The sequence below is a fragment of the Astatotilapia calliptera genome, chromosome 3 (assembly GCF_964374335.1).
Source record: "Astatotilapia calliptera chromosome 3, fAstCal68.1, whole genome shotgun sequence".
Taxonomy (NCBI): Eukaryota; Metazoa; Chordata; class Actinopteri; order Cichliformes; family Cichlidae; genus Astatotilapia; species Astatotilapia calliptera.
Genome location: NC_137424.1, coordinates 1,334,548 through 1,457,413, shown reverse-complemented (window position 1 = coordinate 1,457,413; position 122,866 = coordinate 1,334,548). Strand labels below are relative to the sequence as shown.

At 45.6% G+C, this 122,866-nt stretch overlaps 2 protein-coding genes and 2 long non-coding RNA genes across 22 annotated transcripts; 2 read left to right on the top strand and 2 right to left on the bottom strand.

Moving 5' to 3' along the window:
* Positions 1-1,630: 1,630 nt before the first annotated feature.
* Positions 1,631-76,762, bottom strand: camk2d1 (calcium/calmodulin-dependent protein kinase (CaM kinase) II delta 1). 16 transcript variants are annotated; one of them, XM_026159701.2, is made up of 21 exons: positions 76,442-76,762; positions 74,497-74,591; positions 41,714-41,773; positions 40,192-40,246; positions 36,046-36,111; positions 29,134-29,206; positions 25,171-25,273; positions 24,446-24,529; positions 23,895-23,989; positions 23,669-23,791; positions 23,507-23,590; positions 23,369-23,411; positions 21,832-21,872; positions 20,623-20,655; positions 14,120-14,164; positions 12,213-12,261; positions 7,622-7,642; positions 7,333-7,408; positions 7,151-7,245; positions 3,754-3,982; positions 1,631-2,833 (listed from the first exon to the last, which is right to left on the bottom strand). In XM_026159701.2, the coding sequence occupies exons 1-21, from the start codon at positions 76,501-76,503 to the stop codon at positions 2,830-2,832; spliced, it is 1,536 nt and encodes a 511-aa protein (XP_026015486.1). In that variant the 5' UTR covers positions 76,504-76,762; the 3' UTR covers positions 1,631-2,829. The 16 variants fall into 16 exon arrangements, with proteins under 16 accessions (XP_026015486.1, XP_026015447.1, XP_026015495.1 ...); XM_026159662.2 differs by lacking the exon at positions 20,623-20,655 and adding an exon at positions 16,376-16,435; XM_026159710.2 differs by having other exon boundaries at positions 21,832-21,869.
* Positions 76,763-82,918: 6,156 nt separating this feature from the next.
* LOC145426173 (uncharacterized) lies at positions 82,919-84,396 on the top strand. Its single transcript, XR_013906903.1, has 3 exons — positions 82,919-83,007; positions 83,102-83,170; positions 83,981-84,396. It is a non-coding gene; the product is annotated as an uncharacterized LOC145426173 (long non-coding RNA).
* A 7,059-nt stretch (positions 84,397-91,455) lies between these two features.
* Positions 91,456-92,933, top strand: LOC145426172 (uncharacterized). Its single transcript, XR_013906902.1, has 3 exons — positions 91,456-91,544; positions 91,639-91,707; positions 92,518-92,933. It is a non-coding gene; the product is annotated as an uncharacterized LOC145426172 (long non-coding RNA).
* Positions 92,934-113,447: 20,514 nt separating this feature from the next.
* LOC113016748 (high choriolytic enzyme 1-like) lies at positions 113,448-117,739 on the bottom strand. 4 transcript variants are annotated; one of them, XM_026159848.2, is made up of 10 exons: positions 117,625-117,683; positions 117,309-117,408; positions 117,045-117,072; positions 116,902-116,952; positions 116,462-116,593; positions 115,789-115,906; positions 114,940-115,118; positions 114,542-114,623; positions 114,202-114,326; positions 113,448-114,109 (listed from the first exon to the last, which is right to left on the bottom strand). In XM_026159848.2, coding segments are annotated over exons 2-10 (771 nt in total). In that variant the 5' UTR covers positions 117,363-117,408; positions 117,625-117,683; the 3' UTR covers positions 113,448-114,107. The 4 variants fall into 4 exon arrangements, with proteins under 4 accessions (XP_026015633.1, XP_080152483.1, XP_080152475.1 ...); XM_080296357.1 differs by having other exon boundaries at positions 117,309-117,398; positions 117,625-117,646; XM_080296349.1 differs by lacking the exon at positions 113,448-114,109 and having other exon boundaries at positions 114,194-114,326; positions 117,625-117,739.
* Positions 117,740-122,866: the final 5,127 nt, after the last annotated feature.

Sequence of the window (122,866 nt, the reverse complement as noted above, 5' to 3'; positions counted from 1 at the left end):
TATTTTCTCTTATTAAGTTCTGCTTTTATTTACACGTCTCCACTCTCTTGAATTGGGATTGTGTGGTAGTATGTGTTAGTGCGTGATGTTAGTAGGTGTTTCCTTTGACACAGCCTGAGAACTCTTTGTAAACTCTTCTTCACAAGCTTTGGTTGTGTAATCTGGCTAACTCGCACACAAATACACAGGATAGATTTTAGTCTTGGGTTGTAGTCACTATGTTTATGTTTATATATAGATGTTTTTATTTACTTATATGTGGAAACCATGAAGAGGCCGCTAGGAAAGCTGCAACCACCAAGTACCTGCAGAGGGTCAGGCAAGTCCTGAGGAGTCAGCTGAACGGTAAGAACAAGATCCGGGCCATCAACACGTACGCCCTGCCCGTGATCAGGTACCCTGCTGGGGTAATAACCTGGCCAAAGGAGGAGATAGAAGCCACTGACCATGCATGGTCTTGATGCATGCATTCACCCCAAGTCCAGCACCCTGAGGCTGTACGCTAAGCAGAAGGAAGGACTGGTGAGTGTCAGCACCACAGTCCAGGATGAGACAACGAACATCCAAGAATACATTGGGAAGATGGCCCCAACTGACCGAGTGCTCAGTGAATACCTCAGGCAGCAGAAACCCAAGAAAGAGGAGGGAGACGAGGACCCATCATGGAAGGACAGGCCCCTGCACGGTATGTACCACCGGCAGATAGAGGAGGTGGCTGATATCCAGAAATCCTACCAGTGGCTGAACAAAGCTGGACTGAAAGACAGCACAGAGGCACTAATCATGGCAGCACAAGAACAAGCTCTGAGTACAAGATCCATAGAGGCTGGGGTCTATCACACCAGGCAAGACCCCAGGTGCAGGCTGTGTAAAGATGCCCCAGAGACAATCCAGCACATAACAGCAGGGTGCAAGATGCTAGCAGGCAAGGCATACATGGAACGCCATAACCAAGTGGCCGGCATAGTGTACAGGAACATCTGTGCCGAGTATAACCTAGAAGTCCCGAGGTCAAAATGGGAGATGCCCCCAAGGGTGGTGGAGAATGACCGAGCTAAGATCCTGTGGGACTTCCAGATACAGACGGACAAAATGGTGGTGGCTAACCAACCGGACATAGTGGTGGTAGACAAACAGAAGAAGACGGCCGTAGTGATCGATGTAGCGGTTCCGAATGACAGCAATATCAGGAAGAAGGAACACGAGAAGCTGTAGGGGTACCAAGAGTTGAGTGAAAAACTCTAAAAGATGTGAAGGTAACTTGGTCATTTTTACATCAAATTATTTCAACATTTTGTTTTAGTTCAGTTTTATTTCTACAGCTCCAAATCACAACAAAATTACTGCTTTATACTGTAAAGACCCCACAATAACAGAGAAAACCCCAACGAGCAAGAGCTTGGTGACAGGAGGAGGAAGGAAAAACCCCTTTTTAACAGGAATAAGTCAGGGAGGGGCGGCATCTGCTGAAACCGAGTGAGGATGAAGGGGCGGGGGCGGGCAGGTTCAGCAGGATTTTTCACAATCAGCATCAAAGCACAAAAAGAAATATCAAAGCTAAACATCAGCAGCAAAACTTCAGAAATATCACTGATGCAGAGTTCACATAAGGAATGAAAAAACAAATCGCTCATTGGCATAAATCACATTTTATTTGAGATTTCTTAAACATCAGGCTTGGCCCATCATGGCAACATTAAATACCAGCAGCCCATCATACAGTTCAATCACAAAGATAAACCCAAAGTGTCCTTTGAAATGGACAAATGTGATCAAAGAAATCAATACGAAGCAGTTCTCTAAATATTTCAGTGATTATTTAATACACAAAAACACACCTGTGACTGTCTTTAACGGCTTCCTCTGCACTCAATTCAATCTGGAATTAAAGTTTGTTCCCTGTGATCTCCACAACAACCGTTTCCCTTTCAGTCAGATGGTGGCACTAAAATAACTATAGCGTAACATAATGAGTGTTGAGCATGAGTAACCCGGTCAGTGATGAAACTTAGCAAACTGATTTACACGGTTAAACAGGGTTCGACTTTAAGCAGAGGATGAAATACGGAGGATGTTCTTAAAGGTAAGTGAGGAGAAGGACAGGCATCAATATCACACTGTAAAATGTAAACAAACAGATTCACATAATTAACTTATTATTGTATGAAAATGTGACTGGCAGGAGTCAGAATGGCTTTAAGAATCTATGTCTACACTTCCTCCCACGATGCTCCGTGATGACCGAACTCACTAAAACAAACGGTTTCCCTTTTAAACATGTAGTTACAGTTCCTAGTAAACATACATCAGTAAGATAAGTCAACTCATATGGATCAAGCAAAGAGCAAATTACATGATTACCAAAATCTATGGATCAGCCAAACAAAGCAGGCTTGTGTCTGGAAACAGAAACGTGATTAAAAAGTTTGATATCGGTCATTGTGCCAAAAGGTAAAAATATCACAATAGCACAACATGTGTAATCCTGACTGGGAGCTTCACAGACTAGCCCATTAAAATCAAGTGGAACCAGTGGCACCATTAGAGTCCACTTCTATTTAAAAAAGAATATATCAAGAAACCAGTAATAAAAATGCTGCAAACAGAGATATGTTGAACACCCTGCACTCTCTCTACAAAGTGATGTTGTCAAAGTGTGAACTCCTTTACATTTAGAATAAACTTCAGTTCAGCAGCGACAATGTAAACAACACACTGAGAGGGCAGAGCGCTAGCAAACGAGGGGGAGGCGTGGCTTGGGCATCCGATGGAAAGACGGCAGAAGTCAGTCAGCTGACTGCTGTAGGCTGGAAGGTGGTGGAGGTCATCTCAGCTGAAAGTGGAGCACAGTCAGACACAAACCCACACAGTCAGCTTCACCCACTGCTCTGATCTAGTTACTGGGCATTACGGCTCGTTAGATGTGGAATACGTGTCAAGCTGTTAAAGGGAAACTTTGTCTCGTTTGAATGTTTAACGCTGTTCTCGAATACTTTGTCCAGACTGTGGTCAGATGTCCATGTGACGGAGGAGCAGCCTGCTGTTTTATTCTGGAAATCGAGCAGGGTGGTGATTTAAACAAACATGTTCGTCCGATCAACCAACACCAGCACATGCAGAATGATCTCTACACAAAAGCACCAACATTACTGGTTACGACACCAAAACTTGGAACGCTTTGTGTCTCGAGAGTGTTAGAAGAGCATGTTTACTCGTCGGCCGGTTGCTTAAAACACCTGAGAGGGTTTCTGTGTCTCCCAGCATATGTTGATGTTCTGGACTATTTGTGCAACCTCTGTAATTCCCTGGGTCAACACACCTGGATCAGATGATTAGTTCATCACCAGGCCTCTGGAGAACTTAAATCAGCTGTGTTGGATCAAGGACACATCTCAAACCTGCAGGCCCTCGAGGCCCGGAGGTGCCGACCCTGGTCTAGATATTGTTTCATGCTAACAGCAGCGACACTGACCCGAGCCAAATGCAAAACTGGGGAATAAACAGTGAGAAAAGATGACGAGGGAAACACGTCAATGGCCGTCACCATTAAAACCTTTCCTGTTGGGGGGTTGTCTCACTGCTGGCTCTCTGGCCTACCTATGGTTAAGGAGCTGTACCTGATCCATCAGCCCACTCTCTCCCACTACACTGATCAGATCAATATCCCTGGGGTTTAACTGACTTGATGCTACACACTCATTAAAACTGTTCCTACGTGTCTAAACATTATAAGCAATCTGGTGGCGATCTTACTTGGTGGGAACGGTGGGAGAGCCGGAGCGGTGGAAGTGGATATTCTGCCACTTGCTGTCACGGCGGTGCCAGATGCGAGTCTCCTCTGACTGCATGGTGCGAGGCATGCCGCTGCTATCGATGTACTGGGTGAGGCGAATGTAGGCAATGCAGGCGGCGTCATCGCCTATGAGGTGGACGTGAGGGTTGAGCAGGATGGTGTGGATGGGCTGCTTCCCCTTAGACAGAGCTGCAGAGGACAACAACACTGTGACACAACCAAACACTCGACAGGGACCACATATTAGCTTTAAAGCATCCGATGCATTATTAATAATTACAAATATGTGAAATTGCTCGGCATATAACAACTGAAAGAGGCTTCAGTGGCTCTATTTTTTTTAAGAAACTAACTATTAACTCTGTTAACAGTTAGTTTCTTAAATTACATTTACATTTCATAGAAGGTATTAGCTATGCACCAAGCCAATATCCAGCATCAGTCACATCTAAATGACTGAAGTGAGCGACAAATCTGGCTTAAAGTCTTAACAAAACGTATAAAACGCTGATGCATCAGCTGACTGAGCTCTGGTGTCGACCTGCTGGTGTGGCAGCAGCATGCAGCTGCTTCTCAGACTTAAACGAAGACAAAACCCAAGACTGTACAGAGTAATTTATGCAAGACAAGTTTGGTTTTTTAGACAGGGTGTTAGCGTGTTGGAAAGTAACACCACAAACACGGCTGAACTTTTGCGGAAACATGGAAATACACTGAATATATCCAGGCCTCAGATACTAAGAAAATGACCTGCATCAACCAACAGTGCTGGAAAACACTGGGACGCACGAGGAAACCCGCTCCAGAGAGCAACCAGGTGAACTGGTTGAATTTGTTGCTCTTGATTAACAACTGCTTTCTGTTGTGGTAAATGTTGGTTTTGCTGCCCAACCAGCATTTCATGTCCAAACATGCTGCACAAGCCAGTGTGCCCTTTACCATTTTCATGGCTTGGACTCAGGAGATTCATCGCTACAGCAGAGAAGTCCACAACGCTCCACGTTGTTTCACGAGACAATGTAATACCAACGTAATACCAACGTAACACCAACGTGATACCAACGTGACACCAACGTAACACCAACGTGACACCAACGTGACACCAACGTGACACCAACGTGATACCAACGTAACACCAACGTGATACCAACGTGACACCAACGTAACACCAACGTAACACCAACGTGACACCAACGTGACACCAACGTGACACCAACGTAACACCAACGTGATACCAACGTAACACCAACGTGACACCAACGTAACACCAACGTGATACCAACGTGACACCAACGTAACACCAACGTGACACCAACGTAACACCAACGTAACACCAACGTGATACCAACGTGACACCAACGTAACACCAACGTGACACCAACGTGACACCAACGTGATACCAACGTAACACCAACGTGATACCAACGTAACACCAACGTAACACCAACGTGACACCAACGTAACACCAACGTGATACCAACGTAACACCAACGTGACACCAACGTGATACCAACGTAACACCAACGTGACACCAACGTAACACCAACGTGATACCAACGTGACACCAACGTGACACCAACGTGACACCAACGTGATACCAACGTAACACCAACGTGATACCAACGTAACACCAACGTGACACCAACGTAACACCAACGTAACACCAACGTGACACCAACGTGATACCAACGTAACACCAACGTGATACCAACGTAACACCAACGTGACACCAACGTAACACCAACGTAACACCAACGTAACACCAACGTGATACCAACGTAACACCAACGTGATACCAACGTAACACCAACGTGACACCAACGTAACACCAACGTAACACCAACGTAACACCAACGTGATACCAACGTGACACCAACGTGACACCAACGTGACACCAACGTGACACCAACGTGATACCAACGTAACACCAACGTGACACCAACGTAACACCAACGTAACACCAACGTAACACCAACGTGACACCAACGTGACACCAACGTAACACCAACGTGACACCAACGTAACACCAACGTAACACCAACGTGATACCAACGTGACACCAACGTAACACCAACGTGACACCAACGTGACACCAACGTGATACCAACGTAACACCAACGTGATACCAACGTGACACCAACGTGACACCAACGTGATACCAACGTAACACCAACGTGATACCAACGTGACACCAACGTGACACCAACGTGATACCAACGTAACACCAACGTGATACCAACGTGACACCAACGTGACACCAACGTGATACCAACGTAACACCAACGTGATACCAACGTGACACCAACGTGACACCAACGTGATACCAACGTAACACCAACGTGATACCAACGTGACACCAACGTAACACCAACGTGACACCAACGTAACACCAACGTGATACCAACGTAACACCAACGTGACACCAACGTAACACCAACGTAACACCAACGTAACACCAACGTGACACCAACGTGACACCAACGTGACACCAACGTGATACCAACGTAACACCAACGTGACACCAACGTAACACCAACGTAACACCAACGTAACACCAACGTAACACCAACGTGATACCAACGTAACACCAACGTAACACCAACGTGACACCAACGTGATACCAACGTAACACCAACGTGACACCAACGTAACACCAACGTAACACCAACGTGACACCAACGTAACACCAACGTGATACCAACGTAACACCAACGTGACACCAACGTGACACCAACGTAACACCAACGTAACACCAACGTGACACCAACGTAACACCAACGTGACACCAACGTAACACCAACGTGACACCAACGTGATACCAACGTAACACCAACGTAACACCAACGTGACACCAACGTGACACCAACGTGACACCAACGTGACACCAACGTAACACCAACGTGATACCAACGTAATACCAACGTGATACCAACGTGATACCAACGTAACACCAACGTGATACCAACGTAACACCAAAGTGATACCAACGTAACACCAAAGTGATACCAAAGTGATACCAACGTAACACCAACGTGATACCAACGTGACACCAACGTGACACCAACGTAACACCAACGTGATACCAACGTAACACCAAAGTGATACCAACGTAACACCAACGTGATACCAACATAACACCAACGTGATACCAACGTAACACCAATGTAACACCAACGTAATAAAGACAATAGATGAGTCAGAGCTGCAACAGGTGGTGAATGAGGCAGTGCAACACAAAGGGATGCAGTCACTCTCCACAGTGGCTTCTGCACGCGATGCACTTCTTACAGGAAATGTGAGCCTAAACTGGGACAGCTACGATGCTTCATCAGACCATGTCCCGCAGGAACACTGTACCGTTCTCAAAGTAGAAGCGGTGGAAGTCTGTGCCCTCCACCAGGTTACCCAAGGCTTCAGGTTCAAAGGATGTGAGACCAGGATCACATATCTTCCTGAAAGAACACAGGCAACACATTCATTAGCTTTATGGAAACATATGAACGTGTGAGAGTTTACTGACAAGTACTTTAATGACTAACGTGTAGGCTTCAAAGTCTCCATTGTTAATGGCCTCAATCAGCTGCTCAGTGGCCTTGATGATCTCCTGCTTTCGAGCTGAGGGACAGAGACACATCGCTTTAGTTTGGGATATCTGGACAGCTTTGACATAATGAAAACACAGTTAAAGGTTAAAAACAGGAACACAAAGACAGCATGAGTTCATCGTCACAGCATGAGCGTGGGCTCCACCTTAAATAGCACAATGTTACATGGAGATGGAGGAAAAGCTGGGAGGTCAGTGTGGTCAGCTTGGTTCGATAACATTACCTTTCGTGCTAAGAAGGTTAGCTAGGAAACAATGAATGGACACAATAAGTACTGATGTGGCTTTGCATGCAAGCACTAGTGAAAGAGAGTCACACAACATGATCAAGTCAAACAGTGCAGACGTAACAAGAATCTTACTGCACAACATAACCCAAAGACAGCATCTTCAACAACTGCACCGGGTCATTGGCTGCTTCTGTGAAAGGCTGGCAGTTGAACTCCAGGGTGACCAGTTCACAGACGGTTTTCTTCTTACTAATGAGAGTTTTATAACAAGGTTCATTCTGGTCAGACTAAGATCTGCCAACGACGTTGCTCCTAAACGACAACCAGAACTTTACTTGGAGCTCAGCGTGTAGGTCACTGAGTGGCTGAATAGCCATCAAACACCAGACCACGACTAATAACACGCTACTGTTGTGTGAACTATTTGCACCTCCAGTCCAGAAGCACCAAGTTCTACATGCTGATGGGAGTCCAGATACTTCATCTCTGAGGCGATCGTGTCAGCGCAGGTTTATGTGTCGGGACGTTTTCATGTTTGCTCCATTCATCCATCAAAGCAGGGATTGATCAAAGGAGCTGCAATGTGTCTCTGCACATCTATAGAAAGCACATGAGCATGAGGAAGTCAGGGGTGGCACATGGGTTTAAGGTGCCATGAGGCTGAAGCTGCAAAGGGTGGGGTGGAGCAGGTGGAGGAGCAGGTAGAGTGCAGGCAGGGCGAGGCAGTGATATCAGGGGCTACTTATGACAGAAGGAGAGCAGGAAAAGGCGAGATTTACAAGATGCAAGTGAGACCTGCTATCATGTACGCTTTGGAGATCACATCACCAAAGAAAGGAGACGAAGCTGGAGCAGAACTGGAGATGCTGTGACTGTGGCATGGACACGATTAGAAATGTGAACATCAGATGGTGAATATGGAGGCAGGAGGAACAGAGGCACACCACGGAGGAGATTCAGGATGTGGTCACGGAGAACACGCCGAGTGTTGGCGAGACTCGGGTAGGACGGGTGAGATGACTCAGTCAGAATAGTATGAAGGAAATGGTTTCATTGAATAACAGGAAAATTAAAGGCAACATTTGGCAAGTACTTGGACACGGCTAGAGGTGAAGCAGGAGTCAGAATGCTGAGTCACTCCCGTTTACTTTAAAGGCTTGTGACTGATAAAGTCTAATTTAATACTTATTATTAACAACAACACAAAAAGAAACAACAGCTCAGGGGCTGCTGTGGTTTCTCACCATCATTATTAACTTTATGAACAAATGAAGCAAATGTTTAATGCGGCCCTACACAGGAACGACACAGAACTACACACCCTCAGCGTCTTTAACATCATTTATGAACACGATCACCTAAACGCTCCTTTTCTGCTTTTTCTTTCTGGAATCTTGCAAAATAATAAATCCAAAGTTGGTTTACAGGTAATCAGTCACATTTTCCCTATGACAGATTTAGTCAGGACAAAAACAGTCTGTAATAAAGCACAAAGACAATCAGCAGTCATTATGTTCACAGGGACAATAAGGATCTAAACTCTAATCAGAGGCTTTCTAAAGAAAACGAAACAACTCATTTTATGAGCAGGATGAGTCAAAACCTCCAACCCAAAAGCTGCCAAAGCAAAAAGGACAAAGTGTAGTGGTGACAGTGACCAGTGAGTGGCGCTGTCCCACAGCAGCAGGGAAACTGGTTTGGTTGAATGCATAAACAGTCTGGTCAGCAAACATCCATCGCTCGCTCTTCACCTGTTGGAGCTGATTCTAAGTTGGCGTCTAAAGAAGCAGAGCTAACGGCACACACTGCTGTGAGGAAGCTTTCTAACAGCGTGAGACAAAGGTCCTGATCTGGATCACATCAGTCATTATGTTCTTCATCCCTGCTCAGAGACATTTTCAGATAATATCAACAATTAGGTGACGCGCACAGCTTCAGGCATTAAGGAGGGCGACTTACACTGGGAGTCGATGGAGTCACTGAGGGGCACGCCACTCTGGGGGCCGGGGTCTTGTGAGCATGTTTGGGGGCCGCAGTGACACATGGTGTGATGGTCAGTGAAAAGGATCATAAAGGACGACGTGAAGAAGAGGAGCACGAAGGCGGCCGCCAGTGCCCGCAGGATATACTGGCAGCACTCCTCACCACTGGGCCAAACACTGGGAGAGAACCAGCAGGAGGAGACGGAAGAAGAGGAGGACGAAGCAGAAGACGATGAAGACAAAGAGCACGAAAGGCAAGGGGTGGGTAAGAGGCAGCTGGATGAAGGCAGGTGAGAAGTGAAGGGGTCCAAGTGCTTAAGGTGGTAGATCTGCAGACTGGGGCAGGGGGACGGTGCTGAGATGGAGAAATCAGAGGATGGGTGGAGATGAAGTAGGAACGAAGAGGAGAATGAGATTGAGATGAAGTAGGAACGAAGAGGAGAATGAGATGGAGGAGGAACGAAGAGGAGAATGAGATGGAGGAGGAACGAAGAGGAGAATGAGATGGAGATGGAGGAGGAACGAAGAGGAGAATGAGATGAAGATGGAATGAAGAGGAGAATGAGATTGAGATGAAGTAGGAACGAAGAGGAGAATGAGATGGAGGAGGAACGAAGAGGAGAATGAGATGGAGGAGGAACGAAGAGGAGAATGAGATGGAGGAGGAACGAAGAGGAGAATGAGATGGAGATGGAATGAAGAGGAGAGTGAGATGGAGATGAAGGAGGAATGAAGAGGAGAGTGAGATGGAGATGAAGGAGGAATGAAGAGGAGAGTGAGATGGAGATGGAGGAGGAATGAAGAGGAGAATGAGATGGAGATGGAACGAAGAGGAGAATGAGATGGAGATGAAGGAGGAATGAAGAGGAGAGTGAGATGGAGATGGAGATGGAACGAAGAGGAGAATGAGATGGAGATGGAGGAGGAATGAAGAGGAGAATGAGATGGAGATGAAGGAGGAATGAAGAGGAGAGTGAGATGGAGATGAAGGAGGAATGAAGAGGAGAGTGAGATGGAGATGAAGGAGGAATGAAGAGGAGAATGAGATGGAGGAGGAACAAAGAGGAGAATGAGATTGAGATGGAGGAGGAATGAAGAGGAGAGTGAGATGGAGAAAACAGAAGATGAAGAACACTGAACATGAAAGGCGTGCAGGAAATGACAGCATGCACAGCGATGTTCATGGAGGAACGATGCAGTGATGTAAGGTGACCCCGGTGCCCACGCTGTACCACATCCCTGAATCTCATCTGTGCTCCTCCTCTTCTCCTTTTGCCTGCCAACTGCATATTCACCCTCTTTTGTCCCCCTCAGCTCTCTATCTGCATACCCTCACTCTCAGCCATCGCTCTGATTGGCTCATTTCTGACCTTCTTCGTCCTGGTCACCCCCAGTGATCTCTGCCACCTCCAGCTCCTGCACCACCTTCCCTTTCACTCTTGAGATCACCAGTCATCCCTGACACTCAGCTTTGCCCACTCCAGCCCGCCTGTTCTTCTTGTTCACCGTGTGTTGGCATTTAAGTGCATCTTCATCTGATTTCATTTACACGCGTGTTTTTAATGACTTCCTCTCATCTGCAGAGCATAACTTCACTTCTCCAGGCTCCCTTTTCTCTTCTCTACAAATCATAACGTCATCTGTGAAGATCACGGTCCGTGGAGGCTACAGGACGTCAATCGTTACAACTTCTTCTGGGCGCAAAAGGTTAGCATCACGCACTAATGTCAGTTATGCAACAGAGAAACAGGGACGAGCAACAATGGAGGCCATTGTAAAGCAAAGGTCTCGTGTATAGGCTGGCATGCACATTAATACATCTGAATTATGTGAATGATTGAGAATCTGCTCTATCAAAAGGTCACAATTGTAGCGAACACACAACAGACACACATCAGCTCCTTTAAACACGAGATGCAAGAGACTGGGAGAGAAATTAACGGCACTGGATTTGACATTAAATTCACTGAACCACAGCTACTGAAAAAGCCATCTGTGAGCCAGCTGTCATCAATCCTTCATATCAAGCATCCTTGAAAGAGTAGTTGTCAAACAGCTAACAGATCATCTGCAGAGGTTTATTTGAAGAGTTTCAGTCAGGTTTCAGAGCTCAGCACAGCACAGAAACAGCTTTAGTGAAGGTTACAAATGATCTTCTTATGGCCTCTGACAGTGGACTCATCTCTGTGCTTGTCCTGCTAGACCTCAGTGCAGCGTTTGATACTGTCGACCATAATATCCTATTAGAGCGATTAGAACATGCTGTAGGTATTACAGGTACTGCACTGCAGTGGTTTGTATCATATCTATCTAATAGACTCCAGTTTGTGCATGTAAATGGAGAGTCCTCTTCACACACTGAGGTTAGTTATGGAGTTCCACAGGGTTCAGTGCTAGGACCAATTCTGTTTACATTATACATGCTTCCTGATAAATAAAGATTTTGCTTTTCATCTGTTCCTGTGTTTCTTCAGATGATGGCACATTGTGTGTTTGTCAGTACTCAGACATATATTGAACTCACTGACTAACTAGTGTAAAAACAGACAACAAAGCAGTGTCATCCTGTGAACAAGGTGTAGTTTACATCTGGACCGCCCTACCTCTCACGTCCTCATCCTCGATGGTCGTGTTGGCGCTCTCGCTGGACTCCTGCAGAAGGACAAACCAGAGGAAGCCTGAGTATAACAGTTTCACTGACATCAGTTTGCTCCATGTTCAGGCATTTCACCATCACCTACTTGAACACCTGTTACAACTTGGAGTTAAATCAGCAGATTGAGCAGATGGCCAAAGCCAATGCTGAAGACATTTGTTTGGCTTTCTCAGAAATCATGTCTCAGTGTTGTGTAGCTCAAAACGATAGTTTAAAATCAGATGAGACAAAAATGACCTTGTCAGGACTTGTTACTCATTACCAACGTTGGTTTTCCCCCTTTTTGCCTTTTTGAAGTCTTACGAAAGGTGAAATCTCTTACTTTCAAAGCTTCATATATTCAATAATTTCTTCTTTCAGGGACCAAAATGTTGTTTTGTGTTATCATTTGAAGCTTAACAGTGGACTTGGCATCAAGATGTGATTAAAGTGGACATGTTTGAAATACTTTGTCTCATTAAGGCAGTTTTATCTTTAGCAGCATCCTCAACCCTTTAATATGTTGTATCCTTGTTCACATGAAACAACTGCTTGTAGGGCTGCACGATTAATCGTTAGAAAATCGCGATCTCGATTCATACTTATGTGCGATCTCATTTCCAAATGACAACGATTAAAAAATTTTTTTTTTAAAAAGACGACGATTGTACCGCATTTTGACCCGGGACGTACTCTGCATGAAAACAAGCGCTCACTCTTCCTGCTCAACAAATGACAAGGGCGGAGCCTTATACCACGTGATACAGAAGCTGTGCCGTGTGATGCTAAAATTAGCAGGGAAACAACAACGGAGAGCACGTCAGGGATGACGAGAAAGTGACAGGAGAAAATCCGTCCCGGTCAACCACCCAAACATCAATAACGGGAACCTTATACAGCGCTTCCCTATACACGTCGAACTCCCGCAGGCACAAAGACATTACGGAGGCTATCACTTATCACCTGACCAAAGATATGGCTCCATCAACACTGTGCAAAACGAGGGATTTAGGAAAACGATCAACACCCTAGACAAACACTACACAGTGCCGTCCCGCAACTATTTTTCTATTGTTGCACTACCTGCTCTGTACACGCAGCGTCGAGCAACGGTGGAGACGGAATTTCAAGCAGTACAACATTTTGCTGCAACAACAAAACGTGAGACATTTGTTGTTTTATGTTTATTTATTGTTTTTATGTTCAGTCTCAACTGTTACGAAGTTGATGTGCAGTTAATAAGTGCAATAAATATTTATACTGGAAAAGAGAAGCGTGAGAGAATCGTGATCTCAATTCTAAGCCAAAAAAATCGTGATTCTCATTTTATGCAAAATCGTGCAGCCCTACCAGCTTGCATATGCATCTACACAGCAGACTACGCACATATAACATATGAGCTATCACAATATCCTCACTCCACAAAGCAATAACACAAGCATGCATTTCTGTCTATGTCTTATGGATTTACGCGCTGATGTAGATCCATACGTTTGCACAACACTGTGAGAAGCACTGAGGATGGCTCTGGTATCCATGTGCTGTCTCTTTGCTGTGTCCAACAACATGCACAGCTGCTTGGTCACAGCACATGATGATGCTTCTCCAAAGAAACAACCTCAGCACGATGCACAATTTAAACATTAAACATGATATTCGTCACAGTAAGCAGATGACCAAGATTACGTCCAAATGATTACATGCAACAGTTTATAACGTGCAGTATTTCACAGATCTCTCGGCTGTTTTCTTGCATGACGTTGAATTAGAGCAACGGCACACAAACACCATCATCAGAAGCAGCATTAAACTTCTAGTCTAAATGGTGACGAACAGCAGCAGCAGCTTCAGATCAGCAGGCGATCAGCCGTGTACCTTATTTCCATCAGCTGGGTTGTGGATAACAGTGGTTTGAGGCTCCTGATTTGAGAGGAGGAGGAGACGTTGAGTGAAAGTCGATTAGTAAGACTGGCACGCAGGCGTTCAGCAAAATGGACTCAAGTGAAAGCAGTGAAGGGAAGTTTAACAGCTGCTATTTAGGGAAAACAGGTCATCACTACAAACAAAACTGCAACTACAGCAATGACTACGACTGCAGACACGAGATGATTTGGCACTGAAAGCTGCGACGACACCCACAGATGGTTCTGCTTAGTGCCAGGATGACAACGACAGGAACACACATGGTGGTGTAATGTTTGTAAAGAGCTGAACGCTCACTGAAGCATCAAAGTACTTCTATAAAGAGACACGTGATCAGGACGGTTTCCCTGCATGTCAACTCCAAACTCAGCAGCTGCGAACCTGAGGCAGACCAACTCCTGTCAACAGGGTGAAGCTGTGAGTGAGCTCTGCCACTGTGCTACACGAGCCCCACTCTTATATTGGTGCAGGAACCTGGAAGTATTAATCTGAACTGCATGTTTGCATTATCAGACTTAGTGAGGGACATTTAGAGAAGGATGCAGATTTGTTGAGTGGACTGACGTCTGTCTCATTTATGAACCAGGGGTTGAAAACACAAGAAGCTCTGATATCCATTTAAAGACAAGCTTTAATCACCAATCACGTCTGTGATTCCAGCACATGTGACGGGTTTGTCAACTCATGAACTGATCATTGCAATCAGATACGGACAGAAGGCTGGGGGTTTGAATCCACTGAACAGCTACCCTGAGGTACTGTCCCTACACATTGCTCCCCGGGCGCTGCCCACTCACTGTGTGCTGCCCACTCAGTGTGTGGGTGCTGCCCACTCTGTGTGGGTGCTGCCCACTCACTGTGTGGGTGGGTTAAATGCAGAGGAGACTACGGGGACTAACACATATTTAAACTAGACTGTTCTTAAAGCCTGGACATGAACGGGTGCCAGAACAAAATACCTCACAACTGTTCTCTAGACTTGAAGATGAGATCAATTTCAGGTCCACGTGAGGTTATTGTTTATAAAAAATCTACTTATGTTCTCCTCTGCCAGACACTTTATTAGGTACGCCTTTTGTGGCATATATTCAACAAGGTTTGGAGCTTCCTGTCCACACTGACACAACAGCATTGTGCAGCTGCAGGTCCAAATAATGCTGCACCACATCCCAGTGGTGCTCTGGTCTGGACTGATCCCAGTACGAGACATTAACCAGTTGGAACCAGCTGTCATAAGATGGGTGGACACTCAGGGCGGCTGTGCTGTTGAAATAGTGCTCAAAGAAAACAGCCCCCATTTCATGTTCTTCTGCATACTTTGGGCATAATCAGTGGTTATTTGACTCACTGTTGCTTTCTTATCAACTCGAAGCAGTTTGGCCATCCTGCTCTGACATTGTTGGCCCAAAGAACTACCGCCCACCGGATATTTTCTCTTTTTGGTACTATTGTCTGTGAAGCCAGGAGATTGTTGGGTGGGAAACCGTAGTGGATCAGCAGTTTCCAAAATACACACTGCAGCCCATCCAGCTTTTCTACCCACGCTTTTTAAAACTGTCTTTCTTCGATGTTCTGATGCTCTGAACTTCAGCAGCCCGTCTTGACCCCACCCACTGAGTTTCTCCTGTGTAGCTTGCTGATTGGATACTTGTGTTGATGAGCAGTTGTACAGAGGTGCACCTAGCAGACACTCTGGTGAGGATATATTAGGGTCATGAAGGAGGTGAACTTTAGTGTGAATACTGGCATCCAGCTGGGGGTGTAAGAAAACTACAGCTTGTGATTTGACTTTGGCGTGTTTCATAAATCTGGTTTTATGAGTCGGATCTGTTTCCCTTCTGCTTTGCTAACAGCGACCTTTGTACCTGCCGGCCTCTAACATCGAGGAACTCCTCCATCTTCATACCTTAATTGTCTCAATGCAATAACAACCAACAGTGTATTAGCCACAGCTGGCTTGCAATGGTCCCAGTACCATTACAGCTGGCATCAACAACAAAGGAGAATGTAGCCCATGTGTAGCAATGGAGCAATGTACAAAGCAACCCTCATGTTACAACAAAGACGTTTCAAATGGAAAGAACAAGAAAACAACAGTGACCATCGACAACAGAAAGTAAAATATTACACAGAGCAGAAGTAATGAAAGATCTACAGTTAGAGACAGAGTCATGCAAACACAGGCAGCAAGGCAGGCAGACAGTGTACCAGAGAAGGAGTGGGGACAGGCTCTTTAGGACTGGTGACCACATTGGCCTTGTTGTTGATCTGGAGAGACAGAGTGGACAGACAGGCAGGTAGATGGAACAGGGCAGAAGTGACAAGGCTTAGTGTCCAAACAGTCACTCCTCAAGCAGCTGCTGTGGAAGCAAAAGTGGGACATTGTGCTCAGGAGTCGCTGTCACGTGTGCCACCCCACCGGGAACGTTTCAGCATCAGTTCAGCCGTCGAAGAGGCTCATCAAATTAACTTCCTCTGATCAAACCTCCGATCAAGAAATGTTATTAGGACATGAGTTAATAGACCGTGGAATATTCAAACAGTATTAGATCCCCAGAGTTCAAAGTTAGACAGCGAACAGAGAGTGGAGAGGAAAAAATGACCCAGTTGCTGTCATGAATTTAATAAGGTAAATGACACTTGTTCTACTAGTTGTCTGTGTGCTGATTCCAGCATGCACCAGGGTACAACAACAGGTTGATACTTCTTCTCTTTGTCTACTGCAAGATACTGATTATTAAAATGTGTGTGTTTGCTTCACTGGCTGGGCTGACAGCACAGACAACAGCACAGAAAACAGCACAGACAACAGCACAGACGACAGCAGAGACGACAGCACAGACAACAGCACAGAAAACAGCACAGACAACAGCACAGACAAGAGCAGAGACGACAGCACAGACAACAGCACAGACAAGAGCAGAGATGACAGCAGAGACGACAGCAGAGACGACAGCACAGACAACAGCACAGAAAACAGCACAGACAACAGCACAGACAAGAGCAGAGACGACAGCACAGACAACAGCACAGACAAGAGCAGAGATGACAGCAGAGACGACAGCACAGAAAACAGCACAGAAAACAGCACAGACAACAGCACAGACAACAGCACAGACAAGAGCACAGACGACAGCAGAGACGACAGCACAGACAACAGCACAGAAAACAGCACAGACAACAGCACAGACAAGAGCACAGACGACAGCACAGACAACAGCACAGACAACAGCACAGACGACAGCACAGACGACAGCAGAGACGACAGCAGAGACGACAGCACAGACAACAGCACAGAAAACAGCACAGACAACAGCACAGACAAGAGCAGAGACGACAGCACAGACAACAGCACAGACAAGAGCAGAGATGACAGCAGAGACGACAGCACAGAAAACAGCACAGACAACAGCACAGACAACAGCACAGACAAGAGCAGAGACGACAGCACAGAAAACAGCACAGAAAACAGCACAGACAACAGCACAGACAACAGCACAGACAACAGCACAGACAAGAGCACAGACAAGAGCAGAGACGACAGCACAGACAAGAGCAGAGACGACAGCAGAGACGACAGCACAGAAAACAGCACAGAAAACAGCACAGACAAGAGCAGAGACGACAGCACAGACAAGAGCACAGACATGAGCACAGACGAAAGCAGAGACGACAGCAGAGACGAAAGCAGAGACGAAAGCAGAGACGACAGCACAGACAGCAGCACAGACAACAGCAGAGACAACAGCACAGACAACAGCACAGACAACAGTAGACAACAGCACAGACAACAGTAGACAACAGCACAGACGACAGCAGAGACAACAGCACAGACAACAGCACAGACAACAGTAGACAACAGCAAAGACAACAGCAGAGACGACAGCACAGACAGCAGCCCAGACAACAGCAGAGACAACAGCCCAGACAACAGCAGAGACAACAGCACAGACAACAGCACAGACAACAGTAGAGACAACAGCCCAGACAACAGCAGAGACAACAGCACAGACAACAGCACAGACAACAGTAGACAACAGCAAAGACGACAGCAGAGACAGCAGCACAGACAAGAGCAGAGACAACAGCACAGACAACAGCAGAGACGACAGCAGAGACAACAGCACAGACAACAGCACAGACAAGAGCAGAGACGACAGCAGAGACGACAGCACAGACAAGAGCAGAGACAACAGCACAGACAACAGTACAGACGACAGCAGAGACAGCAGCACAGACAGCAGCACAGACAGCAGCACAGATGAAAGCAGAGACAGCAGCAGAGACAACAGCACAGACGAAAGCAGAGACAGCAGCAGAGACAGTCAGACACAAAGCTGATAAAATGCATCGTTCATCCTAAAGAAAGATTCTCAGGCGCTGTGACTACTTTGATTAAGCTACAGCAGGTTAGGGGACTTTACCAGACATCACTGTGTGAATTATTTTACATGCACACACACAGCTAAAAAGAATCAAAGGAACTTTTTAAATCAGACTTCCTGATCTGATCAGGTGGGTAACAGTGTGGGCTGCTAGTTTCACCTGCTGGAGTTTGGCTGAAGTTAGTGCAGCAGTGTGGTCTGATACCGGGGCCATACAAAGGTTGCACAGGTGTTTCACAAACGCACAACTCCCAGTGCCAGACAGTTTGCTGTATCTTGTATCACAGTCTCAGACTTGTAGGAGAGTCTAGGAGACGGCAGTTACTCTAGCAGAGCTGGACCAATATCTGCTCCTTTGTGCAAGCAGGAACAGAATGAGCACTGCCAGCGCCCTACAGCACAACCGCAACAGGCCGCTGGTGTGAAGGCTCTCACAAAACAATTAGACGAAGAAAAAATACAACAATAACTGAGGCTGTAGAAACTGCCAGAGGCTCACAGGTTTGGTCATGAAGCCTGAAGATATATCCAGATTGTACTCTTGGCTACAAGGCAATCATATCAGAGGCAGACAGACCAGAGCTCGAACACTCGAAGAACATCTGGGAGAAAAAGAAAAGAGAAAAATACAAACGCAGAGTGGCTGGTGGACATAAGACCAGAGAACAAGAGCCAGTCAGCATCACAAAGGCAGACATCCAACAACAAGTGTCTGGAACGAAGAGCCGGACGGCCCCAGGACCCGACGTGAGCCCCGTCTGCAGCCTGAAGAAGCTAACAGCACTGCTTGATCACCTGACAGGACAAACAGGGGGCTGATTGTGAAGGATCTACACAAGGGTACACATGTGCTGCTCCAAGAACACCAAGACAGATGGGATAAGGAAGAGGAACTATCATGGATGACCGAGCCCCTGGACCACACTGGCCTTGCTCCTCACATGCATCACTGACCCTGTTCACCACTGGTTTTTAGTAGATACTGACCACTGTATACTGGGAACACTCCAGAGCTGCAGTTCTGAGATACTCTGTTCAACGTTACACTTTTTGCAGTTCAGTCACGGCCTACTACGCCCCGCCTACTAACAGGAGTGATGAAGAGATAACAGAGTTATTGATTTAGTGTAGCATGATTCAGATATTTAGCATTATTGCCTTCACCCGTCAGTGGAGTCAAATGAGCGAAATATGGTAATTTAATTTTAAACGGCATTAGTTGTGCCTGACAGCACACGGTCACTGTGGAAAGTTGTTTTCCTTGTGCGTGCTTTTGTTTCAGAAATGTGGAACATGCGTCACATTTACACACCACGGAGACGCCGACTTTAAGAAACCCCGACAACGAAACAATCAGATCACATCAACTCCACGTCGACGTGAAAATTCAACGAATCTAAACCACAACTATGCACACATTCAGAATCTATGGTTTAAGCTGTGTCATCTACTGTGCCAGTGTCTGCGGTTTAGTCTCGGCTGGGGACACACTACATGACTTTATTTAATGCTGACAGTGGAACTCCTGGTTTTAACGTCCACGTGGGTCAGGAATGGGAATCTGTTCCCATCTGTGCAACAAAGCAAACAAAAGAGTTCAGCGTGAAACTAGCATCACTATAAGCATTAATCTATTCAACACTGCTGTATGCAGGAGAAGAAGAAAGCTACAGATTGTGTACATAAGTGGCTATTTGGTCAGCAAGCAGTGGTTATGAGCTCAGGTCAGCCCTGCACACCAGAACAGGTGGACCTCACACAGAAAACTTTAAAACGTTATTTTTGTTTTACATAAAAACACTAATTTTTAGTATTTCAGAGGTTTCAAACCTAAATCCTACATTTTCTGAATAAAATGTTGAACACGGATTCAAAGGCATCTCTGACTTTAATAATAACAATGATAAAGCTGCTTTGACACATTCAGCCCAAACTATAGTGTTTCTGTGTCGTGAGTCATGCAGTGCCTCCCCAGCCTCAAGCAGCACTGTGATTGTGGTGGAAACACAACGAGGTCTCTATTGCCAACTACTTGAAAAGCTGGTCTGGCTACCAAAGCAGCAGACGTACCCCCACGTGCTCTGCACTGTCCGTCTTCCTTTTCTGCGTGAACACAGGAAACGTCGTCTTTGTCTCATTGTGAAACGTAACTCACATCAATCCACTGCATATTCATTTGTGTCCAAAGTAGTAAATGAAACCACACGATGGTGACTAAAATGCATACTTAGCAAAAAGCACTTCCTTTCACATAATGCAACAAGTCAAATTCATGAAACCAGCAACACGTTTTTAACAGGTCATGAAGACAAGCGGACTACCACAGGCAGGAACACGAGTCCCTCTGACAGGCTGGACTGTGCTTAAAGGGAAACCAGAGCTATTTAATGAGCCTCAGAGATGATGCAGCACATTTCACAGAACTGTCAAATCAAACAACAGCAATGCTGCGGAGCTCTGCAGAGCTCTGCTTCCTCTTTCTTTCTCACTATTGAGCACACCGACAACATCGTTGTGTCTGGGATTTGTAAACATGCTGTTTTGCCCTACTATAAACCGTATCCACAGTCCCCAACACCTACAGAACCTGCAAATGTAATAGAAACTCTAATTGAGATACTGGGTAAAGCAGCATAGCCTAGCATACCAGCAGCAACCAAGGAGGATGACTCTCAAACGGTCAACTGTCCATATACGTACGATGACATAAGTACTACTGACCTCCATCAATGCTGGAGTCTCAGGAGCTGGAGCCAATCCCAGCTGTCTTAGGGCAAGAGGTGCAAGGCACACCTGGACAGCTAACTGCTAACACATACTCACACATTCACACGCACGCCAAGTTAGAGTTTCCAGTTAACCCCGCTGCCTGTGGACTGTTGGAGGAAGCCGGAGTACCCGGAAAGCACCCACACAAACACGGAGAACATGCAAACTCCACCAGCCTGATGGTGGAGTTGAACTCAGAACCTTCTAGCTGTGAGGCAACAGCGCTAACCGCTGTGCCACCGTGCTGTTTCAGATGCACATGTTCCTAAAAGAGTCATAAACGTGAATTGAAGAGTTTATCTTCATGTTGAGTCAACGGAGTGAAAAATGACGAACTACCTGTGACACCTGGTAGGACGGATGCATGTCTGAAGACAAGCTTCATTAATGTCCATTTTGTTGACAGTATTCAAACATGAGAGCAAACCCACGGGGGTCCAGTGGGGTGTGCAGTACGACCTGCTGTCAACAATAAGGTACATCTGTAACCTGGAGTGTGACGGTACTTACTTTGACACCATCCGGTTTTTTATTCAGCAGGCTCTTGGCTGCTGTGGAAACAAAGACAACAATGGGAGGAAATCAGACGCCAGCTGAACAACTACACAGGCACATGCAGCAGGTCCATTCAATGACTAGCAGCCTCAGAGTGGCCCTACCATCGGAAGCAGAAGAGGAAAAAGCAAAGTCAGGAGACAAAAAAAGCCCAAAGAAAGCAGTAACGGAGACGGGAGCATGCGGTTAGATTCAGCTGGTAAAACCTCAGGAGACACGGAGCACATTTAGAGGAAACTCTGCTCTTTCAGCAAGAACACCGAGCAGCAACTCTGAGCTTCCCTCACGTATTTGTGGCCGGTTAATGAACTTTACAGTCGACATGCAAGGACGCTGTGAGACATGAAGCAGGTGATTGTAGCGGCAGAGGTAAGCAGTTTGGTGCATCGTCTGTCAGGGTGAGACTAAATCACAGCACGTAGAGTGACTGATCGAAGCTTTGCAGTGACCAAAGCTGTCTTTTGGCGGCCATTGAAGAGAAACGTCTGTCTGGGCCAGTATTTAAAGGAGATGATATAATTACGAGTCTATTTAGGAGCAGCTGAGCTTTAAAAGCAGGAACTTTAATACGTTTTTAATGACTTTGCATCGATACGTGTCGAACTTTATATCAACAGCAGATCCTTTCTTTGCTGCTGTGAGATACACATGGAACAGCTCCATCACATAATCAATGCTTTCTGTCTGCACACAGCAAACTTTTCCCTTCTGATCAATTAAAACACATCAAACTTAACTGTTTTTATATCCCTGTGATGTTTTTCTATTGAAATTACATCATATTTACACACATTGAAAGGATTAACTCCAACATGTGATAGTTCCGCTCTGTCAGTGGGTCTAATATATTTTATATGTATATTTAACGATACAACATCTGACTGGAAGCGAGAGACGTCTGCTCCCCTCTGCAGTCAATACTGAGGCCGTTTCTCACACTTAGTCTGCAGGATGGCAAAGGCCTCGTAAACCAGCTTTGATTCCTCTACAATGACCGCTAATGCACAAACTGACCCACAGTGGAGTTTTGGTAGACACACATGCCCGGACTCAAACCTGGCAGTGTAGCTCAGCGCTGCAGAGACGTGCTAGCTACAGCGAGGACTCTTACCTTACACACGAGTTACCACACGAGGAGGAAGAAAGAAAAACAAAGGTAAACAGAGGGATCGCACTCACAGCTGAGACAGAAGTGGAATGAGCAGCTTTCCTGTCATTAGTCATAAACACAAATCAATACTGGTTCAGTTGAAATGGTTCGCCCTTTAAAGGCACCCGTGGACGGCATCGATCTGCACGCTCACTCCAGTTTTTGTTAACGGCAGCTTAAAGGGGAGCACCGAGCTTAATGGGCTCTAAAGGCCAGAACATCAGGACACAGCAGGACTCCGAGGCAGCACCTCAACATGTGAACCACACATGTGAACGGCATTATAGGGAGTCGCTACAACACGGGCCATGACTGGCTGTCAGCCTTTACTCCAGGTCGTACCTGAGAAGTTTCGAGTGGCGAGCATCGTTGTCAGGATGGCACCCTGAGGAGAGAGATGGACAGGGGAGCGTCACAGCAGGATGAGCATGCTCTGGTTTTCAGGGTTTTAGATGTGCACCGCTCACTGCCGCCGCCTACCTTGAGTTTCCTCCTGGCGTTGAATTTCTTGAGGCACTCCACAGTCTCCTGTCTGTGCATCATGGATGCTACAGTGGAGCGTTGCTGTGGAAACACACAGGCAGTGTCACAAGCTTAAACGCTACTACACAACCTGCCCGGGTTAGGGAGCGCGACACCTACGCAGATCCAGGGGTGTTTGAGTGCGTCGGTGGCCGTCACTCTCTTGGCTGGGTTAATGGTCAGCATCTTATTGATCAGGTCTTTGGCCTCGGGGGTCACCGTGTCCCACTCTGGGGAGGGAAACTGTTCAACGACATCGTGAAAACCATTTGGAGTTTAGCTAACCGTTATTGTTAAAAGGAACACATTTCTCTGCACGTGTGCGTGGCTGCACGGTGTAACTCACATCATACGCCCCAGCTTTGATCTGCTGGTACAGCCTGTGCTGGTCCTCGTCCCAGAAGGGAGGATAGCCCACGAGTAAGATGTAGAGGATCACTCCTACGAGCAGCGGAAACCAAAGTTAACCGAGAGCTCACGTCTTTACTAAAGCAAACCGAGCCTCAGGAAAAAGGCCGGCTTGTGTTCACTAACGTCACACCAGGACAACCTGTTTGCATTCAGCTGTTTCTAAATGAGCAGCAGACAAAGTCAAACAGCTGCTGTTTGTGTAAATGCAGACACACTGAGCGCTTCTGTTTGCTGGTGTTACCAGGGACGGGCTTTTTAATTGGCCGTCTGCCTGCAAAAGATGAAAAGGACCCGTATCTGCCGCTACGACCACAAACAACACCGCCCTTTGTTGCTGTGGTCTGAGTCAGGACAGGTGTGCTGCACGCATGTGTTTCCCACAGCTGCAGCCAGATGTGCTGCTTTCACTAGTGAGAGCAGTGATTAATCCAAGAGGCTGCCACAGAGCAGCACACAGGACAGAATGACACGCTGCTCGTCTCTTACCGCAGGCCCACATGTCCACTGGCTTGCCATAGGGATCTTTCCTCAGCACCTCTGGAGACAGGTATCCTGGTGTCCCAGCGAAACCTGAAACACAGACACACAAGTGAAGCTTGTACAGACGACCCACAGCTCGTTACCTAAGCAGGTAGGACCAGAGGCCTCGTAAAGCAAGGTTTAAGAGCTGCAATCAAAGCACTCTGCACCAGGCGTGTGCTTTGGCTCACACACGCTCATGGGGGACGTCCAACTGGTACTTAAGTTAGGGCATAAAATGAACTGGTTCCAGATGGAAGCTGGTGCTGGGGGAACAGACTAATTATCTCAGAGCTCCACAGAGACTAGATGGAGACAAGTAGGCCAGACCTCCACCCTGATGCAAGCCGGCAGCAGTGGAGCACCTCGTCTCTGTGGGGTATTAGGGTGTGCTGACACAGTGACATCGTTGGAGAGCAAACGCCTGACAGATGTACCGGCTCGTGTGTAGTTACACAACATATTGATAGACTGCACGTGTGCAAAACAGCTAACCTGTGTGTTATGTCATTAGTTTTATCACCAGTATTTAGACACATCCCACAATCACAGATTCACTTTGATGGGATGAGTGCACACTGACATCTTTCTTGACATTCATGTTGGGCTTTAAAACAGTCAGCTGATACATGAAGGTCGCAGCGCTGACACAGGTAAGTCACGCTAACACGGACCAAACTGCGGTCACTCACCGAACCACGCCTGCTGATCTCCTTGAACCTCGATGGCCAGGCCGAAGTCTGCCAGCTTGACTGCAGCGCCCTTCAGCTTGCTGGCTAGAAGCAGATTCTCTGGCTTGGAGTGAAGAACAGGAAACATCAGCATCCTGCAGCGGCTCAAGACAGGACTTTACAATGAGGCTCAACATGAATCAAGACTTTGGTTGCTAGCAGCTAGTAGGAGGGGCTATCACAGCATCATCAAGGACTGATGTCAGAGAGCGTCCGGGACAGACTAATGGCTGGGCTGGAGGCCTCTGCACACAAACTCAGCACTGACTCATGCTGAGCCCGATCATAATCAGCCTCAGTCTGAGGTCGCTTCAGCCCGGCTGCACGACTCTTTCAATACGAGCGAGCCAGGCGGGGCGTGAGAGCGGCCGCGGAGGACACGTGAAGCGCTCGTCAACATATTCAAAGCAGTTTCCTCGATGTCAACACGACAGACGCACACAACAACAACACAAGCTGCTGTTGATCACAACACAAGCTTGTTGTCCAACCACACCTCAGCGTCAGTGAGAGCCAATCACTCATCAGACGGAGTTTGTGGACGACGCCCACACTGAGCTGAAACATGACAGCAACACCTGCACTCTGATCACAATCACTGTGTCATGAACATGCTCATCTCCACCCGGCTGACGACATCAGTCTGCCACAGGTTCATCCTTCAACAGCTGCATTCACACATCCTAGGTTCATTTTCCCGTTCATCCTCCTCTCAGGTATCTGAGCCCCGCCCCCTGATGTCCCCGCCCCCTTTAATGTTGGCTGATGTGTCTTTGACCTCCAAACACCGGGTCAGCCTGGCCCTGGTCTTTCCACCTCTGGATGCTGACTGCAACCGTCAGTCGTTTGGAAATTCTTCTGTAACCAACCAGTAAGAAACTGGTGAAGGTGTTGACAGCTCACTGGTTTTGGTTATATACGTGACACCTTGGCAATGAGACACCTTTTAACAGGCCGGAGTTGGGACCAGCTGATTGGAAGTAAATGGTGGGATTGCATCTACAGTTTCCTTTGCACGTGTCGACTAGATGGTTTTAGCAACATCAGGTCAACATATTTGCCATCAGTGCATCACTGATATTCTAACCTGCAGTATTTCAAGCCCACACTCGCTCCAGGTCCCATCCAGAGGTCACGGATCAGCTGTCAGTTGTTACAACGCTGCCATCTCCCACCGGAACAACAGGCCGTTACGCCAGGCTGCTGTTCGCTGACTTAGCTCTGCTTTCAAAACGCCACTAACAGGCAGACTAATAGAAACTGCTGGACTTCCTGCTGCCACCTGAGACTTCCTGTCGGACCGTGTACAGAGTCAGCGGGCCTCCTCTTTCACCGGGTGTTTAAGCTGCTGCCGTCGGGCAGGAGATTGGGGCTGCTGAGGCCCTAATCAGTGCTAACAGCTGACCTGAGTGGATGCCTCCCTGGACCTTTCTGGGGGTAACAACAACAATATTTATAACAAGGTGCAATAAACATGCACTTTTTTAGTACTTAAGTTGTCCTGTCCTGCTGTACGTAGTGCCGACGTGGGACAGGTCTCCAGGTTCACTGCACGACTGTGCAATGACAATAAATCTCTCTGAGGGACAAATCCTGGAACCACGAGATAAGAGTCACTGTGATGCCAGAGCCATGAGCTCTCTCCATCCTCGTGCCCACTGGTATATACTAACTGTAGCACACTGCTTTTCTGTACTCACAGTCATCCTCGCCCGCGGAGGCTAACGCTCAGCCACTGAGAGCTCCTTCTCTTGGTTAGCTGAAACGTAAACCTCCGCCCTGTGGAGAAGGATGAGGGCTGCTTTCCACCTTCATCTCACTACCAGAGGAAACACACCTAGAGCACACCAGTGCCTCCTTTGATATCTGACTGCACTGGATCCTTATTGATTCTGTATGCTCAGAGCTGAGGATCTCCCACAGGAAAAAGAAGCTTCTCCTCGGTCCACAGACAACTCTGACACTCACTTCTAGTGGATATTGTGTCGCACACCCTGACTGTGCTTGATAATCTATTTATGATCTCTCAGATGGGGCCATATGGATGGAAGGCCCCCAGTGTGCTTTAAGGGCTGCTAATAATGAATCCAGTCACTGAACCCTTGAAGCGCCGCCACAGTCTCTAACTGACCTACTGCAGCTCTCAGGCCTGGATGAGACGCATGCAAAGATAGTCAAACGCAGGGCGAAGAACACAAACAGTGATGGAGCCGTGCAGGATGCAGGTTTGTGCCTTTAGCATGCACCAATGCACCAGCACGTCCTGCATTTGTGCACAGTTCACATCAGGGTTTGTGCTCCCTTCTTGTGATAGATTGGATTGTGTCTGACACAGTGAGTCAAAGAGCAGATCCAATGAGCTGATGGATCAGAGCCTGCTCAGTCTGGACTCTGTGCAGCACTTTATGTTGCAGTGCTTTAGAAATAAAGCTGCGATCTTTTACAGCTTTATCACAAATGCAACAAATTACTGAGATTTTCTGGGAGACGCAGAACAAAACTTTCAGAAAGGTGACAAATAAACGAGATTAGATCCAGAAAGCCATCAAAATCCTCTCCGCCTGTGACTGAACACCGCGCTTCCTCATTGGCTGCGCTGACATTGGCTGATCACCAACACTCTGTCGGAGCTGTTCGAGTGGCTTCTATTCTTGTGTCTCTGGAGAATATGTGGGAGGATAATGTGGATATTACAAAGGCTGATAATCGGAAACAACAGAGATCAAGTCTTAGAGCGGGGTGTCAACATAAGGCCAGCGCCCCAGAGCCAACCCACCAAAGAACGTCCAGCTGGTCCTCGTGGAGACGGGCAGAAATGCTTCAGCTTCTACTGACAATGACTCCCTGTGACCAACCACACAGCACCAAAGGAAAGCAGTAATAGTTCCTGCTTTATAAATGTGCACATTTGGTTTTAACTGTGGGTTTACAGTGAAACACAAACAGGACAGACTCTGTCTGCACAAAGAACTTTTCCTGTTATTTCTCACAGTTTAAGCCTCTCACTGACCACAGCAGCGCTGCTTCATCATCACACTCCTTTTTCTTACATTCAAGCATCTCAGGATGTTAAATCTTTACACTGACAGAAAGCCTCCACAGTGTAAGATGACTGCGCTGGATTTATGTGAACAGAAAACATCGTCACTGTGCAGGCATGTGTAACCCAGGACTCTTTCCTACACATCGACCTCCACAGCATGTGTGTGTTTGCACAGACCATCATGTGCAGGAATCGAATCACACGAGTGCACACACACAAAAACGTGGCTGTTTCTACAGCTCCCGCTCGCTCGTTTGTTTCGGCTGCATTTGCTTTTCTTTGTGTTTCTGCAGTCAACTGTGGCAGCTGCCTGGCAACAGCCAATCAGAGTGCGGGGCGAGGGCAGCCGACAGATGCAAAACGTCAGCTTACTGCTGCAGGTAAGCAAACCTCAGACACGCCCGCTTCATTTGATTGACAAATTAGAGCTTCGGGAGCGAACCACAGGAGGAGAGCAGCATTAGAGAGACCGCTGCGGAGGCATTAGTGCAATTACCCACGATGAGACACCACAATGTGCTCAGCGGCTCCACGTAAAGCATTTGACCTGGTTACAGATGCAGAGCTGATGGCTCCGTGAGGGCGTCGTTCCTGGAAGGACCATTCAAATTATAGCCTCACACTGAATTTCCTCAACAGTTGAACTTAGCACAACAATCATTACCCAACAACACTTTTGACACTAAGCAGACGCTGCTCTTTAAAGAAACAGGCGCGCAGCCATTGTTGGTTCCTTGTATTTTAGAGAAATGTTCCAACTTTTGCTGGTGAAGACCAAGTGTTTTGATGAGAACTTCAGAATACTGACAGGGAAAAGGAAAGAGCATAACTGGAAAGCATCAGGACAAAAGGACAGAGAGAGACCGTTTGTATCGACTCACCTTGAGGTCGCGGTGGACCACACCCATCTGGTGGCAGTGCAGCACAGCCTCTAGGATCTGCTGAATGCAGTGACTGCATGCAAACACCAGGGGGCATGGGTTAGTGACGAGCTAACACTCATATTTGTAGCTGTGAGCTTGCTTTGAGCCTCGGGGAGCTGGCGTGTTAGTGGGCGGAGCTCAGTAATGTGGCAACTCGCCGCCCAGAAGCTAAAATTAGCAGCAACTTGAGGTAATTTGGCTGAAAACGGGCCGTTCACTCAACGGGGCTTTTTCTGTGCTGCCACAGTTAAAACACATCCTGGAACTTCATCATCATCCTCACACACAGCTCTCTGCCCGAGCCTCAGAGCAGAGGTTAGATCTGGAGGCGGGGCAGAGAGGCGGAGCTACAGAATAGTGTGGTTTATTACAGGAGCTGACACAGTGTGTCCCTTTACAGGATAATGTTACAAACTTTACTGAAGACAACATGTGAATGAAGCAGTTAAAGTTTGAAGCAACCTGTGACTGACAAACCAAATATAGTGCTGCAGGTTCACTACATGTTTGTGTAGGTTACATGGTTCCTCCTAAACATGGAACATGGATGCAGCATTACAGACATGTAGCGTCTAATGACACGCTCGGGCTGAAGCTACACGGTCCAGACGCACCAACGCTGAAGAAGAGCTGGTTGACCCGTGTGCGTTTGACATCAGGTGACCAGCTCAGGGCCCTGTTTCAGGAAGCCGGTTTAGTGCAAACTCTGAGTAAGTATACCCTGAGTTAACGAAAACTCTGGGTTTTCAGTTTCACAAAGCGGGTTTAGATTAATTCTGAGTGAGTTACTATGACGACACACTCCGTGAAGCTAACCTGCCCCCTAGCAGGTTTACTTCAACTAACCCTGACCTTCTCCGCCTCTTTGTCAGAAACCTGACTGTAGGAAGTGTCAGACATGGCGTGCCCCTTCCTTGAAGAGCCAGTAGATGTTGAAGCCCAAATTCTCCGCCGGGAGAGAGTGATCAGAGCGCGTTTGGACATTTTATCATTTCCTGATGATTTCCTGTGTGAACGTTACCGTTTTTCAGCACAATCTATAATTTATTTGAATAACATCCTCAGGCCTAATATTGCTCATGTGACACATCGCGGACATGCTCTCAGTTCTGTACATATTATTTGTATTGCACTTCGGTTTCTTGCAAACGGGAGCTTTCTGTATAATATTGGTGATGCTGAGCACGTTTCCAAGGCTACCGTCTGTCTGGCAGTCAGGAATGTTACAGTTGCACTGAAACGTCTCCTGTACTCGTTTGTGTTCCCCGGTCACAGACCCACAAGATTCATCAAAGAGGGATGCCACAAAATTGCAGGTATCAGGATGAACGAAACTTAATTCATGATGTGGTGATACTTGGACTACTACTTAAATTTTACATTTATTTTCAGGGTTCCCAGGCGTGATTGGCTGTATAGATGGCACTCACATTCCAATCATTGCTCCTTCAGTAAATGAAGGAGACTATGTGAACAGGAAGTCTTTCCACAGCATTAATGTGCAGGTACATAGTTCCCTGTAGCATTTCAAACTAACAAATTATTTCATTATAGTAATGGATGCTAATTTGTGTTCTCTGCACTGTGAAGATCATATGTGATGCTGCCAACATTATCACAAATGTGGAAGCCAACTGCTCAGCCTCTGTGAGTGGTGGTGGTGGAGGACCCCCACCTGTTTTTCAGGCCTCCGCTTTTTTTCTGTTGGCTATAACGGGTCACATTTGAGCATACAGAGTAAGCAAATATGTACTTGTAATGTGCTCAGATAATTTCAATAAGTGCTTACAGACAGAAAATTAATGTAGCCTCTAACTGCAATTGATTTACAAACAGACCAAGCACTATGGCTCATAATACAATTACACCTTACCTGTTTGGACTATATTTTTATATTTCATTTTTACTTGCTGCCAGGAACGTTTGGGGCCTGTTGGGTTGCACCTGCGCTCACATCACGTCACAACATAAAATGTATAAAATAACAAATAAAATAACATATGATAAAATAACGTGTTAAATGGGTGGAAATCCCTCGATCAATGTTTAAATTAACACTCACGCATTGACTCTGTCGGCTATGTTTTTCCATGCATGCTCTCTTTCTTTTGCAACTGAGGCTGTGTTACTTTTTTTCCGCAGAATTTGCATGTTATCGGCATATGCTGCCATCAGGATTTCGGCCTCAAGCGCTGTAAAATACATTGACCGCGCCTTCTTTCCCTCCGTCTCCATGGTGACTCGCTTAATCTGTGCTCCACTAATCAGGGCTTTATGTATCCTCGTGCGCGCGCTTAACTTGGGGTTAAAGCAACTCCGCGTTGACTGAACTAATTGTTATCAGCCTTTCTGAAACCGAATATTCCGAGGTGGACAGTTCGGGGTTACTCAACCCTGAGTATCGTTTTTCACTCTGAGTTTTCTAAACCGGCTTCCTGAAATAGGGCCCGGGTCCGTGTGTGCCTGCACAGTGGATCGATCCTTCAGAAACACACTGCAGCCCTTAGTTGCTCCCAACACAATGAAGGAGTGTGCAAACGCTAGGAGGTGCTTAGAGACAGACAGTTGTGGAAATGTAACACAAGCGTGCCACATCTGGATGCAGGCTTGCATAACTAAGAGTATTCTGACTGTGTCGTGCTGAAAGTGTTACTCGTGCAGCACATCCTGTTTGTGAGGATGCTTCAGGTCTGCTCCTGCTTTCATCTCTTAAACACATTTTTATAGATTCAAAAGTGTTAAAAAGCAAATTCGTTGCTTCAAACTTTCTCTGCTGTATTTATGTGTAAACACACTGAATGAATTTGAATTGAACCTAATGATGCTCCACCTTTAGAATCATAACAATGATCATAATGAAACCACACCATCTTTCTCCTCTCTCTGACGAAGCCTGACAGCGGCTGTGTCAGCGCACCACTTAGCAAAGATGCTACATGCACTTGGTGGCGTACAGTAGAGGCAGGCTGTGATGGCGTCTGCCTGCTCCCGCCTGCACGACACATCCCGCCGCCTCGTCTCCAGCCAGCCTGCCCACAACGCCCAGCTGTGGCGATGTGCGAGGGTGACTGGTGGAGGGGGCGTGGCACTGATCAGGCAGTGGATGCAGCACGGCCGAGTCTCTTAACCGTTGGCCCTTACTAACCTTCAGGTCTCTGTGCACTAAGCCATTTGTGTGACAATGATTTACACTTTCTACACTCTGCTGTATGCAGTGACTGTGGAGGCAGACCAGGCCAGAAGCAGAGAGGAGAGGGAGGACGGGTCAGTGTCAGACACCTGGAGCAGCACTGCAGTGACAGGTGAACATCGAAAAGGAACAGTTCAGTGTTCGATGGCGTGAAGACTTTCTGCAGTGCGAGCTGCTGCAGAGGCAGGTCTGTCTTTGCTATAGACGGAAGCAGGAAACAGCTAAAGTGTCAGGAATACAGCTGCTTGGTAACAAACTTTGCTCACTGTCAGGACCTAAAAAGGTAAACTTTAAATATTCTGGATCCTACGGCCACACTATAAACACAGGAACAGATAACAGAGGAGGAGAAGCACACAGGTGAGACGCACGAGAGACACGAGGACGCTAAACTAACCTACAGGAAGTTTAACGGAGAGACGAGGGATGCATTCAAAGACACGACTAGAAACACGAGCAAAGACTACACAGGCGCAGCGGTGACCATGAGCGATGAATACACTGCAGTATGGACATGATGGCTGCACAAGCTCGGTGACGGTAAACAGCTCAGCTGTTTCCATCCACTCGTCCTGGGCATCTTTACGGGGCTTTGCATTTCTAATGTGAGTGCACGTTTTCTTCTCCTGCAGGACTTTGAAAGCAACGGTGCACGAGCTTGGATTTATTTGGCATTTCTCTACAGTCACACAGCTTAAAATGATGCTTTTAGCCATCAACAGGATTCGGGGATGATTCTCTCGGTATATTTGACCACCGTCACCGATCTGAACATGTTGGCTCGTGGTCCGGGCCCTGAAGCGGAGGCGGAGCTCGGAGCAGCATGTTGTCCTGTCCTGCTGGAGAACCCAGCTGTGTTTCTTACCTGCACCGCTGTCAGCAGAACAGCTCCTACAGTCCGCACGGTGCTCTCAGGTTTAGGAACCTCAGCTTTACTCCTCAACATAAGCCTCTTGTCATCGGGGCCAAACAGCTCTTTGTCCTGTCCCACCGTCAAACTTCATTTTGAAGATTTATCCATACGGACACTGTGTGGTCGGCAACCTCTCCAACCACGGTGGTGGAAAACTCGCTTCACCACAGTCTTGAGCCTTAATGGTTCCCAGGTTGATCCTGGACTTCCTAACTTCCTCTCCTCTGAGGGTGACGGCGAGGCTCCACTGAAGTTTGTCAAACAAATCCAAAGACAAGCTACCAGCTGTAGTCAATCATGATGACTACAACACATTAGCATGTCACTGTAGAGCCTCCTGCAGCACTTCCTGTGGGCGTATATACATAACTAAGCCTTCATGTAGACTCTTGGCTTTGTGAGGATTGGAGAAAATCCTAAATAAATTCAAACGTGTGCGTCCAGCTGTATGAAGTCAGTGAGAGAGCCACTCAGAGCTGTCAGCAGCTACGGTGCAGGAACCAGGGACAGTGTTTGACGAAGGTTTCTGCTGCTGTCCAAGCTCATGGAGCCATCTCTATCTCGGCCCCGTTAGACAACCAGCCTGCGTTTGTGCAGGTCTGACAAACTGTGGACAGCACTGTGCAAACATCTTAGGCAGGTGAGGAAAATGCTGTAAAGAAAGAGAGCTTTCAGAAATATGAATGACTGTTTAAGGAGCCCAAACACAGCCGAACTCATCAGGAACTCGTTACTGTAAAGAGGAACAAGCAGCACTGAAGTGACGCCCCCCTGATCTCAACATCATCGAGTGTGTCTGCGATCAGAGACCTGAGGACGCCCACATCCACAGAACATCTGTGCGTAGTTCTCCCAGATGTTTGCCAGCTGACTTCCTTCAAAAACTGTGTGGAAGTGGACGTAGAAGAAGGCGAAGGCGCCACCAAACTGATGTGATTTTGTTCACTGCGTCTTGTTGCCTGCTGAGAATAAACGATTAACACTCTCTGCGTGCAGCATTGTTCCTCACCTTTTGCTGCACGTTTGGCATCCTCAGTAATTATTTCTGCACAGGTACCTGCACCAGCGTTTGAGGCTTAACCAAAGCGTTCGTAGAGCTCGGCTGAAGAACATCAAGCACAGACCGTAAAGTCCTGCCAAAGCATCAAGCTTCCACAGACAAGTGCCGAAGCTGAAAATCACATACAGCCATCGTGCACTCAGCCTGAGGTGGCAGCTGTACTCTTTGACTCTGGGGTTTCCCTCTGCTCCCAATCTGTGTGCTAAATACATCACCCACTCAATAAAGTCACGCGTATGAACTGCTGAACTGTTCCTTCAAGTTGTTAAGAGAAAATACAAAGTTTGCTTCATATAAAACACAAACTCCACCACAAACAGCATCAATTAGGTGAAACTGTCCATAACTCCTGCAGGAAGGACTAAAACCTGCAATGGAAACCTTTAACATGTTACACAAAAGTCACTCTGGATCAGGGATGGGTGCCGGTGTCCGGTGCCATGATGGCAAAAGATGCAAACTCAGCAGCCTGCAACAAGTGCTTTAAGCTGATACTGTCGGACCCAGAGTTAGCAACATCCCCCAAAAACCCGAAGAGGAGAGTCCTGGCCCCTAGCCCTGCCAGTGTAGCAGAAATGATGAGGATGATGATGCAGCAGCAGCCGTTCTTCTCTGCCTGAGTAGCTTAATGTTGTTCGTGTGTAATTTACGTTGAGTAGGCTAACCACGTTATTACATTAATGCATGTAAGGTGAACTAGCAAACATCATCATAGCTACATGCGGCTGTCTTCTTGTTTGATGGCAGATACTCCCTTCACCCTGGCCAAAAAGGCTAAAATGACCAAAGAAAAAGTGGGAAACAGCTAAACATGAGAGGTTTAGGACAAAGTTTGTGTTTTTTCCATTGTTTAAGCACTGCTTCCAGCCAAGAGTGATACCATATATGCCCCATAGCTGCAGAAAAGGCTAACATTGTTATCTTTTTACAAAAAAACAGCTGAACATGAGAGGTTTTTGGACAAAGTTTGTGTTTTTTCATTGTTTAAGCACTGCTTCCAGCCAAGAGTGATACCATATATGCCCCATAGCTGCAGAAAAGGCTAACATTGTTATCTTTTTACAAAAAACAGTTAAACATGAGAGGTTTTGGACAAAGTTTGTGTTTTTTCATTGTTTAAGCACTGCTTCCAGCCAAGAGTGATACCATATATGCCCCATAGCTGCAGAAAAGGCTAACATTGTTATCTTTTTACAAAAAAACAGCTGAACATGAGAGGTTTTGGACAAAGTTTGTGTTTTTTCCATTGTTTAAGCACTGCTTCCAGCCAAGAGTGATACCATATATGCCCCATAGCTGCAGAAAAGGCTAACATTGTTATCTTTTTACAAAAAACAGTTAAACATGAGAGGTTTTGGACAAAGTTTGTGTTTTTTCCATTGTTTAAGCACTGCTAACCTAACCTAAACGATACCCATCCCTACTCTGGATTATTTGCTTTATGGGTGATTTTTAATAAGCAGAACAGAAGCTGAGGAAGGAGCCTCCTCATAAAGGGACAGAGAAAAGGTACAGAGGGTTTGGGGCACAAAAGGCATAGATGCATACGTGAGGCATGATGAGCTTTGCAAACATCCACTGTGATCAGCTGTCATTGTGTGTCTGCTCTAGTTCACTGTGGCTGCATGAATACGCCTTTGCTGCCGAGGGAGAGCGAGTCACATGACACGTCTACAGTAACGCAGAAAGGAAAGAGCTCACACTGACCTGGCATCAGCTTCACTGTAGTACTCCCTGGCAACGATGTCCTCGAACAGCTCGCCACCAGTGACTCTGGGAACGAACACAGCGAAACAAAAAGCAGAAACAAGCTGGTTTCACTTCATTTGCAGGGGGAATGTGTGGCTCCAGCACACGTACAGCACTGGTCCCATTCAGACTGGTTTGTTGAAGTTACTGCTGGTCACAGAGACGTCAGCTCTTTAAAGTGGCTACAGCTACATGTGTCTCACACGTTAGAGCAGAAACTCCATCCCTCTGTAGGGACTGGGCCCAGCTGGGAACACGAGGAGGAAAACCCTGATCCCAGCAGATGCAGCCAGGCAACAATATTACCGTTTCAGCTGGAGGGGAATTCCTTCCAGCTGAAAACATTTCCATGACTCAAGTCAGATAGATTTTCCAAGTAACACAGATCAAATCAAGTGGCACTAACAACTGAATCAGGTTGCAGCTGAGTCTGGAGATGTTCAAAGACGATGTTAAGCCAAGTAAATCAGCTAAATGCCCTTTAACAACTTGATGGTGCTGCAGCCATGCCCTCTCTCATCCAGGGTTTGTGGTTTAACCCACTGCGAGAGTCTCCCGGCATCCATACTGGCAATGATTCAATGAAGGGAAAAGAGGAGATGCTCGTGGCCAGGAAGGAGACACAACTCTGATCTTATTATTGCTCGTCGAGTTTAGAAAGCCATTTCCTTTCTGGCTGCCAGATATGACTGCAAACAACAGCTGATGACACACAGCAGGGAGGAGGCAGTCACTGAGCAGCGTTGGAGGAAGGATCCTGACTCCTACGAAGGTTTTTTCTCTCCGTTTGGCGTCCGTCCACACTGAGACGCCGTTTCCGGTCAAGGAAAACTCAGCGTTTTCTCCAAAGCGGAAACATTAGAAAACGTCATCTTTGCGTCACAGTGTGGACATCGAACCCGGAGCCTTTTCGAAAAAGATGACGCAGGTCAGTCATGTGGTGCAGTCATGTGACCAATTAACCAAAGATAGCAGAGGGCGTTACACAGCATTGTTCTGTTAAAGCTGCAGAGAGCTGTGCTTCACATCTTTAACTCTCACTCGCTTTTGTACTTTTGTGTTACTCGCAGCAGCAACTCCTCCTCATTGTGAGTCCATTTGAAAAACTCGCTGCTTTTCCTCGTCATTCTGCCGCCACGCTTCAAAGAGCCGGAGAGTAAACAAGCAGCAGACAGAAATGAGGCAGGCCGTCAGCGTTTACGGCCGTTTCAATGTGGACGCACAACTTTGGCGACAGTGGGAAGGAGAAACTCCCTTCTAACAGGAAGAGACCTCAGGGAGGGGCGGGGCCATCTGCTGTGATTGGTTGGGAGAATTCAAGATTGTTGCAGAATTAAAACGGACTTTCTGCACATCGATTGCTTCATTTGAGCTCTTGGTGCCTTACTGAGTCCAAACTGTGAAACGGAGAACAGCCTGCTGCCAGACGGCTTATTTCCTGGGAAGCTTACTTCACCAAGACAACAGCCCAACAGCATTACTGAGCAGCTGAAATCATATATACAGCCAGAAAGCATCTGGCTTTAAAAGCTACACCCACAGATCTCTGCGATGTCTGTTAAAACTGGAGGTGCGGTCGTTAGCGTGACTCTGGTGCAAAATGCTGGCAGCACCTATGGATGAAGGTGGCAGCTCTGCAGGGCTCTCACGCTCTTTCAGAAACCTTGACCCTCAACAAGTTTGTCTGTGGCATCAATCTGAAGACCCACGTTGCCTCCTTCTGGAGTGACAGCCAACTACGTGAACACGATGACTCCAGAACCTCACAGGATTTTCACACCAGAGCTGCTCTACAATAAGTATTTTGTAGACTCATACTGGATTGGTACAACCTCTCCTCCCAGTGAAGGAGCAACGTAGCATCTTTATAAATGATACGTTTTTAAAGAGATATATGAAGCAATAGCACCCGTATCGCTCATATATCACACACTGAATATGAGCTGTCAGCATAAGAAAGAAAAGCAGCTTTAACCCATGCGACTCAGGCCGGATACTCAGGGAAACTGGGATTCTTACATGGTAAAAAAGACATTCAGCAGATGGCTCTGTGTTAATGGAAAATTGTATTTAGTAGTCAGTATAATCTTTTAGTGATATAAGTTTGCATATGGTAGAATACTCCATGTAGTTATTTGTATTAGGAAATATTCAAGCATGTATACTTAGAGGCATATAATTAATTGTGTGTGATCTTTAACAGGCTGCAAAGGCTTGGTGTGTATTCCACACTAGAATGCACCCCCACATCCTGGGAGCACGAGAGAGGTCGTACCTTCTCTTATTGTTTTATGGTAGGATTAACGTAGTTACGTCTGTTTTAGTCTAAGTGCTTTAACTGCTTGACTTCCTCACCAATGTTATCTAGGGTGAGGGAGGTCTACCCTCTTCCTGACCAAGGATGTGGCTTTTATGACCCTTTGATCACACACACACACGCACACACACACACGCACACGCACACACGCACACGCACACACACACACACGCACACACACACACGCACACACACACACACGCACACGCACACGCACACACACGCACACGCACACACACACACACGCACACGCACACGCGCACACACGCACACGCGCACACGCACGCACACACACACACGCACACGCACACGCACACACACGCACACGCACACACACACACGTTCAATGGAGTATAAATAAAGACCAGGGCAGTTCCTCACCGGAGTCTCTCAGTAGGGAGCTGCCCTTGCTAGCAAGAACTCTGTGTGTTTCTCTTCTCTGAGTCTTTACTGAAGAAGTGTTTTAGAATAGTTTCCCTAACACTCTGGAACAGATACCTGCCATCTGTGTGAGCCAGCAGTAATCTCAGCGTGTTTATATGTTTATATGGATGCAGGAGTATAGGATGTGCCTGAGCAGATGGAGTAAAGTAGGGCTGGGCGATATATCGAGTTTTTTAAAAATATCGAGATATTTTCATATGAGATATAAGATGTGACCATATCCTTTATATCGATAAAGTCTATGTTACGTTATAATTATAGTTGTGGAGCCACAGGTTTGCCTCTCTTTCGTCCAATTTTGTCTCTACGCAATGTTACTCCGCCTCTCCTTCACTGAACACAACTCCCCCTCCTCCCCCATCGCTTCACCTGCAGGCAGCGACCAGATGGACACGGCAAATCTCCGTTAGCGAGTTACTGTGTGGATCGCCCCGTGCGTGGGGCTGGACGGCGTCAACGTGTTAACGAGCTAAACACGCTAACGAGCTAACCACGCTAACGAGCTAACCACGCTAACGCCATGCAGCCCAGAGGTGGTGCACGGCCTAAAATCCTTTCATTTTCTCAAACGTTGACAGCGCGCCTTATGTATGAATTCTGGTTGTGCTTGATGGCCGCGAACCGATCTTAGGTGGAACACGGCGTTCAGCAATCTGTCAAAAATGTTTTACGACTTTGGTAAGCTACGGAGCTGCACCGCTTGATGGGTTGTCGGAGCATTACGGCTGAGCCTCGCAGAGTGATACGTACTGTGCTTCGACGTAATATTACCGTACTGTGTATAAGGACCATAAATGGCAGCTGTTCAGAGACGTGGTTATGAAGCGGGAACAGAGCAGCTGTGAAATCTTTGTTATTGTGCTCAGCGTCTGTTAGTTTACATTTTGACTGCACAGTTGTGAGCTCTTTGTTATGCACAAAAACAACATTGTTTTCTTTTATTTATGGAGCATTATTTTTAATAAATGCTGATAATTTATTTTTGAGTAATTTCTTCATGTACATCTGTGCTGTATGTTAATAAAAGTGCCCGTGTGACATCTGGGACACAGTGTGACTAAGAACTCTCTGTTCGTTCTTACTTTATGGCTTTAAAAAATATCGAGATATATATCGTATATCGCCATCCAGCTAAAAGATATCGAGATATGAATTGTGGGTCATATCGCCCAGCCCTAGAGTAAAGCAACACGCTGCATTTATGCTCCCCAGATGCCTCGGCGGCGGTGCATGGGACAGCGGCGAGGTTACCCGTCTTGTGTGAGATGTGGGTGTGGTCTGCGCAGTCACACGTGTTTCGTGGTGCATTAGTGGAACATGTAACAATCAAAGGCAGCACTTACAAGTCAAAGACCAGATAGTGGAATCCTTCCTCTGATATGCTGTCGTGCAGCCGCACTGTGGGAGAAGGAGGGGAAAATTACGTTTTCATTGTTGCCCCGGCACCACGTGACCAGCAGCTGATGAGGACGGCGTTTTTCTACTTCAGATCTGCACGTGTGCAGAGATCTGCAGCAGCAATTTAAACACAGTTCATTTTACCTGTGGACCTGTGGAAACAGACTTTACAAGTAACTGCAGACGATTTATTCATTACTCTGAAAACACATCGAGAACTCTTCACGTCTAATTCTGCCTGATTGATGTTGGGCTTGAACTCGGCAAACAACAGGTCACATGCTGGTTTCATGCTCCACATGTAAGACACGTTTGCTGTGACCAATAATGGACTTTATCAAAGACTCCTCTAACAGCAGCGCTCACGAAAGCTCAGACAGTCCAACATACGAGTGGATGAAGAGACCAAAGGGAACGCTCTCGCTGTGGGGATCTTTGGCATTTCCATCAGCTCCTCTCATGGCCGACATCAGAGATCCGTCACTGCAATGAGCTTGCAGTGGAGCTGGATGCTGCTGGGACGATACTGGTAAGAGGCGTGCCAAGTGTACGGTTACCTGTTCAAACTTGATCTTAATCAGCTGCCTTTTGTTTGCTAAAGATCAAACAAATATGGACACATTGTAAATCTAACAGCACGATCTCTAAAATAACTGCTCATAGATAAATTAGTCTTTTTATTCCCGTTCATCTGTGTTTACATATATTTAGTGTCCAGACACGATTTAGACATCGTATAAATGACTAAGAGCTGAGCTCATGTTATTGACACAACAGAGCACATTACATAGATACAGCAGCATTTTTCTGTAACCTGTAAGTTCAGCCAGCACGTCTGTGCGACACTAAACCACGTTAAAGCAGAATGAAGTCAGCCTTGGTTTCGTGCTGTGAGCAGGGACACAAACCCCATCACTTTCACACTAAACCCTCCAATTTCACGTGTTGCTTAGTCCGATTCAGACAAGCTCACAATAGACCAGCAAACCAAATAACCCCCATCATCCCCTCATTTGTCACTTCCCCCGTCCCTTTCTTTTTTCACTAGAAGGACTGAAAAACAAATGACAGTTTCCACAAAGTCATTGCTGAGGTGATAATTGCAGGTCTTTGTGGCTCAGAGGGAAAGTATCCTTGTGCTTGTGCTGCAATAAGGGACGGGTGAGTCTGCAGTGGGTAGTTTGGGGAATGAGGCAGTGGGGGTGTGCTCTTGCACTCGTTCTGAGGACTCAACAGAGCAAAGAAGCCAGGAGAGCTGTGGCAGCCCTAACCCTAAGATTAAGACTCAGCTCTTCTGATTTGACTGAAGTAATGAAGTTATTGAGGAGAGCTGCTGCACGGGCGAATATCCTGGCAGAGCCGCTATGTGACGTCACGGGCAGCCTTTAAAGGCTGACCTTTCATGTTCACTGTCGACAGAAATAAATAAAACTGTAATGTCCTCAGTGAAGCAGGAGCTCTAGTTACCGATGTTGGAGTGCTTCAGCAGGCGGCAGATCCTGGCCTCGCGCTCCAACTTCTGGTGATCTGAAAAACAAAGAGAGACCATATTTGTGTGAGCCTTTTTCAGACCGGCGTTTACACAAACAGCACCTCCCTCCTGGGAAACGAGGAAATGTGAGCTCTGGCACGTCAAACACAAGCGTGACGCAGCCGTTGGTGCAGAGCGTGTGCGGCGAGTCTATTCTTCGCTTTTCACAGCGCTAAACGAGGCGGACGTGCATCATCTGACAGAAACAGCTGGAAAAGAAGGTTATTACAGATGTTCTCAGGACCAGACAACTAACCACCACGCTCACACTTTTACCCTGTTCTTCATTCCAGTCGTCTTCTTGAAGGCTGTCAATCACAGCCATAATATTAGGCACAGAAGCTTCTCGTTGCCGTGGTCCATCCCAAAAGATCACCAGCCTGTCACAGGCTGCCACACGACTCAATGTTTTCACTGGGTCAGTCTGACAGCGCAACAGGAAGGAGCATCAACAAAGCTGCTTCCTGTTAGACACCAGAAGCCTTTTGTATAAGACAAGCTTCGTGTAAGCACGTTACCTGATTGCATTCGTGTCTTACCTTCAGACAACAGTTCTGACTGTGGCAGAAAATCCAGAAAGAAACATTAACGTGTCCGTGCTTTCTGTAAGAACGTGCAGTTTTAGAGTTCGGGTCATAATTTAGAAGCACTTATGGTTCACAGGCTGATCAGTGTGATAACACACAGAAACATGCACCACATGCAGGATGTTACGCATCCCTATTGCATTTCTAATGGTCCAGATGTTGTTGGTACTAGAGCAGGGCGATGTGGCCAAAAATATTTATCACGATATATATTTTAAAATTTGCGATAACGATATAACTGACGATATAATTGTGGCGAGACAAAATACAACTCCACAACATTACTAGCGCAAAAAGACAACCTTCCATTTATTTTCACTTAAACAAGAAGCTGGTTTTTATGTACATTAAAGCTTTATAAAAATGTAACAGTGCAAATGCAAATTCCTTGCTGAAAGTTTAACCAAAAGGCATTTCCAGTAGAAATGGGCTGACATATCCTGAGCATAACCATGTATAATATCCACTGAAGTTAAAAAGAGGTGCTTTGCAACATTAAACTGCAGTGTGCAGTACGCATTTTTCGGACCATAAGGTGCACGGGATTATAAGACATATTAAGCGAAACAAAGCAGTCAGATAAATCAAACTTTATTAAACTCATTCTTCTTGCTTCCTCCACTTCTGTACCATTGATTCATTAATGTTGAATTCTCTGCAGCTGCTCTATTCCCATGTTGTTGCAGTATATTAATGACTAACCTCGTATTGTGGATGGATTATCTCAGTTGTTCTCCTGACTGAAGTTTGGTCCGTTTACAGCATCCTGCCATGCGATTGCATTTGTCTCTAACCATGAGGAACCTTCACGTTAACTTTTATAAGTGGAAAAGTGTTAGTGTTCGTCCTCCAGCTTCACTGTTTATGTTATGCTAACATAGCTGTGTCGCTAGCGATCACGTAGCACATCATTATATACCACCTAGCCCAACTTCAGTAACCCTACAAACGTCACTGCTGTTTAGTTTCCTGTCTTCATTTATGTTGGAAGTGATAGCAGAGCTGTACGTTTGATTTTTTTCAGAAATCTCTCAGTCAGAACATGCTATATCATGCTTAGGAAACTAGCGAGCTAACTTCCGCTAGCTTCCGCTAGCTTCCTGCTAACTTCTAACTCCGTTAAATGTAATAACTTTTGTTTTCATGGATGCCTGGAAGTTAAACTTTATAGTTACACCTGGTAAAGCAGCAATGCTGTTCGTTTTATTAACGATGAAAGAATTTAGACAGTTTTTAACTCTCAGTGATGCTGCAGTGTTGTTTGACCTGAAGCATACGGAGTTTAGGACCCAGATTACTCCCAGATTTAAGAGCATCTTAGTCCGACAATAACGACGGCCGCTTGCATGTTCTGCAAAAAAATGTGCTTTGTTGTGTATCTGACGGACAAACACCAAACCAGTTCCACATCACGGAAGTTGCACCATTTGTACAAACTAATTCTGGTTCATCTGTTTCACTCAACAATCGGCCATGTGCGTATGTAAACAAAGGCACTGCGAATGCGCGTTTTACTCCCATTCTATCGCGATATTTCATTTTCCTATCGTTGCCTAACATTATACCGGTATTACCGTGAACGGTATAATATGGCCCAGCCCTAGTTGGTACAGTAGCAGTTTAAGTCCTAAGTGTGATGAAGGCCTGAGCAAAGCGCCATCATCAGCCAACGCCCTCCATGCAGAAGGCAGGTTGATGTTTGTGTAAAGTTGGTCAGAGGCTTCCTTTGTAAGTGCACATGCAGCATCAGCGTGCTGCCTGCTGTAATTTCCTTTGGGATTAATAAAGTATTCTGATTGAGATTAAACTCTGTACTCAGCATGAAACCATGTGACATGACACATCCTGTTGAATATGCATCTCCTTCTCTGCTCCTCACCTGGTTTGCTTCTCATCATCCTCACGTGCAAATATGGAAAAAGAAGTTGGACTGGCAGTGGGAATCAGGCTCAGCTGCAACATGTCTGCAGGGCGCTGGCAGGTCTGACACCATCTTTACTTTGTGCTGATGAGCCATTGTTACTCTGATGAAACCAGTAAACTGTGGAAAGGCCCCATTAGGCCATAAGCTTTGACTCGCATACAGCATGTTTAGTCTCTCACTGTGACCTTTGGAGGTCACTGTGAGTAAACACTGCACACACATCGTCCTGTATTTGTGATGGAAAAATGAAGAAAGAGCAGCTGGAGGAGGTAACTGCTACATCCCAGCAGCAAACTGCACATGCAACCACATGCTGTCGTCTATACTCCACACTGATCCTAATCTAGAGAGACCACAGACTAGTGCAGATGTTGTGTAGCAGCTGCTGTATGTTCCAATCACACCTCGTCTCCTCAGCTCCTAATCGGACCAATGGGCCGTGCTTTTGCAGGGACCGGTGCTCACTGGGGGATGTTCTTGTCCCGACATCACCCACTCTCTCCGTGTGGCTGCACGCCGCTAATCTGTGACGTAACAGGATTAGCAGCATGAGTGCTGCGCTGAGCATCAGCACCTCCGAACACTGGAGGCTCAGTCCTGTTCTTTTTATGTGGACCAATATGAAACAGCTCTTTAATATTAGCACCGATCCATCAATGCCACCGAGTCCAGCTGCCACACGGCCGTGGTCAGGCCGTCACATGGCCAAGAGACGGACAACCTCACTGAGTCACGCCAAAGCCAACGTGGAGAGGTTGGAGTAAGAAAAACATCCAAGTCGACTGAAAGTGTTTAACGTGCAATGGTTCAACATTAATTTAGCACAATGTGAGGTCTTACGGTGCTGTGACAGCATCTTCAGCTTCCTCATTTCTCAGGGTTTTAGAGATTTGACAGGTTTCCTGTAAAATCACAGAGATATCAGACTTGTGCCCATCATCCTCAGAAACACTGACTGAATTAAGACGTGACCGTCTCCAGCCGGGTGTCAGTTTAGGGGCGAGGATGTTGTTGACACAGGGTTGGACAGCTCCTCCTCTGGATACATGAAATCAGCATTTGAACATTTTGGATCCAATCAGGTTCGTCTGAGATCAAAATGTGACGACGAGCTGAACCACGTGTAAGAAATGTGAAGCTAAAAACACACAAACACAACGCACAGTGTGAAGCAGACACTGATGTCACAGCAGCCTCAGCAGCAACAAACTCAGAACAGGGACGGTTGTTGTCTTGTCCTCATCCACCGTCCACGTTTGCTTGGACGAGCAGACTGACTCTGCTCAGTTCAGCTCCGTAACACACACGAGTGTAAAAGGATGCCTTGGCATGTCCAGTGCTAACAGTGCACCGCGTGTTGAGTAAATAACAGTTGTATTTGCGGGTCTGTAATCAAACACGGCGACACAAACAGGTTTGTGCGTCTTCATGTTTACATTTTTCTCCTGGTTGCACCATCAACCTCAGCGATATGCTGGAGCTGCTCATGGAGGCAACGCCGACCCCAAAGCCTCATCGGTGCACGCTTCCTCTAAGAGCTGCCGGCTGCTTCCACCATCAAAGACAAACTCATCCATTCAAAATCACATGTGACAAAGCATGAAGATGGACGTCCTGTACGTCAGTCCTCAGCTCTGTCTGTCTCTGTACCTGTGTTATAAGAGACCACACGAGCTGTAAGAATAAAGCCCTGGAGTCCTGTAACAGTGACACTTTTCATGAAACGAACAAAGTTGTGAGGCCGCGCTGTGACACTGGCCCATTTACAAACCCCCCATGAGCCTCTGAACAGCGTCATCAGGCGCCAGAATGAGGCCGACAGCTATTTTCAACGTGTCCACTGGATGGAAGGAGCCGCCTCCACAGCTCTGTGAAGCACATCTGGTCCCCAAACAGACGATCCGGCCACAGCAGCATCGCTGCAGTGAGAGAGCGGGTTGCAGTCCATGACCTCTGACCTTTCCTCCACAGAGAAACACCTGTGGTTCATTAAATCTCGTCAAAAGACGTGATTATTTATCTTTGCCCCATGCATTTAGCAAAGAACAAAACAGCAACAGGCCCCATGCTGGTATCACAGAGAGTAACCCCCGAGGAGCCCAGCAGCCTGGGGGAGGGAGCTGCAAATGAAAGAAGGCTTGGGGACAAAGACAAGGCTTCCTCTTCACAAAGCATTTCCAGCACATTTCCTGCGTGCACGGCGAGGAGCCCGCACAGGCTCGCCATGAGAACGTGAGCGATACAAACAGTCGCCGTCAGTGAGCCGATCGTGCGGCTGTCTCAGTCTGCTCCAGTGGCAGATCCTTTAGCAGCGCTCATGATGACCGTGGCTTCATGTCGTGGTGGAGCTGCAGACGCTGCCAGGCTCTCGTGTGCAGGTGTGATTGGAAGCAGTTTAATACATGACCTGTCACAATGCAGCTAGCTAAGTGAGACCGTGTGCTGCACAGAGCCTGCTCGAGCTGAGGGGATGAAGCGTTTGGATTTCCCTTAAAGAGCCAGATTTAGGCTGATGTTTCCCACAGTCAGCTCTTAGAAGTCTTATATGTATATTTATGGGTTGCAAAAATGACTTTTCTCAACGTACAATGCAACCTTTCAGACGTTCCTAACACAGCATTGCCAGTACCGGTCACCATACTGGTCCCCAGTGACCCAGCACATTACTGCATGGAGGGTCGAGGCCATCCAGCCCCTCCTGGCACAGAGGGCTTCTCCAGTTATCTGACAGGAGATCCTGTAACTTACAGCACTTCAGGGAAACTTTACTGTTTTCTTTTATTGTGAAAATATTTTGAGGAAAAGCAGATTTTTGCTAGTTGATGTAATCAGCTGTAGTTCTTAGAAAGGTAATCCGAGACCATGTACAGTGACCTCTGACCTGCAGGTTTCCATCCAACCACAGCTGCAGTCTGTCCCCAGTGTGTCAGTATCACCCCACACGTGCTGCTGTGAACTCCACACATCTACACTTAAATCAGGGGGACCTTTGATTTGCAGCCATCAGGATCATTTTTATGTGTCTGTATTATATTAAACACACACATTAAAAGTGAATCTGTCCATAAACTGCACTCAGTTTACTCCTTCCTCACTGTGAGCATCATTCATTATTAATAAACCAGTAATGAAGGTCAGGATATGCATTTTTATTCCAGTCCATTCTTCTTTAGCAGCGTTTAAATAACCTTGATCAGATTTGATGGTTTTGTTACAGACTTTAAAAAAGTGTTTTTCTTTCACACATGTGGGATTAAATTGTTCAAATGTAGAAAACAGTGATGTCATGTTCTGTGACCCAGGCACAGAGAGACTTGATGAATTTAGGAATCTCATGATTTAATAAAGAAATTTGCAGACTTGCACAGAGATGGTAAAATAATGATGCCTGATAGCGGAGACGAGGACAGCAGACGACGAGGACAGAGAGGAACAGGTTTAAATGCACCGAGGACACAGTCAGAGGGAACTCGGGACACCTGGAGACATGTAGGGATGCAGGGACTGACAGAGACGGGGAAGACGGGGAAGACGTCTCATCGTGACGAGTAAAGGTTACCTTGCCTGGCTGGGCAGCTCTCTGGGTGCTCGGCACCCCAAAGCTCTGATCCTAGAAGCGCCCCTGGCACCAGGTAAGGAAAGCGCTGGCGTCTGTTTTCAGGAACAACTGAGCCTCGGACACCTCGGGCGTGTTAACTTAATGGAAGCTTGTAACAGAGTCGCTGTGCAGCTGACTCATAAAAACTGTTTACTGTGCCAACAGTGACGCACATTTGAGTGAGTCACTGTCGGGTGAGTGTGAGAGGGTGGAAGAAGGTCGCAGGTCCACTGGAGAGCACATATTTCTGAGGTAAACATTTACGCGTCGTCCTGCGAGTCTAATTTTCTTTAAAAAGTGTAGACTACGAACAGCATCCTGTCTACGGTCGCACAGCAACAACAAAAAGCCCAAAGCAGGTGGTGAGTGCTGCCAGAGGGTCAAAGGAAGCTCGGCCTCAGGGAAGAGAAGAGGAAACCACCACCAGAGGCCTCAGACAACGCGTGGGACGGATAACGGTGACCCCATCTTCTGATGAAACATCACTGCTGCTGGTCATCCACCACAGAAGAAGAATGAACAATCACTGCGTCTGTCTGACTGCAAACAGGTGAACCTGGTCATCAGTCAGCTCTGACCATGTGACCATGAATGACTGATAAACAACATCAGTCAGGAATCAGAGACGAATAAGAACCGTGCGACCAAAGGCTCAGAGTTTCAAGTACGACAGAAACATCCAACAATATACACCCCACATCACTGTTCTGATCCAGGGTCAGTTTCCATCAGCAGAATGCACTCGTCTGCACTCGGCCATTCACAGTGACTGTTCAGTCTCACTAACGAGGGGGAAGAGTCAGAAGCTTCGACACAGTTTCAGCTGAGAATTCAATTTCTTTCCAATCACCTTTCAATAAAAATGATATTTTTACATTTTCCACCTGTCGGGGAGCTACAGCAGCAAAGACCAGGACAGAGGGAAGTGTGCCTGAGCATGGTCTACCAACTAACAGATCTATCCAGGGAAACTGATCCTGTGTGTGACGCCACACCAAAACAATGAAAAGAGGATAAACTGACAGTAATAATAGAGTCTGCCTTAGATCCGCTGACTCGATGCAGGACTGATAGACAGCCTTCAGTGTGCTGTACAGGCTGGGCAAGGACGAACTAAATGCTCTGTATGGATATTTCAAACCTGTTTCCACAGCTAACACGTCCCCAGCAGAGAAAGCAGCACTTGTGTCTGTAAAAGTGAAGAGATAATTGTCACAAGGTCCCAAATTACCTTCAGTCCTAAACTACAGTCGACAAAAGCTCTAAAGTCCCACCTGGTGCCGCTTCCACTGCAGTCCTGAGGCCTGTTAGTCTTGTTATTCAGCAGTTTGGCTGCTTCATCACAGCAGCTGCACAATCGCTCTCAAAGCCAGCAGATGATGCAGGTAATATGTCTTTAGACACCATTCAGGGGCTTCTCACTGCGGAGGTCACAAAGCAGCTCTGTTGCATAATTACAGCTGAGGATCCAGCGCAGGTTTGACGCTCGGCAGGAATCCTTCTGTTTCAGGCTCCTGCTTATCAAAGGTACTCTGGTCGCAGGGTCACATACTGAGGGTTTGGATCGTCCCCCTCTGGGGAATGCTGCCCTGCTTACTGCCATGAAGGCTTCAAGTACAGTAGTGAAGTGTGTGCTCATGTTGGTGTACAGCAGTGGTTCCCACACTTCCTTTGCTGGCCCCCCCGCGACGGCTCTGCGACCACCCTCAATGCCCCCGCTGGTATAGACTTTGTCGTTTTGACAGATCTGTTCCAGCTTGCCTGACATTATGCTGTGTGCCGAGTTATGCATGTGTTGGATGGCTGCAGAGACCGGCGTACAGCAGAGAAGGCAGGAGATTCCTTGGAGCGTTGATTTGTTTTTGTCTACACTAGGATTAAGTACGAAATAGAATCGTGTGCATTTACAATGTTACACATGCAGACGTGAAAATGATGGGTCGAACCTTCAAAGGCCAGGGTTCGGTTAGTTCGAGCCTTCTGCTGGTCTTCTACCCTGGCTGATGTAAGCACTCATCGCAGGGTGACAAGCTTTCATCTCTCTGCAGGTTCATATTTGCAGAGACAGTGTGGTGTGCATACAGCTTTTCTTTCCTTCTGTTTTGCAAGAGTTTCTAAGGGTTTGGCATCACACCCAGTTGTTTGCATTTTCTGGAGCAATTAGAGCTACTGCACATGTGCCCAAGCAGGTACGGGCTTGCACGGCTCCCAGAGCGTGCAGGAATGTGCTGCTCAGCGACTAGCTGGCAGCTGTTCCACCCAGCTTTTCGTGGAGGTTGCTGTCACATTACAAACGTTCCTGTCACGACCTGTTGTGTACAACGACAGCAAGTCTGTGCACCATGTCTACTGCACAAGCAGAGAGCAAATGCAGTCTGTCCGTGTCAAACGACAACTTAGTCACAAAAACTGAGCTTTTCTAACACATGCTATACACACACTGCTACGCACAAAATGCAAGAAAACGTTTCAGCACTTGGGCCAAAAACACAGCGTAACCAGGCTACGGAGGCAAGCAGGACAAACCACCACGCCAGATAAGGGTCACGGATTCAGACTGGATGTAGCTGCGCTCCAGTCACGGTCCAGTTCGGTCTGTTTCAGATCCATTTATAGGGGTTTGCTTTGTCCCGACTTGATCAGAGTTACTTTTAAACACGCTCATCCTCCCAAAGTGACACCAAAATGTTCAACATCTCTGCAATCTCTCATAGCACGTTTGCCTGATACAAACCTTATCTTCATCACAGACTTTGAAGGTGACGTTTTTTATTGGCCAGTCTTCCTGTTAACAGTAACTGAGTGAAAGAGCAACCACCCAATCAGTGAAGACCGATGTCAGATCCCAGGAGAAACGCTTACACTGCCGAGCATCAGAGATCTCATGCTAAAAAACGACGCTTCTTTCAGTATCACAGTCAGCAGTGACAGACGCAGATATTCCTCCAGACTGAATTAAAACTTTAACATTAAAAAGGAGGCCCTGCACTTATCTGCCTGTTGCCATGGCGAGTCCTGGTGGTGCTAACACGAACACACTGACAGCTGATTGCTCTGAGCTGAACACAGAGTCTGATGGTGGCTTGTGGCCAACCAGTACCTTACAACATGGTACTTAGTCACCGTTCAATAACTTCTCTTCTTTCCAAGCAACAGGACACTGAGAAGAAATGTTGTGATTGAGTTTTTGAGAATCAATGAAAGCGTTTCTACGAAAACACAGCAATAATGCAACAACCGCACTACTGGTACAGCTGCTGTTAGAGGCTGGGAGCAGACAGTAGAGGATGTGTCCACGTTGATTTCTTATGCATCAAACCTGTGAGTCGTGCAGTGAAAACTACTGAAGTCTGTCACTGTTCAAGCATTATGTGACAGGAGGCCAGAAGCACACTAAATACACTTGATGGTCATTTTTAAAGTCGAATGTTCCCGTTCAATTTCATTTTTTCCATCTTTCTGTGCTCAGTTCACACGTTTGCCTTCGATTCATCTGAAACTGTGTCCAGTAATATGCTGCTGCCACAGTCCTGCATGTGACTGTGATATTGGGATCCAACCACACAAACATGTCTCTGACACGTCCACATCCCTCCTTTGAAATCTCATTCATCTTTTAAAAACATGTTTTGATTAATACAAACATTTATTTCTGCAGTGGAACAGAAGTACGCGTCTCCCTGACCACCACCTAATGCTGCTGCTGCTGCAATAGACAGGCTCCTATTTGAATGAGCCGGGCATAATCTGGACACATTTGCATGAGCAGCAGAGGAGGAGACGGCTAAAAATAGATGCTACTATAAAGCAAAGCTCTGTATTCTTTCACACGTTCGTTACACGAGTTGTTTAAAAGCCAGTACAGGAAAAACAAGCTGTTTAACTTTGTGTGCCCAGAATGAACTGCTGCAAATAAAGTTTGATGTATAATGAAGACTAGCTGTGCATTTGTGCCTTTGATGAGCTGTGACAATCACATGAGGCCAAATGTAACCGTGTAGACTGTGTACATGTAAACATGTAGCTCGTCCAGTCCTCTGTTACGGTACCACGATGTTTCCATGGCTACAGGCATAACTGGGTTGGACATTTTGACCTAAACGAGCAGCTGTTATTACTCTGGTTTCTCTGTTGAGCTCTACATTTAGAGACTAATATCTTTCTGCTGAAGCCATTCATGTTAAGTCTCAAAGTGCATTTAGACTTTTACCAGGCGCCAGTCAGCTCTGAGCTAATCCTGCAGTTATCTCTTTATTTATACGATACGTTTAAAAAATGCCCGACATCCTCTCTTCCTGTCATCGGTTGGCTACAACAACCATTAACGACATGAATAGTTTGGTTCCTTCACACAAAGTCTATAAAATCAAATCCCACGTATTAGATTTGGATGCCCGTCGTGATGCAACCCACGGATTTGCATCTCCTCCATATTTGAACCGAGGCTCTTTGTCGTGTGAATAACTATGTTGGAGCGATCCAACTGAAGCAGGTCAGGTTTGTTGTTGTGACTTCACAGGCTGGTTGGACATGATGGTTTAATGACTCGCATTTATTTTTCACATCACTATCATCTCTAATAATAATGATGACACCATGGATACCAATGGAAAGAATGAAAATACATGAAAATACATCGTACGGTTCAGGAAAAAGTTTGAATCTCAGCAGGAACAATTTAGCGGCAGAAACATTTCACTAGTAAGAGCCAGGACTCGGCGATATGACCCAAGATTCATATCTCGATATTTTTTTAAAGCCATAAGTTAAGAACAAAAAGAGAGTTCTTAGTCACACTGTGTCCCAGATGTCACACGGGCACTTTTATTAACATACAGCATAGAGTTACATGAAGAAATTACTCAAAAATAAATTATCAGCATTTATTAAAAATAATGCTCCATAAATAAAAGAAAACAATGTTGTTTTTGTGCATAACAAAGAGCTCACAACTGTGCAGTCAGAATGTAAACTAACAGACGCTGAGCACAATAACAAAGATTTCACAGCTGCTCTGTTCCCGCTTCATAACCACGTCTCTGAACAGCTGCCATTTATGGTCCTTATACACAGTACGGTAATATTACGTCGAAGCACAGTACGTATCACTCCGCGAGGCTCAGCCGTAATGCTCCGACAACCCATCAAGCGGTGCAGCTCCGTAGCTTAGCAAAGTTGTAAAACATTTTTGACAGATTGCTGAGCGCCGTGTTCCACCTAAGATCGGTTCGCGGCCATCAAGCACAACCAGAACATACATAAGGTGCGCTGTCAACATTTGAGAAAATGAAAGGATTTTAGGCCGTGCAGCCCCTGTGGGCTGCATGGCGTTAGCGTGGTTAGCTCGTTAGCGCGTTGACGCCGTCAAGCCCCACAACTCGCTAACGGAGATTTGCCGTGTCCATCTGGTCGCTGCCTGCAGGTGAAGCGATGGGGGAGGAGGGGGAGTTGTGTTCAGTGAAGGAGAGGCGGAGTAACGTTGCGTAGAGACAAAAGTGGACGAAAGAGAGGCAAACCTGTGGCTCCACAACTATAATTATAACGTAACATAGACTATATCGATATAAAGGATATGGTCACATCTTATATCTCATATGAAAATATCTCGATATTTTTAAAAAACTCGATATATCTCCCAGCCCTAGTAAGAGCCAGGGTCCTTTGCAGACTCTACACTGAGACACGCTGGACAACCAATCAGACGTGGCTGCAGTGGGTAGACTTGCACATATAGATGTTCTCTTCATTGCAACAAGGGCTGCCACAAATGATTATTCTGATAGTCGACTAGTCACCGATTATTTCTGCGATTAGTCGACTAATCAGATCCATTAGACGTACAGCTTATTGCACCAGCAGCATCTGCTCTTATATAACTATCATTAGCTTACAGCTTTAAGTGTTTAAGGTGCTAACTAACAATAAAGACAAGATGATAGTTTATTAAATTTTAATGAAATTTGCAGATTGTTTCGGTGAAGTTTAATAAACTCCTTGCTATCTAAAATATAACAGGACACCGGAGTATATTCTCCAGCATCTCACACTGACGTTTATTCAGCTGTGTAAAAACTATAACTTTAATCTCAGCCAAACCGATTTACTCAGGAACAAATAAAATACTAAAGAAAGCCAAACAATAACATTTGTAAGTTATCTAAGTGACTCATATATCATGTTTACCTGAGTAATGAAAGACGGCGGTGGGTTTGAAAACGATTTGCGGGGAGTCCGGTGTTCTCACGGCTCTAGTTAGCCTAGCCCCCGGCTAGCTATCGAGCTAGTGGGTAACAGACGTCTCCGAAAACGTTGGAGCGCTTTTGAAAATATGTGGTGTCCTGATAAACTGAGCAGATATTTGAGGTTTACACAGCTACATTCTCCCTGAAAATATGTTAAACGTTTATTTTGTGACCCAGAAAGAATAATAAGAGTAATATTAAAACTAACTAGCTGTCGCCATTGTTGGAAACTGAGCTGGGCCGCGCTATGAATTCTGGGACAGAGCTGCTTCTTCTTCTTCGGGGTTTAACGGCAGCTGGCATCCTTGTACATGCAGTGCTGCCATCTTCTGTTTCAGTCCGTTATTACACTCTTAAATCCTGCTACTTATTCCTGCGTCTTTTGTGATCTTACAAAGCTTCAAACGACGCGTCGACTATTAAATCAGTCGTCGACGGTTTTGATAGTCGACGTAATCGTGACTAGTCGACTAATCGTGGCAGCCCTAATTGCAACAAGGGGAAAAAAAGAAAAAGTGCTGCATTGCTTTGCTTGCTCTCAGCTTGATCTATCCACCAGCTCCCTCTGAAATACAAATCTAAATCTTTTCTGCTGCCCTCTCACATCTTTGATCATCTACTACTGAGGGAAACTGCATTTGTGCAGGAGGAGACGAGCACTTTCCTCCTGCTTGTGTTCAGGAGGTTCAAAGGCTGCTGGATTGCACTGCTGAGCGGACCTTCGTAGTCTGCTGCCACGTGCTCAGTGAAAATGCAACTTTAAAAGGTTGGCATGCAGCCAGAGGACGGTCTGAATGAAATCAAGTGCTGAAAATGTCGTCTTTCCTTTCATGCAGTCGACTGTTGTTACGTTTAGCTGCCAGGCAGCATCCAGCTCAACTTGCCCTGCAGCTTTCAGCCTGCTCACCTTTTTCCACACAAAGTGAAAGTAATGAGTGTGGACGAGCTGAAAGACTGTCACAAGTACAAGCTTGTAGTGGAAGAACTGCAGCCTCTGAACAGAGGAAGCAACATCTCAGGAGGCTGTTTGGTTTGGAAACTGCAGCTTCTCGCTGTGAGGAGCTTCTATGTCCTCCTGTGTCTCTGTGGGTTTCTTTGACCCAAGGACACGCCTGCTAGGCTGATTACCAATTCATGTCCCACAGTCATCCAGAGTAGTGGACAAATGGTTATCTGTCAGTGCTTCAAAGCGTGTTGTGGTAATCTGCGGATCAACCCAAGCTGGATAAGCATTTATGGTGGATGGAGGCTAAATCAGTTGGATCACACTTAAAATGGCATCAATAAAATAATAGAAACAGCATTTAGTTAGATAAATAAAGGACCTCTTAAGCCTCCAGTCCTCTCACGTTTGTATATTGTCCAGAAAATCGATGTCATTAAGTGATGCAGCCTGGGCCTCGTGGGGTGAATTTCAATCACACCGCTGCCCTGGTGCAGCTGATTGAGGCCCTCTGAGTGGAAACGTTGCTGTTCCTGTGAGTGATGGCTGCATCGGTGCTGCTCACGGTGACATGCAGCTCCTCACAGAGACACGCTGGAGTTGAACCTTCAGCTCACTCAGAGTCTTTCCAGAGTCGCAGCTGAGTGTGGGGCTAACAAGCTCTATCAAAGCTCAGCTACACATCGACTCCTCTCACCTGGTGGTAGCTGTGTGACGCAGACGAAACGCAGACTTATTCTGATCATTCAACCAAAGAACGCAGTTCCTCACTCACTGAGGAGACGGCTGCATAGACCGGATACTATTCTTTGTCCCAATGACAGACGGGGAAAACACTTTAAACTTATGTTAGAAAAAACAAAGTAAACAACAAGTCACAGCTGATGTCAACAACAAAGCAACTCTGTGAAGCTGCAGAGAACTGATGGGTAAACTGTTCACTGACTTTGAACATAGGCTCTGCATCCACCTGTAGTTGAATGAAAGTATGTGGCTACAATCATCCGTATGCTGCTAACAACAACTGAAGTGTTGCTGGTTACATAAAGACCCCAACGGTCCAATGGGTGTCCTGCTAAATGTTGCCGGGAGTCAATTTTGAGATGCACCGTTCAGAGAGTGTACTCCTCACCCTGTCTGTGTAAGGCTCGAACCGTGGGTACAGAGAGGACTGAGGATGTGAGGTAAAAGCTGCTGAAACAGTGACACCTGGTTTCAATCAGCCCACTGAGGTTAGAGGCAGTCAGGGGTGCAGGAGGCTGCAGGGCCATGCATCTATTACAGGGAAGAACACACACTGACAGAGTTTTAGAGCAACTTCTTTGTGCCTAATGTCACAATAAAGCTTATCTTATCTTATTGGCATCCTGCCACAACTGCCGACCAATCATTCGGGGATACACATATTTGCCTAGCAACCAGAGGTTACCGGGAGGTCACGGGCCGGTCACTGGCCTCAAAGCGACCCTCCTGCAGTCCTGCTGCAAAGTGTGGAACCGTGGTCGCGTGTAGATGTGGTTAGCCTTCTGTCCCATGTTTGAACACCAACAACAGTAAATGCAAGTAAACATGAGCAAAGAGGACGCACTGACACGCTGTGGAAGCATGAAACCCAGCTTGAGTGCTGTGGGTAGCTGAGGATGGAGACAAACACTTTGCTAGAATCTAAACTCCGTCATGTTTTAAACACATAAACCTACTGAACCGCGTGGGCTAAAAATAGTGAAATAAATAAAAAGAGCAGCTCTGTGTAGTTCGCTGCCCCTGGGGGGAGGGGGTGGGGGGCAGCAGTGAAACCCAGCTGGTCGGTGCAGCCCCCCTCTCTAACAGCTGGGTCTGTCCTCTTCCTGTTTACAGCACCTCCCTCACATAAAGAGGCGGAGCCACGAGCGTGTAAATGTTTGCAGCTTACAGACGCTGAATGAACCACATGAACAGTGACTCTGCAGGGATCATCTTTCTCCACTTTTATTTTTATTCCCTGCCAAATTCTGCGTTTTCATTTGAAGCACATCCTCCTCCGCTCAGCCACTGAAGCGTGTCGGCACTCTACGCCCTGAGCTGGGGTTAGGGTGGATGCTGTTGATAACAGCGGACCGTGTGCCCACAGCAGCGTCCACTGATGATGCCACCTGCCTGGCCTCATGCTGATGCCACGCAGTGGAGGCTGCACAGACAAAAAGCTTCACTAGCATGCACAGTGACATCAATCTGGTTTTTAACAGACGTCCAACAGCAGATGTGCTGCTAGCCGTCTCTGTGTCCTCTCTCTGCTTGATGGTGAACTTCACTGAAGGCTGTGGACTCCATCCATCCATCTTCTTCCACTTATCCAGGGTTGTGGGAGCAGCCCAAGCACCACCCTCTTCATAGCCACCTCCTCCAGCTTCTCTGGGGGAACACTGAGGCATTCCCAGGTCTGCTGAGAAATATAATCTCTCCAGCATCTTAAACAGATGCCGAAGCACCTCGACTGGCTGTATCTGACACAGAGGCTCTCCACTGAGCTCCGCTCCAATAAAGGAGAGGCCAGCCACTATTGCTCACTTCTGCTGCGTCCACAACCTTGTTCTTGACCCACAGCTCCTGACCATCGTGAGGCTGTAAATCGACTGCTTCGCTTTTGTGCTCAACTCTCCCTTTACCACGATGGACCGTCACAGTGTTCGCATCAATGATTCCACACCGATACCTTTATCAATCTCTTGCCTTTCCGCTCACTCGTGAACAAGATCCCCAGATGTTTCAACTCGTGCCTCGCCCAGTCAGCACTCCGTCAACTTTTTCCAGCTGAGCAGCACGGTCTCAAATTTGGAGGAGCTAATTCTCATCACTTTTTTGTGCAGTCATGTTCCAACATGACTGCACAAAAGTTGGGCTTACTACGAGCAGTAAGCCCAACTCCTGAGAACGAACCTCCCCCCGTCATCCCCCGTCATCCCCCGTCCACCAAACGTGCAAAGGACTGTATTCCTGGCAACCGCAGCCAAAGCCAGACTCATCCATCGGGTTGCCACACGGAGAAGTGTGACTGGTCACTCCTGCACGGCTCGACAGTCCAGTGGTGGCGTGTTTCCACAACTACGTGCATGCAACGCTTTGCATTGTGCAGGGGGACGTGAGGCTTGGATGCAGTTGCTCAGCCATGGAAACCCATGAAGCTCTCTACACACTGTTCTTGTGCGAATCTGACACGGCAATGGCAACAAAAATGGCGCCCAGTTTTGCCTGACTATTTGTTGGTCACCTGGAAGAAGCAATTCGATATAACCACCAAACTGACCCTTTTCTACCACTTGTGTCTTTGGAGCAGCACTTTTACTCTGGAAGGGAGCGAAGGACGAAGGAAGTTTAACCCTTGACACCAAAGTACCAACAAAAAGACAAATCTCCGCCCCCTCGCTGCACTCCAGACCTACTGATCTGAATACATTACTACATGCTGGAAGTTTCCACCCAAGCCACCTCACAGTGATCCACATGTATCAGGGACCTTTAACCCTTTACAGCCGGTCGGAGCAGGCACGCTCTGTTTTGCGTAACTATTTTTAAATCCCGGTTGCTCTGCAACCACGTAAGCTAGCGCAATAATTTTTTTTGCATATGAAACCGGAGGAGTTGTACTTACATCTTATGCCATCAGCTTGTCCTAGGTCACAGTTTCCTTCCACATAAAGCTTTGCAAAAACTGCATAAAAAGCACTTGCAGGAACAAAAACATAATATTCCAGAAACACGCTTTGCCGATCCGATCAGCTGTTCGTAACACTTCCTACGTTGGAATAGACGTCAGCGCGAACTTTTGCATGTCCGCCATTACCTGCCCGAAACCGGAAGTGACGTCATTTTCGCAGAAATGTAGTCTTTTTTACCATCAGGGCCTATACTGGTCTTTTTAAAAGTTATCTTTGACTTTGTGACTTTCTGTGTGGTTTCTGGGATGCTGAGGACTCATATTGCACTGCTGGAAATAGTTTATTTTGATGCATGTGCTGCTTTTTTGCAAATTTGCATCATAATATTTATTTTCGTTTTTCCTGCAGTGTATAAAAATTGGTGTATTTCAAAAATAAAACTATGAAGACACTCAAAATAAATTTCCTGTGGTGGGAAACTAGTTTGTGCAACTTTTTTGTATTTACAGTTTTGAGGGATAAGCCTCTTAAATTTCTCTAACTAGAAATATATGTTAAAAAAACAAAAACGATTTTCAATTTTTTTGTAGTTTATTGCACTTTTTTGCAATTTATGTAATTACTATGCACTTAATACAGACATATTATTAAAATCTGGGCTATAATGGTTGTATTGATGTATAGCAACTTGAAATGCTCCCAAAAATGGCTCCACAGCATGTAAACATATAATATAAGCTCTGGCGGACTTGGTTTTATGGTAGGTCTTAAAGGGTTAAAGAACCACCAACGATACCTGATAAGAGGGGTAAAAAAATTAGAGCTAAGGTCTTGGAAAGCTCTGGTCAGCTGGTTTATTTGTGAAGGTGCGATTGGTCCATTTCAATTTATTGAGTATTTTTTTTAAATAAAAAAAAAGTGATGACATTTTTTAACGACCCTGATGAAGCCACGAGCCGAAACACATTGGTCACTTAATAAAGTTGTTTCCTGTTACTTTGAGCGGAGTCTCCACGCCAGCTCATCTGGAGGCCACGTGCAGTTTGAAAGTCTGCACCTCTGCGGTGACCTCTGCGGTGACCTCTGCGCACTGAGGCGTCTGGCCCGACATAAACCCAACTGAACCACACGCCTCAGGGTCCACTGACCCCACGCCCCTTTCATAACTGAGGAGCTGCTGTCATTTCCGTTTTGTTACAGCGCCACTAACCACTGACTGAAAGACTCCTCTTTACTTTGCCACGCCGTTAATCACAATCAAGGTAAAGTGACAAAGACTTCCTGCAGAGCAAATGGGCCTCCTCACAGTTTGCCTGAAGCCGCTGAAACCTTAAAGAGCTGCGTTTGAGTCGGTGTTCATGATCCTCCTTCATGGTTGTTGGCTGTGACAGGCTCTCCTGGTGTTTCCCATGAGTGCATCTTTACTCACATTGTTTTGATGACATACTTACACTCGTTGCAATAACAACGTAAATGCTGTGACGGTAAAAATGGGACGTATAACTTTAATCCCACGTGACGACCTGTGATAACACTGTGTCTGGATCTGGACTTTACTGCGACCTCACTGCTCGTCACAGATTTCTCCTCCTCACCTCTCTGTCTGTGAATATTTGTCATCTTCCAGACGTAGCTCGGTCCTGCTACGTCTACACGGACAGCACAGCGACATATCTGACGTAGGAGACGCGTGCTGTAAGGATGATCGGCAGAACCCGGGAGAGTTTGATGTGAGGGATCGGGTGAGGTCAGTGTTTACATGAAGCACTTTTATCCTGGTTAGGCTTTTAATCCGGTTACTTGTGTCCACGTAAACACGGCTCCTGCAGGAAACATGGCCTGACGCCAAACTCGCATTAGATCAGGACTCTAATCTCCTGCGATTAAAGAAGAAACCGGTCCTACTGATAGCCCGCAGCACACGTGTGTTACAGACGTGTGTGAGGAAAGTCCTAGAAATCCATCATATAATCCTAAAGCGTCACCGCGTTGTTCTCCAGACTCCTGCTGATGGTCACGGTTGGACTAAAGGTCATGAGGAAAGTAGTCGGCCTGCACAGGACCGTTATAGGACACAGCTGTTGCTACTGCCACGTCCTCCTCACAGATGTCATGTTGAAACCGGTCCTGCAGATTCAGGGACCGTCTGAGGAAACAATCAGGAGGACATAATCCCAAGTAAGGGAGCGAGCGGGGAGGTGTGTCCGGCCGCAGTGACGACAGCACGAGAGTGGGATTATAAACCCTGGATTACACACAAAGACACAAATCCACCACAGGCCCAGGTTCTGCTTTTGACACACGATCTGGAATGAGGCTATACTGAGCCACACAGGCTATTTGAGGTCAAACAGTTGCTTTAATTACAGCGCAGAGCGCTGATTAGCTGTGACGACCATCACTCGAGTCTGAGATGGCCAAGCTTTTATATCAGACAGCGTCGAGCAGTCGTATCCACGGCGTGGCGATGAGGCCGTCACTCTCTCACGGTCATAATGAGAGGAGAAGTGTGACATCAGAGCCTGTTCAGGCTGCTGGATCTCAGGCTTGAGTGGGAGGAAACCGGTGGCAGGTCTCACTGTCGTTTCTCAAAATGACGACAATGAGAAAAGTCAGCGCCGGAACAACATGTGCGTTTGGATGTGCCGTACAGGATCAGAAATATTCTCTTTAATCCTGACAGTCTCATTTCAGAACGTCTCAATAACACAGACGCTTGAATCGTCCACAACAGCTCATTTGTTTAGCAGGGAGTCGTCTGTGCATCGATTTGCATTGGACTGCAGCTTCTCACACACCAAACCTCTGAAACACACACGGGCGTCTCCTGTAGCTCACGGAGGCAGTTTGCAGAAGTGAGTCACCCTCGAGTGGAGGCGTTTAATCTCAACAGCGGTGTGACACAACCTCGAGTATCTCAGGCTGCAGCTGCCGTGACGGCTCCCACACTAAATCCAAACGGGTAAAGAAACCGATAATGAGTTCAGCCTTTGATTGAACCTGCAGGCCCACACGAGGTGATGACCAACAGTCCCAGCACTGAAGCGCTGTTACAGCAGACAAGCTTTACAGGTTTGTTCAGCGCTGATTTAAAAGGAAAATCAATCAAACGCATAATTTCCCTCCATTTAATCAGACGTTTCTTTGTGGACTGCGGTCCACGCCAAAGCGAGCCACAGCTGGGAGAGGATCCAAACGATCTAAATTACTGTCACAGCGCACGGGGTTAACGGGGCAGCTGAACGAACTGAAACACTGGCAGTCTGCGCCGCCTGAAAGTCGTCTCCAACATGAAAGATTAACGGGGCTAGCCTGGTCTGGAAAGTTCATGCAGAGGTCGTGCTGTTCTTTGTGCTTACAGCGGAGTAGGGTTGGGCGATTACACTGACCACCGACGACAGGCCGAGCCTTTCACCGATCGTTTTTATAAGAGCGCCCGATTTATGTGCCCAAGAGTTTGTAACATGCTGGCTGAAGCTGAGAGAAGCAGGCAATGTTTTAACACCACAGAGCAAAGTGGCATACATGACAAATGGATACACAAACTCATTGTCTTATACAGGGGCTGGCTGTGGCGCAGGGAGAGCAGGTCAGCTACCGACGGGAAGGTCGGTGGTTCGATTCCTGGCTTCCGCAGTCTGCCAAATATGCTCGGGCAAGATCCTGACCCCGAGTGTGGCCTCAGCGTTGCTCAGTTTGAGTTTAGAAGTGCATGAATGTTGTGTGGACAGCAGAAAAGTGCTACGTAAGAGTCGGTCCATTTACTCATAACAGAAGGACAACAGGCCGTGGCCCATGTTCAGAAAAAACTAAATACTTTATTTTTAAATCAACGGTGGGAAAACGAGACAGTGGCTTCTTTTTCCACTGTAAGCGTCTTTTGTGCGACTGGCACGTCTCAAATGAATAATCTAAAAACTATTAACACTGAAACAGACAAAACGTAGAAATTCTAAATGCACAAATCAGTCGGTGCATGAGCACATCGCTCCACCCATGGAAGAGTCTGCATCAGTTACCGGACGGACGAATGCCGGGGGAAAGGCTTTACATATCGCAGCCTTACAGCAGAGCAGGGATTTACAGGACAGACTAACTCATTAGGCATTTTGTTTCAGTGCTTTTTCTCAGACTCATCCTTTCAGATCCTGATAGAATTCAAAGATTATTCACAATTAGCAACTGTACAATACGTTTAGTATCGCCACAGACTGACACATGTACAAATGCATCGACGAACGGAGACCGTTTCCCTGAGGGGAGCTGGAGAGAGGCGCTATGATGGGGAGAGACTTGTTCAGAGGCAGCTGCACGCTCAGAGAGGCTGCAGCTGAAACGTGCCAGGCGCTACAACCACTGGCTGTTTAGCTCTGCTCCAGAAATCTGACGTTTCCCTGAAAGATGGAAAATAAACTGGAATCAACCACAGAAATGTGAAGTGAGTCATTGTGTATGCACTAAAAACGAACCAAATATTCAGCTGAATCAGAGCTTGCTACACTTTGACTGCTGGCACTTCAGCAGCATCACGGCTGGGTTGTTCTCTCAGAAAGGACAACTGTGAAGTAGAGACGCTGAGATGCTGCTTCTCTCCAGAGCGTCCTTCATTTAACAAATACAAACAAGTCTTTGAAAGAGAAAAAGCTCCATAACTGTTTGTGACGTTTCTCTGAAGAGTGCTTTTACTGAGGCAAACTAATATCTAGTGGACATCACGGGAAATAAAAACAGCAAATACATCGAACGCAGTCGTCTCTGAAGCAGTTCATTCAAGTGCAGCAGCTGACTAGTTCTGCCATAAAAACACATTCAGTTTAATAAAAATACTTAATCCACCAGAGCAAAGTCATCATATCGGGAACTCCTAACACTCCCGATCTCACTGGAAGCGTTTCTATGCCCGGGTCGTCGTCTGTTTGGGGAGACTCCCACAGGCCTTCAAGCACAGCCCACTCACAGCGTTTAAAGTGAAGTACAAAGACATTCAGGTCCTCTGTTATCTAGCCGACGCCGCCACGCGTTCAAACAGAGTTCCCACGGCAACAGGTTTGTCTCACAATCACATGCGATCATTTGATGCGGTGCTGCAGAAAAATGCTGTCACGGTTACAAACAGGTTTTTGCCTCTGTCCATCAGCACAGTGGGTTTTAGAGCAGTCACGGTGGGATTCATGCAGACCGTTAGCTTTGATTCAGGGCTTTGAGAAACTTCAAAGTCTTTTTAATGTGTTCCAAGCAGGGAAAAGAGCCAAAGGACTGGAGCAATGACGAGGGCCGCATCGTGGCGATAGATGAACGGGTTGGAGCACCCGCAGCTCTTGGGGCTGTTCCTGGTCTGCATTTGTTAGTTATCAAAAGCAGTCTGAAGAAGCAGCGTTGGTGAACCTGCAGCAGGATCATGCACTCCCCGCATCCACCATCAATTATGACCTGATGACTTGGTCCCAGGTCGACCAATGGAGAGGCCGTGACTCACTGTTCCAGGTGAGGGACCGGCTGCCTGTTTAGCAATAAAGTGGTGGCTGACTGGCATTACCATCTTCAGAGAGCCACGCCCACCTGGCTTAGAAACGATGAAGTGTGTGTTGCTCGGGTATCTGTAGTAAACATTATATCTTTGGTGGACCAGAGACGTCACCCCTCACAGCGACGTCACCTACGCAGCTCAATCAGTGCTACTTCCATCAAGTGAACCCACACACTTTGCTTCCTGGCTGACATCCCTGCTTCTCTGCACACAAGTGCTCTGTAGCTTCACACCATAATCTCCCAGTCACTCTAGATCTGCTCAGCCTGTGTCATAGCCTCACTGCTCTTAAGGAAATCACACCACTAACCTGCCTACGAGGCTCTTCCTTCCTTTATCACCTCTCATTCTTTTACTTTATTCTCCTTCAAGACAGCGTTTGTTTCAACCGAAGAGCAACTCCTCAGTTTTAACGATTGTTACTAAAAAGTCACCAAACAGGTTTGGAAGCCTGTTTGTTTGGATCACAGACTCACAGCTCGTTTTTATTTATTTATTTAATTATGTTTATCCAACTAACTTATTTATTAGTCGTGACTGTTCAACTATAAATTGTAAAAGTACAACAAAGGACTGTTGTCCTGTAGCTGAGCATTCAAAGGTCTTAAAGAGACGCTCACAACGCTGCCCAGAAACAACTGAAACTCTGCTGCTCTTCTAGCCGACAACACTTCAGTGATGATCCCAGTCTGCATGATCACATTGTCATGGAAACGTCATGCAGCAACAAAAGAGTTAGTAGTGAGGAGAAGATGTGGATTAAGGTCCGATCTGGTCAGCTTGTACAAACATGGCAACAGGTCCGTCTCTTTTGCTGTCAGTCAAAACTGAGCCATCTGTAAAGTTAGAGCTCTTAGAAACCACATGTGGTCCCTCACTACCAATCTGAAATGAACAGTTGCATTGTGGGAAACAAAGTGTTACTCTGCCCACTCGTGCACGCCGAGTTTGCCTTTGCATACTGAACCTTCTTTACTTCACTTCATGTTATTTCTCAAACTCATGGAAGCAAAGCTACAAGCAATGACTCATGTATGAAACACGGTCGTCCCTGAACTGCACTCCCTGTACGCTTGAGGCTCGATTCTTCTGTGCATGTAAAGCAAGGAGAATAAAGAAGGTCGCTGCTACGTCCACCTCCATCCAGAACTCACTGAACAAGCCGTGCATGAGCTCCGACTGCATTGAGTGTTTTTTACTCAGCCCACTGGGCGGATCATTTGGATCCCATCATACAGACGGTTTGTCTCTGAGATTATCCTTAACAGAGCAAAAATGATCTCAGCACGAGGATCCCACCTGAGTAACAGGTAGCAAGGACAAACGCAGCAGAATCTGTCTGAAGCAGCTTCTTCTCAGTGCTTCTTTCTGAGTCAGAAGAAGAGCTCTTACCGTGGCCACAGCTTCTTACGTCGGCCTGTTTGTGCACACCGTGTGCTCCGCTGTTAATATTCATTATTGATGCTCTAATCAATCCCCATGGTTAGTGATGGAGAAGATAACACACGTCAGACATCATTAAATGCTGGTGTTGTGTGTTTCAGTATTTCAGGCACCAAGGATGCAATTTGATATATGAAGGTGAGTTTGAGCAGCACATCTATAAGCTATCAGAGAATCATTTCTATTGCACGAATGATGAAGGATGAGCTGAAACAATTATTCTTTGATTCCCGGAGTAGGATTTACCCCCACCAGGGAGCAAACCTATTTAGCAGGGACATACTCATCAAACCCAACGTAAAGCAGGAGGTTACAGCTCTTTGCATCTGAAAGGTATAAAGTGACAGAGTTAAAACTCCAAAGCTGTTTGCAGTTTTTATGTTTTCATGGCTTGTTGCAGTGTGCACCTTTCAAAATCTGAGCCTTGTATTCAGCGGGCGCACCTCTTCCTAGGGCTGCTCGATTATGGCAAAAATGATAATCACGATTATTTTCACTGAAATTGAGATCGCGATTATTTGACGATATTTATTTAACCCTTTAAGACCTACCATAGAACCAAGTCCGCCAGAGCTTATATTATTTTTTTATATGTTGTAGTGCCATTTATGGGAGCATTTCAAGTTGCTATACAACTGTTATAGCCCATATTTTAATAATATGTATGCATTAAGTCCATAGTAACTACATTAATTGCAAAAAAGTGCAATAAACTACAAAAAAAAATTGAAAATCGTTTTTGTTTTGTTTACATATATTTCTACTTGGAGAAATTTAAGAGGTTTATCCCTCAAAACTTTAAATACAAAAAAGTTGCAAAAAATAGTTTACAACAACAGGAAACTTATTTTGAGTGTGTTCATAGTTTTATTTTGGAGATACACCAATTTTTATATACTGCAGGAAAAACAAAAAACAATCCTATGATGCAAATTTGCAAAGAAAACAGCAGGTGCATCAAAATAAACTATTTCCAGCAGTGCAATTTGAGTTCCAAGCATCCCAGCAACTATTCAGAAAAGTCAAACATGACCAGTATAGGCTTTTAAGGCCTACAAGTAAAAAAAACTACATTTCCGCGAAAATGACGTCACTTCCGGTTTCGGCCAGGAAATGGCGGACATGCGACAGTTCGCGCTGACGTCTGTTTCACTGTGGGAAGTGTTAAGAACAGCTGATCGGATCGGCAAAGCGTGTTTCTGGAATATTATGTTTTTGTTCCTGCAAGCGCTTTTTATGCAGTTTTTGCAAAGCTATATGTGGAAGGAAACCGTGACCGAGGACAAGCTGATGGCATCAGATGTAAGTACAACTCCTCCGGTTTCATATGCAAAACAAATTATTGCGCTAGCTTACACGGTTCAGGTTCTACAGGGATTTAAAAATAGTTACACAAAACGGAGCGTGCTGCTCTGACCGGCTTTAAAGGGTTAACGATGACTTTAAAAAATAATATAAAATAGTGTGCAACACCACTGAAGTTTTTTTACCTCTCTTTTCAACCAACAGCAGTCACTCTCCTCTCCAAATAACTTCTGCTTAGCTTTCCGAGCCTCCCTCGGGTCCTCTTAATCAGCGGTCTCCAACCTTTTTTGCGCCACGACCGGTTTATGCCCGACAATATTTTCACGGACCGGCCTTTAAGGTGTCGCGGATAAACGAGGGAGGGGCTAATAATCGGCTCAGTCATTTTTAATGATCGTTGAAAGCCCAGATCGTAATCGTGATTAAAATTCGATTAATTGAGCAGCCCTACCTCTTCCTTTATAGTTTTGTTTCCTGTCACTCCTCAAAACCACCGACTTCAAGAAAACCAGTTTTCCTTTTAAGGAGCTCGAGGAACCTCCCACAACCGGCGCACTTGTAGGCCATTACACGAATACACGATACAAAGCAGGGAGGTGTTTGGTAGGTGGACGGGGGGAGTCCTTCATGGGTCACGGACACATTAACCAATGAACACAACCAACCAATGGACAACGGACTGAACCATCAGAGGTCATGAGCAACAATGCCCTCCCTCTTTCCCTTTGCAGGAAATCTAAAGTAAACCAAGATAAGGACATGACTGAGAGGACAGAGTACGACTCTCCGCTCACTGAGCCAACCAGCAGTTTATTAAGGTGCAGGAGCGCACCACTGGAAGACGGTGTCCCTCCACAGGAGCACCCAGTCTGACAGACAAAGAAGCCTAATTAAAACAGGCACCTGTCCCTCAGCTGGCTGCCCTACTTGGCTAAATCAGGATTTAGAGTGAAGCCCAAAGGAATTACTCCAGTTTGTGTCTGTGGGTCAGGAGGGTTCTCGCGACTTAACAAAGCTACGACCAATGAAAGAAAACGCTGCACACTTTCCAGGGTAACTTGAAGCTAAAAAGACCAAAGTATCATCTTCTGGCAGAGTAGCTCAAGGATTACTCGTAATCCTGCCTCGAGGTTTGGAGGCAAAGCTCATGTGCATCTTAATGATGGAAAAGCTGGTGCAGCCAAACTTTCACCAAGAAGTCACTCAACTTATGGACACATGCATGACTGTACCACTGGCAACTGAGCCTCCAATTCCTCAGTCTGAATCACAGCTTTAAATCCAACCTTTGGCAATGAACCAGGTCACAGACATGAGCCATGACATTGAGATGTCTGAGGGACTTCCTTCCACGTGGATTCACCCTCAGTATGTGGCTGAGGCACCCGGACGCCCAAGAGGAACCAACTGAACTTAAACGTGAAAATGACTGTTACACTAACAAAGCTGCAGAAGCACTTGGTCACCGTGGGAAGTTAAAGGTGCATTTTAAGCAAGAGGAAACCTGTAGCAGTCCCAGGGAGGGAGGGGCATGACGGGGCTCGCGGAGGGAGGCGAGACGAACACAGGAACGACCTGCAGAATTTATCCACTCCACTTAAAAACTGAGCCTGGTTCTGCCGGAGGTTTCTTCCTGTTAAAAGGGAGTTTTTCCTTCCCACTGTCGCCAAAGTGCTGCTCACAGGGGGTCATATGATTGTTGGGTTTTCTCTGTATCTATGAGGCGCCTTGAGGCGGCTTTGTTGTGATTTGGCGCTATATAAATAAAATTGAATTGAAACCAGAGTAACTTATGCAAACTGATATTCTACAGCTGAACAGCTGAGGCCTCGTTTCCTGGACTCTGTTAATGCGTCTTGCTGTCGGACCGAAGTTGTTCTACTGCTTGTGCATCTTTCTTGTTGATCTCTTCCACGTCTCATGATGTTCTGATTTCTTATCTTCTCTCCAAATGGTAAATGGTACATGGCCTGGTTCCTATACAGCGCTTTTCTACTGGGAAAAACAAGTGTAAAGTGCACGCCTCACCCACTCGTAGAAGCACTTTTTCCTTTGTATTCATCATTAACCTGCACTCATACTCCAGGAACTTGTGGTTAGTATCTTGCCCAAGGATTCGAGGGATCGAACCACCAACTATCCAACCAGGAGATGGCCTGCTCTGCTACACCCTTCTTTCACGTTTTATGTGCAGCTAGTCAGAGCTAAAACAGGAATATCATTAATGACATTTAGCTGAAGAAAACCCAAACAAAAGCCTAGCTTCCCCATCGTTTGATCGGATGAGAACTGAGGCAGCCTTTTGCCTCGGACTGGGGAGTCCTCACGCCCGCTGACAGTTGCTCTGTTACACGGCAGCCTACTTTCTGTTTTTCATGCTCCCCTGAGTAGGTCTGATGAGATATTTTTAGCCTGCTGCACACAGCTGTGCTTCACTTAAGAGAAAGTCTGGGGTGAAATCACCAATATTCTAATATATACACAAACACTTGAGCTGATCTGCAGCACTCGCAGTGATACACAAACTGTGGCTCCCTCACTGATAGATCAGACTGGAGTTAGAGGCCATCCTGGGTTAAACACAGCTTTCCACGTGCAGATGCATCAATACCATAATAAAAACATTAAATAAAATCAGATTAGTGAACTTTAGTGCCTGCATATGGAATCCCCACCCCTACATGAATGTTGACAGCTTTCTATGCGTTTCACCTTTTATTGTTTCGAGGTTTCAACTGTTCTTCTACAAAATGTGACTTAAGTTCTGGTGGACGACTCATACCAGGACCATTTCCATCCACGTGCAAAGCATCATAAACTAATGTGTGAACAAACGTTCAGCTTCACATATCTGATTGTTCTTGCTTCCATAAAGCTTGGTGGGCATGCAGAGTCCAACTACACCGCCTGTTAAATACATGGACACACACACAGGATTCTGAGACCAGCAGCCTGAGCTCTGCACAGATTCACAAGTAAACACAGAACCTCCTGAACCTGGTCTCTCGTTGCCTGTTTGTAGGATGTATGAAGTGCAGCTTGCAGTCTGCAGGCGGCGGGCGCCCTCGGCATGAGAAGCTGTCTAAGTGATGGCAGACACACAAGGACGTGCACTTAGGGATACTGAGTCATCACTTCTGTCACACGAACAGCTCACTGGTCATTCAAGTCCTAGACCATGTGGGTCAGTCGAGACCTGAAGGATGAGCCGTGGACACAATGAGACCACGTCATGTAGAGCTGCACACGCTGCACGAGGCTCTGCTTTGTGTTACAGCATCTTCCTTTTGTAACGCACAACGTCTCTCTTTATCCACCTCTTTCATGTGTGGCCTTAGGAAGGCTGCTGTGTAACTGCTGTGTTAAGCCTGTGACATTAAATGCACACACACACACCTCTGATGGAGCACTTTACTGATGCGACCCTATAAAACCAGGACTGAGGGGTCAGGGGTCACGGCTCGTGGGTTTCGGTGTGTTAGGAGTGCTTGTGTTACGCTGTGTCTGAGCGCTGATCACAATCAACAGCACAAACGCTCTAATATACTTCAACACCTACATGACCCCGCAGACTATATTTAGCTTCCCATCTCGTTGTGTTTCCATGGGGATGAAGAGTTCACATCGAGCGGCTGGGCCTCGGGTATTTTCCAGAAGCAACAACAAAGGGCTCCTGAACCAGAGCTTTCCCACAGCCGGTGGGTCTTCAAGTGATCACTTCCACTCTGGTGAGTCCAAGCATCACTGGGTCTGACTTTGTCCTTCATACAAGGCTGCCGTCAGTGAAGACTTCCACTTCACTACATCTGGGTGTTGTAGTTATGTTCGGGATTCTTCCAGTATTATGCTTTTATTTTGAAGAGGCGGTTAGAATGCAGATGCACTCTAAACCAGGGGTGTCAAACTGGCGGCCCGGGGACCCCTTACACTGACGTGATGAACTATAACCTGTGAATTGACCTGTGAAGGGAGGATTTGTTTGTTGTTGACTGCATTGACTGAGGCATGTAGCCTCATGGGTAGTGTAGTCTGTGCTGCAGAGAGCGTGGGACTGCCCCTCCCACTGTGTGTGTTTGAGCGCGAGGCAGAGAGAAAGTACGAGTTTCTACCGACAAGAAACGGAAGATGAAAGCATGTAAATACAACAACAGCTGCAGCCTGACGAGCCCGGCTGTAAGCAAGCCGTCCAGACTGTGCGCCGTGTTCCCCTCCGACACTCTAAAGCTCTGCTGGAGCCTTTCCACGCCTCTCTGACAGTTACCGGCTACGGGCCCAACACGGAGCCCGACGGATTAGCCAGAGCAACCTTCATCACGGTCCTGACCGAGGAAACAGCAGAGTGCAAAGATGCTGAGGGATCGGCTGTGTTAGTGCAGTACTGCGCTTTTATTTTGTTAAATACAATCACAGTTCGTGCTGCCACGCGTGCACACAGAGGACCGCTGTGTTTATTTGGTGGTTCAATGAAAGATCTGTGGTCACGTTTGCAGCTTGTCTTGTTCTACGATACTTGAAATTAAATTTTAGGAAACATTTGTGGGTGTTTTGTTTTTTGTACCACTTGAACACTAACGTGTCCAAAGAGACGACGGCGCCAGCAGGGCCCACAGCTCATCCAAGTTCGACAAACCTGCTTCACAGCGGACACGAGGAAGCCTGGGAGGAGCGCTCGACAGCAGAGCACAAATGACTCCTCGCTTTAACGTTCCATATGCAAGTTTACTTCATAACTCACACAATGCTTGTGTGCACAGTAAAAGTGGCACCTGACCCAGCACTGTCCAACCACCTCGTTTTCTAGGTGCGGTGTAACAGGTAAGATCACCGTTTCTGAAGCCCCAGTGAGCCTGAAAGGAAAGTCCATGCACTGCTTCAGTGATGTTGAGGTCAGTGTTTTTCTGTCCACATGTGTGTCTGCTACGCTGGCAGTGTGACACATGAACCAACGATTTCCAGAGGGGACTGCATGTTGCATCAACATCTGACAGTACCGCACAAAGGTTACATGCATTGTTATCATTGCACTACTCACGATCGTCATTAGAGACTACAAACACATTTACTGGTAATAGCTACCTGCTAACATGTTAGCAAAACCTGGTAATGACTTTTCAAATTAACCGATGCACTCTGAGCCTCACAAGTGCCAGCTTGTTTAGGCCGGGGGGGTCTCCAGGTCTGGTGGCAACTCAAAGCTGCACAATCTCCAGTGTGAACATCAAAATTAAAATCCATTAATTGAAAACTGTCCTCCTGCCTTGGCTGCTTCACCCTGCTGGGGTGATGGTGCTGGCAGCTCAGGGCCGACACTGCTGCCAGTGCGTTCCCAGCATTGTCTATTAGTTTAACACTATTTCATAATTACTGTTCATTATGATGTAAATGAAGTGTCCACACTGTGACAGCAGATTAACATGCAGAACAGTCCCCATCACAGACGTGTAGATTCTCAGTGAGATCTATCAGAAAGCCTTCCAAGCTCAGCTGCAGCACTCTGCAACCACGTGTTCCTTCACTAGAACTACTGCTGATGTGATGTTTGCAGACACAGAAGAACTTTCAGGTGGAGCTTCTGTTTAGGACTTCTCCTCACAAAGCAGCCGTGGCATTGGTGGCACTCTGGCCTCTCCCTGAACGAGACCGTCAGTTCGGATCAGCACGCCACCGTATCTGCATGTGTTTGACTTTCAGAGCGTCTGTCCTCCGGCTGTGTGCTGACATCCTAAAGTGCTGCAGGCCAGATTAAAGGGATTTCACAATTTGAATGAAGAGATGTCACTGTGAATGTTGTGATTTATCAGAAGGTAACCAACCCATAAACCTGTAAACCAGAACGCGGTGCTTACGCGTAAGCGAGCTGTGTTTGAGCAATGTGGTGATGTGGCCAAAAGACAGCAGCATCATTTCGGCTTTCTTTGGGATTTCACTTATTCTGAAGGCGCAACCCAAAGGGCTCATCTGCATCTCTGCCTCAAGAGCTAGGATTATTTTCACCTCATGACGCTGAGTGATGGAAAACTAGGACGGATGTTTTTCTCCTGGTGAACAGCCCCATTAGATTTATATGCAATTCTTTTATAAACACTCCTCTGTCCAACTGACCTTCTTCTCCTCATTGAGCCTAAATAAGCCCGGCGTGGACTTATGACAAACTAGCTCAATATAAGCGACATGAATGTGAAACATCCATCTTTCTTATTCATGTCTGTGTCTCAAAATAAACCGTTCACGCTGATATTTACATCGTTTTCATGTAGAATTTCTTAGCCTTCTCTCTCCTCTTATATTTAAAATGACCACACTACGGACAAGCGACTGTTGTTATGCGTTGTCGTTAGCAACAGCGAGGGCAACGACGAGCATCGCGCGGCTCCGCTAGTTTATTTCCACATAAACCTTTCACAATAAAGCTGAAGATCCTGTTGAGATTTTTCAAAATAAACGGAATCAGGTGAAATTGTATTTAGGGACGAGATGCTAAAAAGAGCCGTCAGCACGCCGCCCCGCAGCACGCCGCCCCGCAGCACGCCGTGTAATGCATACAAAGAAAATCGCGGCCGTTCCAACTCATCTACCACTCGACTGCAGCTACACGACGCCCAGCTGAAAACACTTCATGCAGGTCGAGCTGCCCGAGACTCACAGAAGTTACAGAAAACAAAAGTTTTGTGATGAATATCGTTGTCAGCACGACAAACGTCTGATATCAGGGATGTGAGATCATCGTCGCTCAGCCCTGGGACAAACCATCTACCGTGCCTGCTCTCCCTTCTCATTGGTTATGATGTCCTCCAAGGCTACAAGGTTAAAATGAGTTCCTAATCTCTCAGCAGCTAAATGCGTCTTTTTCTTTTTGTTTCATTGTTGCAAGTCTCCCTTTTTAAAACCACATTTGCAAACCCTTTGCTTTCCACACAGCTGCTAGCTGCAGGGAAACCCCTGCTCCCCTCCTGAGAGGCTGCACTGCAGTCACTCTCCATCACCACGGCCCATCTATTCAAGCCCGTCTCCTTCAGTTTGTGCGCCGTGCTTCTGCCGATCAGCACTTGGACAGCAGCGGACGCCTGGGCTCCTGCTGCACGGACACTGATGAAGTTGTTTTTGTTCTGTTAGTAAGAAGATGAAAACTTTAAAGACAAAAGAGAAGCTTCTGGGTTGGACAGACACCATCACATGAAGTTCACGAGGCAACGCTCTATAATCATGTTTTAATGTGAAGACCTCATCACAAATCACCGGCGCACACAGCAGAACGAGTCGTGAAAAGGCCACTGTGACGATGCAATAACAAACACGGAAAATAAAAGTGAATTTGAAGCTGCAGGCAGTGAAACCCGACCACATCTGGCTGCTACTGAGATGACACGGGCAGCAATGGCAGAGGCATGAAAACCATAGAGCCAAAAAGAAAGAGGAAGCTGGTTTGAGGCGTGACGGGGCTAAAAAGAAGCTATTCCCTCTGAGTGAGCCACCGCTGCATGTTTGCAGTGAGAGCCTGAAGCAGCATGTACTCACCTCTAGCAGACAACTTCTTGGTGTTGATTATCTTTGCAGCATACTCCTGCCCCGTGGAGATCTTCATGCACCGCCTCACCACAGAGAAGGCCCCCCTACAGGACACAATGAAGCAGGGATCAGCCTCTGCACAACCAGACTCCTCATAATGTGCAAAGACAGCTGTGAAAATGACATTTAAAGTGTTTTCTGTTGCACTGTTACATCTGAAAGTCCCGGTCGAGTCTCGGTGTCACGAGTCCAAAGTTTCAAGAGCCATTTTACAACACGCACCATTCGACGGTGATACTGCAACAAGTCAGAGGCTGTCTAACTCCCCACTTGTCCCTTTTCAGCGTGCAGAGTGATCGTTGTGAAGCAGCTTATTTTCAGCTTCTTGTTTCTGTTCCTAAACCAGCAGCAAGTGAAGTAAAGTGAGTGAAACATGCAACGAATGAGCAGCTGTGCAGCTGCCCGTGTCCACAGCCACGTGTAAGCAGGCTTCATGCTCTGCTGCAGACACAGACAGACTTCTCTGGCATCTGCCTGAAGTCGCCGCCTCGACATCGCTGGTGCACTTTAATCACGCTTCAACACGAGCGAGCGAGGCAGCGCTCCTCTTTACGTGAGCGCAGCCTGACCCTACAGGAGAAAGCCCGGGTTAGCACCCGGCGCTGTGACGGGCTTCACTGAGCCAAACGCCACAAACAAAGCTCGACTGTGCTGAACATCATTCGTAGTAAAACTCTGCATATGAAACTATGCAAAGTCCTCATCCATGAACTTTGTTGTAGCAAAGTGGAAAAAGGGTCTGCTTTTAAAAACTTTTGAATCATTTGTCTTTGTTTCGTTTGCCTTCTCGCGCTTCTTCTTCTCTCTGTGCTGACGTTCACTGTCGCTCTTTTCAACCAATCGCTGCTCTAGCTACACAAAGTGTATTTGGGAGGCCTGTACGCGACTGACAGCTGAACATACAGGTTAACCAGAAGAACTTTCAGTGGCTGCGGTTTGCAAACTAAACCACACACAGGTGAGCATCAGGTGGATGTCAGGCAAGTATATGCACATCCTCTCGGAGCTCAGACTAAAGGTCGGGTCAGAGGTCATCAGCTGAAGCACACGTGGAAGCATCAGCAGATCCCTGATCAGCAGCCACACCTGCTTCCTGCTCATGTAAACTGGAGAAGGCTTCAAACAGGCCTTTCTAAGAAGCGCCTCGTCGTAGCAGCGGCAAAGCATCCAGTTTACATCATTCACACAACTTTGCATCCAGTGGTTCTTCAGTGAAGGCCCGCAATAACTCAAGTCTTTGTTCAGGTCAGAATAACAAAGTGAAGCAATCATTTGAATGAACCACAGTGACGTGATGACCGTTCAGGCTGACCCCAGATCAGGCCGAGATCAACCACAGCTCCCCAAAGCCAGCTCAGGTTCAGGTGCATGCGTGATGAAGCGAATGCACAGAGGGGCGGGACTGTGGACAGAAACACGTCGTTGGCGTCTGCACAGAGGGGCGGGACTGTGGACAGAAACACGTCGTTGTTTACGAGTGACCCCACTGACCCCAACGAAACCAACTTCCTGCATTTATGACACACTGACTGGTTTTTGACAGAAGTTGTCCTCAGCCGTGTTTTCTCATCAGCACGCAGCATTTAGAGGCCACACTTAAAACACGGAGCTATTTCAGTCGGTCCCTCGGACCCTTTAACGCGCTCGGTACTGACGGGCGGGGTTCATAAAGTCCCGAAACAGCCACGAAGTATTACAGACGTGGAGTCAAACACGGATCCTACAGTATCTGTGCGGCTGTTAGCCGACAGTAAGACTACAGGTACAGTGAAGTGCCCACAGCGCCGACTGCACCCTTCAAGGTGGGGTCAGGCAGGCGGAGGTGGCTCCGTGACTCCACGGCAGCAACTGAAAGCAGCAGTAACTTCAGAGACACAAAGAGTCACGAACTCACTTCCCCAGCTCCTCGTACAGCTGGTACTCGTCGGTAAACCTGGTGCAGGTTGTTGAAGCCATGCCGAGGTGATCGCTCGGTAAACAGTCTCCACGAATCCCTCCGAGTCCCAAAGAGCCACTTGTCGCGCCGGGGAAAGAAATGAAAGCGCAGCCGGGAGGTCCTGTGGGCGGAAGTCCTGCAAGCAGCGCAGCCTCCGCGTGTCTGTCCCGGTCCCGCTCGCAAACCTCGGCTCAGTCCTGGACGTCGCGACCTACTGCTGCGCTCGTCTCTGCCGCTTGGATTAGTTACCACGGTCAAGACAAGGCCACGCACACGGACACACTTCCGGTGGTGAAACCACAATAAAGCCAACTTCGGACCCGCGCTCTCACGTCCTCGTGTGACGTGGGTATTTTTGGCAAAATTAACAGCAAATATTCAATTTGAGGTTTATCTGATATTTATGTCACACCAACTAATCCTAATCTCAACGTGATTTTTTCCCTCTTTTTACATTTTGTGACTCTTAAACTAAGGTTCACGCGGTTCATGATACATATTTGATAAAATAAATTTGATGTTATTTCAATATTTCAATTATTCCACCTATTTCACGTCACGTTTGAGCACCACCGTTTTACTTCTTTTGCTTTGTTTTATTTTGTAGGAAACTAGCACAACTTCCGCTTTTTTCCGCGGGCCTGATGAAGCACAATTTCACCTCAGCGCTTCCTTATTGGGAATCCTGCACAAGGGCTCCCTCTACAGGCAGCAAGTCTGCCCTGCTGAAATCCAGGCTGTTGGTCCGCAAAACACACGGTTCTCTTTCGTTTAACAGAACAAAACAACTATTTCTGATGGTAAATAAAAGTCACAAAAATCATATCTATCGCTTATAGGTTGGTTAATTCACCCTTATTTCCACTGAAAAGGTCCCAACAACTGGTTCTGAAGGCAGGAATTAACTTAAGATAAATGGGAGATATTTGATAGGGTGGAGGAGCTGTGTTTCCACATGAAAACTGGACAAAGGTATGAAATAAAATATAGAGTGATGTGCTAAAACACAGCTTGATCCAAAACACACAGTCTGCACTCCCATCACTTTCTTGCAGCAACCTTCTGCACCAGATGCAGACGAGACAACGTGAGTGAACGATTTCCAAGTACAGCGAGTTACAGCAATCTAATCATGAGGAGATTGTTGTGGTGCTAACAGTCTTTGTGTCACTGAGGGAAAGGATGGAGTTCATTAATGTTCTTAACCTTTAAAAACCAGTTCAACACATGTAACATGTCCAAGCTGAGTAGAAATGATACCAAGATTCAATCCACGGGCTTGAAATGATACTTCTACTCACTGTGGTTTGTAAGGACCAAAAGGAATCTGTCTTTACTTTGAAACAGTCACAGAGTTCCACTTCCACAGGCCAGCCAAGACTACAGAGTTACAGTAAGCACATGAAAAGAATGGTACATTTGTCTGTTGTCAGTTTGGAAGTGTTAGCAGACTTTATGCTTACAGAAAATTTAAGCAAAACTGAGATAAATCAGTGGCCACCTAGTACAGGAAAAGAAGCTTCCTATCTGTACAGAAAGGACTCTGAGGATAAGGTCTGTACTTTGGCAAATTGATCCTTGAGGTACTTTAAAAGACACTTTTAAATCAAGTGCTGCAGTAAGATCTTAAAGAGCTGAACTGGCACCATCTCCAGTCTAATCTGAAATCAGGAGGCCGTTAGAAAGACTGATGTAAATGTTTCTGTTGTGTTACAGCTGAATGGCTGTGTGGACACCGCTTTCTCGAGACATTTTTATTTAAGACTTGTCAAGGTTTGCACTGTTACGTGTACACAAAAGGAAAAGCCACAGGAAAAGCCCTCGTTCTGTTATTTGCTTTATCTGCAGCAGCAGAGTGTTTCAGGTCAACACTGCCATGACTCACAGTCAACAGGATCAATAAGTCACCACCTTTGAAGTTCTTTTTGATACCACAAAGAGCCTTGGAAAGCCCTTCCCTACTGTTCGAACCAGCTGAAGGGACATGGAGCCACGTACAGGAGACTGAAGAGCCCTGTGGGGCCCAGAAGGTCAGCCTGCTGTTAGAACCAGCTTCCTGTTTTCAGACACTGATTTTATCTCTTGTGTGCAAAAGTCACTGAGTTCAGGCTACAAATAAAAGCAACCAAATATATTCAAAATGACTCAAGTTCAGGGGATACACATGCATCTTATGTATATAAAAGAAATATAAACTAATATAAGATAAGAAAATGAAATGTCGCGATTGAATATGGGTAAAACGCGCATGCGCAGTGCCTTTGTTTCATACGCACATGGAAAAAGCACGGCGGCGACGGAGGACGAGAAGAGCGAAAGCGGATCTTTGAATGAAACAGATGAACCTGAACTGGTTTGTAAAAATGCTGCAGCTTCAGTGGTGTGGAACTGGTTTGGCTTTCGACCGTCAGATACACAACAAAGAACATTTTTTGCAGAACATGCAAGCGGGCCGTCGTTATTACCGTGTTTTTCAGACTATAAGGCGCTCTCAAGCCTTTCATTTCCCCCAATATCGACAGTGCGCCTTATGTATGAATTCTGGTTGTGTTTACTGACCTCGAACGGATTTTATGTGGAACAGGCGCTCGAAAATCTGCCATAAAATGTTTTAGTAGGACTTCGGTAAGCTATGAAGCCGCTTGATTGTCGGAGCATGTCATCAGTCATGTCGATATCAAAGATATATCCTGATAAATGTTTTTGCCCATAGATAGATAGAGTCATATTTGTATTCCTATGCTGAACTGATATCATACACAGATGCACACAATTGTCAAACTATGTTTTCATTTAATGTCACTTTCTCAGTTTTTCTCTGTCATATATGTGGACAGACAGACAGATTCATTAACCCTTATTTAACCAGGAAGAGCCATTGAGACTAAAAACCTCTGGCCAAGATAGGCAGCAGCAGCTGTCTCAGAAATGACTCAATTAAACACAGGCAGCAACAACACACATGCAAACATAAATGAAAAAATTAAATAAAATTCAGTAAAATTCAATAAAGTTCAAATAAAAATAAAAAATCAGTTAAAATAAATCAGTCTAACTGAAACAGTTGCATGTTATGGGCCTCAAGGATTCGTAGTTTAGATTTAAAAGCACTTATTGAAATGAATTCAGGACGAAGAGAATACCGACCAGCATGTTTCATTGCAAGCAGGGAACATAGATAAGAAGGCAGCAACCCAAGAATCGCCTTAGATATAAACTGAGTTCCTCCGACTTACCAAAGCAGGCCGTCCTACCTGAGAGTATACGAGATACTGAGATTCACGGTTAGTGATGAACCTCAGAGAAGGATACACAGTATGAACCATTCAAAGACACTGAGCAGAAGCATTCATATATAGAATATCTCCATAATCCAGCACAGGCAAACATGCTGCAGCAACCAGCTGCTTCTTTGTATTAAAGGAGAAACACAACTTCTTTTGAAAATAAACTCAACTTCAGGTTTTTCACAAGGTTCTCTACATGTGGTTTGAAGGTGAGTCGTCAATTAAGAGTCCCAGATATTTACAGGTGTGAACCAACTCTATCTGTACAGAAAGCATCGTCATCATCAGTTGGCTGCCTGACTTGCTGACTGGGCTGATTATCTCCTCTCGTTTCTAAGAATAGACCTTTTCATTGAGGAACAACTGCACGGCTACATGTTGTCAGACACGCACACACACACACACACACACACACACACACACACACACACACACACACACACACACGCACGCACGCACGCACGCACGCACGCACACGCACACGCACACACACACAAGCTGTCTATTTGCATCACCATGACGATGGGTTATTTTTAGGACTGCCTCCAAAGCAGCGATCTCCTGCTCCGTGCTGCCCTCTAGTGTTAAGATGTGGTCCAAATCTATTGTGCGCCCTAATAATGATGAGTGGTGATTGAAGAGGAAGCTTGAACCCAGGCTCTGGACATTTTCATGACAAGTGACAGCGCAGACATGTGCTAACGAGAGAACATGTTTTATCATCATGAAGTCACCATGAAGCATTGTTAAAGTGTCACTACAGTAACGCTGCAGGGAGAAAGAAGTGTTGACTCGTGTTTTTAATAACACTGTCCGTGTTATGTGTATCCATTTATCATGTACGCTCCTTTGCTCTGTGGACTAAAAGGTTTCGTTGTATTCATGAAATAAACCAGAATTGCAATGACTGCATGTTTTACTGTTTTTCTGCTTTTGTTCACTCCGAGTTCGACAAAGGCCACAGCTCACGAACATCACAGAGCAGTCTCAGTGTGTTTAGCTGCATTTACCCTGAACACAATCAGCTGACTGAGAGAAACGCCTGTAGTCCTCACTTTGGTCATTGTGAATGTTGAAGGAGATTTGTTCCACCTTATACTAGTGTTTCCTGCACTTAATCCAACACTACTATGTTCTATTTAAATCCAGATTCCTTTTATAGTTTGCAGTGAAATTTGTTAAACCGTTGCTTATTGGGACAGAAGTCCAAGTTGCTCTTTACTAATGTAACGATGTAAAAGAATGAATATGGTTTTGTTGTTGTTAAATTCCTGTCAACCTTGGGATCTCAACCATGGGTTTATTTAGAAACTTTTATTTTGAAAATCCGCAGCGGAAGTCTGCTACTGGTAAACGGGCTTTCCCTAAGCTTATCCGTTAGTAGCAATGAAGCTTTTGCTGTGGTAAGTTCTTCCTCAGTCCGCCCTGACTGAATATGAGTTTAAAACATATTTGAAAATCCTCATTGAAGTTAACATGACAGTGCATTAACAGCATGAACTGCCCATACAGTAGCATCAGAGTAGATTCAGTTCTATGACCTTGTTTTGCAATTAATGGGTTAGACGGTAGGAAAAATGGACACGCTGAGCTAGCGGCTAACAGCTAGAGGAGACTGTCGAGTCTAATAATTTGAAACTTCTCTTGATAGTTGGGCGGGATCCTGTTGCTGGAAACCCATGGTTATTCATGTCCCATGTTATTGCAGGTATGTGTATTTGAAACATGTATTTGGTTGAGCTGCAGGCTAATTCTGTAATACTGCTTATTAAGTTTTGCCCAGTAGATGGCAGCATTGTTCCATTTACTATTGTACATGAAAGGAAATTTTGGCTTTGGTCTGGAAGTTTATTTATATTCACATGAATGTGCATTTAAGTGAATTAATTTCTCTTTCGTTACCTAAACCACAATGCAGTAATGTTTTTATTTTATTTTCCGTGATACATTTTGTTGCCATTTTATTTTTCAATCAATATTTGTTTTTTATTTATTTTGAGAAAACTGAGAGTTCCACTATACGATCATTTGTTTATACATTAGTAGCAATGAAGCTTTTGCTGTGTTGGGTGGAATCCTGTTGCTGGAAACCCATGGTTACTCATGTCCCATGTTATTGCAGAAACCCACAAAAGGGGAATAAACCACACCTGAGCTCTACCCATCTCGAGTCCTGAGTTTTACTCATACAGCACCGGACATAGAGACTGAGGGGGGTTACACTAATACATTGTAGATAGGTTTATTGCTGAATGACACAGCTAGCAGTCTCACACACTCTTTAGGTCTTTGAAGTTTTGTGTGTAATGGTTTAAACTCTCACACCTCACCCTTTCCTCCCAGTATCACAACAGTCTGACCCCCAAAGTACGGCTCAGTAACAAGGACTCTGAAGTCAGAACACAAAGATACAGCTGGAAGATGAATGATTGCGTTTTTTATGATGCGTAGTAAAACTACCCCCTCTTCTTCTTCTCTGTGTTGTTGTTCTTGTGTGTGTGTGTGTGTGTGTGTGTGTGTGTGTGTGTGTGTGTGCGCCTTAGAAGTCAAAGTACACATTAGCCACACTTACAAAGAACATTTTGAATTTAATTTAGAACTGAGATTACAAGTTGTAAGCAGAAATCTTACGCTCAGCCAGAAACATGTTTCCCCACTTTCACGATGCTGAGGTGTCAAATCCACAACCCCAACAGATGGTTTGACACACGCTGGGTTCAAACACTCAAAAATCAACACAACAGCAGGTTCAAGAACGGCAAGTCCCCGTTTACCTACACAGCCTCACACACTATAGATTTTTAAAGTTGTGGTGTACAATGGTTTAGCCACAGATGTGACTTCTTATTTCTAAATGTCTACACAATAATAGGCACCGTGTTGTAACCCAGTTCCTAAAATCATCTCAAACAGAAAGAGAAGAAAAATTAAAACATTTAATGTTCATTGTTCTGTTCTTACTGTCCCGGTTAATGAAAGTGAAATGAGATCAAAATAATTATTTAAACATAGAAGGGATGCAGATTATATATGATATGCTCTGGTCAAACAAGGGTTAAGTTTCTCAGAGGGTTGATGAGCTCTGATGAGAGCCTATTGTTTTACTCCACTCCTCACATGTCAGCCAATCGGTGAAGCTCTAGGCAGCTCTTGTCCCTCCTTAGTACCAGCTCCCAAGTTTTCAGTCTCTTGCTTCTACAGCCGAACAGAGCAGACGGACTAAAACTTTTGTTATCGGTAAGCTGGAGAAATTAACCTCTAACGAGTTAAAAGAAATACCATCTAAACTGATATTTTTCACAAATTATGTATTTGCACTTTTGTTGTCAAGGGCAGAGCGAAACCGGAGGGTTTACTGAGCTGTGGCTCCATGTAAATGCTGAGCATCCACTCGACGGCGGTAAGCTAAATGTGGCTAATCAGACACGTGATGTGCGGAGTGTGGGTACAGTTGTTCGATGTCTCTGAAACGCTGTTGTTATGCTAGTTAGAGCATTAACTAAGTCATTAACATGTGAAAAGCTGTAAATGGTTAAAGCAGCTAAAAATAACTTTATGAGAGATAATTGTAATCAGACTTTATCCTGCTTCCTGTTTAAATTTTGATGTCAATCAGTTGTTTTACAATACTCAGTATTGAACACTTGGAGGTAATTTTTAGTGTATTTCCACTTGTACTGGTAGGCCTATGGTACAAGCGGGATTAAGCACGTCCATTTTAATACTCCTATTTGTGGACTGAGTCCTTGTGTTTACGTGTTATTGAAATTGATTATTTGCACTTTGTTCAATTTCTGATAAGCATATTATGCATATTATTCCATTTCTTAAAAGGGGTAATATACTTATTTATTTGTGATTAGATATATATGTACAGTGAGTTATTTTGATCGATGTAATTAATGTTTACAATGAAAGTGAATTATATGGTGACTATAATTCCTGCATGTTTGCAACCTTGTAGATAATCTTTAATGTTACTGCAGGTTACAAATAAGTATTGAACCTTGATACTGTGAAATTTTGGATATTGATACTTTGACCTTTGAAACTTGATATTTTAATGTTGTACAACATGACTGAACTGATGATGATTGAATTGATGATAGCTGATCTGAATAGTAGTTACTGCACTGTGACACTACTTTAGTTTAATTTGTGAGAGTTATCCTTAAAGGGCACGTGACATATATTTGGCCATTGTTTATAGGTCAGGTTTTTATATGGGACGAATCCAAAGACCAGGTCAGCGATTCCAGAACCCAGAGTGTTCCAGTGTTCACTGGATGGCGAGCCAACCCAAGATCCTAGGAGACGATATACATGTACACGCACACTCATTTGCACATTGATGGACTACAATCCTCTACTGTACAAGTAGTACGGTAGGACAGACAATCACACACACACTCCTTGTCAGACGAATTCTATGGGCCCCACCGGTACCATTTGGACTTAAAAAAGACTAATTCTTTTACTTGTGCACAATTTTATTTAATTCTATTTTTTTTTGCTACTTTGGGGGAAATTTTTATACTTGACATTCTGTTAAAACCTGTTGTAATACTGTGTTGTTTACAAATTTCTTTTACAAGGCTTAACATCACTAAAGTACTTTTAAAGCCACATAACTGTGTTTGTCTGGTTTCTCTGCCATTCGTGTACCAGAGCTCTAAGAGTCGTTCTCAGTCTTCTGACACTAGCCCAAATTGCTTATTACTTTGGTAATTATCCATCGGTACTTTATGTAACTCCACGTAAGTGCTACAAAAGTGGCGAGCCAGCCAGGAGCTCTTTGGTGCATGAATATCAGCAGTGAAACCTCCTTAAAGTGTGTATTGTCACTGAAACATCTTTTGCTATTGCCACAAGATGGATTTTGTATTGAGCTCAGGTATCAAAGTCCCTAATGCAGTAATTGTTAGTGGTACACTCAATTCATTGGATGATGAAGGGGTTCTTGACTTTTTGAAGCAGTATGGTACCTTTAGAGCCGTCCCAGTTGTAGATCCAAACTCAGAATTTTTCAAAAACCTGATCGTCGAGTACCGAAGTGGTAACGCCATTGATGCCTTAACTGATCTTTTGCCATACACATATGAAGTTGAAGGGAAGCCCGGTGTAAAATACCATGTAAGAGCTCTCTCCAGCGTTTACACTGCCAAGGTGGGTGGCAGTGCTACTAAGTCCTACTTAGATGAAATAAAGCAGGTGGCAAAACTGAGTGGCAAAAGTTTTGAAGAGGTACTGAAGTCGATGATGACAGAGATCAGTGAAATCATTGGGAGTTCAGAGACCGATGATGAATGTATGCTCTCCTCCATGCAAGTTGATGATCCAGACAGGGAGAACCAGCTTCACCCCTCTCTTGAAACTTCTGAGATTGCACGCCAGCAGTTTTCTGAAGATCCACCCCAGGTAGGATTGATTCAAGGTGGTGCGGAGCCACACCTACCTGTTGATTTCAAAAAGAGCCCATTTAGTGCGGCAAACAGTTTCAACCCACCTGAAATTCAGAAAGTCATTGTGGAACACATCGTGAAGAAAGATGACTTGATTGCACATTCATATTCTCCAATGAGACTCCGGTCATTCTCTGGCAGGATCCCCAGACCCAGCGGTGAGACAGATTATGACACATGGCGTTCACATGTCGAACTTCTCAGGAAAGACCCTGCCATGTCTGAACTTCAAAAATCTAGAAAGATCTTTGAGAGCTTGTTGTCCCCTGCAGCTGACATTGTCAACAGACTGAGCCCAGAAGCTACACCTGAGACTTACCTTCAGTTGTTGGATGCAGCTTTTGGAACAGTGGAAGATGGAGAGGAGCTTTTCGCCCAATTCATGAACACTCTTCAGGATCCTGGTGAAAAGGCCTCTGCGTACCTCTGCCGTCTTCAGGGCGCATTGAACCTTACTCTGAAGAGGGGAGGAGTCTCTGCTGGGGATGCCGATAAACACATTCTCAAGCAGTTTTGTCGTGGATGTTGGGACCACACCTTGCTCTCAGATCTTAATCTTGAAAACAAGAAAAGCCAACCCCCAACATTCTCAGAACTTCTATTAATGCTCCGGACAGAAGAAGATAGACTGGCAGCTAAAGCTACACGGATGAAGAAACACCTTGGCTCAACCCGGCAGCGGGTTGTGGCGCACTGTCAAAAGACTTGCACTTGTAGTGAGCTACAGGCAGTGACTCAATCTGATTCTGACCCGTTGACAGATCTGAGGAAGCAAGTTGCATCCCTACAGAGTCAGCTTACTAATTTGATGGCAAAGAAACAGAAGAAAAGCTCGAAGCCTAAGGACAAGGCCGAGTGTGATTTACGTGAGATGGCTATGGCAACACCTAGCATCAAGGTCACAAGTGCGAAGCCTGCCAACTTGCGGCAGAGCACCCAGCCAAAACCATGGTACTGCTTCAAGTGTGGTCAGGATGGCCACATCTCAGCAAGTTGCAGTAATGACCCAGACCCCACTCTTGTCGCTGATAAGAGGAAGCAATTGAGAGAGAAGCGTCGCATTTGGGAGATGCAAAACACTCCATCTGCTGACCAGGATTTTTAGACGCAGTCTCAGTTGTGGGGCAAACTGGGACTGAAGCAGGTCAACATCGTCCCGCTAAATCTGGAAGTCAAGCTAAACCAAGAGCACAGGCCACTTTGAGGCAATCCCATGTTGGAGAACAACCTTTCAGACTACCTAAGAGGCTCATAGGCACAAAGAGTACAGGTCAAGTCACGATCAAAGGTAAGGTGTGCAGTTGTCTCCTTGACACAGGTTCTCAAGTGACCACTGTCACCAAGTCCTACTATGACCAGTATTTGTCTGAGCAACAGATAGAGCCACTACATGACCTTCTGGAGGTTGAAGGGGCCAATGGGCAGCTTGTACCTTACCTGGGTTATGTTGAGATTGGAATCACCTTTCCTAAAGACTTTCTTGGTGCTGAACTAGAAGTCAAAACGCTAGCTCTAGTAGTCCCAGACACCGGGACATTAACGAAGTCTTGTGTATTGATAGGAACAAACACTCTTGATGTAGTGTATGAAATGTACAGAGAGGCAAACCCAGAGGGCTACCATCCCATTCCTCATGGGTACAGAACCGTACTCAAAGTACTGGAGTTGCGGCAAAAGCAAGGTTCAGATGAAAACGTTGGATTAGTGAGGATGCGTGGCAAGGATGAAGTGAACGTCCCAGCTGGGAAAACAGTTGTTCTTGAGGGGACAGTATCAATCAAGGAATTTTACACTGAGAGATCTGCCCTGTTGGAATATCCTTCAGTATCTTCCCTGCCTGGGGGGCTTTTGGTGCAAACCTGTCTCCTTGACTTGCCAAATAACCAGTTGTGCAAGCTACCTGTAGTAGTTTCCAATGAGTCAGAGCATGACATTACCATCCCAGCAAAGAGTGTGATTGCAGAACTCAGTGCAATACAGACTGTCCTATCTCACAAACAAATTGTGAGTGAGCCATCAGAGTGTGAACCATCCAGGACCTCTAGTGTGACATTTGACTTTGCCGACTCTCCCATCCCTTCTGACTGGAAAGACCGCATTACTCAAAAGCTGAGCAGTATGCCAGAGGTCTTCGCCCAGACTGATCTGGATTTTGGAAGGACGGACAAGGTCAAACACCACATTAAGCTATCAGATGAGACACCATTCAAACACAGAGCCCGACCGATTCACCCGCACGACATAGAGGCTGTTCGAAAGCATTTGCAAGAGCTTCTCGCAACTGGAGTAATCCGCGAGAGCGAGTCCCCATTCTCTTCGCCAATTGTTGTGGTCAGGAAGAAGAACGGTCAGGTACGTCTGTGTGTTGACTACCGTAAGTTAAACTTACAAACAGTGAAAGATGCATACGCCCTCCCAAGACTGGATGACACCTTCACCGCACTCTCAGGTTCCAAGTGGTTCAGTACACTCGATCTTAAATCCGGCTATTATCAGATCGAAGTTGCAGAGAGTGACAAGCCCAAGACTGCCTTTGTCTGTCCACTAGGTTTCTGGGAGTTCAACCGTATGCCACAGGGAGTGACAAACGCGCCAAGTACTTTTCAGAGGCTTATGGAGAGATGCATGGGAGACATAAATCTGAAGGAAGTTGTTGTTTTCCTGGATGATCTCATAGTTTTCTCGAAAACCCTTGAGGAGCATGAAGCCAGACTCATGAAAGTCCTGGAACGCTTAAAGGAGTATGGCTTAAAGCTGTCCCCCGAGAAGTGCAAGTTCTTCCAGTCCTCAGTTCGGTACTTGGGGCATGTTGTTTCTCAACACGGAGTAGAAACTGACCCAGAAAAGACAGCCACACTTAAAACTTGGCCAGTCCCTCAGAACCTTAAGGAGCTGAGATCCTTCCTTGGGTTCTGTGGATATTACAGACGGTTTGTTAAAGGCTACTCAAGTATTGTGAAACCGCTGAACGATCTAACGTCCGGTTATCCACCACTGAGGAAGCATTGCAAATCAAAAGGGAGGAGTAATCAGTATCATGATCCAAAGGAGCCGTTTTATGGACGGTGGACCCCTGCATGCCAGAAAGCATTTGAGACTATCATTTACAAGCTAACGTCGCCTCCAGTCCTGGCCTTTGCTGACCCAAAGCTGCCTTACATCCTTCATACGGATGCGAGCACTACGGGCCTTGGAGCAGCCTTATACCAGGAGCAGGAGGGACAGCTGCGGGTTATCGCCTATGCGAGTAGAGGTTTGTCAAGTAGTGAGTCCCGCTATCCAGCACATAAGCTCGAGTTTTTGGCTTTAAAGTGGGCTGTAACAGAGAAGCTGAGTGACTACCTCTATGGCAATCAGTTCACCGTTGTCACAGACTCAAACCCTCTGACCTACATCCTCACCTCAGCAAAACTCGATGCAACCAGTTACAGGTGGTTGGCGTCCCTCTCTACCTTCAATTTCAGACTCCAGTATCGTTCTGGAAAACAAAATGGAGATGCCGATGGACTCTCGCGTCGTCCTCATGGCAGGCTACCTGATGACCTTACATCTCAAAAAGAGAGAGACCGGATATGCCAGTTCGCAAAACAACATCTGTCAGATCCAGACAATATTGACTCAGTCGATCAGGACGTTGTTCATGCTATCTGTGAGAGACAGTTTGTTTATCATTCAACCACCTCTGAAGCTTTGGGTGATGATGCAGGTATAACCCTTGTCGAAAGTCTTGCCATTTCTGGAGATGCTATACCTGACAGCTTTGAGCAGGAAGAAACATTGGGAGGCTTACACATCATTCCCCACCTGTCACCGGCAGATCTCAGAGACAGCCAGAGATCTGATCGGTGCATCAGACATGTTATTACCCAGATGGAGAGTGGGGAGAAACCCCCTCCCACATTGAGGAAAGAACTTCCAGACGTAGTCCTGTTGCTGAGAGAGTTGAACAGGTTCGAGCTGTGCAATGACATTCTCTACAGAACACGAAGAGAAGGCGGTAATAAACATTACCAGTTGGTCTTACCTGAAGACCTGCGAGAGTCTGTGTTGACAAGCCTACATGACAATATGGGTCATATGGGAATAGAGCGCACACTCGATCTGGTCAGAGCCAGGTTCTATTGGCCAAGAATGTCCTCAGATGTGGAGAAAAAGATAAAGACCTGCCACAGGTGTGTGCGCAGGAAAACGTTACCTGAGAAGGCTGCACCTTTGGTGAATATCATGACGACAAGACCCCTCGAGCTAGTCTGCATGGATTTCCTATCCATTGAACCAGACAGCAGTAATGTGAAAGATGTTCTTGTCATCACAGATCATTTTACTAAATATGCAGTCGCTATCCCAACATCGAACCAAAAAGCTCGGACTGTCGCAAAGTGTCTGTGGGACCATTTCATAGTACACTATGGCATTCCTGAAAAATTACACAGCGATCAAGGGCCTGATTTTGAGTCTCAGTTGATCAAGGGGCTGTGTGAAGTAGCAGGCATACAGAAGATTCGGACTACGCCGTACCACCCCAGGGGCAACCCGGTGGAGCGTTTTAACCGAACACTCTTAAGTATGCTTGGAACTCTGGAGAACAAAGACAAGTCACATTGGAAGGATTTTGTAAAGCCTTTAGTTCATGCGTACAACTGTACCAAGAACGAGGTAACTGGATTCACACCGTATGAGCTGATGTTTGGGCGTCAGCCACGGTTGCCTGTCGATTTGGCTTTCGGTTTACCTGTGAGAGAACAACAAAACAAGTCACACTCCCAATATGTTAAGGACCTCAAATCCCATCTTGAGGAGAGCTATAGAATAGCTACACGGAGTGCTGCAAAGGTAGCCGAAAGGAACAAAACCAGATTTGACAAACATGTGACCACATCTACCTTGGAAATCGGGGACCGAGTGCTGGTCAGGAACATACGCATTCGAGGAAAACACAAACTCGCCGATAAATGGGAGCAGACCGTCCATGTGGTAGTGAAACGAGCTGGAGACCTCCCTGTCTACACCGTTAAACCAGAGGGCGGGGATGGCCCCATACGCACCCTACACAGAGACCTCTTACTCCCTTGTGGGTTCCTCTCTGCAGCCAAGGAAGTGAAACCTGAACAACCAGAACCCAAGAAAAGGCCCAGAACGCGACGGACCACTCAGAAAGACAATGAAAGAGCAGATCACCCCTCGGACGAGGATGATATTGTTTCAGTCCACTGGTTTGCAGATAGATCAGTGCCAAATGACTCGGCGTACATTGTCAAGCGAGATCTTCTGCTGACCCATAAATCAAGTCTTGGTCAAGATGATGTGACTGCAGATCAAGACAAGTTGGCTGGTAATGCTCCAGCTTGTGCAGACACCATCTCCGATGTTGTTCCAGCCAGTCATGCTGACCATAACCAACCTTATGACAATCAGATTGCAAGTTATGGAGAAGCCTTGTATGGGGAAGACTTAGCCGGAAATGACGAACCTGAAAAGGAAAGAGACTTACCCGGAAATGACGAACCTGAAAAGGAAAGAGACTTACCCGGAAATGACGAACCTGAAAAAGAAAGAGACTTACCCGGAAATGACGAACCTGAAAAGGAAAGAGACTTACCTTCTACGGATCGCCCTGACATGAGGGATGAACAAATCCTACTTCTTTCGGACATGTTAGGGAGTGATGAGGAAGGAGAGGACTTGATATTTGACAGGGAAACAGTAAACAAAGAGAGAGATGAACAAACAAGCAAAGAAATTCCTGTTCGAAGATCAGAAAGAAGTCGCCAGCCACCAAAAAGGCTAGACTATGCTGAATTGGGAAATCCCCTTGTCACTGTGGTCAAATCATTATTTCAGGGTTTAACCACAGCTTTCATTGACTCTTTAAATTCTAAAGCTGAATTATTGTTCTTAGATGATGCAGTTCACAGTAGACATGCAAAGGGACTTGCATGAATTCAAGAGGGGAGGGTGTAACCCAGTTCCTAAAATCATCTCAAACAGAAAGAGAAGAAAAATTAAAACATTTAATGTTCATTGTTCTGTTCTTACTGTCCCGGTTAATGAAAGTGAAATGAGATCAAAATAATTATTTAAACATAGAAGGGATGCAGATTATATATGATATGCTCTGGTCAAACAAGGGTTAAGTTTCTCAGAGGGTTGATGAGCTCTGATGAGAGCCTATTGTTTTACTCCACTCCTCACATGTCAGCCAATCGGTGAAGCTCTAGGCAGCTCTTGTCCCTCCTTAGTACCAGCTCCCAAGTTTTCAGTCTCTTGCTTCTACAGCCGAACAGAGCAGACGGACTAAAACTTTTGTTATCGGTAAGCTGGAGAAATTAACCTCTAACGAGTTAAAAGAAATACCATCTAAACTGATATTTTTCACAAATTATGTATTTGCACTTTTGTTGTCAAGGGCAGAGCGAAACCGGAGGGTTTACTGAGCTGTGGCTCCATGTAAATGCTGAGCATCCACTCGACGGCGGTAAGCTAAATGTGGCTAATCAGACACGTGATGTGCGGAGTGTGGGTACAGTTGTTCGATGTCTCTGAAACGCTGTTGTTATGCTAGTTAGATCGTTAACTAAGTCATTAACATGTGAAAAGCTGTAAATGGTTAAAGCAGCTAAAAATAACTTTATGAGAGATAATTGTAATCAGACTTTATCCTGCTTCCTGTTTAAATTTTGATGTCAATCAGTTGTTTTACAATACTCAGTATTGAACACTTGGAGGTAATTTTTAGTGTATTTCCACTTGTACTGGTAGGCCTATGGTACAAGCGGGATTAAGCACGTCCATTTTAATACTCCTATTTGTGGACTGAGTCCTTGTGTTTACGTGTTATTGAAATTGATTATTTGCACTTTGTTCAATTTCTGATAAGCATATTATGCATATTATTCCATTTCTTAAAAGGGGTAATATACTTATTTATTTGTGATTAGATATATATGTACAGTGAGTTATTTTGATCGATGTAATTAATGTTTACAATGAAAGTGAATTATATGGTGACTATAATTCCTGCATGTTTGCAACCTTGTAGATAATCTTTAATGTTACTGCAGGTTACAAATAAGTATTGAACCTTGATACTGTGAAATTTTGGATATTGATACTTTGACCTTTGAAACTTGATATTTTAATGTTGTACAACATGACTGAACTGATGATGATTGAATTGATGATAGCTGATCTGAATAGTAGTTACTGCACTGTGACACTACTTTAGTTTAATTTGTGAGAGTTATCCTTAAAGGGCACGTGACATATATTTGGCCATTGTTTATAGGTCAGGTTTTTATATGGGACGAATCCAAAGACCAGGTCAGCGATTCCAGAACCCAGAGTGTTCCAGTGTTCACTGGATGGCGAGCCAACCCAAGATCCTAGGAGACGATATACATGTACACGCACACTCATTTGCACATTGATGGACTACAATCCTCTACTGTACAAGTAGTACGGTAGGACAGACAATCACACACACACTCCTTGTCAGACGAATTCTATGGGCCCCACCGGTACCATTTGGACTTAAAAAAGACTAATTCTTTTACTTGTGCACAATTTTATTTAATTCTATTTTTTTTTGCTACTTTGGGGGAAATTTTTATACTTGACATTCTGTTAAAACCTGTTGTAATACTGTGTTGTTTACAAATTTCTTTTACAAGGCTTAACATCACTAAAGTACTTTTAAAGCCACATAACTGTGTTTGTCTGGTTTCTCTGCCATTCGTGTACCAGAGCTCTAAGAGTCGTTCTCAGTCTTCTGACACTAGCCCAAATTGCTTATTACTTTGGTAATTATCCATCGGTACTTTATGTAACTCCACGTAAGTGCTACAGTGTGCTCTGTGACATTATCGTCTTCTGCATCCATTGGTTTGCATTTTAAACTCCCAGCCTATCAGGTTGTTATGAACGGTTTATATTTCTAACATTTTGTGATGTAAAAGTGAACCACAGGCTTTTTTATTTCCTGTATGATGGGATGACTTAAGACACGAGTTATTAAAAAAAATATAAATGACAGTGTGACGGCCATGATACTTTATGCGGTCAAATATGTTAAGGATAATGTTTCTCAATGTAAAATTGCAAAAAGCTTTTGGATAGGATACAACATCCTGAAAACAGTTTCCTCAGGACCTGCTGAACCTGCCGATATTCAAGCTGAAGAAAATGAAACTTTTGTTTTGTTGCTCTACAGATGAAAGAAAAATATGTTTAACAATTCAACAAGAGCAGCACCTTCAACACATGTACATTCAAATTTTGGAACAAGCTCAACATTGATGTTGTTCAATAGTTTTTATCCGTTTTTATCCATTTTATGTCATTTTATGGCTTTAATATTTCCAGCTGATAAGGAGACTTACAGCATTTCAAATGCTTTAAACATCCACTTTGTCTGTAACGACAGCATCAAACTACAGAGCATTGTTTTTACTAAAATTCAACATTTTCAGATGAAATTCAATTCAATTTTATTTATATAGCACCAAATCACAACAAAAGTCCCCTCAAGGCGCTTCATAGATACAGAGAAAAACCCAGCAATCATATGACCCCCTATGAGCAAGCACTTTGGCAACAGTGGGAAGGAAAAACTCCCTTTTAACAGGAAGAAACCTCTAGCAGAACCAGGCTCAGGGAGGGGCGGGGCCATCTGCTGCGACCGATTGGGGTGAGAGAAGGAAGACAGGATAAAGACATGCTGTGGAAGAGAGACAGAGATTAATAACAGATATGATTCAATGCAGAGAGGTCTGTTAACACATAGTGAGTGAGAAAGGTGACTGGAAAGGAAAAACTCAATGCATCATGGGAATCCCCGGCAGCCTACGTCTATTGCAGCATAACTAAGGGAGGATTCAGGGTCACCTGGTCCAGCCCTAACTATATGCTTTAGCAAAAAGGAAAGTTTTAAGCCTAATCTTGAAAGTAGAGATAGTGTCTGTCTCCTGAATCCAAACTGGAAGCTGGTTCCACAGAAGAGGGGCCTGAAAACTGAAGGCTCTGCCTCCCATTCTACTTTTAAATACTCTAGGAACAACAAGTAGGCCTGCAGAGCGAGAGCGAAGTGCTCTAATAGGGTGATATGGTACTACAAGGTCATTAACCCTTTACAGCCGATCGGAGCGGGCACGCTCTGTTTTGCGTAACTATTTTTAAATCCCGGTAGCTCTGCAACCACTTAAGCTAGCACAATAATTTTTTTTGCATATGAAACTGGAGGAGTTGTACTTACATCTTATGCCATCAGCTTGTCCTAGGTCACAGTTTCCTTCCACATATAGCTTTGCAAAAACTGCATAAAAATCACTTGCAGCAACAAAAACATGATATTCCAGAAACACGCTTCGCCGATCCATCAGCTGTTTGTAACACTTCCTACGTCCATCAGCGCGAACTATCACATGACCGCATGACCTGCCCGAAACCGGAAGTGACGTCATTTTGCGGAAATGTAGTTTTTTACGATCGGGCCCTTATGAGCTTGTGTTTTACTTGTTATGTGTTTTAAAAAGTTATGTTTGAGTTTATGACTTTCTGTGTCTTTTCTGGGATGCTTAGGACTCATATTGCACTGCTGGAAATAGTTTATTTTGATGCATATGCTGTTATTTTGCAAATTTGCACTATAATATTTATTTTCGTTTTTCCTGCAGTATATAAAAATTGGTGTATTTCAAAAATAAAACTATGAAGACACTCAAAATAAATTTCCTGTGGTGGGAAACTAGTTTGTGTAACTTTTTTGTATTTACAGTTTTGAGGGATAAGCCTCTTAAATTTCTCTAACTAGAAATATATGTTAAAAAAACAAAAACGATTTTCAATTTTTTTGTAGTTTATTGCACTTTTTTGCAATTTATGTAATTACTATGCACCTAATGCAGACATATTATTAAAGTTTGGGCTATAATGGTTGTATTGATGTATAGCAACTTGAAATGCTCCCAAAAATGGCTCCACAGCATGTAAAAATATAATATAAGCTCTGGCGAACTTGGTTCTATGGTAGGTCTTAAAGGGTTAAGATAAGATGGGGCCTGATTATTTAAGACCTTGTATGTGAGGAGCAGGATTTTTAATTCTGAATTTAACAGGAAGCCAATGAAGGGAAGCCAAAACAGGAGAAATCTGCTCTCTCTTTCTAGTCCCTGTCAGGACTCTTGCTGCAGCATTTTGGATTAGCTGAAGGCTTTTCAGTGAGTTTTTTGGACATCCTGATAATAATGAATTACAGTAGTCCAGCCTGGAAGTAATAAATGCATGAACTAGTTTTTCAGCGTCACTCTGAGACAGGATATTTCTAACTTTAGAGATGTTGCACAAATGGAAGAAAGCAGTCTTACATATTTGTTTAATATGTGCTTTGAAGGACATGTCCTGGTCAAAAATGACTCCAAGGTTCCTCACAGCGTTACTGGAGGCCAAGGTAATGCCATCCAGAGTAAGAATCTGGTTAGATACCATATTTCTAAGATTTTCAGGGCCGAGTACAATAACCTCAGTTTGATCTGAATTAAGAAGCAGAAAGTTAGCGGCCATCCAGGTCTTTATGTCTTTAAGACATTCCTGCAGTTTAACTCATTGGTGTGTGTTATCTGGCTTCATGGACAGATAGAGCTGGGTGTCATCAGCATAGCAGTGTAAATGTATGCTATGTCTTCTAATGATGCTGCCTAAGGGAAGCATGTATAGTGTAAACAGAATTGGTCCTAGCACTGAACCCTGTGGAACTCCATAATTAACCTCAGTGTGTGAAGAGGACTCTCCATTTACATGCACAAATTGGAGTCTATTAGATACCGTATTTTCACGACCATAAGGCGCACTTAAAAGTCTTAGATTTTCTTCAAAAAGTGCGGCGCGCCCTATAGCGCAGTGCGCCCTATGTGTTGTAAGGAGGACGTAGTAGAGAACACCATGAGATCGTTAAAGGGTGAAGTGTGGGCGTTGATCGTATATACCGGGACAATCGCACATACCTGTATAAAAGAACAGGTATGTGCATTATGCAGGACATCGTTGTTTTAACAACCCTGAAAATGGCAAAGAGACACGCTTACGAAGCACAGTTTAAACTGAAGGCCATCAGCTACGCGGAGGAACATGGAAATCGAGCAGCGGCGAGAGAATTTAAGATTAACGAATCGATGGTTCGCAAATGGAGGAAGCTGGAAAACAAGCTCCGGCAGGTCAAGAAAACGCAGCTGAGTTTCCGCGGACATAAGGCGAGGTGGCTCGAGTTGGAGGAAAGACTCGAGCGGTGGATCATCGAGCAAAGAGCGAGCGGGAGAAGTGTTTCGACGGTCACCATTCGGCTAAAAGCAGTTTCACTAGCTGAAGAGATGAACATTGAACATTTCCAAGGAGGTCCGTCTTGGTGCTTTCGTTTTATGAAACGGTGCCATTTTTCCATCCGGACCAGGACTACGGTAGCGCAGCAACTTCCAGCAGATTATAAGGAAAAGCTGGCCATCTTCTCCTACTGCAGCAAACACATCGGCGACAAAAACATCCAGCCCAGCCACATCACAAACATGGACGAGGTCCCGCTCACTTTTGACATCCCGGTGAGTCACACTGTGGAGAAGCAGGGGACCAGCACGGTAGCGATACGCACAACGGGGTATGAAAAGTCTTCTTTTACTGTTGTGCTTGGCTGCCATGCTAATGGACAGAAACTGCCGCCTATGGTGATTTTTAAGCGAAAGACTTTGCCTAAAGAGAAGTTTCCAGCAGAAATCATCATTAAGGCAAATGAAAAGGGCTGTATGGATGAGGAAATGATGAAAGACTGGCTGAGGGAGGTGTATGTAAGGAGACCAGGTGGTTTTTTCCACGCATCACCATCGCTGTTGATCTGTGACTCTATGCGTGCCCATCTCACAGCCGATGTGAAAAAACTAGTGAAACAAATGAACTGTGAGCTTGCTGTCATTCCGGGAGGCCTGACAAAGGAACTCTAACCGCTGGACATCGGTGTGAACCGCCCGTTCAAAGTAAGGCTGCGAGCGGCCTGGGAGCGATGGATGACCGGTGGAGACCACAGTTTCACTAAGAGTGGAAGGCAGCGCCGGGCGAGTTACGCCACAATTTGCCAATGGATTGTAGATGCTTGGGCTAACATGTCTGCTGGCACTGTTGTTCGAGCTTTCGCAAAAGCCGGCATCGTTTCCGAGGAGCCGCACGGCACGAAAAGTGACTCTGACGGTGAAGACAGTGAACCTGGCATGTTTGATGGAGATTTAGCGCAGCTGTTCAATTCAGACACAGAGGATGAGGACTTCGATGGGTTTGATGATAAAAATGTGAGTACCAAACTTTGTTTTGCTCCTGCTTTATTTTTAAATATGCACACTTGTATGTTTGTGTGTTGTTGATGATGACGATTACTGGTAATAAAAATGTGAGTAAGGTACCGAATTCAGGTTTGCTCCCGCTTTATTTTTAAATACGCATACGGTACTTGTATGCGCCCTATGATCCAGTGCGCCTTATGTGTGTGTTAAATACAGTAAGGGCACACATAACTTAGACTGCGCCTTTTAGCACAGTGCGCCTTATGGTCGTGAAAATACGGTAGATATGATACAAACCACTGCAGCGCAGTACCTGTAATACCTACAGCATGTTCTAATCGCTCTAATAGGATATTATGGTCGACAGTATCGAACGCTGCACTGAGGTCTAGCAGGACAAGCACAGAGATGAGTCCACTGTCAGAGGCCATAAGAAGATCATTTGTAACCTTCACTAAAGCTGTTTCTGTGCTGTGATGAGCTCTGAAACCTGACTGAAACTCTTCAAATAAACCTCTGCAGATGATCTGTTAGCTGTTTGACAACTACTCTTTCAAGGATGTTTGATATGAAAGGAAGGTTGGAGATTGGCCTATAATTAGCTAAGACTGCTGGGTCTAGAGATTGTGATCAGGAGATATTTTATTTTGTATTCTCACAATCAGTTATCATTGATTAATCATTTACCATTGTTGAATCTGTTGACAGTATAATCTTTTAATTACATCTGTGTTAGTTTGAGCAAATATTAATGCACACTGACTGTTTATATAAAGTTGTTGCACGTTAGAGCAGTCACACCATACAGACCCACGAGTCCTGTTGGGCCCTGGCAGGCCGGCGTGGAGTTCTGCACGTACGCCGGCCTCTACTTACATGCACGCACTTATGTAACACACGCACGGTCACCTACACACTTAGTAATAATAGGAGGGTCATCTGAGGACAGTTTTTCTGATAAATACACTTTCACAAAATGCACAATGTAATACACACTTGTTTTTCTCTTAAGAGTAGCAGTTGATGTCTATATAAGGGAAAACTTTGGGATAGGCGGGGAATTGTTATCATTTGAGATCATTTCCAGTAAAGATCCAACTGTGATGTCATAAAGGCAATATAAGGAGACTGATGCTTCAGTTGACGAGAGGATTCGATTGCAAATTGTCTTTTCCCACACTAAGTGCACAAAGTGTGTAATAAAGATCACTATTTTTGACACCTACTTCGACTTGGGCTTGCTTTCTTCTCTTCCCTAACTCGAACGAACCATAACAATTCATGGTGCCGAAACTCCGGGTGGGGAGGAGTTGCAACCTGCAGCTCGTCGTGGAAGGTGACAAAGGGGGCGGAGGCCAGCAGCCTATCTGAGTGACGCCAGGCGACATAAGAAAAGGTGAGTGCCACCTGTTGATTTTTATCCAAAGGCGCTATATTGGAAGTTAAAACTAAATTTAATTAAATAATATTCACTCAGTCTGGGCTTCTGGCGTTGGTCGATAGTGATCTTGACTAATTAGTTTTAAAATAGGGCATAGTAGTCTGACTAAATTCATTGTTGTTCATTTTGGGGGTGAATTTTGAGTTAAGAAGTTATGGGTTTAAGTTAATACGGTTTAAGGTGTGTGGAAATAAATAAATACGGTTTAAGAGGTTAAATGTGGGTTGACTGGGAATGCTAGCCAGTCAATCGGTAGTGTAGGGATAATTTGGTTTTGATTGAGTAGCAAAAACGCGGTTTTGGGTCTCAGGTAATTAAACTGGAGGGCAGGGTACCCACAGTGAGGCTTTTAAAATAAGTAAATTTGATTAGGACTGGGGCGCGGCCCCTAGGAATGCAGTTGTTCAGCGTTTTGGCAGACGCCACATGCAACGGACGCGTTGTTATGTTTAAGCTCGGTTTTGGCCTACCGGGGGAATGTTGGGACGCCCTTAATGGCCAGGCATTCTAGGAGTGAGTGTCTTATACTGCATTAATTGGCAGGTAGAGTCGCGGACCGGCTGCCTCCTATTTAAACGTCAGGAGCTTGTGAACTTTAAGTAAAGCCAAAAGCGTGATCTGGGATATTTCACGCCGCTGGTGGAGATCCGGGTGTCCGGGCGGGGAAGCAGTTTTAAAGTACTAGAACTTAGTAATGAGGCCGTTTTCAAGGCGGCGTACTTGAGACGGGTAATTGATCAGCAAGAGCGAGGCTCTGGGCTGAAAGATGCTTTTAAATTAGTCAAAAATTTAGCAACACCAGCAGAGAAATAGAGAAGTGAGATAAAGTTGTTCTGGCATATGGTGTTTTCTTAGGAATTTGAGCACTATCGGGAGGGCGTTCCCGAGGTGTGTATTGACCAGCAAGGCGAGGCCTGGGCTATAGGTGCTTTTAAATTAGTCAAAAAAGTTAGGAGTAACCTCTTCTGGTATATGACGTCTATGGGGCCCGTGTATACTGTATATAAATTACTCGTGTGTCTGTGCATTTAAAAGTGTAAATTGTATAAACTGTCTTGTGTTGTTGAATTTTTTCTGTGTGGATTCAGAGTGTGAAAAAACGAAAACGCCTTTCTCTTCTCTCGCTCTCAGAGAACAGAGAGTGTGTGTGTATTTCTCCTTAATCAGAAGGGAGGGGTTGTGTGGTGCTGCGCAGTAGCGGGCACACGCGCGCGAGTACGAGCGGAGTGTGTGTGTGTACAGCTGCGGCCCTATTTCTCCCTTTTTGTCCTTCTGAGCTTCTTTTCGTTAGGTGAAAGGGGGTCTCAGAAGTATGGTTAAAAGATTTCAGTAAATGGAATAAACTAAACCTTGTAGTTTTGTGTTGGTGATTTCCTAATAGGATTATGGTTTAATAGAATTCCATGAGTAATGATTCCTTGTGTAAAACTCCAGTAAGGTAGGAGTGCGGGGATAAAATATCTTGACAAAATTTGAGAACTTTGTGTGATTGTTGGGAGATTTTTAGTTGGGTCGTATTTCTTTCTCTACCTGGAGAAGGCAGAGATCTGTGCTCTATTTGATGTTGTGTAAATAAAGCTTTTAAAAGTTGGTTGAGTCTCTCGTATAAGGAGGGAAAACGGTGCATGGTAGATTGTTTGGATTATTCTTCTATGTGAAAACTTTGTAGTTGTTAGGGAAGTGAATGTGAGAGTGAATTTTCGCTGGCTTTGCGTGCTTAAAACTGTTATATTAGACGTTTGTCAAGCTTTGAGCTTGAAAGGAGGATTAGAGGGTGTGTGTGTGTGTGTGTCTGTGGGCGGTCTCTCTCTCTCAGGCTGGAGCCTAGCGGAAGTTCGGCTTGACCAGCTTGTGAGATTCTGACTGCCGAAAGGAAAATACAACGAGGCAACCCCTAGGGGAGGAGCCTAAGACCGGCCATTTTGGTAAGGTAAGTGAGGTCAAAAAGCAAAATGGCTGAAGAGGAAAAGGCGACCCCTGGTGGGGGAAAGAGATACAAGCCACTGAAGGAGCAAATACAGGAATTGAAGAAAGCCATTAAAATGATTGAAGGGACGTCTTCAAAAGAGATTGCTCGTCAGTGTCAGGATTTAGAAAAAGAAGTGAAGGAATTATGTGAAAATCAACAGAAGACATTGGAGGACAGAATCCCTCTGCACTCCCTCTTTCAACGACAAGGGGAGAAATGTGAAGAGAGAATCAAGGAGCTTGAAGAGGAATCTTTAGGACGTTTCCAGGGGAGAAAAATAAAGGCTGAAAAGAAACTTATGATGGAAAAACAAAGTAAGTATTGTAAGCTTATGATTATCTCCCAAGGTGTTTCCCACTGGATGCAAGAGGAAGTGAACGACATCCAGCCAGCCTTAAAAAAGGAAGCTGAGGCTGAGGGAAAGCTATATCCCAGCCTGAAGGACTTCCTGAGTGGCCCACCCCCACCTTATATTTGTCCAGTGGTGGCCCTGGAGGGTGGTACTATGTGGGGGCCGGAAGGAAAAACAGGAAAAGTGACAGGTGGAATTGTCAACTTACAGGAGAATCCTCCACCATCGACATCTGCTCCAGCCACAGTGGAGGCAGACACAGGAGTAGTGCAGCCACAATCAGGGGTACCTGCACAGAAAGCGATGCAGTCTCAATCAGCGGCAGCTGCATCAGAGGTAAGTCAGCCTCACCCAGTTGCTGGGACATCACAAGGAATTACTACACGGGGGTTGATCTTGATTCCTCCCTCTCTTTTTAGCCCAGATAGAGCTACAGAAGAAGCTCAACCTGTGGCGTCTACAAGTACCGGACAGGTGACATTGCAACAGCCCAGCCAGGAAAATCCATCCCAGGAGGTCTGGACTTCGGAGGAAGACTCACCTTCAATGCAGTATCAGAAGGCGCCATCAAAGGCGACCCGAAAAACTAATCAGAGGTCAACGGTTGAAGATTCTGAGAAAGAACAGTGGCAAGGCCACGTTTTCGGAAAAGAATCTGACAATCGGGAGGCCGTGATACAGCTGGAACGCCTCTTGAGAAAATTGGAGGAGGAAGGCGTAGCAACACCACGTAGCGTGGCACAAACACTTTATGCCTTGGAAAAGGACTTGGCGGGCTCAGTAGAGAGCAACACACGAAAATCCAGAGAAGTGTCAAACCTGCAAAGGGGAGGATTTGCCCCAAAGTTTCAGACTCCCACAGGAAGGACGACCCTTCGCTCTGGGAGGGTTCTGGAGGAACCAAGAGATAAAAGACCGTCCATCTTTGAGAAGAACCAGAGGAAGACTGTTGCATTGCCAACTGAAGAAGGGCAGGGTGACACAGAGGAGGAATTATCCCTCACAATGCCTTTATTGAAGGGAGGAAGGGGTGAACCAGTCTACCACCCCTACAATATCAGAGATCTTGAGGCTCTGGTGAAGCAGCTGCCCCCAATCACGGAGGGAGGAGCCGCTTGGTTGAGGAGACTAGGAAGTCTTACAGAAGGAGAGGAATTGGCTCTGGGAGATTTCCGAGCTATCGGTGGGAGGACCTTCAGAGGAGGAGGCCTCGCAGATGTAGAAGAGATAGCAAGAACTGTATGCCAACCAAACGACGTCCCCTATGCAAGGGTGCGAAATGCTCTCTCTGACGCAGTGCGTGAGAAGTATCCGACTCATAACATGGGCACTACACCTAGGATTGTTTGGACCCCAGAACAGTCCCCTAGAGAGTTTATGGAGCATGCAAAAGAACAGTGGATTCTTCAAACTGGTGAACATCCTGGGCAGAATGGTGAACCAAGGGCGTGGTTCCGATCTGCAGTATTAGCAGGTCTCCCAGAACGAGTAAGAACAGATTTACAAAAGAATCCTGATTTTGCGGTGGCGGATTCAGCAAAATGGGAGAGGCACATTATACATCGACTTGAGCTGGAGAAAGACGAGGTGAACAAGAAAAAACAGGAGCTGGAGGAGGCGCAAGGGCAGTTAGTGAAATTGAAATTGGCAGAGGCGAGAGAAAAACTAAACGAAAAGAAAAAGGAAACTAAAGATGGACCTAAGAAGATGCTGGTGGCGCAGCCACGGGGCGATCCGGGGCCTGATTGGCCAGATTTGAATCCGGTTCTGTACCCTGATGACCGATGGCCCGCCAATGAATTCCCAAGGCAAGGAAGACTCGCGGGGAATTGGGGGACTACTAGGTCGCTGAGGGGACGTGGTGGATCCCAAAGGGGAGGTGGACCAAGGGGCCGTGGTCTGGGGGGACCTATGCTGGACCCGAATGTATGCCGAAGGTGTGGAGGACGAGGACATTGGGCTCGTAATTGTCCTACGCCATGGCTACCAGAAACAGCTTATCCATCATCACCCCAGGCACAGGGAACTTTTCGAGGCAGAGTGGGCCAGACAAGGGGACATCAAGCTCCAAACCCAGGCATGGCGCCAGCGGCTCAGTATCCCCTGGGCTACTGGGGCGGAGAGGAGGAGCTGTACTGACGGGACCCACAGAGACCAGACAACATGGGGGTGGCAGATCCTATGTTGTCAATGAGTGTGGAAGGAGATGAAATGACCTTCCTTGTGGACACTGGGGCTACCTATTCAACACTGAAACAAAAACCAAACAGTGTCACACTTTCCAACCATGTGGTCAGTGTTGTTGGGTTTTCTGGGGTACCAATGACGCTGCCAACAACCAATCCAGCCCTGACGGTGCTGGGAAAACAGACATTGAAGCACAGCTATGTGGTGTCTCCCCATGTGCCTGTGAACTTGATGGGCAGGGATCTGCTCATTAAACTGGGGGCCACCATCATGTGTTCAGCTGATGGACTAACAGTTACACTTCCAGGAGGAAAAGAGTTTCCGTGCCTGGGGACATTTTCAAAGAACCAGTACTTGCTGAAAGACTGTGAACAAACGACCGCTGACATCTATTGGGGTCGTGTGGTGGAAGAAGGCATACTAAGACAATATCAGTTGTGGAAACCTTGGATTATGGCCTTGGCAGTCTTCTCTCCCCCCAGGGATCCGTTCCATGTCACCCTCTATTATGATAGAAATGATGATGAAATTTACAGGGACCTGTTCCAGTCTGACCTTGAAGGCCAGACTTGGAATGTGTGTTCTCAAAACATCTATGTCGGTCCGGAGGGCGTCGCGGCAGCAGTAAGATTAACCGACGAACAACGGCCTTGGTTCAAAATGGGACCTGATTCAGTGCCCCATATAACATTGGCGGTCCATGAGAGTCATCAGGCGAAGGAGCTGGGGACGATGGTCAAAAGAGCCCTCGAGGAACCTGGCTGGCAAGCTACTCAGGTTCCAGACGTTTGGTACTCGCCAAAATGCAAAATTTATCGTATCACTTGTCAATCAGAGGACACAGTGATGTTGGAGCATCAACAAATCTCAAGAATTCATGGGAGAGAAAGAACAGACCATGCGGATGCAGTTGCCGCACTTGCGACTCTTCCTGACACTTTGTGGTCAGCAGGGCCTACGGATGTGGGCCAGGCCACGTGTTCGCCCGTTTTGTTCCAGCTGAAGTCTGAAACGCCAATTTGGAAACCACAGTATAGGCAAAAGAGAGAAGCTGAGGAGGGAATTGCAGAAACCATTGAGGGGCTGTTGAAAGTAGGGGTGCTTGAGCCCTCTCAATCCTACTGGAATACTCCTATTTTGCCAGTAGAGAAGCATGGGACAGGAAAGTACAGAATGGCACATGACTTAAGAGCCATCAATGCCATTTTACGTACTGACACGGTGCCAGTCCCAAACCCATACACAGCCTTGACGGCATTAACACCAGATCAGAAGTGGTTTACATGTATTGATTTAGCGAATGCATTTTTCTGTCTCCCATTGCATGAGTCTCTGAGGGACATTTTTTCATTCACATATGGGGGACGACAGTACAGATACACAAGGTTGCCACAAGGGCTTGCACTTTCCCCTGGCATTTTCAACCAAGTGTTGAAAGAAGTTTTGTCGCCATGCCATCTCCCAGAGGGGTGTTCACTAGTGCAATATGTTGATGACTTGCTCATTGCAGCTCCGTCTGCTTCGGCATGCATGGCAGCTTCACTTACCATACTGAAGAGACTCGCTGAGTGCGGTTTCAAGGTCAGTAAAGGAAAGTTGCAGTTGGTCCGACCAGAAGTAACATTTCTGGGCCGTGTCATTGCTCACAAATCAGTGGGTCTGCTAAATACTCATCGTGATCAGATTTTGACACATCCAAGACCGCGTACGGTTAAGGAGTTGCTCTCATTCTTGGGGTTAACAGGATACAGCCGGCACTTCATTCCAAATTATGCAGGCAAAACAGCCCTGTTGAGGGATTTGGTAAAAACGGCAGGTGTTAGAAATCTTAAGGCTGAACTGCCATGGACATCGGCCACTGAGTCGGCATTTATTGCATTAAAACAGGACTTATCTAGATCGGCTGATCTTGCTATTCCTAATTATGAACAACCCTTCTATCTTGATGTTTCTGAAACACACGGGATAGCTAATGGGGTGTTGTTTCAGAAAAAAGGGGGAGGAAGAGATGTACTTATGTACGTCAGCATTAGGCTGAATTCATTAGAGACAAGGCACCCGAGATGCACTCAGCATGCCATTGGGGTGTCAAAAATTATACAAAAGATAGCACATATAGTGAGGGATCATCCGTTGAAGGTGCTGACCACCCACAGTGTGGTGGCATATGTTAACTCACAAGCCTTCACCATGACACCTCTTACACAACAGAGAGTGTGTAGAGTTTTAGACGCTCCTAACTTGACCTTCACACATGAAGGAATTAACATGGCAGATTTAATGGAGTCAGGAGGAGAACCTCATGACTGCGCAAAGAGAGCTGAAGTGGACGAGAAGATAAGAGAAGACTTGAAAGCAGAACCTCTGACAGGAGCTGAAGATTGGTTCACTGATGGATGCTGCTACAGGGATGATGAAGGATTAAAAGCAGGCTACGCGGTAGTTTGCAGGAAAGGGGCTGCATTTGAAGTGAAGGAGGCTGGAAGACTTGAAGGGCAGCAGTCAGCCCAAAGAGCAGAAGTAATTGCTCTAAGTCGAGCTTTGAGACTTGCAAAAGGAAAAAGAGTCAACATTTACACGGACTCAGCTTATGCTTTTGGAGCGGCTCATGTGGAGCTCGCCCAATGGAGAAGAGCAGGATTCAGGACAGCAGATAACGCACCAATCTGCCACAAAAAGGAAATGGAGGAACTTGAGCAGGCCTTGGGAGATCCAGAGGAGGTGAGCATCATAAAATGCAAAGGCCACTCCTCAGGGACCGGCCTGATGGCCAGAGGAAATCAGGAAGCCGATCGAGCTGCAAAAGAGGCAGCGGGTTATAAAGCATCACGACAGATGGTACAAATAACGGTGGAAGAAGAATCAGGAGTTAACATGCTAGAGGAGGCCAGGAAGGCCCAAGGGGAGGCTGCCCCAGAAGAGAAGGGGATCTGGAAGAGTCGAGGAGCCTGGGAAGAAGGAGGTCTCTGGCGAGGACCTGACGGTCGACCAGTGTTGACAGCCAACTTGGCAAAACAGAAGATTGCCGAAGCGCACGGCCTTGGACATGTAGGTGTCGCCCAGATGGGGAGACATCTGTGCCATTGGTGGCATCCCTTTTTGAAGGATATGATCAAGGAAAAGGCTAGGACGTGTCTGGTCTGTGGGAGGCACAATCCGAAGCCAGTGATTAAACCAGAGGCAGGTAAGTTCCCCATTCCAGAAAGACCAGGTGAAGAGATTGTCATTGACTTCACTGACATGATTGATCCAGGTCCAGGAGGAGTTCGATATCTACTGGTAAGTGTAGATGCTTTGACGGGTTGGCCTGAGGCATGGCCTACCAAGAGGGAGGATGCAAAAAGTGTGATTAAGTGTTTAATCAATCATTACATCCCCCGGCATGGTTTCCCTAAGCGGATTAGGTCCGACAATGGGACTCATTTCAAAAACAAAGATTTGGCAGAGGTAGAACAGAAGCTGGGGTTACAACATAGATTTGGCACAGTATATCACCCCCAGTCGCAGGGAAAGGTAGAAAGAATGAATCTAAATCTGAAGAATAAAATTGCTAAGATTTCAGCTCACACGGGGCTAAATTGGGTAGCAGCCCTGCCAGTTGCATTGATGATAATAAGATGTTGTGTTAATCAATCCACAGGTTTCACACCATATGAGCTGTTGACTGGACGACAGTTTCCAGGTCCTTGGACAACCGTTCCGGCGGAAGAAACTGTAAAAAGTAATAGAAAACATATTGAATGTTGGAAAGAATTAAAAGCTCTTGTGTCTAGTTTCACACAACAGGTTGGAGAAGGGGTGAAAGCGGAGGACAGGTCCATCCCCGATGCCAAGGCGGTGTGGCTGAAGGTCATTAAGCGAAAGTGGAGAGACCCAAGGTGGACCGGACCTTTCGAAGTAATTGCCCGAACCACCAGTGCTGTCCGTCTAAAGGGGAAAGGGGAGACCTGGTTCCATTGGTCTCAGTGTGCAGTCGCGGACGAGAGTTTGCTGGAGCTAGCTTCCACCCAATCGACGCAGGAGGGAACATAGAGCCAGAATAATACTCGTTCCACCTGTGCTACGGTCCTCCTCGGTAGTCTACCTGAGTGAGGCGAAGAAAGAAGGGGAGCGTCACGCGCCAAGGAGGAATCCAGTACAGGCTCTTAAATAGGCTAGGGCTCTAGTCTAAAGTATTTGATAGTTTGAAGGAATCGTAATAGTTTTGTATGTTACTCGCATATTTTTAAACTCATATCTTGGTAGTATAGAGTAAAAGTAAACGAGCCTGGGAACAGTCATCATGAAATTGTGGGAAAATTGGAAAATAACGGGGGTGTTGGGGTTAATAAGTGTTATAACGTGTTTCTTTGTTTTTTGGCAGACAGGTGAATTGCCCAGACACAGAGGTCTATCCGCTCCTGAGCCCGAACCGATCAAATCGTCGAAAAAAGTCAAGCGTGCGGTTGGTTCAGGTGGGGATGATGGGTGTCTCAAAGCCAGTGGCGGAGTCGAGTTTGGGTATGTTAATGGATCTACAACAGCGTTCACATTCGATTTGTGTGAGGTAATTAAATGCTCGGGTGACGGGAATAGTTGGAGAACATATAATGTGTGGGTTTGTTATCATCCAATGATGTGTTACCCTAAGTCGGTGTGGGGCCCATCATGGGATAGTGACATCTACACCTATGTAACGGATCAGTGGTGTTCTTGGCAGGATGTGGTCGCGTGGACAGGAGTAGGATGGCAGCCCACGGTGCCACCGGCCCTTGAAGGAATAGCTATTCAGAGAGATTATTCTGTTACAAATAACCCTATTACTCTTTCCCTAGGACCATGGAGTGAACTCCCTGAACCTGGGTTTGATGGAGGTGCGTTTTATTTAGTAGTAGGGGTAGATAAAGTAGGGACAGATCCATTCGGGTTAATTCGGGTGAATTTATTTAATCCCAGGTCTAAACCGCTGGGAAATGACTCAGCACTGAATCTCACGGTGCAAACGGATCCCGTAGAGACAGTTACTTACAAGGATCCAGAAGAAAAATGGTTTGTTGCCACTGATTATACTAGGTTAAAACCTCAGGAGTTGATAGAGCGTGCCACAGGTTTTGGAGATAGGAATCTTTGGTTAGATTGGGTGGCTCAAAATGCTAAGGAGCAGAAAGTGGTTGATTGTGTTGCTTGTGCTACCGCTCGACCACATTTGTTTACTGAACCCGCTCCTCTGTATCCAGAGGATGAGTGGGGATATAATTGCATGTTGAGATTAACTAGAGAGGCGGTGGACACAGGTAACTGCACCACTTTGTCAGGTTTATATCCGCCAATTGATAAACGCACACAACCAGGTTCATTCACACCAAAACGAGATAATTATACATGTTTTGAGTTTTCTACAGACAGAGTGAGATTTAGGCTAGGAAGGATTAATCCAAGCTGGTGCCAGAGGACAATCACAGGTAGGACTACCAATGATGTAAGTGACCCAAGCACAATTATAGGCACCTGGGCGAGAGGTGGGCTATATTATTATTGTGGGGAGTACACCCTTTTGGTGCAGGTTCCCTTGGGGAGTGTGGGAACGTGTGCTCTGGTGCGCCTAGCTGCACCTTTGATGCTCATAGGCAGTAGGCTAGAGACAATTCCACAGCAAGGTGCGGATGTGTCTACAGCCAGACGGAGGAGAGCCACAGGAGCTATCCACAAGTATGATCCAAGACGGGACTCGCCAACCTGGATAGACTCAATAGGAGTTCCCCGAGGAGTTCCAGATGAGTATAAGTTAGTTGATCAGATAGCGGCCGGGTTTGAAAGTGTGTTTCTGTGGGTGACTCCAAATAAAAATGTTGATCGCATTAATTATGTTCATTATAATGTGTTGAGACTCTCTAATCTCACCAGGGATGCGGTGGAAGGTCTTGCAGAACAATTAGGTCCGACGTCGTTAATGGGAATCCAAAATCGCATGGCGCTGGACATGTTATTGGCCGAGAAGGGAGGCGTGTGCGCGATGTTCGGAGATTTATGTTGCACCTTTATTCCCAACAATACAGCTCCGGACGGAACGGTCACGCGGGCGCTGGAAAATTTGAAAACGTTATCTAGAACCATGCATGAGCAATCAGGCGTGAACTCAAGGCTGGGAGACTGGTTCACATCTGTATTTGGGCAATATAAGGGATTGTTTATGTGTGCCATGTTTTCTCTTCTAGTTTTTCTAGGTTTGTTGCTGATCGGGTGTTGTCTCATTCCTCTGGTGAGGCAGGTGTTGGGTAATCTGGTGAGCAGGGCCATAGCTTCTGGTTCAGCTGGGTCAGCTGGTCCGGAACATATGATGCCGTTGCGAGAAGCCGCCTGGACGGAGGAGTGACACAATATCTCTAAATGTTGGCCTTTTTTCAAAAGGCCAAAGAGGAGGAGTGTGATCAGGAGATATTTTATTTTGTATTCTCACAATCAGTTATCATTGATTAATCATTTACCATTGTTGAATCTGTTGACAGTATAATCTTTTAATTACATCTGTGTTAGTTTGAGCAAATATTAATGCACACTGACTGTTTATATAAAGTTGTTGCACGTTAGAGCAGTCACACCATACAGACCCACGAGTCCTGTTGGGCCCTGGCAGGCCGGCGTGGAGTTCTGCACGTACGCCGGCCTCTACTTACATGCATGCACTTATGTAACACACGCACGGTCACCTACACACTTAGTAATAATAGGAGGGTCATCTGAGGACAGTTTTTCTGATAAATACACTTTCACAAAATGCACAATGTAATACACACTTGTTTTTCTCTTAAGAGTAGCAGTTGATGTCTATATAAGGGAAAACTTTGGGATAGGCGGGGAATTGTTATCATTTGAGATCATTTCCAGTAAAGATCCAACTGTGATGTCATAAAGGCAATATAAGGAGACTGATGCTTCAGTTGACGAGAGGATTCGATTGCAAATTGTCTTTTCCCACACTAAGTGCACAAAGTGTGTAATAAAGATCACTATTTTTGACACCTACTTCGACTTGGGCTTGCTTTCTTCTCTTCCCTAACTCGAACGAACCTTAACAAGATGCTTTTTGAGTAAAGGTTTAACTACAGCCAGCTTGAAGGCCTGTGGTACATAGCCGATCATTAGAGATAGGTTGATCATATTTAAGATCGAAGAATTAATTAATGGCAGGACTTCTTTGAGCAGTTTTGTAGGAATGGGGTCTAAAAGACACGTTGATGGTTTGGAGGAAGTAATTATTGAAGTTAACTCAGAAAGATCAATTGGAGAAAAAGAGTCTAACTTAACATCAATGGTACTAAGAGTAGCTGTATATAATATTACATCTGTGGGATGATTATTTGTAATTTTTTCTCTAATGATAAAAATTTTATTTGTGAAGAAGCTCATGAAGTCATTACTAGTTAACGTTAAAGGGATAGTTGGCTCAACAGAGCTCTGACTGTTTGTCAGCCTGGCTACAGAGCTGAAGAGAAACCTGGGGTTGTTCTTATTTTCTTCAATCAGTGATGAATAGTAAGATGTTCTGGCTTTGCGGAGGGCTTTCTTATAAAGCAGCAAACTATTTCTCCAGGCTAAATGATGATCCTCTAAATTTGTGACACGCCATTTCCTCTCCAGCTTACGAGTCATCTGCTTTAGGGTATGTGTTTGAGAATTATACCACGGAGTCAGGTACTTCTGATCTGAGGGCCTTTTTTTCTATAAGGCAGAGTAAATTAATTTGTTGATCAATCATTAAGTCATGAGCTAACAGAGACTTGGAGGAGAGAGACCTAATATTTAATAATCCACATTTCATTCTTTCTCCCTGTCCTATCCCCCAGTCATGTCTGTCCCGTTTGTAGCAACTGAAAATAAAATAAATTCATAATTATAATAAAGGTCAATGAAATGGACCAATATGGCAAGGCCATGATGATCCACTTGGTAAAATAAATCCGCTTGGCATCTTTCTTGGCCTTAAGACAACAATTCTGATGGCTAAAGATCCAAACGGGACACACAAAAAAAAATAATAATCCACATTTCACTGTTTTACTCTTTGGTTCAGATGTGGAAACTGTATTGTTCTTTCTTTGTGATTTTTTATATGTAAGTCATTGTTTTGCTGGTTTTTAGTTTGTTTTTTTGTTGTATAAAGCGCTTGAGTTCTCAGAAGAGTAGAAAAACACTATATAAGAACCAGTCCATTTACCATTTACCATCAAACAAGACATGACTGCCATCCCACCAACTTGCCAGCATTCTCTTATTAGTAGGTTAATGAAAGGGACTCGCACACTGAGGCCTTCTCTTAGCCTGCTGATTCCTCCTGGGATTTTCCCACAGGTTATAAGGTGCTCTCAGAGGTGCCTTTTGAGACCTTAGTGTATTGACTTAAAGACTCTGTCACTCAAAACTGAGTGAGCTGCATTGGAAGCATGGAAGTGTCAGCTTTTGATCCACAGCCATTTGCTGATGAGAGCCAGTGTTGGCTTAATTCACTTTGTCCTGTTGGAGCATTACGCATGTATCCAGACAGGACTAAGGTGTTTAGGAAAGCAACCAGCTCTTTGTGTCCTCGCTCTCATAGAGGGAAGCCTCTGTCACACTAGCAGAGAGCACTAGAACTGAGAGCAGATATAACACCCCAACACAAAACAGATTGGCATCTCTAACAATGGATATGACATGAGTCACACATGGCATGTAATGAAGGAACCATAGTGAAGGTAGGTCACAAAGCAACTTGGAGAACCAAAGCTCTGGCAATATGTTTTTAGACTGCGGCTGAACGTTGTTCCGGGATTTATCACTGCTCATTCTTTTTGTTCCCCAAGTGTCCTCAATGTCTAAACCTTTGTTATGGTCAAACCATCAGGCCAGATGAAACCATGCCTCTCACTAGAGCAGGGCCAAAAATATTTAGCACGATATACATTTGAAAATTTGCAATAACGATATAACCGACGATATAAATGACACTAGACAAAATACTTTACAACTCCACAACTTTATTAGTGCAAAAAACCCCATCAATGTATTTTCACTTAAACAAGCAGCTTTTTTATGTGCTTAAAGTTATATATAAACGTAACAGTGCAAATTCCTTGCTGACAGTTTAACCAAAAGGCATTTCCAGTGGAAATTGGCCGACATATCCTCAGCATAACCATGTATAATATCCACTAAACTTAAAAAGAGGTCATACACATACAATACGGTAACATTATGTTGAAGCACAGTACGTATCACTCCGCGAGGCTCCGCCTACGATAGTCGAAATGCTCCGACCCATATTCTATCACGATATTTCATTTTCTTATCGTTGCCCAACATTATACCGGTATTACCGTGAACAGTATGATATGGCCCAACCCTACCTCACTTATCATCAGACCAGCAAACAGGGAGAAAAGCTAAGCTGGCAGCCAGCAGCTCCTTAAACATCACCTTTGAACATGCTTGACAGCTTGCTCCGTCTATAGTTATTTAGTCAGACAGGCAGCATGATAGTACAAACAATTACAGCAACAAATGCCGGATCATTGTTCAGGCGTGTGCATGACTGAGGTTTCATAACAGTTTTTAACAACAGTTATGAAGAAACACATCAGCAGAAACTAAATGGCTGATCAGATTACTATGTGATGCATCATGATGGTGGTGGGAATATTCAAGTCTGTGGGGGTTTTAATCTTCTCAATCTAAACACTTGCACTGAACTGACTCCACCCTACACAAGAAGAAGTAGCACTCTAATCTTGAGAGACATGATCCACTCTCTGGTTTCAGTTTTCTGATGTTTGGTAGGATTTTAAATGCAGAACATGTATTTATGTAGTAGTATTTGTGCATTTGTTACATTTGTTGCACATTAAAAAAGGCACCTGTAACATTCTGTCCAACTTTAAGCAAAACACATATTTCTAAAATAACTTAAAATATAATAATGAAACAATACTGCCCCCTGTTGCTTGAAATATGGAATTTTATTTGATAGCACTTCTTACAGAAAGAGACAACAAACCAAAGATAAAACCCCTCGAAAAACAAAAGCAAGAAAAATTAGAAGACATTGTCAGAAAAATCTATTTTTAAAATATCAGAAGAAAGATTCTTCTTCTTACACTTGTGACACTGGACTATATCTACACACTATATCTTGTTGATACATGTTGGTCATGTATAAGACAACAGTCATGATCATTCCATGAAAGACTTGACTTTTTGTTTTGTTCACATATTTTTTCACTTTGCTGTTTTGCCAAACAAAAAGTTTTGAGACATGTCGCAGTCGCAAGGTTTGGTTCTATGTCTGCATCATTTACAGTTACAAAGTTAATTATCAAATGCACAGATTGAGAAATCCATTAATGATAGTTTATAGTCTAACAAAAGGGGAGAAAACCTCAACAGAAAGCGAGTTAACACCATCACCCTCTGGTATATAAGCCTGCCGTTTAGCTCGTAAAACAAAGACCCAGAATTTCAACTCTCTAAATGTGATATTTGCAGCACATTTTATGTTTCTTTTATCATTTTTAAGTATAGTGGATCCAGTCCCTTGGTGTAATGCTGGTGTTTGGGCATCTGAAGAGTCTGGATGCAAAGTTGAAGGTTCTTGCTGAATTTCTGGTTAGGAAAAAAAATCAACTCCGATCAGTACTTGCTTCGAACAAAAAGATAGCAAATTTCTTTTTTGTGGGTGTGTCTTAATTACTCACAGCATCCATAAAGCCTGTTTACACGGGCGATGTCATTGGGACTCATTTGGAAAGCATTTCCAAAATTAAGATTAGGATTGGACCTGGCAACAATGGTTGGCTGCCCATTCTTGGAGAAGGCGAGTCTAAAAGAACAAACAACAGCACACAAACACACATACGCGGTTATATTAGGAAAACAGAGGAGAAAATGGGCCCATAAAGTATTTAACATTAAAAATCCATTCCCCACTGAGTGTGTGCATGTTTTTGTTAGTCTGGATTACATTTTCTTGCAGAAAATGCAAAACATGTAAGGAAATATAAAACCTTACAAAGTCCATCTCACACAGCAACTCACCTGCCATAGTGCATGACAGAGTTGAAGTCATAGGGAGTCCCCAAATTGTTGGTCTGCACTTTCACAAAGTTGTGCTCTTGTCCTAAACAGAGATTTCCAGAAAATATTACATGTTTTTATATGCTTCCACTTCAAAATCCGTCTTCAGTCTCAGCTCTTTGACGATGTATAGATCGAAATGCTAGCTAATCTCTCCTGTGGTCATTTGTTTGATAGTCTTGGGACTAAAGAAATACAAACAAAATCTTCTATGCAGTGCTCGCTTGAACTGCAGTGTTTTATGTGCTGAGTTTGGAAAAGCACAGATTACTTGTAATATGTACACTGCTGTGAAACAGGAGGATGTCCCATTGTGTACTAAGTTAACTGTAACCAACGTTTTGGGTAGTTCAGCTGACCTGTGATGATGTTCTCGGTAAGGATCCTCACATGCAGATCTCTGTCAGAGCGGACCTGCTCGTGGTGGAAGCCCAGAGCATGAAGAACCTCATGTTGCACCGTCGACTGAAACAAGCAACCATTTCTCTGTAGGGAGACTAGCTGTCCTCCATTCTGACGGCCCAGGTATGAATAACACCTGATAGACACAATGACATCGCTTAAAAAATAGATGGACTGTTCTATAGCCTAGCACTGTGCATCCTCCTCCTTCAGCTAGTCATGCTAAGGCTAAAGTACCAAGAAAAGCAATGACAGTAATCATGTGACCGACTTTGACACTGTGGCTCTATAGACACTGCTCGAACCACACTTTAGCTTTTGTACTTTAATATCTTAAATAATATTTTAAAATAAAAAACACACATATCCATTATCAACTAAAGTAAATAAACAGATAGCGGTCAATCAATCTCAGAAGCTTTTTAAACATCTGTCGTCCCTTAATCATCTAATAACCCACCAGATTCATCTTCTCGCCTTACAAGGTGCCAGTCTCTAGTTTTGGAACTAGTGGACCAAATAGTATGTGAAATAATTAAGAGCAGATGAATAAAATGCTCTTTACACTCCTATGCAACAGTATACATTTCATCTAGTAGCAAACAAAAATAAAACTGGACATTTTACAGTACAAGGTCAATGCAGAATGGTCCTTCAAGAACCTGTTTTGATGACACATACAGAATATTTGTAATGCAATCATTTTCAGAATTGCATTTTTGAAGGGTTTAGAGGGTGTGGGTGTATCAGTCCTGTCCTGCCATATAAATACAAGTACAGTCTAAGTACAGCAAGTGCATTCTCACCCTTGTCCAGAGAAGAAGTGAAGGAAATCTCTGTCGCTTGTACGCCAGACAAACCGGATGCAGGTGGAAGCGTGGAAGGTGACTAGGGCATTGATGATGACGTTGCGCTCTTGGCTGCCTGCAGATTCAAATATGAGTCTGATGAGGAGCTTCTTCAGTATTCAGGATCTTCAATATGTTTCAGCCATTTCAACTTGGCAGCATAAACAGTATTTACAATCTGTGCTGCTTCGAGGATCTCTGAGTTCCCATCGGAATGACAGGGCCGCCAAAATCTATCTAGATGTCTATCTATCTGTCTGTCTGTCTGTCTGTCTGTCTGTCTGTCTGTCTGTCTATCTGTCTGTCTGTCTGTCTGTCTGTCTGTCTGTCTGTCTGTCTTGAAATAGAAAAATTGAGAAAGTGACATTAAATGAAAACATAATTTGAAAATTGTGTGCATCTGTGTATGATATCAATTCAGCATACTTATACAAATATGACTTTTCAGTTTAAATGCTTTTTAGTTAATCCCACAATAAAACAGCATAGTTAACAAAGCAGTATTTTTGGAAACCACTTGAAATATATAATATATATATATTTATATAATAATGGGTTTTATTTAACTATTTTTATCCATCTCTCCTTTTCATAAAGTCTGTGTTTAATGGTTAAAGTTTGTACTGCTTACTGTATTCAGTGCCAATGGAGACAGGTACATAGACAAAGGGTCCCGTTTTAGGCCACTTGCAGCCAGTGGCTGTGCATGGAACAGCATTCCTGGTAGCAGTGGGCACAATGTCACCATGAACCAACACTTTTGCTGCAGAACAACAAACAGAGCGTGGTTAAATGCTCGATACTTAGGCTGCCATTTGCTCAGTTATGTCAAAACAAAGAGGTAAATGCTTACAGCATTTACTTTATTGATCGCACAATTACAATGTTTGATAATAACACAAATAAAACAGCTGACTAAGACAAGCCAGTAAATGACCAAAAGGCTGATTGATCATTGTGTCTGTTGGGAGTTTACTGTATCTTAACATGTCAGTTCTCAGGGATCTTTCATTTTCATCCAGAATTTATATGTTAACAAAAAAGAGTTTTATTTTGTAAATCTTCACTTACTTGAGTTAGCATTGACTTTTTCAATGATCGCTGGGGCACCCAGAGACTCATCTGTGGATACAAGAGGCAACCAGCAGATTAACTTTAAGCTCTTATATTAAAAACACCTCAATATGTTGGAAGTATTTCATCACTGAACGCACCAGTTATATTTCTAATGACAGCAGCCCTCTGCAATAAAAAACAAGACATTTTCAACTTACTCTTAATCACATTTGAAATCACACTGACAAATGTTATTGTTGGCAAACAAAAACTATTATGTGAAAAAACTTCAACTGTGTCACGCTTAAACGCTCATAACAAGCAGCCATGTCTGTTAAGCAGACACGGTTAGAATTACTTTCACAGAACAGCCGGCAGTGTTGAACAACATTTAATGCCTTTGCTGGAAGAGTCAAGCTTACCAGACAAACGGCTGTCATTGACAGGCAGACGGAGAAGAAAAAGGCTGGAGTCATGATGTTGGTCCTCTGCAGTTAACCTACAGTCACAATCTGAACAGCACTGTTTAAAAAGAACTTCAATGAATGTAACTGCTGGAATAGAAAGGCATATAAGTGGGATACGGGCAACCCAACAGCTGATTCTGTTCATCTGGATGTTAACTTTTCTCCCAATGAAAATGCTGAGCAGACAACATCCACATGAAGAGAATCAGATATCTGGGATTTCCCTACGTAGAGGATTCAGCATGCAGGGAGATGATATGAGGAGGCTTACCTGTTGTACCAGGTGTTTGCTGGATGCAGCAGGTGTTCGGCTGCTCCATCTTTATAGATAGCTCACACAGGGTGTGGCTGAGGTTTCAGGGCTGTCTTTTTAGTTATCAATCCATTAGTTTCTTTTTGCTGATGCCAAAACACTAAAGCAGCAACAAATTTCCAGGAAGGAAACTTCAATCAAGGACATTGCAAACATTTTTTGAGGCTGACGTAAACATTCAGAGCATTAAATAATTGCAATTAAAAGTTGCAAAGCCCAAAGAAATGCTGATAGAAATTTAATTTCAATCAGACTGGAATGAAATTCTTTTAACAACATAATTACCTTTGGGCAAAATAGTCAATAACAACAACATTTTCCTCATATGTACTCAATTTGCACCTTTGCCTCAGTTTGTAAAACATTTCATTGCTAGCTTACAAAATAAAGTTCTTCCTTCTGAAATTCAGTCAAGCATCACATTAAGGAAATACTCACATAAAATGCAAACACTGAATATGTGGTCTGAATGAACAAAGATATGAAGTAAGGCGCTAGAGAAGGAAAACCAAACAATTCATCAGACCTTCTGGGATGAATGTGCCATAAATTAATTAATAATCATTTTAAAATCCTGTAACATTAGACAAATGGCAAACTATGAGTGATTTGTTGTGGCTTGCTGCGATGTCTTATATAATAGTTAGAGTTTAATATTTTGTGTAGATCGAGGTATTAAAAATAGCTTTTTGACTATTTTTAATACCTCGGCTCCTGAGTAAGGAGAACTGTCTCTATCAATTCTCAGTAAGCAAGACACACATGAAAGAAGATTATGTATGAATTGATGAGAAATTTCAAGTGACAAAAGACTCAGTGCTACGTGAGAAACCAGGAAACAGGTTTTTAAGATTAGTTCTTGTAAATGCAGCTTCCTTGTGTGCAACCTGAAAAAGGCTGTGCTTAAAACAATGGAAACCAGGAAACAGGTTTTTAAGATTAGTTCTTGTAAATGCAGCTTCCTTGTGTGCAACCTGAAAAAGGCTGTGCTTAAAACAATTTCATAAAAGATATAAATCAATAAATGGAGAAACAATGTTTAAATGTTCATTTTATCTATTAAAAAACTTTTTATTTCTCTGTATCACTTTGGTTGATGGACTAATTTATATACAACGCTTTTCTACTCTCCTGGTGTACTCAAAGCGCTGTATACAACATGCCACATTCACCCACTCACACAAGCACTTCTAAACTCAAGTGTAAACAAATAATATTCACACACATTTACACTCCGATGAACGCATCGTAGGGCAACTTGGGGTTAGTGTTTGGCCCAACAATATTTGCACTGCAGTTCATCCTTGGGAAACCAAGGATCGAACCACCAACCTTCCAATCAGTAGCTGATCTGCTCTACCACCTGAGCTACAGCCACGCTTGTAACCACAATTGATCCACTTAGAAGATTCTTTTAATGTGGAAACAGAGGTTTTTTTGAATTCCTGCTACTGTCTGGGAAAGGAAAGAAGGAAAGGGACAAGTTACTGTACCTGCTAGTCTTACTGGTTCATCAACATGAACTTTCAGTTTGGGAAGTGTGATCTAAATGGGAGTGTTTACTGGAAGCTTTAGGGCACCATCGCAGTCATGCTGGCTTTGAGATAGGGACTTAAAGAACTCATCAGATCTTTCAGCACAGTTGAACTTAGGAATGTGCCACAGCTGCATGGGTGCAGGTTTTATTCTATGGATGCCTGACCTGACACGTCAAGGGTTTGAAGTGCTGTGGGGCCACAGTGCTACCCATATCAACACTGTCCCTCTTTATACACCACAGTCTGGAGTATATTACCACATTATGCAATAATGGGTGTCATGGTCCTGGGCCATGTTGGCCCAGTATTCTTAGTTTCCATGTATTTTTGTATTTTGTTCCTTATGTGTTTTCCCCTTGTGACTTTTATTCCCTGTGTGCCCCTCTATGTATCTGTGAGCCCTCGTCTCCCCTCCTTGTGTTTCATTCTATGTTTTCCCCAGCCCGTTAGGTCTGTGTTCTCCCCGTGCTCTCTCTCCTCCTGTCTGAACCTCTGTACTTCCTGTTTTACTTTGCCCGTCTCCCGTTAGTGTTGTGTTCACTCCTGCCGTGTCTTGTTATGATTATCAGTGTCACCTGTGTTCCCCGCGTGCTCCCACTTCAGGAGTTCATCCCCCGTGTCTGTGAGTTTTGCGATTGGGTCCTCATCCTGCCTGCCACACAGCGATCCATGACAGAAGAACGCGACCAGTAATGGACCCAGCAAACTCCCTACGGAACCGGCAGCGTGCAGACCCTGCCTTCCCTAACGAGAGGAGAAGGCAGGAGGCTCGGCATGCCCGGGAGCGCGAGTCTGCCTTCCATGGGACTCGATTGGCTCTAGGTGGGCCGCGCAGCCTCCAAACTGCAAACGCTGCTGCCTTTTCCCCACATCGTCCCACGGTGATAAGAGTTGGAGGATTCAGCCTATCGCCTGCCACAACTCCTCCGGCCTTTTCAACTTCCGGTTCACCTCCCCTGTCGCCGCCCACGTCCCGCGCAAAGAAGAGGGTTACTCGGCGGCCGAGGAGAGATTTCGTGCCTCCGACAAGCAGCCTTTCTCCGCTGCAGTCCTTTGCGCTCTTCCTGGGACTTCCACGCTCGGAGCTGCACAAGCTCCCTGTCCCTCCCTTCGGCACAGCCCGGCCCGTCATCGGCTCAGTCAGCCGACGTCCCTGAGGTGCCCACGTCTACAGCCTCGGGAACTCACGGCACAGTTCCCAGGAGTAAACGGCGCTCACGCCGTCGCCACCCTAAAGTTACTGAGCAAACTCTGGTGGTGAGTGAATCTGAAAGTTTTTTCCATGCCACTTCCAAGTCGGACCGACTCGGACAATATTCTGTTCCTGAGTCCGCAGTTTTTCACGTCTGTAACTCATCAGAGATGAACAGTAAGTTTGAAAATGACTGTGTTTCCAGGCTTCATAACATTTCTAAGTTCACCTCTGCACCTATTAAGCATGAGTTCATTGCCCCCCTAGAGACTGCTGTTCAGGCTGACTTAAAAAACTCTGGCACTGTAAACTCTGTGTGCGTCATCCCAGAGACCGTTAACTCTGTGTCTGGTAATTCTGGGTCAGTTAATCCAGAGTCTGCATTACCTACCCTCACGCCCATGTTTGAGAATGACTGTTTTTCCTTTGTTCCTCCCAGGTCAGCAGTAATTAACACACAGACTGATAATCTCACCTTAGAAAAGCAAAAGACTGTTTTTGGGTTGCATACTTGTGAACTAAATATTAAAACAAACAGTCCTGAGGTTCCTGCTGAAACCGGAGGGGACCACCTGGAAACTGACCTGTGTGTCTACTGACCTTCAAGGGCTGCGCGTTCTGTTCTTCAGGTTGCTTGTGACCCTCTGCCACATGTAGATTTTCCTGTCTTGTCTTTTAGCTCTGAAACTGTTTCTCCAGGGTTAAAGAATGTGGCTCCCCTCGAGTTAACGATGGCAGATGTGAAGTCTGTTAACTCAGGTGTTGATAACACAAAGACTATGCATTCAATCACAGTTGTTAAGGTTAAGTGCAACAAGTTACCGTCCGTCATGTGTAAACTGCTAGGGGCGCTCAGGTTGACTATTCCTGAGTCAGTTTCACACTCAGTTGCCTCAGACACCACCTGTGTTAACTCCCCTACTCCTGTACCCGCTGAGTATAAGACTGTGGACAGTGTTTCTTCACTCCTGGACTATGTTACTCTCCAACCAGCGTCTCCCAAGCCGACTGCGTGCCCTGTGCAGCTAGAGTTAGCGTCCGCTGAGCCGGAGGTCCCTGCACCTGCTGGCTCTGCATCTGTCTCCGCTGGGGGTTCAGGAGGACCCCTCCAGCAGCCCCTCGTCTCCGCTGGCGGCTCTGCCCAGCCCGGCCAGCACCTCCTCATCTCCGCTGGCGGCTCTGCCCAGCCCGGCCAGCACCTCCTCGTCTCCGCTGGGGGTTCAGGAGAACCTCTCCAGCCGCTCCCCGTCTCCGCTGGGGGTTCAGGGGAACCTCTCCAGATGCTCCTCGTCTCCGCTGGCGGCTCAGGTCAGCCCGGCCAGCACCTCCTCGTCTCCGCTGGAGGGTCCGGGGGGCCCGTTCAGCCGTGGTCTGGTCCGGCCTCTGCATCAGCTGCACCCACGCCCGGTCCGGCCTCTGCATCAGCTGCACCCACGCCCGGTCCGGCGTTGGCCTCTGCTTCTGCTCCGCCTGGTCCAGCTTCGGCCTCTGCTTCTGCTCCGCCTGGTCTGGCTCCGGCTTCAGCCTCATCTTCGCCTGGCCCAGCCTCAGAGTCTTCGTCCTGGTCCGGCCCCGTCATCGCCTGGTCCTGCCTCGTCTGGTCCTGCCTCATCTGGTCCTGCCTCGACTGGTCCTGTGTCCACTGGGCCATGGCCAGCACGCCTAACACTGGAGAGCCGCTGCTGCCTTCCGCGCGGTCGGCCCCCTGAACTGCTCCGCCGTCTCCTTCGCCGCCGCTGCCTTCCACGCGGTCGGCCCCCTGAACTGCTCAGCCGTCTCCTTCGCCGCCGCCGCTGCCTTCCGCTCGGCCGGCCTCCTGAACTGCTCCGCCGTCTCCTTCGCCGCCGCCGCTGCCTTCCGCGCGGCCGGCCCCCTGAACTGCTCCGCTGTCTCCTTCGCCGCCACCGCTGCCTTGCGCACGGCCGGCCCCCTGAACTGTTTCCACGTCTCCACCGTTGCCGTCCGCATGGTCGGCCCCCTGAACTGCACTGTGTTTTTGGGTTGTTTTTCTTGGGCTCCGGTGTTTGCTGTGCTCTTTTGTTTTCTGTTCCGAGCCCTCCGTCCTGGGCCCCCGCCGCCCGCCCTGGGTCGTTTTCTGTTTGGTTTTGTTTTTCTGTGTTTGGGCTGTCTGGTGCCAGCCCTTTAGGGGGGGGGGGGGGGGGGGGGGTGATGTCATGGTCCTGGGCCATGTTGGCCCAGTATTCTTAGTTTCCATGTATTTTTGTATTTTGTACCTTATGTGTTTTCCCCTTGTGACTTTTATTCCCTGTGTGCCCCTCTATGTATCTGTGAGCCCTCGTCTCCCCTCCTTTCGTTTCATTCTATGTTTTCCCCAGCCCGTTAGGTCTGTGTTCTCCCCGTGCTCTCTCTCCTCCTGTCTGAACCTCTGTACTTCCTGTTTTACTTTGCCCGTCTCCCGTTAGTGTTGTGTTCACTCCTGCCGTGTCTTGTTATGATTATCAGTGTCACC

Excerpts from the sequence above, each read along its gene's own strand:
- camk2d1 (XM_026159662.2), bottom strand. The coding sequence starts at position 76,503 with ATGGCTTCAACAACCTGCACCAGGTTTACCGACGAGTACCAGCTGTAC. Across the intron at positions 29,207-36,045 it reads TACAGTGAAGCTGATGCCAG|TCACTGCATTCAGCAGATCC; the intron begins GTCAGTGTGAGC and ends GTTTGCATGCAG. Across the intron at positions 3,983-7,150 it reads CCGCTTCTACTTTGAGAACG|CTCTGTCTAAGGGGAAGCAG; the intron begins GTACAGTGTTCC and ends TGTCCTCTGCAG.
- LOC113016748 (XM_080296349.1), bottom strand. The coding sequence starts at position 117,362 with ATGACTCCAGCCTTTTTCTTCTCCGTCTGCCTGTCAATGACAGCCGTT. Across the intron at positions 117,073-117,308 it reads CAATGACAGCCGTTTGTCTG|AGGGCTGCTGTCATTAGAAA; the intron begins GTAAGCTTGACT and ends TTTTTATTGCAG. Across the intron at positions 116,953-117,044 it reads TGTCATTAGAAATATAACTG|ATGAGTCTCTGGGTGCCCCA; the intron begins GTGCGTTCAGTG and ends TTGTATCCACAG.